The sequence below is a fragment of the Trachurus trachurus genome (assembly GCF_905171665.1).
Source record: "Trachurus trachurus genome assembly, chromosome: 23".
In the NCBI taxonomy this organism is placed as follows: Eukaryota; Metazoa; Chordata; class Actinopteri; order Carangiformes; family Carangidae; genus Trachurus; species Trachurus trachurus.
The window spans coordinates 12921163-13056771 of record NC_139912.1 but is presented as its reverse complement, the minus strand read 5'-3'; the positions used below and the strand labels follow the sequence as shown (position 1 = coordinate 13056771).

Here is a 135609-nt window from a genome sequence, read left to right as displayed (position 1 = left end):
ATTTGCATCTGTTTGTGTGTGTGTGTTTGGAGTGATGACTACAGGCCTCGTCACCTGCAGCAGACAGGGAGTTGGACAGATCTGGTAACAGCTGAGCAGGGGATTATCACACCCTTTACTGCTACCATTTCACCCACTGAGCCAGGTAGAAGTGAAAACTGGGTGAGTGAGGGTGAAAGGAGAAGTGTTATCTCTTTGCAATGACTTAAGTGTGTTTGACTGTAAAACACCAGTTTCAAAAAAAGAAGAAGTAAAGGCATTCATGTGTCTTTCTTGGAATGAGCGTACTGTAGACTCCCCTTGTGAATCTATTAATAGCAATACGTTGCTATTAAAGTGAATCGTTTGTGTGTGAAGGACAGAAATAGCTGAATGATGAGGACATCCCCTATTTTCTTTTTTTGAGTTCATCTGTTAACCCTGCTTCTTTAGTGCAAGTAGGACAGACTAATTCAAATAGAAAACAAGTTGAAAAAGCGAGGAACTATAAAAATGGCTTCATTATTATTTTGATAACAATCACAACAACTGAATGCCTTTCCCGTTATTTTTAGTTGATGTCCACATCAGCTGACACGATACTGACCCTGTATCAGTTCTCTGCTGCAGAGCTTATGACAAGGATTAGAGCAGGTATGGCACTTTCCACTATTGTGGTAGCACTACATGGAGACAGTGCTTCCATAGAGACCCAAACCAACACATACACATGTGCATTTATAGATGCAAGCATAGATATAGTATATATAACATAAGTATGATTACATGATAATGTTGCTGTTGTAGTGCAGCCAGTTCAAAAAGTGGACTGTTTAGTAAGTTATTGGTGAGACTACTCTTCAGTGCATCTGCAGCAAGATTTGCATTTGAGGAATTTCGGAGTCTAGTAGAACAGATGTCATTTGTGAAACAGCAGCATCACATGCATACATGCATTAGTAAGAAATGCAAAGGTCAGAGGGCCTGACTGTTGTGAGCTCAGGGGATATTCTGTAGCCCGGCGTTATAGGAATACATGCAAACTCGCATACAGTAACTGTGGTTTGGAGACTGGTTTTACATTTCCCTACGGAGCATGAAAACCTCTGCTCCTCCGCTCAGAAAATAATGTCTTGGATTTTTTAAGAGGATAATGCAGCGGCCACCCTGAGTGCACAGACCCTGTTTACAAGCAGGAAGTGTGTGCAATTTATGGGTGAGTTTTATGGAAGGAGCCCTCTATTTAGAGTTTGACAGATATGATGAAGTGCTGTATTTGAGTACAGGAAATCTTATTCCTAGGACATTAGAGGGGTGCATTGTGCATAGGAAAGACATTGAGCAGATTTTCAGTGTGGGGAGTGAATCCTGCATTGTTGCATTGTAGCTGAACTTACTGCTGTCCAAGCCTTCAATAAGGCTAGTATTAGATTTTCCATTTAGATACCATTTAGTTTTTTTTGTACAAAGTATTATGTATAATATAGTACTGTTTTCCTGAAGCAGTTGAACACATCATCAAGCCTGTGGTCATATCTGGTGCAGAACTCCTCTAAGAGTTTGAGGGTTCAGCCCATGACTGCAGTGTCTTTGAACAGGTGCACTGTGGGTTTATTTCTGAGCTGGGGAACTCCGAGACACATTAAGAAATGCAGAAACAGGATTAGTCTAACTGATGCTGAGAGCTCACATCTCTCTGGCTCTTCGGGCTCTTTAGCTTCCACTCTCACCCTCTCGTCTGTCACCAACACCCCCCCTACACACACACACACACACACACACGGCCTTGGTCTCTCTCTTCCAACCTGTCACCTCTTCCTCTCAGTGTCCAATTAGTCATCTCCTTCACTCAGTCTCTCCCTCATGTCAACATGTCTCTCTTGATCGAGCACCCAGTATCATAATTAGCAAATCCTTTGTGTCTTTTTTTTGTTTTTTTTGCCTCGTTGACCTATGAAAGTCTAGCAGTAACCAAAGAACACGTCGACTGAAGAAGCCTACGAAATGGGACAACATTGGTAAATAGTTGAAGGATGCACCCCCTGAATTAAGAGACATAGTGGCCTACAATACTTCTCACCTCTTGTGCTTCTGTTACTCAGTTTTAGCATTGTCATCATTGTAGTCATAGTGACGCCTAAGTATCAAGTTACAGTCATTTACATAAGAAAGGATATTTGTTTCGGGTTGGTTTCTCTTCTGTGTTATCAGTGATACGGGTATTAGTGTACAATCTTTCCCTTCTCTGGTCATGCATTGTGAATTTTTCAAAGTGCGCAAAAGCCCTGTTCTGATATGTGTCAGCTAGAGTGGGTGTGTTGTGAATGTGTCAGAGTGGGAAGATGCATCAGAGGTGCTTGACCGGAAAGCTGATAGAAAAAAAGAAAGAAAAAAAAACAGTGGCAATGTTTTCTGCCTCCTCTTGGGCCTGACCGACCTTTTTCTTTGAAGTAGAGCTCGTCCATTAGCCAGGAAATAAGAACAAAGTCCGCATGTTTTGACAAGTATTACTGTAAACACCAAATGGCTATATTTAGACAATAAACACATAATGCAACCAGCAACAGATCATATTTACAATTTAACATGAAGACAGTGAATTAGACAGCTGGTCAGTAAACAGTTCAGTCAATCATTTCAAAATTAAAATACAAATATCATTTATAATGCATAAATACTTAAAAAAAAACGTCAACATTATTTAAATGTAAAGCTATTACTGCAGTGCAAATTTCCAGTATGTTTTTCTTTTTTTTTTATCATGAGTAAGAATTCAGTCTGTGTCGTCCCAACGTGTTTTCACCTTGTGCCTTCATCACTGTTGGTCGCTCCATCATCATCATTATCCAGATTTCCACAGCAACAAATATGCCTCTCTTATTTCTGCTCGTATTATCGCAGATGATGTGGGACTGGCACCTGGAAAATGACAATGATAGTAAATGAAAACAGCCTTTCATGCTATGGAAAGACGATGGTAACCTCAAAGATAGTGATAAGACGAAGGGACCGATTGATATCATTGGCTTATTATGACTAATACATCCTTGGATTCTGCACAAAGGTGTCCTCAGTGGTGTCAAAAGATGATTTCTCACTGGTTTGCTTTGTCAAATGTGTTATTTGTTGTGTGCTGTGGTAACGCATCATAAATGTCTTATCAAAGCTCCAGTGAACAGCTTCTATAAATACTGGCACTAAGTGGCAGGAATTTCACAGCTAGGAGACCCCGCCATCTGAGGGCAGAGCTGATTTTCCACTCTAACAATGTAACAAGCTGCGCTAAAGCTCCAGCCAAGGTAATGCTTGTCCCTCCTCTCAAAGATGAAAAATAGCAACCACTCAAAATAACAATGCAGAAGTACTTAATTTTCTTCACAGCAATAGTTCCTTCTCGTCTCATTTCTTGTTTACCGTCCCACTTTTCCTTCTTTGTATCAGCTTATCTTCCTTGTTAGAAAACTTGAAAGCCTTAGCTGACATTATTATTTGCCCTATACTGTAGCTCTGTGATCAGATCACAGTAAGCCTCTTACCTGCCCACTTCAATGTAGACAGAACATACCGTGTCATCCACAGAGATGAGTCAGACACCGCTGACTCTGTGTCATCCTCATCTAAATTAAACTTCCTACTTGTTTGCGTTGCCTATAGAGGGCCTCTGCAATTTTTCATTAAGCACATTGCTTGGCTGCTTGTGTGGGAGGAATACTTTTCACTCAATACAGTGTCTACATAATCCAGCTTCAACCTGATACAGTATTTAGGGCACAATTAATAGCATCATTTTGGTATCTCGTAAATGTAAGTATTGTTGCACAAATCCTTCCACTCACCCGTCTCAGGGTGCGCGTGCTGCTGCCTCGGATGGACTCCATCAGCTGGTCATGTGCTGACCTCATTGGCGTGGATGGCCGGCTGCCCTCCTCCCCTCTCCTTTCCACTGACACGGGCCTCAGGGCGTTCTTGAGCTCCTTCAGGATGCTGCCGGTCTCCTCAACCCTCGAGCCCTTCCCCTTCCCCTTCTTGCTCTTCTTCCCTTTCGTCTTTGTCCCCTTGCTGCCGGCCTCGTGCGCCTTGATGACCTCTGCGATCATCCTGGTGGGCTTCTTCTTCTCTTTCTGCATAGCAGGAAGTGGTGGAGGTGGTGGGGGAGGAGGAGGTGGTGGAGGAGGAGGAGGAGGTGGAGCAGGAGGAGTCTGTTTTTTAGCCAAGTCACTCCGGGGGAGTTTGGGTGAGGACCAAGGAGAGGCTCTGGGCGAGCTGTGAGGTGATGAACTAGGTGTTCCTCTCTAGGGACAGAGTCAAGGAAATAGATGTGATCAGTAAAAATGAATGCAATCCTCCAGTGGAATACAATCCAGTCTATACACTATCCAATTTAGTGCTTTCTGGAGCAAAGCTACCTACCAGTGCAGTGGTTCTGGGGTTAACAACTCCTTCCGTCGCCCCTTGTTGGCCCTGCTGCTGTCTCTGCTCCTGCAGCCGTTTCTGTCTCTGACGGTCCTGGTTCCTGGTCAGGATCCCTGTCATACTCATCCTGGGACCAGGGAGGTTGAACTGGTAACCAAGTTTGATCAAGGTGTGGTTTTCCCTCAGGATCTTAACCATCTCCATCTCCACCTATGGAAAGACAAAGACAGGAAGAGGTTTCCTTTTAAAGGAGGTGGCTTGAGTTGGTGAAGGAACAAAGAGAGGAGGTAAGGGAAGTGGACCAACCTGTCCTCCACACATATGTCTCTGGTTGTGAAACCGGAGCTCAGTCAGGGTGTTATTTCCTGGAAGTGCCTGAACCAACGCCATTACACCTTTCCCGGTCACATAGTTAGACTCGATATTGAGACTGATGATGGACGAGTTCTCTCTCAGCATCTTTGAAATGGCCAGAGCCACTGGGTCGTCGGCTCGGGTGTTTGCGAGGCTAAAGAGCCGCACGTGTGTGTTGGACCTCAGGGCTTCCGCAAATCGGATAAGGGTTTCCTAAGAAGTAAATCGGACTGTTTACATCTTAACATGAAAGCATTTAGAATACCATTTGACCTTTATATATATATTCCCCAAAGAAAGGAGGTGCGTCATGGTTATATATTGTGATATTGTAGATTGAGGTCAATTTCCCACAGCACAGGTCAGAGCATCATTTCATGCAAGCTGATCTTTACCAAGTCAACAAAAGAGCTTGAACTTCGTTGAGCAGCACAGCCTTGCCAGCCTTGCCACTCAGTAAACCACAGGTAGATTTTAGCTTAAGGCGTCATAGACCAAGGACACCATGTTTTTATTGAATTTCCAGTCATAACAGAGTTTGTATCCTCCATTGCATAACCATGGCGAGATGCCTTGTTCTAAAATTAAGCTGGCAAACACTTAGCAAGCTAGAAGCTAACACATGTTTACCTCTGAGTAAACAATTGTTTGAAACTAATACTTCATCTATTGTTTGGTGGATACTGTAGAACGTTATTAGACAGCTTTTCTACCCTTATGATGGAGGTCATATATTCAGACCAGAAGGTCTATTTTCAATTTTGAGGTTAAGAAGAAAAGAAAAAATTACCAAAAAAACAAACAAACAGTGTCTTTCATACCTGAGAGATGTCGTCAAGGTTGTTGAGATTAACTTCTGTGAGTTCAGGGTCATTGTTGAGGGCTTGTTGGAGAGCTTCATCAACAACAATAGGGTTTCTGGTGTTGGGGTCAGCAGGTGGAGGAGGGGGAGTCTGTCTTATCGGCTCCACTCTCTGAGGTATTAAAAGCTTTGGGGTGTTGGACCACGATGTCCCAGAATCATTTGAGGATAAATCAGGTTTTGGTTTATCATCCTGTTCCTCCTCCTCCTCTTCTTCTTCCTCTTCAGTTACAGCTTCCTCCTCTTCTTCACTATCCTCCTCTTCCTCTTCTTCTTCTTCTTCTTCTTCCTCTTCTTCTTTTTCTTCCTCCTCATCCTCATCATCCTGCGGCTCCTTGTCTACCTTCCTTCCTTCGTACTTGTTCTCTTCTTTCTCATTTTCATCATCTTTTTCATCCTCTGCTTCACTGTTTTCTTCTGTCACACACTCCTCCTCTTGTTCCTCAGCCTGTATTTTGATAAAGTTGTTTAATGTTTGAAATGCAAAATCTCAATAATGAGCATCTTCCAAACTTACATAACATCTTGTAAAACTAAACGAACACCAGGGGTTTTAAGGCCGCTGTAGTGATTTGCTTTGATTTTTCTTCCTGTTAGCACTTCAAAGAACATCTTAACTCTCAGCTTTTTTAAGTAATCTGCCCTGAGTTCATCTGATACAACTTCAAACAAGCCAACATAGCCTGTGGCACATTTTACAAATGCCAAGCAAATCTAATTAGACACCATCACTCACCGGTTTGGGGCTTCCTCCACCTATCTCATCCTCCAGCAGTCTACGAGTCTCGTTTTCCCAATATTGCATGAGGGCCTCTCTACTGAAGGTTCCTGTCGGGGTCTTGTCTGTTTGGTCTCTCTGTCTGAGTCCTATGGGCACATTGGCGTCAGGATCGATGTCCGCCAGCTCCTTTTCCAACTCGGCCAGCTCCTCCGGGCTGAGGGAAGCCAATAGCTCGTCCTCATCAACGTCCTCATACTTACTCAGCTCTCGTCGGTACCCAAAACAACTCATGGCCAAAGCGTAAATAGGACCAGTCAGAATAAGTTTATATTAACACAAGAAGTCCAGTTCTTGAGTCGCAAATGACTTAGTGTAGCCCCCAAAATAAAGAAGTGTGGGGGTAGAGATTCCAACAAAAGAAAAGGTCCGCTGTGAGGTTACTGGACATCCAAGGACATAAGGGGTCATTGGAAATTCAGAGTCCAGTCAAGGAGATCTTTGCTGGGGAAGGTGTTTGGTTGTTCCCAGCCCCGTTAAGAGGTTCTTCTGATGAGAGTCCACTCCAGCCTGAACCAGATCTGTCCTTGCTGCTGTGTCGCTGTGAGGGAGAGCCTGTGTGTGTGTGTCAGTGCCCTCTCCTCTCTAATCTCCACAGCTGCTGTTTGGGCCTTAAGAGAGGGATCAGAGGGGAACGTAGCAAAGTGTGGGCCCCATGATGCAGCGTCTTTTTTGGGAGGCAGCGCTCTGAGACAGTGCCACAAAAAGCATGTGAGCTCAGACACTGTGCGGCCTGTCAACGTAGCAGTCCGTCAGTGTGGCATGAGTGGCTTTGTTCATGGCCAAAAAAGACCAACTGGACCTAACAGATACGCATAACAAGAAAGATAAACTGAGATAATGAATCACCCCCAAAAAAAGGCTCGATCTCAGTATCAATCCATCAACTAAGAAACATCAGAACATCTTCTTTTCTTATTGTCAGTTGATCTGGATGATTATAAAACTCTAAAGAAGATAAAATAGAGCTGACAGCTTGGTGTGAGGTTTTGATTTTATATTTTTCAATAGATAGAGATCATGTGTATTGAGGACAACGATATAATATGGATTTTCTATATGGTTATTACTTTTTGTAGGCTTTCTGAAAAGTTTTGTTTGAGTTGGACAAACCAACACATCAACAAGACACAAACATAAAGCTCTACATTCACAAGAATTACGTCTTCTGAGATTAGCACATTTGAAGGATTGACAATGTTGTGCTAGTCGAAATATGGAAACAATTATCGGATGGATTGCCATGAAACGTGGTACATATACATTCATGACCCTCCTCGTGATGATTTGCAATGGTGATCCCTAAACATGAACATGTTAGCATGCTATCATTAGCACTTGGCAGCACAGTGAACGCTCATGTTTGAACACTGTCACCTTATTTGACATCTCAAATGGATTACAGGTGTGGGATTAGAATTATGTGACCACAATAAAGCCCAGTAATACTAAATCAGTTTTGATTATGTTGAGTAACTAAACAAAGCTGTTGTATCAAAGGATTTCTGTTGGAAAGAAGCTTGACCTCACCAATAGGTTGATCATTTTTGGACATTTATTTATTTTTCTCTTTTTCCTCATAAAGTGATTCACACACAAACAGAAATCACATGTACATGCTCTCCAAAAGCAGACATGTACTACTTATATACATCAGTGTCATCTGGCACAGAGAACACGATGAAAGAACAGGAATTATGCTGATATTATTAAAAAGATTTAAACAGATTATTACTCTATTTGTCCTTATGGGCTGTCGAATGACAAGTTACAGTTGTACTCCAGCCCTGTGCAGGACAGTTGTATGAGCAACACAACAGAATGTGAACACATTACTGCTTTGGTGAATCCAGCTTTAGTCAGTAATGCCAGGATACACATGACATCACTGTGCTTAGATCCAACACTTTATGGTAACTTTTTTATTTTCTATAACAAAATACTTTTAATTGCATTCTAAAAAAAAATCCATGTTATATTTATATAGAATTATGTTTTCTTACATTTTTATACGCAGTATTAATAGTTCATACAAAGCATCAGAGTCACAGACATACACTACAATAAAGAATGAATATAAAACACGACATAGATAATATATTCCAGCTGGTAAATAATTAAGTGTGCTTATTGTTTAGGAGTGTTTTAACTACATAGGTGTAATTAAATAGCATGTGTTTCATCAGCTGCAGAGGTCACTGAACTGGTCATACTCTCTGTAGGTCAGGTAGTTCTTCAGTCGTGGAGGAAAGGACACAGCAGCCATGGATTCAGGGTTATTCAACGTCCTCAGGCTCATGTGACCTCTGATTACCAGTCGACACAAGTGCTGCAGAGATCGGGGCTTACCTGGGGACACACAAAAAAACATACTTGTGTTGTATGTTAAGGGAAACTTAACCCACATTGGAGTATGATCTATGTTTTTCTTTCTATCCAAAAAGAGGACTTGGAAGTTTTACTCAGTATGTCAGAAATCTCATCCCACTCTGGCCTCTTCTCCAGGATGCGAGTAAGGTCCGGACAGATGGTAACATGGCCGACGTAGTCCAGGAGCATCCTCACCACACTGCCCGCCAGGTGTGCCAGAAAAGACACCGACACAAACTCACAGAACTGAAAGAGAAAATACAATCGAGGATGTGATTTATTGTATAACTGGATTATTGGCTCATTGGTTGTGTGTCTCTGTATCAGCTCTTTACTGTGACGATGATGGGTTGACAGTAAAGTTGGTCAGCTTGGTTGTGGAGGTCAATCCAGGGAGTATCCATTTCTCCACTGTTACCATGAAAACACTGGAAACATCTAGCAGAGACAGAGTTGTAGACATGAAATGTTTAACAACCTCAATTATTTTTAAGTGCATTTACTTGAGTGCATTTCACTCACATTTCAACACATGGTATCTATTTTGAGATCAATTCAGTTTGATCTGTGTTACTGTGTTGACTAAGTCTGTTCAGTTTTAGTGTTTTATTTTTCATTTTACAGGAGATAGATGTACCTTTCAGCTTGATATCCATTGTTGAGCAGCAGTCGCATCATTACAGAGTCTCTGAGACAGTACTGTAGGGCTGTGGGGAACGTTGTGTTACTGATCACTCTGAAGTAACAGTTCACCTCTGCTCCATATGACAGCAACAGCTGCACCAGCTCATACCTGAGCAGAAAGGTCAAAGGTTAGTTGTTTTTTTTTCTCTTATAAATGAAGAGACACACACATAAACACATGTACACTGAACACCTCTCGGCCCGTATAGCGACCAGGATGCATCGCAGAGGGTCCAGGTCAGTGTTCGCTCCAGCTGCCAGCAACGTCTCAGCACACGTCACATCACCATTAGAAACAGCAAAGTACAGAGGAGTCTTCCTGAGGTCGTCGTAGGTCTCTGTGAAAAGATAAACAGAAGATCAATGGGCACACTATTGCTAATTTGCTTTCATTAAGATGAATATTTTTCACACAAAACAATGGTGTGAATGTAGCTTTAGCTTATTTGCTTCAAATCGCATAAGTTTTAGCATTTAGAGACACCATTGTCGCCTTTTTTTTTTACAATAGACAAGCACGCAAATGTGTGAGAGTGTTAAAATTGAGACATATTGCCTCTACTCATGCAATAAAATGAGCTGAGTGTTTGATTTGGGTGTTATAGTAGTATATGTGAGTCCTACCAGAGATGTGTGCATGCAGCAGGGGATTAACATCATATCCTTTCTGTATAAGCAGCTCCAGACATTCAACCTGCCCCCCGTCAGCTGCCGAGTGCACAGGGCTGTGGCCAGAGAGTCGGATAGCTCTCTTTGTGGTGATGGGGATGAAAGTCCTCAGGGCTCTGGAGGGTGAGAGACAGAGGGGGGGGGAGGAAGACAGGAAGAGAGTGAGGGACAGAAGCAGTGAAAAACAAATGGCAGAAAACAGGACATAGAGAAAAATGTTCATTAGATTGCGGTTTGAACTGCAGTGTTGGAACTGACAAACAGCGATAAACAGAGGGCTCTTTGTGGAAAGGGCTACAGTGAAAACACTGCAGAGCAGTGAGTTACAGAGAGAGACATGTTTTAGTCGACAGTTTGATCAGATCAGCCACAAAATAAGAGGAAAAGAATGTTAATTTGTCTTGAACAATTTCTGTCTCTTTGAATTTCTTGGCATTGTTAAGCTTTTGACATGAGAATATTACCATATCTATTGTGGCCAGATGACTGGCAGTTCCTTCTTTTGCTCAGTGCACAGTTTCAGTTGCACAGCTTCAGAGAATTAAAGTTAACTTGCAGTATGTGTCCTTCATATGCAGCTCTGTGGATGGGCAGCTCGGAGGCATAGCTGGCCACATTTGAGTGGGCTCCATGCTGCAGGAGCAGCTTGATACAGTCCAGGTTGCCAGATCCAGATGCATCATATAACACTGTGTCTCCGTTGCTGGCCTGGGCGTTGACATCACCACCTAGTGGAGGACAGGGACAATACAACACAGTCTGATGGGCGTGAGAAATTGTTCTGTGGTAGGCTATTATTGCACTGTACATTGCTTTGAGCATGTTACCATGCTGTATGAGAAGGTCCAAAGCTTCAGTGTTGCCGTGCTCAGCTGCGATCCCCATGGGCGTCACCCCGTGTCCGTCTCGAGACGTCACTTTGGCTCCATGTCGAAGCAGCAGCATCAGAATAGCAGGACAACCCACCTGGTGTGAACAGGGAAGTCAAGCAGGAAGGAAAGATGGAGTAGAGGAAGACAGGAGGAAGTGTAAAATTAAGCTTGGATGATGAGTCCGGATTCTGTTTCACCTTTGCGGCTTCATGCATGGCCGTCCACTTAGTGAGACACACTTGCTCCACAAAGGCCCCACCCATGATGAGGCGTAAAACCATGTCATAAGAGCTCTGTCTCACCGCTACAAAGTACAGAAAACACAAAGTGACATGGTGACAAATAAATACCAATGGATGTTCTATCTATGACAATTACTCCACAGCCGTGCTACATGTAGCATCTCTGAGGCTGGACTTAGCCACAGATGCACTTTGAGCCCAATGCTAAAGTCAGCACGCCAACATGTTTGCGTTGCTAACATGCTCACAACACTAACATCCTGATGTTAAATAGGTAAAGTGTTGTCATCTTAGTTAATTAATACTAAACACATATTAAATATAGAACATTTTAATAATTTGTAAAATATTTAGTAATGGTTTTCTATAATAATGTATGCTGTATGATCCATACATACAATACTTAGACTGTTATTGGGGGATAAGTGATAAAGTGAGACATTGGTTGTGTTCAAATCCACTACCTCATTGTCAGTGTCTACACTGTCTTTCATAGCAAGTGCTGTGCATGATGTATATTGCATGATTAGTGACCATTGATTTTACACTACTTTTCACAATGCATCATGGGATACTGTAATTCCACTATATAGAGTATAACATTCCTCACGATACATTCAATAGCACTAAATACCCCCTATATAGTGGATCAAATAGGTAGTAGTAAGTTATTTTTCAGACACAGCCATTGACTGTGCGTTAGTAATGTGTGTGTGTCTGTGTGTGTTACCAATAAGCAGAGGAGACTCGTTCCTGCTGTTGGTGTTGTGTGGTGAAGCGGTGTGCTGCAGCAGCATGGTGACATTCTCCACCAGGCTGGCCTCCGCCGCCAGAGTCAGAGCTGTGTCCCCATCCTCCGTCCTCTCCTCCAGGGTCAGGTCGGTGGACGTCATTGCTACAAACACACCATTATGAGTCTACCCCTCCTTTTTATCAAATTGCAGATGCTACCTACTCTTTCCTTTACACTTTACACTTAAGCCTGTTGCACTGAGCTCTCACCCTGCAGCACCACATGCAGGATCTCCCGCTGTGGGTGTACGGCTGCTGCGTGCAGAGGCAGCCGGCCCCTGTCGTCTCTTTCTTTAAAGGCAGACACCCGCGCTGACAGCTCCTGCAGCGCAGACACGTCACCTGTGAAGACCAAATACAGAGAGCAACACAAGAGCACACGCAGGGACATAATATTTGTAACATTGATGGACAACAGTGATTCATCATGAATCTACACTCACAAAAACACACATTTTTGTTTATTTTGTTGATGTCTCTGAGTTAAATAGGAACCTTACCATTCTGAATGGCCGACATTATCTTCATAAAGGCTTCACTGTTTGGTTGTTTCCTAATGAGCAAGAATAGTGGGTCAAATTACAATGATACATCTTGATAATAGTGGTAATTCACTTTTGAGTTGTTTCCTTCGGGATTTGTGGTGAATTTGGCATCAGCACATTTTCTGTAAGTTGTGTACAACCACATCAATAAATTGATAGGTAGACAGTGACATGTCAGCCGTTTGGACCCTCATACCTGTTTGTCTGCGGCGGACATGGAGACTTGTAGGCATCTTGAATGCTCTCTCGAATGGCAAACTCAATCAGCTCCTCGTTAATGGCTTCCTGATCAACGTTATTCATGTCTGCATGAGGGTAAAATGATTAGTGTGGGTTTCCCTGTGAACGCTGAGCTCATAAAAAAAAAAAAAAAAAAAAATAGTGCAGGTAACTCAGAACATCTGTCTGTAGTTTGAACATGCAACTTGTTTATCAGTGAAGAGCTGCATGCAGGCTCCGTTCATGCACAAAAGGGCGTCACATGTGAGTGGATTAGTCTAAATCAGTCACATCTGATCGTATACTGCAAAATTAGTTTCATTTCATTTCGTGTTAGTCCTGTATTTTTTCTCTCACCTGTTGATCTGAGTGTGTGCCCTTGAACGCTACCGGTCGCAGCCTGTTGTGTTTTTGTTTTGTGGGGTCCTGACTGAGCTGTCTGAGTTATTTTTAGACGTGACCTGCTTTTAGACGACCTGACTCAGCTCAGAGTGTGTCTGTCATGTTTTCACTGCCAACTCCAGTGAACAAAGTACTCCTTCCCCTGATTGCTACAACATGACTTCATTTTAACAGGGTCATTTCATCACATGTAAACAAAACACAGGGACCGGGTTACATGTTCGTACGTACCTGATGTCTCACTTGTATCTGCAGGGCATTATTGTGCAAAAAAACTCTAATGCTCATTATGTTCCCACATTAATGATAATTTACCAACTCATCTGCTCCTCTGTATTTCCTAAATGTTTCCCTTGTGACTGGTATTGATATAATAATGGAAATCAATTATGGATAATAGCTTTTTCATGGATTCACTTCATCAGTGTAAGTCATGAGAAGATTATGCAACTAAACTTCTGCACATCTACGCACACACACACACACACACACACTCAACAACCCAATAATAGCAGAAGTGTATTTTTGAAAACATGGCCAAAATAATATAAAATAATAAATATAAAGAGATAACAAAATCAAAAAATGATAGAATGATGGAATAAGCATGGTTGATGTCTGAGCTACCCTCACTTCGGGGGCCAACACCCTCCACATAACATGGACCTGTATACGTTTTATTTTCACTCTCCAAACAACAGCTTGGGGAATAACCTTGACATATTCTAAGCGAAATATTCCCTCGAGAACAAGCTCCCACTTTCTCCTGACGAACAAATTGATACGTGGGAGTTTATGGAAAAACTCTCAGACAGCGTCAGTGTGTGACACAGTGACTCAGCCTGTAGGCGGCCTCTCCACCACGTCAAAAGACTTCACCAATCTGTCTGGAGTGAAAGCAGACTGCCAGCCCATCCTCGAGTTTCACTACACGCTTAGCCATCACACACACACACACACAAGCACACACACACTCTCACACATACACACGCACATATACACAGATGAGCTCTTGTCTTTGAACTGAAAACACTGAATTTCATGCGCTGGATTTGAGCAACCACAGATTCCTGCTCCATATGAGGAAAAAAGTAAGTAATACAATTTTTTTCTTGTGTTTATTTACATATATAGTTGGTCTGTTTGTGTGTTGTAGAAGTGTGTTGATGCAGCTATTTCCTGAAGCTCAAGTCTCACTTGTGTTGGACTCTTCTTAAAGCAGAATATTTGCAGATTGAAAATTTCACATTTGTTGGTTTGTGATTTGTGCTAAGTTAGCTGTACTTTACACATGTACATGTAATATATATTATGTATTAAAATGAGTACACAAAGTACACAAATTCTTACCTTAAAAGAATAAATGGTAATCAAGAAAATAATCCCGTCATTTCAAATGGAGTTCAATGTCAAAGCGAAACAAAAGTATTCTCTCAGAATGAAGAAAATGTAATATTTCTATATTTATTGTCCTGAAAGAGTCCAGAGTAACTGCTTCATATACTGCTGGTGCTGCACCATTTTAAAGGATGACACATGGACACAGTTTGCTTTCACTCAATATATTGAATAAAGGAGATTAGCACGTGTTCCCCCCCGGATCTTCCAACTGCATGTTTCCTCCAGTCTGCCGCTGGAAAATATTTTACGAGAATGAAAATTCCTCTGAGGGGAACGCATTCCTGCCTGTCACACTGGCAACTTTGATGTCTGAGCGTTCATCAGATTTGAGCTCATTGTCTGTTCAGTCACTCTTTAATAGGAATTACAGCTGTCACATTAAATGTTTGTAGTTGCTCATCACTACTGTGCATTTGGTCCTATGGTGTAATGAAGAGGTGGTTATTTTGATAAAATACTTAAATGTATTCACTATTGATATATTGGATTAGGAGGACTACAATTAGCTAAATTATTTAATTCAAAAAAACATTTTCTTTCCTATTCCTATTCAAATTCAAATTATTCAAATATATTTAAATTAATATACAATTTGCCACTAATCCGAAAACAGGATGATGTCTTATTATTTTGTCCAATTAGTAGTGCAAAAGATATTCAAGATTTTGACTAAACAAACAAACAAAAACAGCAAAATGTCCACAGATGACAAAAAGGAACATGAGAATATTTAGCTAAGTGACCAAAACGATCTATTGTTTGATGTTATCGATTAATTGGCCGATAATTGCAGCTGTATTTCAGTTGGATTAGTGAGCGGCTAATGGAGGAAATTGGATATTCAGCATCTGAGGAATGTAACATCAAACCAATGTGAAGACTAATGGCAACTAATATGAAGAAATTCAAGCACTCAAGCAGACCTTGGTCACTAAGTAAAAGCACTATATTAAAAAGTAGATGCTCTTAGGAGGAAGAAGAATATATAATGCATATAACATTGGGTAAATGTGATGTTTTAACTGGAATTGATGCACACATTGACATGTATATTAATCTGGCATTTTTTCCTCAGAACCGCCATTTCTTCCTTTTTGCAACACAATGGATAGATATTATCAAGGGATTAACTCAGTAGCCTACTATTTGTTTTAAATATGAACATTTTATCTACTTTAACATAATGTTTTTTGGAAGATGTTTTTGACAGCCTGTATCCCTAGAAAAGGGGAAAGTATCTGTGCTGTCCTATACCAAATTACAATCATGGAACCTTGAGCAAGGCATTGTGGGTGATAGCGTGGTTTTATTGCTAAATTTATAGGTGTGAGTGCTGTACAATATCCTCCTGTCTTAACTTATTTGTCACACAATACATTAGACTTTACCTGCTGCGTAAAACACTCTGTATGATGTTTATGTTTTATATTCCTCTGTTTTTCTTCAGATCTTGAGAGCACCTTGTCTCCTCTTGAGTCTGTTCACAAGTTTGAATCTCTGCTCTGGACAATTCGGGACACCGATAACTGACGATGTGACCAAGCTGTCATTATTGGTGAGATTAGTGAGTTGCCACGGACTCTGATACCTACATACCACACACAATATGGGCTATTTTAAAGACACTGTCACTGTGATGTAACATAACAAAATCTCTCTTTTTCATTCATTTCATTGTAGACGCAGAATATCCCCTCTGATTATGAAATTCCTGTTAGTTACATTCCCAAAGAAGTGGTACGTATGAGGCTTGGAAGACACAATGTGAAACAGTCAAATAGGATGTTAAACCAAAGATGCTAACTGTTTTCTATACCTGTGTCTCCAGGCTGGTACGTGCTGGGTGGTGTTAAATATCTATCCTTTAGAGCAAAGTCTGCGGAAGCTGGCTAACATGTTTGGTGCCATCTCCTCCAACAAAGAAAACATAATCGTCTTCATTGCAATGCTGAAGAGTTTACGCTTCACCTATGAACACGAGGAACTGGTAAGTAACCTGTGAGTAATTTGAATGTGAGCCAGCAAGCAGCAGGACAACTCTGAAACACAGACTGTGCAAATGCAGCTCGGTTGTAGGCATGAGTGCATAATATTGTGAACATCCAGCGACTGTTTTGCACATTTAATCGTATAATTGGGTTATTTCAGGATTGCTTGTTGTCTGATCCCCCAGGAAACAGCAATGCAAGTCTTCCAGTGTCACTACCAGGAAGGAAGCTTAATGTCTGGTGTTTACTTTGACTACATCAAAGACGTCTTACATACTGCTGCTCATGAAACATCCAGTTTCTCCTGCAAGCCGCCACCATGCCTTAATTCACAACAAACACCAGGTACGTGACTTGTTTGCATTAAAATGTTATATTTTGAACAGGTGCCTCAAAAGCTTAGTAGCATTTTAGTGGGAAGATACTGATTTGTGGTCCAAGACCTCACAACTGTGGACAGGAAACATGTAACCTTGGACATAACATTACACATTTTTAACCTGCAAGGTTCAAGCAGTTAGTAGGCCTACCTACTTGGGAAAGCCTTTTTTGCTACTTGATATCTCAGAAAGAAAGGCAAACTGGAATGACTGTACTGTATGTACGCCCAGGGCCAACCAGAATCCTCTCCCCTGGTTCAATAAATAAACATTAAGGGGATTAGACTACCCACTATCATATATCTTAAGTGTAACTGTATTCAGCAAAATGTCCAATAATCTTCTTGCCTCCAGGGAGTCAGGAGGACGGTCAGAGGCACAGCTGGTCAAAGAGAACACCCTTGCTTCTGGTTCTCATCCCCTTCGCAGCTTGTGTTATTCTTGTGGTGTGGCTGGTAAGTGCACAAATCTTTATCTCAACTCTTTAAGCTCAAATGAAAGTAAATGTTGATAAATTAACAAACAGCCTCACTCAGTTAAATTTCATATGATCCAATATTTTTGCTCTATGACCAAATAGCAGTAAACTTCGAAAATAGCTGCTAAACATTAGCTTTCGAGCATGATCATTGTGAGTATGTTAGCAGTTTGATGTTGGCATCTAGCTCAAAACATGGCTGCTAGTATGATTTGATTTGACATATTTAGTCTTCATCTGTAGTATTGTTAAAATACAGTTAAAGCGTTAAAAAAATAATAAAATAAATGAAAGCCCTGATTTATTGCAAGTATTGTAACACAATAAGCGCCATATACAGGCCAATAATAGCTTTTATTATTGTAAAAAATCAATAATATCAATCTCACAAAGCATGAATGGTGGTGATGGTTTCCAAACCACAATAACCATGTTGATCGTTTACAATTTTCAGCGCGTTCTCCATGCTTCCGTTTCTTCTTCTTCAATGCTCTACTGGGAGCCATTTCATAATTAATTATTCAGACAGGAAGCTGCCCTATGTATAGGCCTACATTATAAACTGTACATACCCCCAAATTATACTGGGTTGTTTGCGTTTTGTAACATTATGCATTATGAGAAGCCTCCACTAAAATAGCACTAACTTTTCCATCAACTACTTTGACCTGTGTGCCTTTTGGTTTCCGTGGGTCAGTTTTATAAAGCCTGCATTAAATGTGCCCTCGTTTTAGTGAGCACTCCCCGGAAGGCAATCTTTGTAAAGTTAAGAACTGCTCATCAAATATTCAGTAGTACTCGGAGGCTCGGTTATTACCTAATGTAATGATGCTCGCCTTTGAGATGTATTATCTGTCATCTGTCCATCACGGAAAACAGGATAAAGGAACACTGTTCAGGCTGTCAGAGTGATTTCCTATCTGTCCTTTTTCATTTTTTAGGTCAAGTCTGGCAGACATTTACCACTGTGCAGTACTGAAAATAACCAAATGGCACCCCCTGACATGATCCCAAGTGTGTCTGTCTCCATCCCACTTCAAACACTCACCCACGCTGCCGACACTCAGCCAGCGGGGGAGGTGATCCCTGAACATGAAAGTGGATGAAGCACAATTAATAAAGAGGAGAAAGAAATTTCAGACAGAAGTTTAACAACTCACTTTCCAGGTTGTTCTGTTATTGGCAGGAGCCTGCTGGATAGGTGAGTGTCGGTCTGACACTCGGCTTTCCCTCATCCGAGTGCGTGGACTTTGAGCTACGAGAGAAAACTCACCTGCTGTGAAGATGGGTGTATCACAATATTCCCCAGTCATTCTAACACTTAACCATCCAACGAGATTTTTTGTTCAGACTGTAGAAGGAACTGTTTACACAATGGCTGGTTATCTGCCAAAATGGCTGGTGAAGCACATTAATTGTCTCTCCTTGGCCAGCATTTAACAGCATGTGGCCAGCCTGTTCTGAGCTGACCAAGTTGATTTTTTTTTTTTTTTTTACCCCTGCCCATTCTGTAGGCTACTGCTGCCATTCAGGGGGTTCCTAGTTTACAGTTTGAGTTTTTTTTTTCAAAGTTATCACTGGAGCTTCATATCAAAATGATATCAAACTGTTTGGAGGACGTCATTTCATCCTGAGATGGGACTGTCTTGAAGAAGTTGGCTGTGTCCTGGTGGTTACAGAGACTGTCCTTCACTGCAGTAGAATCAACACAAGAGTCAATGACTTCCGTCCTGCTCCTGTACTCTGACTTTCACCATATTAAAAACTAAGGAAAGTATTTGCATTTTAGTAAACTAAAATGCAGCAACAGCAGATTTTTTTTATTATTGTTGACATTATTATGATCTGTGATCTGTCACAAATTCAGAAGCTGCTTGTCACAAACAACACACTAAGCAGTTCAACAAGCGTCCTACTTTGTGTATCAAAGATCTGACCAGATGGCTGATAGCCATCGCCAGAGGCACTTTCAATCCTGTCATTGTATCTCAAAGCTGTTGCCCAGTGATCTATAGCTGCTGCTCAGCCACAGTGAGTGTGTTAGAGTTTTTAAAGCCTTATTCACTGAGTCAATCATGTTCAGTCATGAGGACATGACTCCCTGTGTGAGTGTGTGCGCTCTCGTACTGTATGTGTCAGCGAGAGCGAGAGCGAGAGACAGCACAGGCAGGATGAGAGCGAGTGAGGGAGATAGGGACAGATAGATGGATGGACGGATGAGCTCAGAGAGAAGCATAAGGAGGGCTTGTTCTCGTCACAAAAGAACTGGCCGTAGGCTGGAGGAAATGCCAGTTTCAAACACGACTGATGTCGGCAGATCCCTATGAATCAACAGGCAAAGAATCTCTCAGACCGCAGGCTATGCAGCCTCATCTGCAGAGGATGGTTAGTATTCCAATAACAATTTTCTGCTTTCGAATGATTTACTTACAAAACATATCAATGAAATGTTGAATGACGTACGTTTTATTAAAATGTTTTCCTGTTGTTGACAAATTCTAAAATTTCTACTGTTGTGTATTGTCTTTATAGTGACCAATTTACTATACTGTTTTAATTTTTGTATTTTGTGAAAATGTGTGTAAAGTGTAGCCTACTGTATGTGAAATGTTTAAGTTATTTTGTCACAAGATAAATGCCCCTTAACAAACGTAATTAACATTTTCCACAAGGTTGTATTTTTTAAATGATACTCATTCCAGTCAAAAATGCACAGAAAAAATACAGAGAACACTCGGGAAAATACAAAATTACTGTGAAGTACATGATCATCAGGGCAAATACTTCCACAATGGTGGATTATATTAACTTGGTTGCCAAGAGATACATTCATCCCCACCCCCTGTCCCTCTCACCCTCTTTCTGATTTATGTGACTTTCTTTTAAATGTGTTCCCTTTGTTTTGCCTGTCCTACCCCCTGCAATAGGAGGCAACAATTGTGCCTCTTTAGGTCCATTGTCAGTCAGGTGCTTTGTGGCTGAGTAACTGGTATTCATATGACCCACAGTAAGAGCTGACATCATTGATTGCTGTCACTTTCTTCTTTCATGAAATGTTGGCATTATTTTTTGTCTACTCTCTGCAAGTGGCCTATGAGCAAAATGGTTTTGACAGTGTTATTATCTCTATATTTTGTAAGTGTTTGTCAATAATAGGCTATAAATATAGAAAGGTTCATGTTCTAATTGTTGGAAAAACTGTGGAATACAAAAAGTTGGGCCCATCCCAGATATTAGGCTACAGAAGTCGTCCCTTTAAAGGAAAGTTAATTTCAAAGAGACATACATTTACTGATATAAAATAATCATGGCATCAAAAAAAAAAAAAAAAAAAAATCGATGATTGAATTAGAAATAATAAAACTGTGTTTGTGGTTGTCATGCATCATCATGTTTTTTTTTTCCTGCTGGATTTGGTACACCTAACGCCTTTGTTCTGACTGGATTTTCTTTGTGTGTTATTCAAACAAAATTTGCAAATTATAAGTATATTCACAGCACTCAACGTGGCAACAATATAATAAAAAAAAAATCGAACTAAATGTTAACCATCATAAGTCACAACGATGATTGCTTTTCTGTGTTTTTTTTTTTAATTCCCTCACTTGAACTTTTAAAATGCTTGTGCTTTTATTTTGTATAGAAACATCCGCCGGAAGCACTCAGACTTTTGTTTTGGAAAGCCAGCTACACGGCGGCCACCATTATTCTTCCTGGCTTGACGTCAGGGAGAAAGACGGTTAAATACTTTTAAACATTATATTAGTCGGTAAACTGCAACTCCGTCAAACTACGCGGCGTTGTCGACCGACTGCGCCGTAAAGCGACGACGCATCTCGGTCGCAGGATGGAGAAACGGTCGGACACCATAGGTAAGTTGCTAAGCTAACGTTAGCAGGCGGTGCTCAGAAAATAAGACGCAACATGTGCGATGATCTGCAGCAGCAAACTGGCCGCCCGCCTCTGAACTAGTGCTCAACATATGCACATATCCCACTTATTATTGGACTAAAGAGTGGTAAGCAGTGGGGGTAAATAGCTTCAGCAGGCAGAAAGATAGGTTTCAAATAAAAAACCATCCATCTTCCGGATGCATCGCTCGGCCGCTGCACCGTGTCATATCAATAGCGAAATAATAATAACTCCCGCTGGTGGAAAAACTGTACGGCCTGCTGCTCCTTCTGCTTTAAGTTTATTCTGTAACTCGGCTGCAGTTTGGCGCTCATTCTCTTCACGACTGCACACACGCACACGCAAACGTGCACAGACACTTTGAAGCCCTAGTAGTCTGTAACGATCAAACCGTGTGGACAGTCGGCGCTGCACCGCCCCCTACAGCAGGTCGTAACGTTACCCTCCGCCTGCTGCTGCTGCTGCTGCTGGGAAGACGGTGCTTGTCTGAATAAGCGGGTGATATCCATAGAGGTGATATCCAGCTGCAGCCCCGCAGAAGGAGGGAAGCCTCCACCGTGGCTCTGGTGTGACGGAAATGACGGAGGGCGAGAAAAGAAGAATTACATAAAAGGAGAATAAGTTTGCACTCTTTTATTCCTCCTAACCCCCAGAGCCTATAGCTACATCTGTTCATACTCAGAATAAGTTAGTCTGCTCACAGCAGGTTGTAAGATTTTTATAATACAGAATTAATTGCCCACACTCAACCTTACTACACTGCTGTATTGTACACACACGCCTCCAGTGCAGAAATGTGGAGACTGCTGCCCACTGTGTTGTATTGAGTCCACGAACATCTGGGAGGAAACAAAAAGAACAGTGAAGCACATAACAGGGGTGAATACAAAACCTGCCACTGACACAACTTTTAAGTCATGTACATCATATGAAGACAAAAACTTATATAAAAAAAACTATATAACTTATTTTTTTTCCTCACCACACAATCTTTAAATGTAATTTGGATTGAACACAATGCTTATTTCAAATGTCCCTCTTTCAGGGTCCTATTTTATTATCCAAACTTTATATTATCTGCCAGTGTGTGTGGATAAAAGTCTTAAGGAAGTGGTGGAGAAGGAATACACTGCAAACGATTAATTTACAGACAGTGACACAAAGACATCTGCAGAAAACTCAGCTCTTTTTCGAGGCTGCAGCTGGAGACTAATGGATCGGATTTGGACTGAAAGACAAACACAAGATGAAACACTAATTTTGTAAATTTGATTAAAGTAAAGAAAATGATGATCATTTTTTCTAAATATAAAGATGTTCTAATTAATTGTGGCTTCATGATCTTTACAGTTGTTGGAGGCGGCCTTCCCCTTGCTTCCCTTCGCTTAATGACCTCCCCTCTACAGCTGACATATTCATACATATGGCAGGTCATACGGCAGCGAAACGTGAAGCAGTACACCAAAGTGGAGGAGTTTGTGACCATGGTAACGCAAACTGTCCCCGAGCTGATGAGTTTCAAACAGACTGCCCAGCTCTTGTTGGGCCTGAGGGCGAGGGTGAGTTTCATCTTTCAACATCCAACAACAACACTTCGAGTAAGGAACAATTATTCAAACAGTGCATTTAAATGGATAGGAATGAAACTGATCATTCACAATAATCTGTAGGCTACTTGTCAAAACTTGCTGTTGTGTACAAGAACAGAGGAACACTCTAGCTGCTGTGTGGTCGAGCCCTCCAGCTGTCAGATAGTTTCTTTAAACACCACATGCCTCCATCACACTCAGCTTGTGATGCTGCTTGCTCTCCAGGCTTCTAAAGTGGCATTCATCCCTCCAGATTTGTTTCTTAAGGTTATGGAAGATCAAAGTGGATGCTCATACCACACCATGTTGATGAACTCCATATGTTTCCTATTACAAATCACCACACATCAAGAACAAGAACATGTGACATTATGGCGTTACTCCCCTAATGCTACAATGGTATTGAATTGTTATTTTGCTAATTTCTTTCTTTTTCATGTGCTCGTAGATCATTTTGGATTTGCTTCACAAAGAGGGCCCACCTGATACCCGAGCTATTCAAACGCTCATAAATAAGTTGAAGATCACTGTATCTTCAGGGGTAAGACTGCACAAACATTTTATTTATGATAAATACACACAATTGTACCATCATAAAGTCTAGAATCAGGTCTGACCTCAAGTATTTCCTGTGTTACAGAGAGACTCGGATGTGGAGAAATCTCAAACGAACTTCATGGTGCTGGTCCAGAATCTGCTGAAAAACCCTGCTGAAAGGAAGCGCTTCTTCCAGGTATTTTCTTTTTTACAGTCATTGGTTGTCATCACATGAAGCTATCTTTCAGCTAATTTAGATGTGATAGTGATAAGACATTCAATCTGTGGCTGTACTTTTGGTCATTTGCTCCTCTCAAAATTCAGCGGCATTACAACACAGTGCATGTGGAGTTATAACTCAATAAATTCAGGTTTTCTGCTCATAATTCTTCAGTCACCCAGTTGTTAAACTCTTACCTCTCTCTGCAGGAAGTGTTCCCTGTTCAGTACGGCACAAAGTTTGACACGGCGCTGCAGGCTCTGACTGCAGGCCTGGTGTGCAAGCTGGAGCAGCTCCTTCCCGTCCCAAATCTGTCCCAGGTAAGCACATGAACCGTTACTGGATTTTTACTTTACTGGAGCATCCTTTGTACAATGAAAACAGAAATGTGTGATCCGAAGGTAAGAGTTGCAATCAAAACTGCACCGTATATGCATTCATTATTTCCATTTCTTGCTTCTCAACTTCAGCTTGGTACCATGATCTCATCTGAGCCCTCTGTCCTGGAGGCATGTGGAGGGTTCATCCCTGACACCAAGGACCTGAAGACTCTCCTCCTACACCAGCAGGCCAAAGGACTCATTGGTGTTAAAGGTAAATGCTTGAGCTGATCTAATGAAATACAGAAGAGGAAACCCCCCACTTAATATTATGACATATTTATTTTACAACTTACACCACAGATGTACAGGTGGCTAAACCTGTTGCACATTGTCTCTGTTTGTGCAGCTACCATCTCCACATCAGTGGGCGACTGTGTACTTTCCTCACTCGCTTTCCGGCCCAAACCAGTAGAACCACCAGCACCTCCACCGCCGCCGCCACCACCACCACCACCACCAGAGTCACCGAAAAGATTGCAGGCCACCCTCCTTGAAACAAGTTCGGCCTCCCTCAGTGACAACGAAGATTTGGGAGTGATGTCAGAGGACCCGGACAGCCCGCCACCTCCTGCTGCTAAACCGCAGCCAGGAGAGCAATTCAGTGATAAAACGGACAGCGACACTCCTGCAAAAGAAGCGAGTGTCACAGCACCAGCTGAGAGTGAGAACCTGGTCCTGGAGAAGAGTCCTACACAGGACCAACCTGCCACGACTGTACAAAGTACAGGCGAAGATGGAGCAACAACAACACCAGAGAAGTCAGACCAACAGCAGGTGCCCTTCAAAGCAATCCCCTTCAGGGTAGTTCAAGTACCGATCAAAAACACCCCCACCTCACAGAACGCAGGCAGCCCGGGAACTAAACATGGCCAAAAGCCCCAGACCCAGCGCGTCACTTTGCACCAGTGGGTGTCACAGATTGCCACCAACTCGCTGTCTCTCCCAGCCTTGCCACCACTCCCTCCACCCAGTCTGAGTTCAGGAGACGACATGAGGCCAAGCTTGAGAAGAAAAAAGCAAATCAGGCCTCCAGCCGACAGATTTACCTGCAGCGTGTGCGACAAGAGCTTCCCTTACCAGTCCAAGCTGATGGACCACGAGCGCATCCACACAGGAGAGAAGCCGTTTGTGTGCACCGCGTGCAACAAGAGTTTCCGAACACAGGCGTTCCTCAACAACCACCTGAAGACCCACAGCACGGCGCGCCCTTACGCCTGCGGCCAGTGCGGCAAGTGTTTCACCAAACTGCAGAGCTTGACCAAACACATGCTCGCCCACAGCGGCCAGAAGCCCTTCTACTGCGACATCTGCAACAAGGGCTTCACGCAGTCCACCTACTTCAAAAGACACATGGAGTGCCACACGAGCCAGATGACGTTCCCCTGCAAGCACTGCAGCAAAAGCTTCCCGACGGCGTTCAAGCTGTCCAACCACGAGCGCTGGCACACCAGAGATCGCCCTCACATGTGCGAGCGCTGCGGGAAGAGGTTCCTCGTCCCCAGCTTGTTGAAGAGACACATGGGCTACCACATCGGCGACCGCCAGTACCTCTGCTCCCAGTGCGGCAAGACCTTCGTCTATTTGTCCGACCTGAAGAGGCACCAGCAAGACCACGTGCCCAAAGCTAAGATCCCGTGCCAGGTCTGCCAAAAGAAGTTCTCCAGCAAGTACTGCCTGAGGGTTCACCTGAGGATCCACACCAGGGAGAGACCCTACCGATGCTCCATATGCGACAAGACCTTCACCCAGGTCGGCAATCTGAAGGTCCACATCAGGTTACACACCAACGAGCGACCTTTCAGCTGCGACGTGTGCGGGAAGACCTATAAGCTGGCGTCGCATCTCAACGTCCACAAAAGGACTCACACTTGCAAGAAACCCTGGACGTGCGACACGTGCGGGAAGGGATTCTCCGTCCCGGGGCTTCTGAAGAAGCACGAGCAGCTACATACAAGAGACGCTAACCCTGACTTCTCTGGCAAACGGAGGCACAGGGGTAAGCACAAGAAGCACTCCCTCAAGAGGAAGTATGACGAGGAAGACGAGGGCAGCGACGATTATTAATCCCAAAAAATATATTTTGTAATAAGTAGCTCTCATTAGGGATGATGATGATCAACGGTCTGTAGCCACGTCATGTTGAAAGTTTGATCAGCTCATCATAATGGCTTTGGTTGTGAAAACACATTTTGGATGACGTAATGACAATTTATTCTGATCACTGAATTTTAAGACTACCAATATGGGTTATTATTTGCATTATAATGGGTAGTAGCCGGCTCTAATCACTGCCTGGGCCAGCTGGAGCACCTCCATTTATAAAGTACATTTAACTGTGCTGTTTCTCATATAATTAGGTGATGTGACAAAGTTAGTTTAGGTAACGTTACCCAAAGCTGTCACAATTGAATTGAATGAGATCAATAAAGTAGCATTTTAACTATTATCTCTTGTATTCGGGAATCATTTATTGTAATTTTCCTTACAAAGTGATGGCTTTTGAAAGTTGTTTTACTTTGTTTCCAAAAGTCATGCTTTTCAAGAGACTTCCTGAAGATAGAAAACATTGACAAGATGGACATCATGTAAACAATAAAAGCATTTCAATGCATGTGACTGTAGATAATTTGTCTGATGTGTAATAAAATGCTGTAGTGCCATAGGAAACATTTAATTTTGTTACAGTATTCTTGTGGATATTGTAGTGATTCAAAACTACTTTCACCACATGCTTTTACATGTAACCTTGAACTGTAAACATAACAATTACTCTGCTTTTGTTTTAGGCTAATTTGTGTGTGTGTGTTTTTTAGGATCTTTTTTGTTTGTTTTTTCCCCATCAGTAGACACACTATTGAATTAACATGGGAAAATGAGAATTTTATTTTAGGTTGAACATGAGAATCATTTAACATTATGCAAGTGTGTGATGAGATTGTACTATGAATCTTATCTTTGCTTTACTTATCCTATTCTGAGTGGCCTTGTATAAGCCACAAAGTAATGTACCTGTTTGTTTTTTTTGTTCTTGATGTTTTTCAGAAAAATAAATTCTCTTAGCAAAGAACAATTTTTTTAATGCTTTGTTTTTTTTTCTTCTCCACTCCCAACATGATCTCTGAAATGGGAATGAATATGGCTTTCTGTGCTGAGCAAAAGTAGCAGCGCTGCAAAGTCCTACAATAAAGTGTCTGGAAAAATGAACTGATCCAGAGGCAAACTGGCATTAGTATTCAACAAAACACTAAAAAGCACAGGGAAAAATGTTGTAGGAGTTTACAAGAATCAAAACTAGTTGATTCAGGGGTGGGAGAAAAGCATAGCACTGGCACAGGTGGAAGATGTCCTTAGTTGTCAGGTTGCAGCAATAAAACAGTAAAGAACAACTAAGCTCTCATACTTGAGAGAGCCCACCCCCTTCCCGGCCCACTCTGTGACGATCTTTCCTGGATGTGGACGCTGACGATGATGGTAAGTGGAAATGAAAACTACAAATTAACAAACTTTTCTATCTATTGTGTTTGATTTTTCACTTATGCAATTTCAAACGTCCTACAGCAGGTGTTGCTAGAGGACACGTGAGCTGCTCTGAAGATTTTTCAAGACGTCATCAGAGGTTCACCTGTGATCAGGAGGTACGTCAACAGGTACAGTTAAGTAATGAACTGGATTGAGCTGCACTGATTTTTATCCTTGAGGGACCCTAAACCTCAACCCTATAACATCTGGTTCACTAAGATAGTTCTAAGAGAGTGAAATTACACATTAACTAGGTATTTTCAAGCAAAATCTAATGTTAAATGGATCATGTATCTTTCAACTATTTGGCACAGCATGCTCTGTTGTTGTCGCGTGTTGGGACAAGCTCCTCTGTTGTTCCTCTAAGAGACAGAAGGTCTGAGGTCAAAGGCAGACTCTTCAAAGTCCAATTTAAGCAGCATTCCTATTTTAACCCTCTTAGTCCCTTTAGAGGTCACTGAGGACGTCCTCCATGGATGTCCACCTCACTTTGCCCGAGGCAATGATCTTCTCATGGGCTCCATGTTGTTTAGTCTTTATGGCTGCACCTAATAGCAGTTCTTTGATTTTTTTCCCTTCCTCTTTAATTCCCCTGGGTTCCCACTCCAGGCAGATGTCTCCTTGATGTTTAATTGATGTGTCCTTGCATCTGCTCCCCAGTGAAGTTGCAGGAAGTGACAGTAGTGTTTCTATGAGTTGTGCCATTTTCACAGGTCTTAATTTGACTTCCTGTTATCAAATGTTCAAATTGTTTTAGTTTAGCTGCACCACTACTACTTCCCTCCTTTATTAATTCCATCATAAGTTTATTTTCATTTTCAAATTTGTCTTTTCTACCAATGCCATGAAACGACAAATATTATTTAAAAATAAATAAATAAATAACAATATAGCAATTAAAATTATATCTCTGCATTTAAAAAAGAAGCAATGTGCTGATTCTGATGAAACTTTTAGAGTTAATGATGCATCATACTGACTGGTCAGAAAAGTGAAACGTGTTTATTTTCTATTTTTTTTAATTTATGTATTATTGTTCAAAACAGGCTGGTACAATCATTCAAGATTTCTGCTTGCACCCCTATACAATCTGAAACTCTCTTCAAGAAGAAACACAACTGTATATAAGTCAGTTATTATTAAGCAAAATAAATGATATATGATATATTATCCTTATAAAGAAATCCTGGCTAAAACATGCTGTGTTCAAGAGTTTTTGTCTTCCTTTACTCTCATACTCTCATCCTCTGCTGTATCTGTCTGAACTGGTGCCATGTAATGTACATTTGTGTCTTTTCCAGCAACAGTTATTCCTTTCACAAGGAACTTCTCAGACAGCCACACAGTCAAGCGTGACACCAGTAAAATAGTAACAATGGTAATGAGCATGATGGCCGTACGAAAAGGGAACAAACGGTGGCGGTGACCGTCCTCTCCGATCTTGTCCCACGGCAGAGGAAGGACGTCAGGAAGACCTATCAGGGGTTCCCCAACCAGAACTCTCAGCAATATTGCCAACACAAGGCCAGAACAGGCACCGTACTGGTTCACCAGGTGGGATAAGAAGAAGGTGCAAATCACCTGGGGAGTCATCATTGAATACAGGACATCGGCACTGACAACCCAGAACAGGTAGATAGATCTTGACGTCATGGCAAGGCCTGCTCCCATCGCTCCGCAAAGAAGGATTGACACCTTAACCACCACAAGGATCATTTTCTCTGATGCCTTAAAATAGAGGAAATTGTTTTATAAGCCATAAAATTATTTTTAATTAAAATATTAAAAATGTGAATTACAGTGTAAAAACTTGAGGTTCTAAAATTCAGTTTGTCTGGCACCTGTTTGTAGATGATGTTCTTGAATATATTTCGACCCAGTAGGGAGGCAGCGGACAGAAGTGCAGAGTCAACTGATGACATCACAGCGGCAGCGAGTGCCCCAATACCGACCAGTGAGATGAAGTAAGGGCAAAGATGCTGAAGGGCGATTGGCAAGATCATACCAGCTTTGCCTTCCTCATACGGGCTGGGGGAACCATAGGTGGTCTGGTTCCAGTCTGTCAGATTTTGCAAATTTTAAAAAGATTAATTGCGAATAAAATAACTACTATACACCAATACAACACTGTGGCCACAGAGAAAACTTTTGTAGTGGTGAAGAAATACTCAGACTAAGACAATGTTAAAACACATAGGACAAGTTACTGGTAGATGCCGCTGTTGCCCCAATGATGAGTGATGGGATGGCAAGAATCAGGCCTAAAACTGCTGCAGCATAGCAGGTGTGCTTGGCTTGGGCATCGGTGGCTGTGGAGAGGACTCTCTGGTAGAAAGCCTGGTAGCTCAACCCGCCAATGGCCTTTAGAGGGGAGTGAAGACATGCTACATCACTGCAACAGATGTTGCTACTGTATTGGTGAATAAAAGTAGAACCAAATGACAGTAATGATGGTATTTAGTGCACATTACCAACAGCAGTATTTCATCTATCCAGCGACCTGCATCTTCCAGCTGCAGTTTACCAACCCATGGCTCCTGGTACAGCTTGGTTACCGCAGCGACAGTGAAGTTAGCGGAGGAGGGGTTTGTCAGGATAAAAGGCACGCAGAGCCACTGAAATACAGAGTAATGAAAAATAGTCTCTACCCACATGTCAGACTGCAAACATGCTACAGCAAGTCATTGTAACATTTACTTAGAAGCAGTAATAGCAAATATACACATGCTAATGACAATGAAAGAAGAAAAATGAAGAGATGATGAACAAATACTAAGCCAAAGAACATGAAGCTGAGCTGGATGACATCAGTGTAGACCACAGAGTACAGTCCTCCCATTAGTGTGTAAATGACTGCAACTCCAGCAGAGATGGTCACAGAGAGCCAGGAGGAGAGATCCAGAACGACACTCACTGTCCCTCCTGTAACCACAAACACACACTGTTCAGAGTAAACATGGCAACAGTTACACATTCGTGTTCAAAACTGTGACTGCATTCTTGACTTGTACAACACATCGATTATTTTTTCTTTTGCAAATGTTGCAACAAAGTTCATTCAGGAAGTCGATGAAGTCTCTGACCTACCCAGTGCACCAAGAATACATGCGATCCACAAGATATCCCCAACGAAGGCAGGGATGAAGAGAAAAGCTGTGACGGTGTTGCCATATTGTGCTTGAAATGAGTCCAATAGGGTGACATAATTCTTTGACCTCAGAGGTTTGACAAAGAAGAGTCCACCTGAAGTCACACAAACAGAGACATTTTAACTTTGAATGTTTTTATTTTATTTTATTTTATTTTTTAATATTTTTGTTTCACCTCAAGTCCCCAAAACAGCCTAACAGAGGCAACTAATTTCTAGTTCCAGATACAATCTCCTGAAAGTAGCATTTGCCATTTTATAAACTGTTATTTTGCACAGTGAGAGTTGAGCAGTGTGAGCAGGTTTTTATTATGTTTCAACATGTTGTGCCTGTTGTATTTGACTGCACTCACCTATAATCAAGTTTATGACAAAAGCAATGGGCGCAGTGGCCCATACCAACCCCTTGGTTGGATCATAGGTGACTTCGGCATTACCCAAGATATAGCCTCCTCCCACCCAAGTAGCTGCAAAACATTGGGACACAACTACTAATGAATAACAGTGTAAAGGCCCCTGCAGAGTCGGGCGTACTTGAGTCGGGCGGACTCCACGTACTCCCACTCGGTGTCAGCGGGAAATCTTCACATCGACCTGTTTTAAATGTGACACCGTAGGCTACACTTGACGGTGAAATCTCAAACGGATTCCGCGCCGCTCACAGTACGCGCATGGACGCCCGACTGACTCTGTTGGAGCCTTGGGTCAGTGACGTAATGCAACCCAGTGTCAAGTTGTGTAACCAGTATTTTTTTTCATTAAAATCTGATTGTATACAGGTGAAAAAAAATCTGGACTCAAATGTGGAATAAATGTAATACACTTTTGCAACGCAGGAATAGGCTATGTTTCTTGACAGGCCAATTTGTCACACATTTTTTTTAGAAAAAAGAAAAAGCTGTGTTTTTAGGATATGTCGTCCTCAGTGTTACTAAAATGCATTGCATGTTTTCAGTACACTTAAATCCATTATAGGCGGGTAAAATGCTTATTATTTATCATTCTGTTGTGGTTACACCATTTGACATTTTCAAGGCAAGATTAAAATATTCAAAAGTCATAAAACCAACATGAATAGAAAATGTACATTTTTACAAATCTGAAGCATGCTTTAAAACATTTTTCTATTTATTTATTTTCATTTATTAAAACAAATTTTTTATTTGTCACTAACACATAAACTGATTAAACTATAAATACTTTGTATCCAAGTAGGCTACACTCTGAATCAAAATATCAATAAACAAGTATAATAAACAAATCAAATGCATTCAGGTTGAAATTTTAAAACAATTTTAACCACTAACTTTATGTCCCTCAGTGTATCACCTAGGCTACTAATGTTGTCATTATCATTACCTGTCATAGTAAAAGTGCTGACCCACATATTCAGGTTCCGTCCTCCAACCATTGAAATTTCACTGCGATTCCCCGTGCATCTTCTCTCCTCACGTCTGGACTTCCTGGACGCCCAGATCCCTATGACCAGCACTACTAAATAAAACACTGCTATGGCCAGCAGCCCGGCCCAGTTTACTGCCATCTTCAAACTGTAAAACACAGTTCAGATATTATCCAAGGAAATCAAGTAAATTCTGGCACTATACACCATAAAGTCTTCTCCTTAAGTTTGCCTTACAATATTTACTTGGGGGGAAAAGGAAGAGAATGGAATGCTTACCTGAGGTCTCCTCCAATTGAGGACATCTGAGAGAGAGAGATGAGCTGCACCTTTAATTACCTGCATGACGTTCCAGTTTCTGCCAGAATACAAGAGCCAACTTTTTTTCAGGGTTGCCAACTTTTGGTCCCTGTCTGGAGCAGGGCCGTTGCTAGGAATCCTGGGCCCCCTGAAAGAATACTAAAGTGGGCCCCTGACTTTTCCACTTTTTTTTCTTAGACTACATATGTATTATCATTTTTTAGCCTACTTTGTTTTGATGCTAATGCAGCATTACTATGAGTATTAGTCAGGGTATTATACAGAATAATTCAGTCATACAAAGATTAGACTACTGGGTTTTTTTGTGGGCCCTACTGGGCACTGGGCCCCTAGAATTATCATCACCTTTCTTCCCCATACAACGGCCCTGGTCTGGAGGGAGATTCTGTTGGCAGCGTCAGCGGTGAGGGTGGGGGTCTGTCTTATAATAATAATAGGCTAATAATAATAGTAATAGGCTAATGTTTGGGTGAAGTCAGGTAATATGGGACACTTTTTGGTAGAATTAGCCTACTAAACCACCATCATAAGAAGTGGTTATGTCACGGGGTGACAGATTGAGAGTGTGTGGGTGTGTCTGCCTGCGTACCTGCAGCACTAATTACCTGATGCTTTGCACGTCTTTTTCATTCTGGAGCAGCAAGCGGTGAGCAGGCCATCGTGGAGCAGCTCAGCTGACACGGACGAGGGACACGGGCAGGAAGGCCAGGAAGGATCGGGTGCAACCTGACGGTCGTCACGGCTGGAGACGAGTGAGTCTACCTGAGAGCACTTAACACGGCTGTGGAGCGACAGGAATCGCCGCTGCACAGAGGGAGGACGCCATCGGCACGCCAGGCCGACCAAGAGGACGCACAGTGCGAGAGAGGGAAGCCGTGGGAGACAGACCTTCCTCCAGCTAAGTACCCTTTCTATCCCTCTCAGCCAAGGAATCCTATAGCAGCAATTGCATGAACAGGCTCAATAGTTTGGATGGGGATTATTTTGAGTTGCAGTGAAATTGATTTCTTTAACCTTTGATTACTACTTTATTTGTTTTGACCCGCCCTGTGTTGGCTTTTGTTTATTAGGTTGAAGTATTAATTATTCCCTCCCCACCAAAACAGTTTGATGCCCTGTAAGCCAAATCAGCTGAAGACTGATGGACTAAACATCCTGACGGTTACCTTGTGTTCTCCTTTCTCTTCCTAAAGTGACTGACTGCCAGTGGTATTGAGGCCTGCTGCCCAAGAGCTCAACACGTCCCTCACCCAGGAATAAAACACACTGGACTCTTTTATATGGACTTTATATTTTATTGATTGTTGTAATAAAATATATACTTTTAGAAGAAACTCCCCTCTGGTCTCTGTTGGTTGTGGTGGTCGCTCCCCTCAGAAAACATTGTGGTCTTGCACCCTGTCTCAGTCACTCCACTCGGTGACAGTTACTCTATTGATGTTTACATCATTTATCACAGATCTCTTCAATAATTCTGTTGTGAAATTATGTTGTCGAGTTTGTTTACAGACCTATAACTCACTGAGACCCCTTCTCTCCCCCTTCTGCAAGTTTCAGCACTCTTAGTAAGTGTTGCACTTTCTTTTAATATGAAGCGCACAGCAGCAGTACAGATAAATGTCCATGTTTCGGCTAACAGCCGTCCTCAGCACTGATATGTGGGTGTGTCTCCCTTTTAAACAGAACCAGCTGGTCCAGATCAGTCATTACGATAGAAAATACATTCATATAAATCATTTGAACAGTGATATATTTGATAATATAACTAGGAAAAAGGTGAACCATCATGAACATCCCAACCATATCAGAAAATAGATCTGATATAATAGAAGCTCTTACGCACAGTAAGCTTGAATATAAGTATATTGTCTTGTTACTGTGCGTAAGAGCTTCTAGACAGTGATTTAGTTGTATGCTCCTGTATCATACATCAAGAGAGTCTGTGCACATTCCAAGTGCAAGTTCCTCAGTGATCTGGCCTTCAGGGTGGACATTGATAGGGAGGAATTTGAGGTGATGCCGGAGAAAAAGTACCAGAGTCCTGGATGTCTTATGCTGAAGGAGTTTATTTACTTGATCAAGGAGAACAGAAGAGTCGTCAACACAGCATAAGTGCGTGATGCCACCTTAATTCTGAAGGCCTATAACAGCAAAGCTCAGATTCTTATACTAGAAAGGTGGACAGAGCCTGGAATGGAATGATGCCCTAACATCCTATTGGCCATTGGGCATAAACATGAAGATAAAGATTCACACCAACTAGGAGATGGGAGAGCAACAATGGTTTCTCTCCCCCCATGCAATAGTGTTATCTAGTGACGGTGACCATTATCATCTAACTCTACAGCTGTGTCTGCAAACCGCCAGAAAGTGAGAGTTAAGACGTGGAATGTTCAGAAGAGAGAAAGTAGGGCAGATAACTGTCTCAAACAGTAATCTAACAGAAAGTCCTCTATAGGTCTCCACTATAACACAAAGGGATTGACCATTAACTGCACAAACTATATTATTCTGTCCACTGCATGTGCGTAACTGCACTGAGTAACAGATAGCTAAACACTTGGTGTGGCGTTGAAAAGGTGAAAAGATGACTCAGACGTAGAAGTAAAATGACGCTTTACTGTTTGTCTTGTCAGTTGCTTTACAAAGCCGACTCTTTCTTGTGAAACTGAAATATGGATACAGAAAAAAGGTAAATTGCACTGTTAGCTTAAAATATAGAGCTACATGCTACATACAATGAAATAGGATTTTTTTATCATTAATTGAAATATATGAAATAAGCAATCAATATGTACAAACTATGAATTATACAAATATAATATATAACAAACTCACAAACAAAGCTTCTCCAAGGCTCAACGACGGTGGATAAACCCGATTAAAGGTATGATGCTGCTCTGGAGCACATTTTCTATTCATAACATTATCCAAGATGGCCGATCTGACCTGTGCCTCACCCATGTGACTAGCAAACAATAGAATGGCAAAGAATTACAAAATAAAAGAGCACTTTTCAAAATAAAACTAGGAGTCACTGCTGAGCCACATCACATATATAGAGCAGTGAAATTCTTCTCTAGCAGACATTACCAAGCACCTGTCAGAGCTAAACAACAAGCTGCAAGGTCCCAACCAGCTCATCAGCTCTCTGCTTTCAAATGTGAAATCATTTGAAGTGCAGTTACAATAAGGCTGTGGCAAGGACAAGTGGAGGGGAAACACTGTGCACTTCCCCACCCTGCAAGAACAAAAGCCTGATCACGACTGATAATGCTGGTGAGTGTGCAAAACTCATCTAGGCATTTAATGAGAGGTTTCATGATGTGAAAAATATACAGAAGGATATGTTTGCGACGCCTTTTATTGTGCAACCATCTGATGTGCCAGACAACCTCCAAATGGAAATAGTTGAGCTGTAAAACAACAACAAGCTCAAAGCCAAGTACAACAACCTCTGTCTGCTGGACTTTTGTGCTGAGAATTTTCCCATCCTGAGGAGACATGCAAAGACTCGCTTCCGCTCAAGACTGACTGACACAAACTTGGAAAACCAGCTTCGAGTAGCATCATCATCACTGCCAGCTGACATCAGACGCCTCGCTAAAGAAAAACAGTTCCAGCCATCGCATTAGGTGAGTCTAGAAATGCAGCAATCATGAGGCTTAGTAATATAGTGGTTATAGACATTTTTCTCATCCCTAGCTATGTGTTCATAATAGTATGGTTAGAGAAAAAGAAGTGAAGTCCGCACTCTGTATCAAGCTCCTCTATTGTTTATTGTGGAACGATCAACATTTCGATCCCTGTGGATCTTCGTCAGGATAACAAGGCAAAGCAAACATTTCATTCATATAGTCAGTTGGTCCCACCCTATGGTCCCACCCCACAAATCAAGCCTGAGATGCAACCCTAGGTGTGGCGCATCAGTGAGAAGACTGAGACTGTTAAGGGGAGATGAGCCAAAAAAACAAAAACAAACAATAAACACACAAATTCAAATATATAAACACATTGTAAGTATTTAGCAGATATACAACAAAGATACCCAAGAAAATATTTATAAAAGTATTTAGAATTATTAGAAGTTATTAGAGAGAGACACAATATAGGCACAGATATACAGATAATATATACATGTACAATATAATAAAATGTAATGTAATATAATGTAGGGCACCCGTAGGAGCAATATCAAGAAAATGTAATCAAGAAAAAACTTAGAAAATTGATATTAGGAGGAAAGAAAATATTTAAATGTAAACTAATACGGGAGACAAACTCCAGAGGGAGAGACTCCCTTGGAAGACTTTATAAAAATTGATATGGCCCTTGATATGAAAAAGGTTCCCCACAGTGTCTGTGGTACATGTTTTTCTGTTGTACTGAATTGTTGCTTTTTTTAATAGGACAAGAGCCAACAAACTACAGCACTGCCAATACAGTCACCACCATTATCAAACAAAATCCCCAACACTCAGCCGTTACCAGACGTGTCATCAACATCATACTTCAGGACAGAACAATTATCAACTCAGCAATTTGAGATAGTTCAACATCTGTCCCCATCTCCATCTGGGAAGAATGGGGATGTGATGTCTCAGTCAAACGTTGCAACTCAGGGTGCGTCATCGGCCACACTGACGGGTCAGCTGACACAGGCTGAACTGGAGCCTTCGCTGCTAACATCTTTGTTGGAGTCCTCAGGGACGATGTTTACGCCAGCTTTGCCCTCTGAGCTCAGCCTATTTAGCGGACAGTTTGAGATTCCTGATATCACAAACTTTGACAAACATTAATCTCGGGCATTTTACTAATTTCCCAATCATCTGAGGAAATTAGCAAAATCCATTCGTCTGCCCACATATCCTCAGCCCCTGGTTTTACAACAAGCATCTATTCAGATACAACATTCAAATGAAGCCACAGTGTGACTTACTCAGCTCCACCTTCAGTATCAAAGAGCACTGATACAGTGTCTGAGGGTCACTCTGAGCCAACAGCTCCCTACTGCTCAGAAGCCAGACACAACATCGTCCATTCCTCTAATGCAGAGTCTACATCCTTCTTTCACATTGTCCCTGGCAAATGATCACGTGTATATCAATGAGTGTACCCCAACAATTAAGAGTACCAACCTCGAGAAGACAGTGGAGCACAGTCTGGCCTTTTTGACAACCTACTCAAGCTGCATGCCATGGTTTTTCCTTCACAGTTGTTAATGTTTGAATCCAGTAGAAAAGTATCCTTAATCCAGACTTTGGTTGATCATAAATCAGCACAGCCCAGCAGCCTCTCCTCAGGAAGGAGCTTCTCCATAATAACACACTCATCATTAAAGGCTGTGGGACTTTGGAGGACACTGCAGCCTCGTCCTCCACATTATGATTTCTCATGTATACAGTAAAAAGAAAAAACTAGGAATTCTTGAAAGAACAACAGACTCTTGACCTTTTGACAGTCGATCATTTGGGATTTATTGTAAAAACAAATTTAAGTTATTTTGGCTTTAATCAATCTTGTTTCTGTAACAGAGCATCAACAAAACTATTTAACCACTTGCATTTAAAGGAGCATTATTGCAAATCCAAATTCTTAATTCGGCCACTAGATGGAGCCAGGCGGAGCATATCAGCGGGCAGCTGTCAGAGAGAGAGAGGAGCCTCGTTTAGTCCTCCCCTTCTCCCTCTCCTCCTCCCTCCTCCCCTCTCCTCCCTCCTCCTCCCTCACCAGGCTGAATGAACGTGCAATCGCGGGAAAGGAAAAAGAAAACTCGCTAGTGGAAGAGGCAGCTCTACTCGAGCACAACCACAACAACGGCAACAACAGCAACTGCAACTTCCTCCTACAAATGTATGATCGTTGGTGTGACGTGCAGACCGCAGTGGGACGATTCAGTGACTGTAAGCAGCCTAACACTGCTACATTACAATTTACTGTTGCATTTTTCCGGTTCGGAGGTCGGATTTGCGAGTTCCGAGTGCAATTGAACGCAGCAAGCGCCGGGCCGGCTTGGATCATAACAAAGACAAATGCTGCATTTGCCCCACGGACACTATACTGTTGGCGATTTTTTTTGTAAATTTAGTTATGGCTCCCCCCGACCCATCTTTTGCATATTTCAGTTTGTTTTATGCTATTACTGCTGTATTTGCGATAATGCTCCTTTAACAAATTTCATAACCTCCACATTAACTATAATTTGTCCAAAACCAACAGCAAAGTTGACAGCGTTTATTATGTCAGACAGTATGTGAATGGCATATCTACAAAATCATGAGTAAAAAAAACGTATAAATTGTTTGTTAGAGTTCACTTTCAAATTTTTTTTCTGTGTGACCTTATTGTTTTGGGGGTAAAATGGGTATGGGGTTAAATGTGAAACTTGAGGTATGTACTGGACAGAACAGCAGCGCTGCCTCAGGACTTTGTACAGAAATCACCACAATCACATATAGATAAATGTTTAACTGATCATACTACATTAATGACTTCTAATGCACGACATGGGTCAAAAATGACCCGCATTCATTTTCCATGTGATTTCATGCTGGGTGTTTTTTTTTAAATTAGTAGGGTATAATTTCCATTTTTCCTTTCTTATTTTATGAACAAATGAACAAAAAGTCTCAAAGAGTGCATGGACCAGTTGACAAGCTGTTGACATATTCTAGCTGTTGACTAGAATAATACGTATTATATTGTAGTCAACCGCTAGAACATGTAATTATGTCAAATTGATTGATTGATTGATTGATTGATTGATTGATTGATTGATTGATTGATTGATTGATTGATTGATTGATTGATTGATTGATTGATTGATTGATTGATTGATTGGTTGGTTGGTTGGTTGGTTGGTTGGTTGGTTGGTTCCTTCATTCATTCATTTTCAAATTTGTCTTTTCTACCAATGTCATGAAATGACAAACCCCAAAAAAAGAAAAATCCCCAAAAAACAATATGGAAATTCAAATTATATCTCTGCATCTAAGAAAGAGGCAATGTGTACTGATTCAAATTAAACTTGGAATTAATGATGCATCACACTGACTGGTCAGAAAAGTGAAGTATGTTTATTTTCTATTCATTTTATTTATGTATTTTTGTTCAAAACAGCCTGATACAACCATTGAAGCACTGGTTTACTCAAATTACTTCACAACAGATTTTCTGACTTTACTCTTTAGTGGTGTCTGGTAGATTTCAGCTTGCACCCCCACAATCTGAAACTCTCTCATCCCAAAGCAAGAAGAAACACAACTGTATTGTTAAGCAAGAGAAATGATATATGAGCACCTTTTGTCCTTATAAAGAAATCCTGGCTTAAACATGCTGTGTTCAAGAGTCTTCCTTTACTCTCATACTCTCATCCTCTGCTGTATCTGTCTGAACTGGTGCCATGTAATGTGCATTTGTGTCTTTTCCAGCAACAGTTATTCCTTTCACGAGGAACTTCTCAGACAGCCACACAGTCAAGCATGACACCAGTAAAATAGTAACAATGGTGAAGAGCATGATGGTCGTACGAAAAGGGAACAAACGGTGGCGGTGACCGTCCTCTCCGATCTTGTCCCACGGCAGAGGAAGGACGTCAGGAAGACCTATCAGGGGTTCCCCAACCAGAACTCTCAGCAATATTGCCAACACAAGGCCAGAACAGGCACCGTACTGGTTCACCAAGTGGGATAAGAAGAAGGTGCAAATCACCTGGGGAGTCATCATTGAATACATAACATCGGCACCGACAATCCAGAACAGGTAGACAGATCTTGACGTCATGGCAAGGCCTGCTCCCATCGCTCCGCAAAGAAGGATTGACACCTTAACCACCACAAGGATCATTTTCTCTGATGCCTAAAATACAGGAAATCATTTTAAAAGCCATAAAGTTACTTTAATAAAAAAAAATGTAAAATGTGAATTACAGTGTAAAAACTTGAGGTTCTAAAATTCAGTTTGTCTGGCACCTGTTTGTAGATGATGTTCTTGAATATATTTCGACCCAGTAGGGAGGCAGCGGACAAAAGTGCAGAGTCAACTGATGACATCGCAGCAGCAGCGAGTGCCCCAATACCGACCAGTGAGATGAAGTAAGGGCAAAGATGCTGAAGGGCGATTGGCAAGATCATACCAGCTTTGCCTTCCTCATACGGGCTGGGGGAACCATAGGTGGTGTGGTTCCAGTCTGTCAGATTTTGCAAATTTTAAAAAGATTAATTGCAAATAAAATAAATACAGCAATACAACACTGTAGCTACAGAGAAACTGCGTACTCAGACTAAGACAATGTTAAAACACATAGGACAAGTTACTGGTAGATGCCGCTGTTGCCCCAATGATGAGTGACGGGATGGCAAGAATTGGGCCTAAAACTGCTGCAGCAAAGCAGGCGTGCTTGGCTTGGGCATCGGTGGCTGTGGAGAGGACTCTCTGGTAGAAAGCCTGGTAGCTCAACCCGCCAATGGCCTTTAGAGGGGAGTGAAGACATGCTACATCACTGCAACAGATGTTGCTACTGTATTGGTGAATAAAAGCAGAACCAAATGACAGTAATGATGGTATTTAGTGCACTTTACTATCAGCAGTATTTCATCTATCCAGCGACCTGCATCTTCCAGCTGCAGTTTACCAACCCATGGCTCCTGGTACAGCTTGGTTACCGCAGCGACAGTGAAGTTAGCGGAGGAGGGGTTTGTCAGGATAAAAGGCACGCAGAGCCACTGAAATACAGAGCAATGAAAAATAGTCTGTACCCACATGTCAGACTGCAAACATGCTACAGCAAGTCATTGTAGCATTTACTTAGAATCAGTAATAGCAAATATACACGTGCTAATGACTATGAAAGAAGAAAAATGAAGAGATGATGAACAAATACTAAGCCAAAGAACATGAAGCTGAGCTGGATGACATCAGTGTAGGCCACAGAGTACAGTCCTCCCATTAGTGTGTAAATGACTGCAACTCCAGCAGAGATGGTCACAGAGACCCAGGAGGAGAGATCCAGAACGACACTCACTGTCCCTCCTGTAACCACAAACACACACTGTTTAATAAATGATCCTCTATCAAAACTCTGACTGCATTCATGTCTTGACTTGTACAACACATTGATTATTTTTTCATTTGCAAATGTCACAACAAAGTTCATTCAGGAAGTCGATGAAGTCTCTGACCTACCCAGTGTAAAAAGAACACCTGCGACCCACAAGATATCTCCAATGAAGGCAGGGATGAAGAGAAAAGCTGTGACAGTGTTGCCATATTGTGCTTGAAATGGGTCCATTAGGGTGACATAATTCTTTGACCTCAGAGGTTTGACAAAGAAGAGTCCACCTGAAGTCACACAGAGGCATTTTAACTTTCAATGTTTTTTGTTTTGTTTGTTTTTTATAAAAAATATTTTTTGTTTCACCCCAAGTCCCCAAAACAGCCTAACAGAGGCAACTCATTTCTTGTTCCAGATGTTAGAAATTGCTACAATCTCCTGAATAAACTGATATTCTCTGTATATTTTTGCACAGTTAGAGTTGAGCAGTGTGAGCAGGTTTGATTATGTTTCAACATGTTGTGTCTGTTGTATTTGACTGCACTCACCTATAATCAAGTTTATGAAATAAGCAATGGGCACAGTGGCCCATACCAACCCCTTGGTTGGATCATAGGTGACTTCTGCATTACCCAAGATATAAGCTGCTCCCACCCAAGTAGCTGCAAAACATTGGGACACAAACTGCCAGTGATGAAAAACAGTGTCAATGAGGTGATGCAACCCAGTGTCAAGTGGTGTAACTGGCATTTTTTTTTCATAAATATCTGTAGTTGAGGGTCTTTTTTTTTTTTTTTTTTTTACCAATGCATGTCTGGTACCAAATATCATACTTTTCTTTTAGAGTTATTTAACACCAATTTATTTTTGTGCACCCAGTCGACCACTTTCTTGAGTTCAATTTTCAGGATATCAGATAGCTCAATATTTGTCAATGCTGAAGTGTACATGGTAGAGTCAACCGCATACATAACAACTTTTGCATTATTCAACACTAATGGAAGGTCATTTGTAAAAAATCTAATATAAAATAGGACCTAAGCAGCTCCCCTGTGGGACCCCACAGTACAGCTCTTTGCTGTCAGACAGGCTGCCATTAAAAAACACTCTTTGCCTTCTGCAGGTCAAGTAATTCCTCATCCAGGACAAGACATAAGATTCAAAACCATAACCACTGAGTTTTTCTAGCAAAAGACAATGATCAAATGCAGCACTAAAGTCTTGTAATAATTGTTGTTGTGATTATTACAGTATTACCTGTCATAGTAAAAGTGCTGACCCACATATTCAGATTCCGTCCTCCAACCATTGAAATTTCACTGCGATTCCCCGTGCATCTTCTCTCCTCACGTCTGGACTTCCTGGACGCCCAGATCCCTATGGCCAGCACTGCTGAATAAAACACTGCTATGGACAGCAGCCCGGCCCAGTTTACTGCCATCTTCCAACTGGAAAACACAGTTCAAATATTATCCAAGAAAACCAAGGGAAATCTGGCACAAAGCACCATAAAGTCTTCTCCTTAAGTTTGGCTGAAGTTTGAAGTTTGAAATTTGAAGAGGATGGAGTGCTTACCTGACGTCTCCTGCAATTAAGGATGCCTGAGAGAGTTAGCTGTGCCTTCCAGACATTCATTACATTTCTGCAAGAACAACATCAGCCAACCTCTGTTTTTTTTTCCACCATGGTATCCCAGGGTGCATTACTCGCTGTTTGATCTACCTTATTTGCGGGTGCTGAAAGTTGGTTAAAAACAAATCAGACATGCACTCATATAGTTTAAATACTGTTTAAAACTGATGTCTGTTCCCGGGCATGTATGGTATATTGTTCTTTAACTGTGGGTCAAATTTGTCTGTTCTTATTTTGTTTGTCTGCGTCTGTTTTGCCTTGATATTGTCAGTCTGTGCTCTGCCTTGTAATTGTCCACTGTATGACTTGTCATCACAAGGTTTTAAAATTCTGTGTTATGTTTTTTAGAAACCTGCCTTGGGACTGCGGCTGAAATTTAGCAGTTGTGCTAAGTCCGGCACATTTACACTGATACTTAATGCGTCAGTGTTGATGAATGTGCACTGTCCCAATTCAATAAATAAAGAAATGAAATGAAATGAATGTTAAGAGTTAGTGGGTTGAAAAAAAAATTGACTTTTTGAAATCATTAACATGACAATGTAGTGTTTGGGTTCTGCTACAAAACATTCAGCAGCGAAGTCGCTATATATCGATATATCATCAACATTGTAGTTGAGATGGTCCATCAAAACAGTGCCATTACACTACAGTGTAAACAGGACAAATGTGTAATGTGATGTTGATGAAGTGCTGTGGCCTGACCCAGCCCAAAGACCAGGTGAAGCTCAATGACTGTGTGATAAATTGTGTACAGTCTTTTGCTTTTTCTACATTTTACATTGCATTATAGGCTGTAGACTTTCTGCATTGATCAATTTCAGGATGATGATGATTTTTTTTTTCACAGTACCTATTACTATAGTTTATGTTTGATGAATAAATATATATCCACAGATTTGTGAATTCTTTTTTTCTTTCTTTAGTTTTGGAGATGGAGAATAGGCTACATACTCTAATGTGATCAGCAAACATTTCTCCATGAGCTACATGCTCTGAACACTGTGTTTTCCATTTTTTGGTGTAGTGTGTAACTGCTCAACAGTGTTTCTATTTTGACCGATTAGAGCAAGATCTGACAACATTGTTTGGTTTTGAGCACAGGTAAAACTATTTTGAGGCGATGGTATGGTTTTGCAAAAAGAATCAGAGGTTTTGTGAATGTAGTGTGAAAAGAGTTTTGTGTTTACAATTCAAGAACAGAAGGATTCGAAAAATGTGTTTCAACAATTGTGAAAAACTGTATTATAGATTAGCTGAAGTATGTAGATTTTTAATTAAGATATAGCTGAGTCCAGTGGTTGTTCAAGACCCTCTCCAATCCTTCTTTTTAGCTATTTTATTAAAGCGTTCTTGGTGGTCTTTAAATTGTGATTATGAAGTTTTTGCATTAACAGATTTTTTTGTTAGGGTTAGGGTTATAGACTTAAAAATGATTTAGTCATATTATCACCCCACCAGAGCAAAGATATTAGCTAGTTACTAATGTGCATATACAACATTAGCGCCTAGTTTCTGGTCAAAAGATGGGTGGATAAGTGAATAAATAGAAAAATGATATCTTAGTAAGAATATTGATCATTTAATTTAATATAATTAGCGTCTGTGGTAGGTTTTTCTGTTCTACTGAATTATTGCTTTTTTTTTAAATGGCCAAGAGCCAACAAACAACCCAACCTCTCATCAGGTAATTCATTTATAATGATGCCCTTACTAAACTCAACAGCCAAAACAGTCACCACCATTAGCAAACAACAGACTGAACACTCAGTTGTTGCCAGATGTATTACGTAACATACAATTATCAACTCAGCAAGTTGAGCCAGTTCTTTTTTTTTTTTTTTAACTTTTATTTAACTAGGCAGAATCATTAAGAACAAGTTCTTATTTACGATTAAGTTCTGACATTTCAACTTCTGTCCCCATCCCCAACTGAAATCACAAAACCTTCTTCTGAAGAGCGCCAATAGCTCATTAGCAATGCGCCTCTGAGTCATGGACGGAGACAGCGCTGCTATCTACCTTCCCCACACACACCTCCCACCCCCGTCGCTGAGAGTCTAGCATCAGAAAAATGTATTTTTATGTGACGTTAAAGATGATTGGATGCTGTTTTTACAGGATTGTCCGTCCCACAGGTGACTGACTTTTTTCATTTTTGTGAAAAAGCATTCAATTAATTGGTTGCAATCAAAGTGTGAAGAGGGTTTCAAACAATTTAGTAAAAAAATTGCTCACTGGATGATGTTTAGCCAACAAAGTGGCTCTCTAGCTGGTTTGGCTCTGACTGAGGATCATGGGATTTATCAAATTCAAGTGTCTGTCAGTGTTGAGAAGTGTGATGCCGACTTTTACCTGCACATCCAAAGCAAAACACTGACTGATATGGATGCAGCAAGGTAAGAAGATAAACAGTTCATGGGAACAGCAAACTGAATATCCATAACTCATCAATTAATCTACTATACTGAACACAGGCTATTATTGTTGCACAAAAATTCCTCAGGCAAATTACCACATTCCTCATTGGTAGAAAGTTTTCGTGGGCTAACCTCATCCTCCAGCAAAACCCCTGCAACTCTTGATGCCAGCCAGTGTCTCCATTTGGTCACAACCCTGGCTGTTTACCTCCACCTGCCAGTCGGCTTTGTTTCCCTGTTTTCAAGAGGGAAATTCCCTTTCTTAAGAAAGTGGATGTCAGTGTCACGGAAGATATTGCTATAGTTCTGTGGCCTGTGGGCTGTCAAAGAGAGCAAGGAGTCAAGGACAGTCTGATTTTGCCGCTAACTGGAGCACAGTGTGAAGACAAGATGGTTGACCAGGTTTCTGGAAGCTGTTGTTTTGAGATGGAGAGTGCTTTGTGCACCAGGAGAGGTCCAACGTAGAGAAAAGGGAATCTTGCATAGAAACTTTACACCAACTCTGGATAAGATACTTCCTTCTCCAGCACAGGTGCATCAGACTGTGAAACTTGATCATTCACCTACATTTGCTCCTCCTCTTCAACTGGAGTCTAATAGTTTGTAAATGATTTCACTGCATAGGAATGAGAAGAAGACAAAACTGGAGCCAACACCCAAACAGGGTTTAACGGAAAGGGCTGCAAGCTCACCAAGCAAAATGTTTTCACTGCAGTCCTCTGGGATTTTTCATCTCACTTTTGATGGACATGTTTTTAGAGTAGAAGTCTTTATTGTCATTGCACTAATGCAACAAGATTGGAGATGCTACTCCTAAGGTGCACATCAACATTCCACAAAAAAAACCAACACACTCATCCATTCACACCCACACATTAAAATGAATACACGTGCATTAGAAATTGATGTAATGACATCAAAGACAACAATAAGACCTTTACATGAGACAATAGTGCAATACTGCATCAGGCAGCAATAATGTACAAACAGCAGATGACAGTGGTAAAGTGCAAACAGCAAGATGGTGCAAATATGTTCATAAAGTTCATGAGAATTTAGTGCAGTAATGGCCTGGGAGAGGTCTTTCTGAAACTGGATGTGTGTGTTTTGATGGACTGAGAGCATCTACCTGAACTATCCCTTTAGTGGTCCAGGTTATGTTATTGGGTCCTGGCCCACTCTGTGACGATCTTTCCTGGATATGGACGATGATGCAGTTTGTGCAGCCCGGGCGTCGGGCCTCGTTGGACGGCGTCGGGAGCTCGTCTGTTTGGTGTGTTCCTCTCCGTCGGGGAGCGTCAGGTCTTGTTGGGTCTCGTCGGGGCCGATTCAACATGTTTGTCGGGACTCGTCGGCCGTCGGAAGAGTAGACAAAGATATTCAATAAATGGAAAGATACTCCATGAGAGGCTGCTCCAATGATAGAAATGGTATACACTTCCTGTCTCTCTAAATGGGCGTTGCAGAGACGTTCTAATATTGATTGATTGATTGATTGATTGATTGATTGATTGATTGATTGATTGATTGATTGATTGATTGATTGATTCATTCATTCATTCATTCATTCATTCATTCATTCATTCATTCATTCATTCATTCATTTTCAAATTTGTCTCTTACCAATGTCATGAAATGACAAACCCCCCAAAAGAGAAAAAAAAAACCAGAAAACAATATGGCAATTCAAATTATATCTCTGCATCTAAGAAAGAGGCAATGTGCTGATTCAAATTAAATTGATTGATTGATTGATTGATTGATTGATTGATTGATTGATTGATTGATTGATTGATTGATTGATTGATTGATTGATTGATTGATTGATTGATTGATTGATTGATTGGTTGATTGATTGATTGATTGATTGATTGGTTGGTTGGTTGGTTGGTTGGTTGGTTCCTTCATTCATTCATTCATTCATTTTCAAATTTGTCTTTTCTACCAATGTCATGAAATGACAAACCCCACAAAAAGAAAAACCCCCAAAAAACAATATGGAAATTCAAATTATATCTCTGCATCTAAGAAAGAGGCAACGTACTGATTCAAATTAAACTTGGAATTAATGATGCATCATACTGACTGGTCAGAAAAGTGAAGTTTGTTTATTTTCTATTCATTTTATTTATGTATTTTTGTTCAAAACAGCCTGGTACAACCATTGAAGCACTGGTTTACTCAGATCTTCTGACTTTACTCTGTAGTGGTGTCTGGTAGATTTCAGGTTGCACCACTATACAATCTGAAACTCTCTCATCCCAAAGCAAGAAGAAACACAACTGTATTGTTAAGTGAGAGAAATTATATATGAGCACCTTTTATCCTTATAAAGAAATCCTGGCTTAAAAATGCTGCGTTCAAGAGTTTTTGTCTTCCTTTGCTCTCATGCTCTCATCTTCTGCTGTATCTGTCTGAACTGGTGCCATGTAATGTGCATTTGTGTCTTTTCCAGTTATTCCTTTCATGAGGAACTTCTCAGACAGCCACACAGTCAATCGTGACACCAGTAAAATAGTAACAATGGTAATGAGCATGATGGCCGTACGAAAAGGGAACAAACGGTGGCGGTGACCGTCCTCTCCGATCTTGTCCCATGGCAGAGGAAGGACGTCAGGAAGACCTATCAGGGGTTCCCCAACCAGAACTCTCAGCAATATTGCCAACACAAGGCCAGAACAGGCACCGTACTGGTTCACCAAGTGGGATAAGAAGAGGGTGCAAATAACCTGGGGAGTCATCATTGAATACATAACATCGGCACCGACAATCCAGAACACGTAGATGGATCTTGACGTCATGGCAAGGCCTGCTCCCATCGCTCCGCAAAGAAGGATTGACACCTTAACCACCACAAGGATCATTTTCTCTGATGCCTAAAATAGAGGAAATCATTTTAAAAGCCATAAAGTTACTTTTAATTAAAAAAAATGTAAAATGTGAATTACAGTGTAAAAACTTGAGGTTCTAAAATTCAAGCATCACGTGCCTGTTTGTAGATGATGTTCTTGAATATATTTCGACCCAGTAGGGAGGCAGCAGACAGAAGTGCAGAGTCGATTGACGACATTGCAGCAGCAGCAAGTGTCCCGATACCGACCAGTGAGATGAAGTAAGGGCAAAGATGCTGAAGGGTGATTGGCAAGATCATACCAGCTTTGCCTTCCTCATACGGGCTGGGGGAACCATAGGTGGTCTGGTTCCAGTCTGTCAGATGTAATTGCAAATTTAAAAAAAATAATAATTGCAAATAAAATGTAAAAAATTTAATAATCATGTATCTGTGAGTTTTGGTCACTTCCATTAATACAACACTGTGGCCACAGAGAAAACTTTTGTAGTGGTGAAGAAATACTCAGACTAAGACAATGTTAAAACACATAGGACAAGTTACTGGTAGATGCCGCTGTTGCCCCAATGATGAGTGATGGAATGGCAAGAATTGGGCATAAAACTGCTGCAGCATAGCAGGCGTGCTTAGCTTGGGCATCACTTGCTGTGGAGAGGACTCTCTGGTAGAAAGCCTGGTAGCTCAACCCGCCAATGGCCTTTAGAGGGGAGTGAAGACATGTTACATCACTGCAACAGATAAAAGCAGAACCAAATGACAGTAATTATAGCTGCTGCGCAGCAATGGGTCGGGTCCGGGCTATTTTTGGCAAATTTTGGCAAATTCTGAGCAACAAATAGAAGAATAGGAAGACAGGACAGTTGACCTTATAATGTTCATTTTGCACCAGTTGAGGCTTGAACCCACAATTTCTGCAAACACAGACCATTGTCTATCGCACTGAGCTAATTAGCAAGTGGCAGTTGAACAGTGGCTTCACAAATTGAGTAAGCCATTCACTGTCACGCAGGCAGATTTGTAACCACTGTAAAATAAAAAATCAGTTTTTGAGGTAAAATATGTGATATGTTTTAGTCAAACACATTGAAAGGTTTAACTTATTGCTTCAAGTGGCCACAAACCGTTTGTTTCTACGTGCCTCTGTTCCTGAGAAAAGTCAAGCTAAACATGGCTGGGTTTCATCAAAATCCCTCCTTCTTTTCTAGAAAAGGAGATAGAGCGTATTTTATGAAATGTGCTCTGTTTGTGCCTGTCGCTCTTCTGACACTCGCATTTCTGGATCAAAGGGCTCGTATAAGATAAATATACACAACAATTGTTGTTCTATTCACAAAACCACCATCGGGGGCGGGGGGGGGGGGGGGGCGCCACTAAACAACAATAACACAGACGCACCGTCACAGCTTCTCGCCGCGGAACGTGAGGGTCTGTCGGCCACAGCGGCTCGCGAACACCCGGTCCCGCCGGTGGTCGCGGTCCGTCTGTGGTACGGGTCGGTGCCGGTGGTCTGCTTTGGTCCAGAGACCATCAGATTTTACCGCGGGAGGACTTTGGGGAGGACACGATGTTGCTCCAGATGAAGACCGGGCGGGACAGTCAGCTGAGAGCTTCCTGGTTCTGCTCCGAGCAGCTCGAGCAGCTGGAGCAGCAGCGCGGGTGAGAGCAGAGCAGCTGCTGCATCTGCATGCAGAACTCCGTTTGCAGAAGCCGAGTTATGATAAAAACTTCCACATCATGAGCTGTCATGTGACTTTGATCGTCATCTATTTCAGTTCTCCTTGTCGTAGAGTCCCCAAATTTACATATAATGTGTATTAAAGTGTCTATTTTCATAATTTAAAAAAAAAGCAAAAAACGAAAAATTTCGTTTTTGGCACTCAACGCATGGGAACGAAAATCGAGAAATTACGTGGTTGGCACTCAATGAGTTACTGTATTATCATTACCTTGATGGGCTTGAACCCACGTCGTCTGGCACCAAGAACGAGCTCCTAACTCACTGAGCCAACTGCCTGGAAGTGCAATGAGGTGTGTGTCTTCTCAAATAGACTCAGGGAGTCAGACACTAGGCAGCAGTTGTCAAGGCAGATTTTAAAAATTGTCAGAATGTCAGAAATTCTGTTATCTAAACAAAAATCTGATGATACATGGGATCTGGCATGGGGCCGGACATTTCTGTAAGGTTTGGTGAGTTTTCGCCCATGGGAAGTATGATTTCCTTGGAAGTAGAAAGAAGAAGAGACTGGACCTTTGTGCAAAATTTAGCAAGTTTTCGCCCATGGTCCAGTACAAGCTATTTGTTTTTTTCTTTAATTTAGAGGCTTGCTGTCACCATGAGGACATCTGGCATTTATATGTGTCATTATCATCACCCTTTCTGGGTCTTGAACCCACATCCCCTCGCAGCACAAACCAGCTCCTAACTCACTGAGCTAATTATCTGGAAGTGGGACCTGCTATGTGACTTCTCAAATAGACTCAGGGAGTCACTGTCTGGGCAGCAGTTGGTAAAGCAGATTTCAAAAATGGTCAAAATGTCACAAATTCTGTTATCTAAACAAAAATCTGTTAATACATAAATTGCATCTAGACAGCATGGAAATGTAGTGATTTGTTTTTAACGATAAGTGTTTTGCTTCATAAGAGAAAATCTGATGTTTTAAAATACCACTCTTACATACAGAATTTAAAATGTTCTCAAAAATTCAGTTTTTGAGACTGAAATTCTGATATTTGCCAAACTTCATCAACCATGACTCCAAAAGTATGATTTCCTCGGAAGAAGAAGAAGAACGGAATACAATAGTGTCCTGGCAGCTTAGCTGCCCAGACCCTAATGATGGTGATGATTTAGTGCACATTACCAACAGCAGTATTTCATCTATCCAGCGACCTGCATCTTCCAGCTGCAGTTTACCAACCCATGGCTCCTGGTGCAGCTTGGTTACCGCAGCGACAGTGAAGTTAGCGGAGGAGGGGTTTGTCAGGATAAAAGGCACACAGAGCCACTGAAATACAGAGTAATGAAAAATTGTCTGTACCCACATGTCAGACTGCAAACATGCTACAGCAAGTCATTGTAACATTTACTTAGAATCAGTAATAGCAAATATACACGTGCTAATGACTATGAAAGAAGAAAAATGAAGAGATGATGAACAAATACTAAGCCAAAGAACATGAAGCTGAGCTGGATGACATCAGTGTAGGCCACAGAGTAGAGTCCTCCCATTAATGTGTAAATGACTGCAACTCCAGCAGAGATGGTCACAGAGACCCAGGAGGAGAGATCCAGAACGACACTCACTGTCCCTCCTGTAACCACAAACACACACTGTTCAGAGTAAACATGGCAACAACATGGTTACACATGTCAGTTTTAATGAATGACCTTCTATCAAAACTCTGACTGCATTCATGTCTTGACTTGTACAACACATTGATTATTTTTTCATTTGCAAATGTCACAACAAAGTTCATTCAGGAAGTTGATGAAGTCTCTGACCTACCCAGTGTAAAAAGAACACATGCAACCCACAAGATATCTCCAATGAAGGCAGGGATGAAGAGAAAAGCTGTGACAGTGTTGCCATATTGTGCTTGAAATGGGTCCATTAGGGTGACATAATTCTTTGACCTCAGAGGTTTGACAAAGAAGAGTCCACCTGAAGTCACACAGAGACATTTTAACTTTCAATGTTTTTTGTTTGTTTGTTTTTTATAAAAAATATTTTTTGTTTCACCCCAAGTCCCCAAAACAGCCTAACAGAGGCAACTAATTTCTTGTTCCAGATGTTAGAAATTGCTACAATCTCCTGAATAAACTGATATTCCCTGTATATTTTTGCACAGTGAGAGTTGAGCAGTGTGAGCAGGTTTTATTATGTTTCAACATGTTGTGTCTGTTGTATTTGACTGCACTTACCTATAATCAAGTTTATGAAATAAGCAATGGGCGCAGTGGCCCATACCAACCCCTTGGTTGGACAATAGGTGACTTCTGCATTACCCAAGATATAAGCTGCTCCCACCCAAGTAGCTGCAAAACATTGGGACACAAACTGCCAGTGATGAAAAACAGTGTCAATGAGGTGATGCAACCCAGTGTCAAGTGGTGTAACTGGCTTTTTTTCATAACTATCTGTAGTTAACCAATGCATGTCTGGAACCAAATATCATAATTTTCTTTTAGAGTTATTTAACACCAATTTATTTTTGTGCACACAGTTGACCACGTTCTTGAGTTCAATTTTCAGGATATCAGATACTCAATATTTGTCAATGCTGAACTGTACATGGTAGAGTCAACCGCATACATAACAACTTTTGCATTATTCAACACTAATGGAAGGTCATTTATTTGTAAAAATCTAATATAAAATAGCTCCCCTGTGGGACCCCACAGTACAGCTCTTTGATGTCAGACAGGCTGCCATTAAAAAACACTCTTTGCCTTCTGCAGGTCAAGTAATTCCTCATCCAGGACAAGACATTAGATTCAAAACTAAAACCACTGAGTTTTTCTAGCAAAAGACAATGATCAAATGCAGCACTAAAGTCTTGTAATAATTGTTGTTGTGATTATTACAGTATTACCTGTCATGGTAAAAGTGCTGACCCACATATTCAGGTTCCGTCCTCCAACCATTGCAATTTCACTGCGATTCCCCGTGCATCTTCTCTCCTCACGTCTGGACTTCCTGGACGCCCAGATCCCTATGGCCAGCACTGCCGAATAAAACACTGCTATGGACAGCAGCCCGGCCCAGTTAACTGCCATCTTCCAACTGGAAAACACAGTTCAAATATTTTATTATTTCCAAGGGAAATCTGGCACAAAGCACCATAAAGTCTTCTCCTTCGGTTTGGCTGAAGTTTGAAGTTTGAAGAGGACGGAGTGCTTACCTGACGTCTCCTGCAATTAAGGATGCCTGAGAGAGTTAGCTGTGCCTTCCAGACATTCCAGTTTCATTACATTCCTGCAAGAACAACATCAGCCAACCTCTGTTTTTTTCCACCATGGTATCCCAGGGTGCATTACTCGCTGTTTGATCTACCTTATTTGGGGGTGCTGAATTTTAAGAGTTAGTGGGTTGAGTAAAGTCCCCCTAAACCAAAAATTGACTTTTTGAAATTATTAACATGACAATGTAGTGTTTGGGTTCTGCTACAAAACATTCAGCAGCGAAGTCGCTATATATCGATATATATATATCATCAACATTGTAGTTGAGATGGTCCATCAAAACAGTGCCATTACACTACATGAAGTGTAAACAGGACAAATGTAGTGTAATATGATGTTGATGAAGTGCTGTGGCCTGACCCAGCCCAAAGACCAGGTGAAGCTCAATGACTGTGTGATAAATTGTGTACAGTCTTTTGCTTTTTCTACATTTTACTTACATTGCATTAGGCTGTAGACTTTCTGCATTGATCAATTTCAGGATTTTTTTCACAGTACCTATTACTATAGTTTATGTTTGATGAATAAATATATATCCACAGAGTTGTGAAATCCTTTTTTCTTTCTTTAGTTTTGGAGATGGAAAATACATCCTGTAATATGATCAGCAAACATTTCTCCATGAGCTACATGCTCTGAACACTGTGTTTTCCATTTTTTGGTGTAGTGTGTAACTGCTCAACAGTGTTTCTATTTCGATCGATTAGAGCAAGATCTGACAACATTGTTTGGTTTTGAGCACAGGTAAAACTATTTTGAGGCGATGGTATGGTTTTGCAAAAAGAATCAGAGGTTTTGTGAATGTAGTGTGAAAATAGTTTTGTGTTTACTATTCTGAGAAAAGAACATAAGGATTCAAAAAATGTGTTTCAACAATTGTGAAAAACTGTATTATAGATTAGCTGTAAGTATGTAGACTTTTAATTAAGATATAGCTGAGTCCAGTGGTTGTTCAAGACCCTCTCCAATCCTTCTTTTTAGCTATTTTATTAAAGCGTTCTTGGTGGTCTTTAAATTGTGATTATGAAGTTTTTGCATTAACAGATTTTTTAGTTAGGGTTAGGGTTATAGACTTAAAAATGATTTAGTCATATTATCACCCCACCAGAGCAAAGATATTAGCTAGTTACTAATGTGCATATACAACATTAGCGCCTAGTTTCTGGTCAAAAGATGGGTGGATAAGTGAATAAATAGAAAAATTATATCTTAGTAAGAATATTGATCATTTAATTTAATATAATTAGCGTCTGTGGTAGGTTTTTCTGTTCTACTGAATTATTGCTTTTTTTTAATAGGCCAAGAGCCAACAAACAACCCAACCTCTCATCAGGTAATTAATTTATAAGATGCCCTTACTAAACTCAACAGCCAAAACAGTCACAGACTGAACACTCAGTTGTTGCCAGATGTATTACGTAACATACAATTATCAACTCAGCAAGTTGAGCCAGTTCTTTTTTTTTATTTAACTTTTATTTAACTAGGCAGAATCATTAAGAACAAGTTCTTATTTACGATTAAGTTCTGACATTTCAACTTCTGTCCCCATCCCCAACTGAAATCACAAAACCTTCTTCTGAAGAGCGCCAATAGCTCATTAGCAATGCGCCTCTGAGTCATGGACGGAGACAGCGCTGCTATCTACCTTCCCCACACACACCTCCCACCCCCGTCGCTGAGAGTCTAGCATCAGAAAAATGTATTTTTATGTGACGTTAAAGATGATTGGATGCTGTTTTTACAGGATTGTCCGTCCCACAGGTGACTGACTTTTTTCATTTTTGTGAAAAAGCATTCAATTAATTGGTTGCAATCAAAGTGTGAAGAGGGTTTCAAACAATTTAGTAAAAAATTGCTCACTGGATGATGTTTAGCCAACAAAGTGGCTCTCTAGCTGGTTTGGCTCTGACTGAGGATCATGGGATATATCAAATTCAAGTGTCTGTCAGTGTTGAGAAGTGTGATGCCGACTTTTACCTGCACATCCAAAGCAAAACACTGACTGATATGGATGCAGCAAGGTAAGAAGATAAACAGTTCATGGGAACAGCAAACTGAATATCCATAACTCATCAATTAATCTACTATACTGAACACAGGCTATTATTGTTGCACAAAAATTCCTCAGGCAAATTACCACATTCCTCATTGGTAGAAAGTTTTCGTGGGCTAACCTCATCCTCCAGCAAAACCCCTGCAACTCTTGATGCCAGCCAGTGTCTCCATTTGGTCACAACCCTGGCTGTTTACCTCCACCTGCCAGTCGGCTTTGTTTCCCTGTTTTCAAGAGGGAAATTCCCTTTCTTAAGAAAGTGGATGTCAGTGTCACGGAAGATATTGCTATAGTTCTGTGGCCTGTGGGCTGTCAAAGAGAGCAAGGAGTCAAGGACAGTCTGATTTTGCCGCTAACTGGAGCACAGTGTGAAGACAAGATGGTTGACCAGGTTTCTGGAAGCTGTTGTTTTGAGATGGAGAGTGCTTTGTGCACCAGGAGAGGTCCAACGTAGAGAAAAGGGAATCTTGCATAGAAACTTTACACCAACTCTGGATAAGATACTTCCTTCTCCAGCACAGGTGCATCAGACTGTGAAACTTGATCATTCACCTACATTTGCTCCTCCTCTTCAACTGGAGTCTAATAGTTTGTAAATGATTTCACTGCATAGGAATGAGAAGAAGACAAAACTGGAGCCAACACCCAAACAGGGTTTAACGGAAAGGGCTGCAAGCTCACCAAGCAAAATGTTTTCACTGCAGTCCTCTGGGATTTTTCATCTCACTTTTGATGGACATGTTTTTAGAGTAGAAGTCTTTATTGTCATTGCACTAATGCAACAAGATTGGAGATGCTACTCCTAAGGTGCACATCAACATTCCACAAAAAAAACCAACACACTCATCCATTCACACCCACACATTAAAATGAATACACGTGCATTAGAAATTGATGTAATGACATCAAAGACAACAATAAGACCTTTACATGAGACAATAGTGCAATACTGCATCAGGCAGCAATAATGTACAAACAGCAGATGACAGTGGTAAAGTGCAAACAGCAAGATGGTGCAAATATGTTCATAAAGTTCATGAGAATTTAGTGCAGTAATGGCCTGGGAGAGGTCTTTCTGAAACTGGATGTGTGTGTTTTGATGGACTGAGAGCATCTACCTGAACTATCCCTTTAGTGGTCCAGGTTATGTTATTGGGTCCTGGCCCACTCTGTGACGATCTTTCCTGGATATGGACGATGATGCAGTTTGTGCAGCCCGGGCGTCGGGCCTCGTCGGACGGCGTCGGGAGCTCGTCTGTTTGGTGTGTTCCTCTCCGTCGGGGAGCGTCAGGTCTTGTTGGGTCTCGTCGGGGCCGATTCAACATGTTTGTCGGGACTCGTCGGCCGTCGGAAGAGTAGACAAAGATATTCAATAAATGGAAAGATACTCCATGAGAGGCTGCTCCAATGATAGAAATGGTATACACTTCCTGTCTCTCTAAATGGGCGTTGCAGAGACGTTCTAATATTGATTGATTGATTGATTGATTGATTGATTGATTGATTGATTGATTGATTGATTCATTCATTCATTCATTCATTCATTCATTCATTCATTCATTCATTCATTTTCAAATTTGTCTCTTACCAATGTCATGAAATGACAAACCCCCCAAAAGAGAAAAAAAAACCCAGAAAACAATATGGCAATTCAAATTATATCTCTGCATCTAAGAAAGAGGCAATGTGCTGATTCAAATTAAATTGATTGATTGATTGATTGATTGATTGATTGATTGATTGATTGATTGGTTGATTGATTGATTGATTGATTGATTGATTGATTGATTGATTGATTGATTGATTGATTGATTGATTGATTGGTTGATTGGTTGGTTGGTTGGTTGGTTGGTTGGTTGGTTGGTTCCTTCATTCATTCATTCATTAATTTTCAAATTTGTCTTTTCTACCAATGTCATGAAATGACAAACCCCACAAAAAGAAAAACCCCCAAAAAACAATATGGAAATTCAAATTATATCTCTGCATCTAAGAAAGAGGCAACGTACTGATTCAAATTAAACTTGGAATTAATGATGCATCATACTGACTGGTCAGAAAAGTGAAGTTTGTTTATTTTCTATTCATTTTATTTATGTATTTTTGTTCAAAACAGCCTGGTACAACCATTGAAGCACTGGTTTACTCAAATTACAACAGATCTTCTGACTTTACTCTGTAGTGGTGTCTGGTAGATTTCAGCTTGCACCACTATACAATCTGAAACTCTCTCATCCCAAAGCAAGAAGAAACACAACTGTATTGTTAAGTGAGAGAAATTATATATGAGCACCTTTTATCCTTATAAAGAAATCCTGGCTTAAAAATGCTGCGTTCAAGAGTTTTTGTCTTCCTTTGCTCTCATGCTCTCATCTTCTGCTGTATCTGTCTGAACTGGTGCCATGTAATGTACATTTGTGTCTTTTCCAGTTATTCCTTTCATGAGGAACTTCTCAGACAGCCACACAGTCAATCGTGACACCAGTAAAATAGTAACAATGGTAATGAGCATGATGGCCGTACGAAAAGGGAACAAACGGTGGCGGTGACCGTCCTCTCCGATCTTGTCCCACGGCAGAGGAAGGACGTCAGGAAGACCTATCAGGGGTTCCCCAACCAGAACTCTCAGCAATATTGCCAACACAAGGCCAGAACAGGCACCGTACTGGTTCACCAAGTGGGATAAGAAGAAGGTGCAAATAACCTGGGGAGTCATCATTGAATACATAACATCGGCACCGACAATCCAGAACAGGTAGATGGATCTTGACGTCATGGCAAGGCCTGCTCCCATCGCTCCGCAAAGAAGGATTGACACCTTAACCACCACAAGGATCATTTTCTCTGATGCCTAAAATAGAGGAAATCATTTTAAAAGCCATAAAGTTACTTTTAATTAAAAAAAATGTAAAATGTGAATTACAGTGTAAAAACTTGAGGTTCTAAAATTCAAGCATCACGTGCCTGTTTGTAGATGATGTTCTTGAATATATTTCGACCCAGTAGGGAGGCAGCAGACAGAAGTGCAGAGTCGATTGACGACATTGCAGCAGCAGCAAGTGTCCCGATACCGACCAGTGAGATGAAGTAAGGGCAAAGATGCTGAAGGGCGATTGGCAAGATCATACCAGCTTTGCCTTCCTCATACGGGCTGGGGGAACCATAGGTGGTCTGGTTCCAGTCTGTCAGATGTAATTGCAAATTTAAAAAAAATAATAATTGCAAATAAAATGTAAAAAATTTAATAATCATGTATCTGTGAGTTTTGGTCACTTCCATTAATACAACACTGTGGCCACAGAGAAAACTTTTGTAGTGGTGAAGAAATACTCAGACTAAGACAATGTTAAAACACATAGGACAAGTTACTGGTAGATGCCGCTGTTGCCCCAATGATGAGTGACGGAATGGCAAGAATTGGGCATAAAACTGCTGCAGCATAGCAGGCGTGCTTAGCTTGGGCATCACTTGCTGTGGAGAGGACTCTCTGGTAGAAAGCCTGGTAGCTCAACCCGCCAATGGCCTTTAGAGGGGAGTGAAGACATGTTACATCACTGCAACAGATAAAAGCAGAACCAAATGACAGTAATTATAGCTGCTGCGCAGCAATGGGTCGGGTCCGGGCTATTTTTGGCAAATTTTGGCAAATTCTGAGCAACAAATAGAAGAATAGGAAGACAGGACAGTTGACCTTATAATGTTCATTTTGCACCAGTTGAGGCTTGAACCCACAATTTCTGCAAACACAGACCATTGTCTATCGCACTGAGCTAATTAGCAAGTGGCAGTTGAACAGTGGCTTCACAAATTGAGTAAGCCATTCACTGTCACGCAGGCAGATTTGTAACCACTGTAAAATAAAAAATCAGTTTTTGAGGTAAAATATGTGATATGTTTTAGTCAAACACATTGAAAGGTTTAACTTATTGCTTCAAGTGGCCACAAACCGTTTGTTTCTACGTGCCTCTGTTCCTGAGAAAAGTCAAGCTAAACATGGCTGGGTTTCATCAAAATCCCTCCTTCTTTTCTAGAAAAGGAGATAGAGCGTATTTTATGAAATGTGCTCTGTTTGTGCCTGTCGCTCTTCTGACACTCGCATTTCTGGATCAAAGGGCTCGTATAAGATAAATATACACAACAATTGTTGTTCTATTCACAAAACCACCATCGGGGGCGGGGGGGCGCCACTAAACAACAATAACACAGACGCACCGTCACAGCTTCTCGCCGCGGAACGTGAGGGTCTGTCGGCCACAGCGGCTCGCGAACACCCGGTCCCGCCGGTGGTCGCGGTCCGTCTGTGGTACGGGTCGGTGCCGGTGGTCTGCTTTGGTCCAGAGACCATCAGATTTTACCGCGGGAGGACTTTGGGGAGGACACGATGTTGCTCCAGATGAAGACCGGGCGGGACAGTCAGCTGAGAGCTTCCTGGTTCTGCTCCGAGCAGCTCGAGCAGCTGGAGCAGCAGCGCAGGTGAGAGCAGAGCAGCTGCTGCATCTGCATGCAGAACTCCGTTTGCAGAAGCCGAGTTATGATAAAAACTTCCACATCATGAGCTGTCATGTGACTTTGATCGTCATCTATTTCAGTTCTCCTTGTCGTAGAGTCCCCAAATTTACATATAATGTGTATTAAAGTGTCTATTTTCATAATTTAAAAAAAAAGCAAAAAACGAAAAATTTCGTTTTTGGCACTCAACGCATGGGAACGAAAATCGAGAAATTACGTGGTTGGCACTCAATGAGTTACTGTATTATCATTACCTTGATGGGCTTGAACCCACGTCGTCTGGCACCAAGAACGAGCTCCTAACTCACTGAGCCAACTGCCTGTAAGTGCAATGAGGTGTGTGTCTTCTCAAATAGACTCAGGGAGTCAGACACTAGGCAGCAGTTGTCAAGGCAGATTTTAAAAATTGTCAGAATGTCAGAAATTCTGTTATCTAAACAAAAATCTGATAATACATGGGATCTGGCATGGGGCCGGACATTTCTGTAAGGTTTGGTGAGTTTTCGCCCATGGGAAGTATGATTTCCTTGGAAGTAGAAAGAAGAAGAGACTGGACCTTTGTGCAAAATTTAGCGAGTTTTCGCCCATGGTCCGGTCCAAGCTATTTGTTTTTTTCTTTAATTTAGAGGCTTGCTGTGATGTCACCATGAGGACATCTGGCATTTATATGTGTCATTATCATCACCCTTTCTGGGTCTTGAACCCACATTCCCTCACACCACAAACCAGCTCCTAATTCACTGAGCTAATTATCTGGAAGTGGGACCTGCTATGTGACTTCTCAAATAGACTCAGGGAGTCACTGTCTGGGCAGCACGTAAAGCAGATTTCAAAAATGGTCAAAATGTCACAAATTCTGTTATCTAAACAAAAATCTGTTAATACATAAATTGCATCTAGACAGCATGGAAATGTAGTGATTTGTTTTTAACGATAAGTGTTTTGCTTCATAAGAGAAAATCTGATGTTTTAAAATACCACTCTTACATACAGAATTTAAAATGTTCTCAAAAATTCAGTTTTTGAGACTGAAATTCTGATATTTGCCAAACTTCATCAACCATGACTCCAAAAGTATGATTTCCTCGGAAGAAGAAGAAGAACGGAATACAATAGTGTCCTGGCAGCTTAGCTGCCCAGACCCTAATGATGGTGATGATTTAGTGCACATTACCAACAGCAGTATTTCATCTATCCAGCGACCTGCATCTTCCAGCTGCAGTTTACCAACCCATGGCTCCTGGTGCAGCTTGGTTACCGCAGCGACAGTGAAGTTAGCGGAGGAGGGGTTTGTCAGGATAAAAGGCACGCAGAGCCACTGAAATACAGAGTAATGAAAAATAGTCTGTACCCACATGTCAGACTGCAAACATGCTACAGCAAGTCATTGTAACATTTACTTAGAATCAGTAATAGCAAATATACACGTGCTAATGACTATGAAAGAAGAAAAATGAAGAGATGATGAACAAATACTAAGCCAAAGAACATGAAGCTGAGCTGGATGACATCAGTGTAGGCCACAGAGTAGAGTCCTCCCATTAATGTGTAAATGACTGCAACTCCAGCAGAGATGGTCACAGAGACCCAGGAGGAGAGATCCAGAACGACACTCACTGTCCCTCCTGTAACCACAAACACACACTGTTTAATAAATGATCCTCTATCAAAACTCTGACTGCATTCATGTCTTGACTTGTACAACACATTGATTATTTTTTCATTTGCAAATGTCACAACAAAGTTCATTCAGGAAGTCGATGAAGTCTCTGACCTACCCAGTGTAAAAAGAACACATGCGATCCACAAGATATCTCCAATGAAGGCAGGGATGAAGAGAAAAGCTGTGACAGTGTTGCCATATTGTGCTTGAAATGGGTCCATTAGGGTGACATAATTCTTTGACCTCAGAGGTTTGACAAAGAAGAGTCCACCTGAAGTCACACAGAGACATTTTAACTTTCAATGTTTTTTGTTTGTTTGTTTTTTATAAAAAATATTTTTTGTTTCACCCCAAGTCCCCAAAACAGCCTAACAGAGGCAACTAATTTCTTGTTCCAGATGTTAGAAATTGCTACAATCTCCTAAATAAACTGATATTCCCTGTATATTTTTGCACAGTGAGAGTTGAGCAGTGTGAGCAGGTTTTATTATGTTTCAACATGTTGTGTCTGTTGTATTTGACTGCACTTACCTATAATCAAGTTTATGAAATAAGCAATGGGCACAGTGGCCCATACCAACCCCTTGGTTGGACAATAGGTGACTTCTGCATTACCCAAGATATAAGCTGCTCCCACCCAAGTAGCTGCAAAACATTGGGACACAAACTGCCAGTGATGAAAAACAGTGTCAATGAGGTGATGCAACCCAGTGTCAAGTGGTGTAACTGGCTTTTTTTCATAACTATCTGTAGTTAACCAATGCATGTCTGGTACCAAATATCATACTTTTCTTTTAGAGTTATTTAACACCAATTTATTTTTGTGCATCCAGTCGACCACTTTCTTGAGTTCAATTTTCAGGATATCAGATACTCAATATTTGTCAATGCTGAACTGTACATGGTAGAGTCAACCGCATACATAACAACTTTTGCATTATTCAACACTAATGGAAGGTCATTTATTTGTAAAAATCTAATATAAAATAGCTCCCCTGTGGGACCCCACAGTACAGCTCTTTGATGTCAGACAGGCTGCCATTAAAAAACACTCTTTTGCCTTCTGCAGGTCAAGTAATTCCTCATCCAGGACAAGACATTAGATTCAAAACTAAAACCACTGAGTTTTTCTAGCAAAAGACAATGATCAAATGCAGCACTAAAGTCTTGTAATAATTGTTGTTGTGATTATTACAGTATTACCTGTCATGGTAAAAGTGCTGACCCACATATTCAGGTTCCGTCCTCCAACCATTGCAATTTCACTGCGATTCCCCGTGCATCTTCTCTCCTCACGTCTGGACTTCCTGGACGCCCAGATCCCTATGGCCAGCACTGCTGAATAAAACACTGCTATGGACAGCAGCCCGGCCCAGTTTACTGCCATCTTCCAACTGGATAACACAGTTCAAATATTTTATTATTTCCAAGGGAAATCTGGCACAAAGCACCATAAAGTCTTCTCCTTCGGTTTGGCTGAAGTTTGAAGTTTGAAGAGGACGGAGTGCTTACCTGACGTCTCCTGCAATTAAGGATGCCTGAGAGAGTTAGCTGTGCCTTCCAGACATTCCAGTTTCATTACATTTCTGCAAGAACAACATCAGCCAACCTCTGTTTTTTTTCCCCATGGTATCCCAGGGTGCATTACTCGCTGTTTGATCTACCTTATTTGGGGGTGCTGAATTTTAAGAGTTAGTGGGTTGAGTAAAGTCCCCCTAAACCAAAAATTGACTTTTTGAAATTATTAACATGACAATGTAGTGTTTGGGTTCTGCTACAAAACATTCAGCAGCGAAGTCGCTATATATCGATATATATATATCATCAACATTGTAGTTGAGATGGTCCATCAAAACAGTGCCATTACACTACATGAAGTGTAAACAGGACAAATGTAGTGTAATATGATGTTGATGAAGTGCTGTGGCCTGACCCAGCCCAAAGACCAGGTGAAGCTCAATGACTGTGTGATAAATTGTGTACAGTCTTTTGCTTTTTCTACATTTTACTTACATTGCATTAGGCTGTAGACTTTCTGCATTGATCAATTTCAGGATTTTTTTCACAGTACCTATTACTATAGTTTATGTTTGATGAATAAATATATATCCACAGAGTTGTGAAATCCTTTTTTCTTTCTTTAGTTTTGGAGATGGAAAATACATCCTGTAATATGATCAGCAAACATTTCTCCATGAGCTACATGCTCTGAACACTGTGTTTTCCATTTTTTGGTGTAGTGTGTAACTGCTCAACAGTGTTTCTATTTCGACCGATTAGAGCAAGATATGACAACATTGTTTGGTTTTGAGCACAGGTAAAACTATTTTGAGGCGATGGTATGGTTTTGCAAAAAGAATCAGAGGTTTTGTGAATGTAGTGTGAAAATAGTTTTGTGTTTACAATTCTGAGAAAAGAACATAAGGATTCGAAAAATGTGTTTCAACAATTGTGAAAAACTGTATTATAGATTAGCTGTAAGTATGTAGACTTTTAATTAAGATATAGCTGAGTCCAGTGGTTGTTCAAGACCCTCTCCAATCCTTCTTTTTAGCTATTTTATTAAAGCGTTCTTGGTGGTCTTTAAATTGTGATTATGAAGTTTTTGCATTAACAGATTTTTTAGTTAGGGTTAGGGTTATAGACTTAAAAATGATTTAGTCATATTATCACCCCACCAGAGCAAAGATATTAGCTAGTTACTAATGTGCATATACAACATTAGTGCCAAGTTTCTGGTCAAAAGATGGGTGGATAAGTGAATAAATAGAAAAATTATATCTTAGTAAGAATATTGATCATTTAATTTAATTTAATTAGCGTCTGTGGTAGGTTTTTCTGTTCTACTGAATTATTGCTTTTTTTTAAATGGCCAAGAGCCAACAAACAACCCAACCTCTCATCAGGTAATTAATTTATAAGATGCCCTTACTAAACTCAACAGCCAAAACAGTCACAGACTGAACACTCAGTTGTTGCCAGATGTATTACGTAACATACAATTATCAACTCAGCAAGTTGAGCCAGTTCTTTTTTTTTATTTAACTTTTATTTAACTAGGCAGAGTCATTAAGAACAAGTTCTTATTTACGATTAAGTTCTGACATTTCAACTTCTGTCCCCATCCCCAACTGAAATCACAAAACCTGTGCCCCTGCCAAGAGCTCTCCTTCTGAAGAGCGCCAATAGCTCATTAGCAATGCGCCTCTGAGTCATGGACGGAGACAGCGCTGCTATCTACCTTCCCCACACACACCTCCCACCCCCGTCGCTGAGAGTCTAGCATCAGAAAAATGTATTTTTATGTGACGTTAAAGATGATTGGATGCTGTTTTTACAGGATTGTCCGTCCCACAGGTGACTGACTTTTTTCATTTTTGTGAAAAAGCATTCAATTAATTGGTTGCAATCGAAGTGTGAAGAGGGTTTCAAACAATTAAGTTAAAAAAAATGCTCTAGAATAGGATCACCAACCCAACCTTTAAAGGCAACCTTAGCGAAATTTAAACTACATCCCCCTTCCCTCCTTCAGCTATTCCCGTGTAATGGAGGAAGCACTTTGCCTCACTGGATGATGTTTAGCCAACAAAGTGGCTCTCTAGCTCTCTAGCTGGTTTGGCTCTGACTGAGGATCATGGGATATATCAAATTCAACTGGAGCCTAATAGTTTGTCAATGATTTCACTGCATAGGAATGAGAAGAAAACAAAACTGGAGCCAACAACCAAACAGGGTTTAACGGAAAGGGTTGCAAGCTCACCAAGCAAAATGTTTTCACTGCAGTCCTCTGGGATTTTTCATCTCACTTTTGATGGACATGTTTTTAGAGTAGAAGTCTTTATTGTCATTGCACTAATGCAACAAGATTGGAGATGCTACTCCTAAGGTGCACATCGACATTTCACATGGGAAAAAACAACACACACATCCATACACACCCATGCATTAAAATTAAAATTGGCTGCACACACACAGAGGACCACCACGTTATGCCGTTCTCTCTCCTCATTGGATAAAGGTTGTAGGATACAAGGAAAGTTTTCTCCTCGGCTTACAGCAGAGCAGAGTGACTGACAGACCCGTGTTTCAGACCAAACACTCTATATAAGTGATTGCTGTCGGAAGATATAACTATTTAAGACTTATTAACACTAACATTCCGCTTACTTCTGCTTTAATGAGAATTTAGTGCAGTAATGGCCTGGGAGAGGAAACTGTTTCTGAAACTGGATGTGTGTGTGTTTTGAAGGACTGAGAGCATCTAACTGAACTATAGGCCTATGTGAAGCCCCAGGTCCTTGAAGGAGTGAACCTGCTCATGCACCATTAATCCAGTGTTGGATCTTCTCTGTGTTTTCTCCTGAAATCCAGGATGAGTTCTTTGTTTTTGGTTGTGTTTAATTTCAGGTTATTTGTATTGCACCACCTCGCCAGTCTCTGGCTCTCTGTAATTGGACCCCACTCCCCCTGTTATGAGTCCAATCACAACGGTGTCATTAGCAAACTTGACAATGGTGTTGTTGGTCAGGTGGGTTGGGGTGCAGTCATAGTAAGTAAGTAAGTAAAATTTTATTTATATAGCACTTCTCACAGAGAAGACTCACAAAGTGCTTCAAAGATACATAAAAAATACAAACATCATACCATTATTATACAAAGTAAATAACAACAAAAGCAGCAGCACAATTGAAAGAGACGTACAGCAACGCAATACAAATACTTAATGAAATGCCTGCCTAAACAGATACGTCTTTAACTGTTTTTTAAAAGTGTCGGCAGAAGAAGCGGCTCTTAACTCAAAAGGGAGAGAGTTCCACCATTTTGGAGCAACGGACTGAAAAGCTCTATCACCTCTGGCTTCCAGCAGATCGCAGTGACCTAACAGGGTGGTAAAAAGAGAGGAGATCAGCTAAATATGGAGGGGCCTGACTGTGGAGGGCTCTGTGTGTAAGGGTGAGGATTTTGTATCGGATTCTGAAATTTACCGGGAGCCAGTGCAGGGTTGTTAAGACGGGAGTGATGTGAGAGAATTTGTGGGATCTGGACAGAAGTCGGGAGGCGGCGTTTTGAATTAACTGAAGGCGGTCTAGTGAGGCTTTGCTGAGGCAAGTGAAAAGGGAATTACAATAATCTAAGCGTGAGGAGATGAAGGTGTGACAGTTGAGGTTCCTGTCACTATGCCTCCAATTGATCATGTGCCCTGGCTACTTGGCCAAGGGGATGTCCCTTTGGGTGACTGGCAAGCGTGCATGATTCTTACCCGGGTGGTGTGGGTTCAGTCCCCGTCCGGGCCCTCTTCACCTTGCCACAAAGGCATGAATGATCATTTCCAGTTTTGAGTAAGACACAATTGACCTGAGTTTGGAAATATTTCTAAGATGAAAAAAGCAGGACCGGGTTATAGTTTTTATATGTTCATCGAAGATCATGGCCTGATCAAAAATAACACCAAGGTTTCTAGAGCTGGTGCGCACATTAGCAGAAAGGGCCCCTAAGTAGGTGGCAGCTTTAGAGGCCAAGGCTTCGGGGCCAACAATTAAAACTTCAGTTTTTGCATCATTTAACTGCAAATAGCTACTGGCCATCCAGTCCTTGATTGCTGTCAAGCAGTCTTGCAGAGAAGTTATCAATTCTGTCCTGTCAGGGTCAAAGGAAACATATAACTGAAGGTCATACATATGGTATGGGATGCCATCAAATTGAGAGATGATTTCCCTGAGAGGAAGCATATATAATGAAAATAAGATGGGCCCCAAAACTGAACCCTGGGGAACGACGCAAGAAAAGGGGACCAACTCGGACTTACGCGGGCCAACAGCTACAGAGAACGACCTATCAGACAGATAGGACCTAAACCAATTTAGGGCAGTCCCTGATATTCCTACCCAGTCTCTCAGCCTGTCCACAAAGATGCCATGATCCACCGTATCAAACGCTGCACTCAAATCGAGCAGAACCAGGATTGTGCATCCGTTGGAGTCAGAGGCCATCAAGATGTCATTTGAGACCCTGAGAAGAGCTGTTTCGGTGGAATGAAATTGAGGATAACCGGATTGAAACTTGTCAAAAATGCTATGTCTGTTCAATGCAGTGACTAACTGATTGGCAACAATTTTTTCGAACACTTTTGAAACAAAGGGGAGCTTGGAAATGGGCCGGTAGTTACTAAGAACAGAGGGGTTGAGACTGGTTTTTTTACGGAGAACAACTGCTTGTTTGAAGTGGGACGGGACAGAACCAGAGACCAGCGGAGCAATAGTGCTAAAGACATTTTTCAACAGAGTTGTGGGCAAGATATCTAGTGGACCAGAAGTGGACTTAATTTTATGTACAATGTCTGTTAATTGGAGAGTGGACACTGGAGAGAAATTATCAATGATGGGTTGCTGTTCAGGAGGATCGGGCAGGGAGGAGTTAGAGACAGGCATTATATTGGCTTTTACACTGGTGACTTTGTTCACAAAAAACAATAAGAAATCACCACAGTCCTTATCAGAGGACACAGGTAGAGCAGGCAGTGGTGCACAGTAATGTTATTTATGGTGTCAAAAATAACCCATGGGTTTCTCTTATTTGAAGCAATAAGATGAGCAAAATAGGAGGCTCTAGCCACCTTAACCAATGGGCTCTATGCACAGCTCCACTACTTCCTGAACTTAATGCTACTCCTTTGTTTCCTGTCTTACATTATTGGACTAACTGATTAATCCAGGTGTGTCTGACCATTGTGACTATTCAGACACACCTGGATTAATCAGTTTGGATCAGTTCTCCCCTGCCACATCCTGCGTGTGTTATACCCTTTTCCCACTGGCCAAAAAACCTGTTTAAACGGCTTCTGACAACAGTGGGAAAGGGTCACAGACCCGCGTCAACCCGCATCTAACGACTCTGCAATCAACACAGGTTTTAATGGGCTTGGCTCCGATTAGCTTTCAGTGGGAACGTCAGACCTGGGTCAACCCGCTGATTTATGTGATGTCATTGCAGTTATCGACACTGGATTTCAGCTCACAACTCCGAGAAGCACATAAAGCAAACTAAGCTTCCTGCATGAAAAACCAAAGCCTTTACAGAAGCATCAGATAAATGTCTCTAAGTATTTAACAACAGTCACAGCCCCTCTCTGCCACTGACCCCAGTCTCTCACAGTGTCACCTCCATGCTGACACACGAGGCCATAGACAGGGGATCGCACGCCACTTGTCTGACCCTCCGACCTCACATGAAGGAAACATCCCTCTGCACAGAATCCTACAGGGCCGACCGCACTGACTCAGAGTCAGGCCGCAGTGAGCTCACTGGGTAAATCTGCTGCTGTTGACTATATGGGATTGTTCTGGGTGCTTAGTCATTCAGGTCATGTTGGAATGACTTGACCTTGTTTGAAAGGGAGCCCACAGCTGAATGGAGGCATGAATGAAGGGACATATGGCCTAATGTAGTGATGGAAATATGAGATGCATGGATGGATGACATGGAAAACAAATGACTATTGTATGTCCAATTAAAGAACACCCACGATTAAAGGGATAGTTCAACATTTTGGCAAATTGGCCCATTGCCATAATCCCTATAATCATAGCAGTAGGTTCTTTACCTTTAATTGTCGGTGCGAGCTATTTTTAGAATGGCTGAGCAGAGCCACGCTACGGAGGCTCATGGCATTTCTTGGTTTCCCTCATCAAATACACAATCCAATAACTCCAAAACGCTCACGTCGACCAGTTGTGACCTGCACATTCACCACGCTATGAGATAATAATGGAACGTTACAAGACAGAGTTGTTTTCGAGGTAAATTCATGTAACTGCTGATGCGTGTTCCCGTCTGGACAGTTTTTTGGCAAGCAGTCTCTGCATTTGCCTCGAAAACAACTCTGTCTCGTAACGTTCCGTTATTATCTCATAGCGTGGTGAATGTGCAGGTCACAACTTGTCCATGAGAGCGTGTTGGAGTTGTTGGATTGTGTATTTGATGAGTTTGATGAGGGAAACCAAGAAATCCCATGAGCCTCCGTAGCATAGCTCTGAACAGCTCGCTGTTGAACTATCCTTTTAAGGAAACCCGGGACATTAGTGAATCCAATTAATGTAAATACAGAAGGAATAATTTTATCCTGCGTTGACAGATTTTTTTGTTATGGACTTTAAAAAATATATATTAAGTCATATTATCACTACAGCAAAGATATTAGCTATACTGTGCAAATCCAACAGATACAAAGCAATATTAGTGTCTTGTTTCTGGTCAAAAGATGGAAGTATGTGAATAAATGGGGAAAAAAATTACCCAACATATCTTCCTAAGAATATTGGTCATTTTATTTTATTTGATTATAGCATCTGCTGTACCTGTTTTTCTGTTGTACTGTTTTTTTCTTCTTTTTTTTTTTTTAGAATTAAATGTAATAGGCCAAGAGCCAAAATACAACGAGCACCCAACCTCTCATCATAAAATTATAATGATACCCTTTCACTGAATCTCTCTTAATGATAATAATGATGATCAAACAAAATATGCAAATATGGCTCTAATAAATATGGCTCTAATGCATAAAGTCAATACAGTCACCGCCATTATCAAACAAAATACCAGACACTCAGCCGTTGCCAAACATCATACTTCATGGCAGAACAATTATCAACTCAGCCGTTTGAGACAGTTGAATATCTGTCATCTCCATCTGGGAAGAATGAGGATGTGATGTCTCAGTCAAACGTTGCAACTCAGGGTGCGTCATCGGCCACACTGACGGGTCAGCTGACACAGGCTGAACTGGAGCCTTCGCTGCTAACATCTTTGTTGGAGTCCTCAGGGACGATGTTTACGCCAGCTTTGCCCTCTGAGTTCAGCCTATTTAGAGGACAGTTTGAGATTCCTGATATCACAAACTTTGGTCTACCACAAATATTAATCTCAGGCATTTTACTAACTTCCCAATTATCTGAGGAAATGAGCATTGTTTCATCAACAATACCACCAGAACAACCACCTGCCAGCCAGGTCAGATCATGAGGATGAGAAACAAACCCTTGCCCTGACCCTGCAGCTTGGGGAGTCCCAAGAAATCCATTCATCTGCCCACATATCCTCAGTCAATGGTTTTACATTCAAACAAGGCCACAGTGTGATTTACTCAGTTCAACTTTCAGTATCAAAGAGCACTGATCCAGTGTCTGAGGGCCACGTTCAGCCAACAGCTCCCTCTACTGCTCAGAAGCCAGACCCTACAGTATTCAATCAGAGACGTTCTATATTGTAGGACTAGAAGGACTTTGAACCACACCATCATGAATCCAGGTTTAGGTGCCAGTACTTCCCTCAGTCCCGCCGCGAACAGCTGTGTTCCTACATTCACATCTGCCTCCCCCACCTTGTAACAGATCAACTCCTCCTATCAGTGGATGGCTGGCATGTTAACAGCTCTCCTCGTTGTCTGTCTTCTCATCCTGATCGTCCTCATCGCTGCTGTAGTTCTCTATTTCTGCAGAGGTCGCAGAAGGTCAAGGGCAGCGAATGGGCTGACATCACTCCAAGGCAGATAGCTGAGTGGTGTAAAACCAAGGATGCCTCCACTGTTTCAACCCGAGTTTCCACCACCTCCGCTGAGACTGTGGATCAACCTCTCACCAGATGACAAGAGGCCACTTCCATTAGATTATGACCAAGACCGAAAACCCAACAGAAGACACTGCAGCCTCGTCCTCCACATTATGATTTCTCATGTATACAGTAAAAAGAAAAAACTAGGAAATCTTGAAAGAACAACAGAATCTCACAACTCTTGACCTTTTCACAGTTGATCATTTGGGATTTTACCAATTGTAAATAAGTTATTTTGGCTTTAATCTATCTTGTTTCTGTAACAGAGCATCAACAAAACTATTTAACCACTTGCATTTAACAAATTTCATAACCTCCACATTAACTATAATTTGTCCAAAACACAAGCACTTTGAGATTACTTATGAAAGGTGCTTTATAAATAAAATGTATTATTATTATTATTAAAACCATCAGCAAAGTTGACAGCATTTATTATGTCAGACAGTATGTGAATGGCATATCTACAAAAGCATGAGTAAAAAACGTATAAATTGTTTGTCATGTTAGAGTTCACTTTCAATTTTTTTTCTGTGTGACCTTATTGTTTTGGGGGTAAAATGGGTATGGGGTTAAATGTGAAACTTGAGGTATGTATTGGACAGAACAGCAGCGCTGCCTCAGGGCTTTGTACAGAAATCACCACAATCACACATCAAGAGATAAATGTTTTATAATGAACTGATCAGCCAATGACAAAATGACAATTTATTCTGAATTTTAATCATTGCCCACCTGGCCAAGGGGAGAAACAAGAGGAGAGGGGCAGCTCCCAGACTATGCTCCTGTGGGGGAGTACAGTGTGGGACTGGGGGGAAAAAACCTCAGCAACATAAGCATATGAGCACACCTTACAACATAAGAACTCAAAAACAATTTGCACCGGGGGAGGGGGGAAAGTGGGGACAGCAGGTGTTCCAGCGCAGGCAGGCAGGCAGCCGCAGCCGCAGCAATCATTGGCGCAGCCCGCAGACCCCGCCTGTCGCACTGGGGGGTGAAAGTGGCGAAGGCATGGGATGGGGGGATAAGGGGGTGTGTTGCATATGTGCATGTGAGTAAGTGTCCATGGATGCGTGTGTGTACATAAGCCTGGAGAGTCACTTTGGGTGTGTTCGAAACCGCACACTTTCCTATTACTCATACTAACTGTGAATGCGCAGTAGGCTATGCGAGTTTGAGTCGGTTTGAGTATGCGAGAAGTTCCCGGATGGCATACTAGATTCGCCAGAATGTTGAGTAGGCTATACATGAGGAGCTTGCTACTCACACTCAAATTACCTAAGATGCATGACGTCACGGATTGTCTTTTCCTTACCGCGAACAGGAAAAAAAATAAACTAAACAGGACAACAGAAATTTTCCTGCTGAAGCCTGTTATTACGTGACTTTATTTTTTTTTAATCGAGTCCCAGCCCTAGTTTTAATATTTTTTCATGCAAGAAAGTAACCGTTGAGATCCCCAATGTGCGGTTAGTTTATCCAAGTGACGGCTGTTTAGAAGTTTGCCCCGATGTTTTTCGGAGAAGTGAAGCTCCAGGTCCGAGCTTTGACCGCGACGAGGCAGCAGCCCGGCTCCTGACGTGCTCCGCCGGCCAGCCTACGATCGTCGCCCCGGGGGAGTAAACGATCGCTAATTAACTTACCCGATGGCTTTTAGAGTTTACCGCCGGCTGGTTAAATTCTTTTTAGGGGATAAATGTTGGTCTCATTGATGAAATCTAACAATTGTGGCTGTAGCAGAAGTTTGTTTGAATAAAAAACCATGGTTAGACAGAAGAGCAGCACTGCCTTGGGGTCAGCCTACGCACAGAAAACACCACATTTACATCAGTAAATAAATGATTTAAAATGAACCGGGCCGATCTCAGAGCTTATGGCAAGACTCTCCGGTAGGGCATATTGAACGGTTAAATGGCGCAGTCAAAACTGCGGTTCCAAGCTAGCTACATCGAGGGTACAAACTCTATCGTTATGGTTTTATAACAAAGGGCAACGAGCGTTTTATTTTGTGAAAGTAACCGGAAGTGCGTTGCTCACGACGGCTAGCTTTAGTAGCGGCGAATTCGTCCAAACAAAATTGTAAACAGCTGGTATTTAGACAAATTAACGACACACTGTTCATCTAAACAGCTACTTTCTCTCCTCAAAATATTTGAAATGTTAATAAAGTGATATTTAAAGAATTTAGAGCTAAAATGAAATCAGCTTCAGCCTGTTGATTTTGGCTCGGGTAGGAGCGCAATGCATTAAGTGTAAACGCTCTGCATACTGTCTGATCGATGAGTATGTAGTATGGAGTATGACAGTATGTAGTATGGAAGTAGTATGCAGTTTCGAACACACTTTGTCTAGCCTCACAATCAATGCCTCAGTTCGCAGGGTGTCATCGCGATAACACATCAGGTTGCCATGGAGATGTCCTTGATCGGGTCCCAGACAGAGTCAACAATCAACAGGTGTCCGTGAAGAAGGGCGGGAGGAATAGGAATACAGAGCGTCTCACTCACTGCAGCGATCTCCTGGGGGAGTTGTTCCAGCAGCGGCCTTGGCCAAGGCCGAAATGCAGATTAGATTATGATTGTTTGGGTTAGGTACAGGGACTGGTTCCCCCGGATCCGAGCTTCTCGTCGAGAAAATTATGTCAATTGCGTTGAGAGACCATGGATGTCCACCTCACTTTGCCTAATGCTCTTCTCATGTTGTTTAGACTTGACTGCACCTAATAGTTCATTGATTTTTTTCCCTTGCTATTTAATTACCCTGGGTCTCCACTCAAGACAAATTTCTCCTTGATGTTTGATTGATTGATTGATTGATTGATTGATTGATTGATTGATTGATTGATTGATTGATTGATTGATTGATTGATTGATTGATTGATTGATTGATCAATTCATTCATTCATTCATTCATTCATTCATTCATTCATTCATTCATTCATTCATTTTCAAATTTGTCTTTTCTACCAATGTCATGAAAACCCAAACCCTGAAAAAACAATATGGCAATTCAAATTATATCTCTGCATCTAAGAAAGAGGCAATGTGTACTGATTCAAACCAAACTTGGAATTAATGATGCATCATACTGACTGGTCAGAAAAGTGAAGTATGTTTATTTTCTATTCATTTTATTTATGCATTTTTGTTCAAAACAGCCTGGTACAAGCATTGAAGCACTGGTTTACCCAAATTACTTCACAACAGATTTTCTGACTTTACTCTGTAGTGGTGTCTGGTTAGTAGATTTCAGCTTGCACCACTATACAATCTGAAACTCTCCTCCCAAAGCAAGAAGAAACACAACTGTATTGAAGAGAAATGATAAAATGATATACTGTATGAGCACCTTTTATCCTTATAAAGAAATCCTGGCTTAAACATGCTGTGTTCAAGAGTCTTCCTTTCCTCTCATGCTCTCATCTTCTGCTGTATCTGTCTGAACTGGTGCCATGTAATGTACATTTGTGTCTTTTCCAGCAACAGTTATTCCTTTCACGAGGAACTTCTCAGACAGCCACACAGTCAAGCGTGACACCAGTAAAATAGTAACAATGGTAATGAGGATGATGGCCGTACGAAAAGGGAACAAACGGTGGCGGTGACCGTCCTCTCCGATCTTGTCCCACGGCAGAGGAAGGACGTCAGGAAGACCTAACAGGGGTTCCCCAACCAGAACTCTCAGCAATATTGCCAACACAAGGCCAGAACAGGCACCGTACTGGTTCACCAAGTGGGATAAGAAGAAGGTGCAAATCACCTGGGGAGTCATCATTGAATACAGGACATCGGCACTGACAATCCAGAACAGGTAGACAGATCTTGACGTCATGGCAAGGCCTGCTCCCATCGCTCCGCAAAGAAGGATTGACACCTTAACCACCACAAGGATCATTTTCTCTGATGCCTAAAATAGAGGAAATCGTTTTAAAAGCCGTAAAGTTACTTTTAATTAAAAAAATTAAAAATGTGAATTACAGTGTAAAAACTTGAGGTTCTAAAATTCAGTTTGTCTGGCACCTGTTTGTAGATGATGTTCTTGAATATATTTCGACCCAGTAGGGAGGCAGCGGACAGAAGTGCAGAGTCAACTGATGACATCACAGCGGCAGCGAGTGCCCCAATACCGACCAGTGAGATGAAGTAAGGGCAAAGATGCTGAAGGGCGATTGGCAAGATCATACCAGCTTTGCCTTCCTCATACGGGCTGGGGGAACCATAGGTGGTCTGGTTCCAGTCTGTCAGATTTTGCAAATTTTAAAAAGATGAATTGCAAATAAAATAAATACACCAATACAACACTGTGGCTACAGAGAAAACTGTTTACTCAGACTAAGACAATGTTAAAACACATAGGACAAGTTACTGGTAGATGCCGCTGTTGCCCCAATGATGAGTGACGGGATGGCAAGAATTGGGCCTAAAACTGCTGCAGCAAAGCAGGCGTGCTTGGCTTGGGCATCGGTGGCTGTGGAGAGGACTCTCTGGTAGAAAGCCTGGTAACTCAACCCGCCAATGGCCTTTAGAGGGGAGTGAAGACATGCTACATCACTGCAACAGATGTTGCTACTGTATTGGTGAATAAAAGCAGAACCAAATGACAGTAATGATGGTGATGATTTAGTGCACATTACCAACAGCAGTATTTCATCTATCCAGCGACCTGCATCTTCCAGCTGCAGTTTACCAACCCATGGCTCCTGGTACAGCTTGGTTACCGCAGCGACAGTGAAGTTAGCGGAGGAGGGGTTTGTCAGGATAAAAGGCACACAGAGCCACTGAAATACAGAGTAATGAAAAATAGTCTGTACCCACATGTCAGACTGCAAACATGCTACAGCAAGTCATTATAACATTTACTTAGAAGCAGTAATAGCAATTGTACAAGTGCTAATGACAATGAAAGAATAAAAATGAAGAGATGATGAACAAATACTAAGCCAAAGAACATGAAGCTGAGCTGGATGACATCAGTGTAGGCCACAGAGTAGAGTCCTCCCATTAATGTGTAAATGACTGCAACTCCAGCAGAGATGGTCACAGAGACCCAGGAGGAGAGATCCAGAACGACACTCACTGTCCCTCCTGTAACCACAAACACACACTGTTCAGAGTAAACATGGCAAAAACATGGTTACACATGTCAGTTTTAATGAATGACCTTCTATCAAAAACTCTGACCGCATTCATGTCTTGACTTGTACAACACATTGATTATTTTTTCTTTTGCAAATGTTGCAACAAAATTCATTCAGGAAGTCGATGAAGTCTCTGACCTACCCAGTACGCCAAGAACACATGCGACCCACAAGATATCTCCAATGAAGGCAGGGATGAAGAGAAAAGCTGTGACAGTGTTGCCATATTGTGCTTGAAATGGGTCCATTAGGGTGACATAATTCTTTGACCTCAAAGGTTTGACAAAGAAGAGTCCACCTGAAGTCACACAGAGACATTTTAACTTTAAATGTTTGTTATAGGCTATAGATAGCCCAACAGAGGCAACTAATTTCTAGTTCCAGATAGAAATGTTAGAAATTGCTACAATCTCCTGAAAGTAATTTGCCATTTTATAAAAAGATATGTATATTTTTTCACAGTGAGAGTTGAGCAGTGTGAGCAGGTTTTATTATGTTTGTATTTGACTGCACTCACCTATAATCAAAAAGATGAATAAAGCAATGGTCCCAGTGGCCCATACCAACCCCTTGGTTGGATCATAGGTGACTTCTGCATTACCCAAGATATAGCCTCCTCCCACCCAAGTAGCTGCAAAACATTGGGGCACAAACTACTAATGAATAACAGTGTAAAGGCCCCCGCAGAGTCGGGCGTAGGCAGGAGCATCTCTGGTGCCAATGTGAGTGTTGTGTGTGAAAGACTGACACGCACACGTGTTGCTTCAGAACATACACTGTCTTTCTTTACTTCAGTCTCATGTGTAGATCAACACTTCCTTGTTTTACAATGCGCGCGCATTACACGTCACGTCGCATCCCATAATAATCACACAGTCTCTTAAAGGGACCGTAACCACTATTTAGCAACATACAGCAAACCCATGTATCACAGTGTGACCATGTTATTAGAACATAACATTTTCCTCCCCCCACGAAAAAGCAAACAGCATACCACCCCAACTAACAACCAACCCAAACATTCGTCAAGAAAACTGAACATCTAATCAAGATATCAAAATGTACTAGGCAAGAATCAGTGAAGACAACCGCTAGACTAAGCATGGTAATTCGTGACATAGTCCTGCAAGGCAACAGGCCGAGCCCTGGCCCGCACTGGCCTCGGGTCCGGCACCACAACCTCCTGGCGTGGTGCTGCGGGGGGTGGGACAGGGGCAGGGGGTGCAACCGGGGCCGGGGGTGGGCCCGGATCAGTGGCCATGTTGTAGGGGAATGGTGACTGGGCTCGTGCCGTGGCCAAGTGCTCAGAGAGGGGTGCTGGGACTTTCCTCAGCCTACTTGCATGCCACCGTGATCCGTCGTCGAGCAGAAATGTGGCGGGGCCAAGAAGGCGACTGATCTGTCTGGGTTGGGACCAGAACGAGGCCAACTTGTTGTGTCGCTGCGGCCGTCGAGCCCTGACCCAGTCTGAGACCTGAAGAGACGGTGGCCTCGCCCTGCACTTCTTGTCCACCCTTTCCCTCGTCTCCTGCTGCCGTGCAGCAACAGTCTCTCGGATTCGGGCCAGGGAGGGCATGGGAAAGTCACTATTTGGTGCTCGGAGCCTGTGTAATGGCAGTCCCAATTCTCGTCCGAGCATCAGAAACGCTGGTGACACAAGCGTGGTGGAGTGATGGCTTGCTCTGTAGTGCAGCAAGGTCTGGTTGAGTGCCTCCTCGAATGCACAGCCCTGGGCCAGGTGTGCACGAATCCCGTTCTTCAGTGTTGCATTAAAACGCTCTACTCCACCGTTGGCCTGAGGGGGGTAAAAAGCGGTTCGGATGTGCTTGACACCCCTGCTGGCAAGAAAGTCAGAGAACTCCGCAGATGTCATCTGCGGGCCATTATCTGTTGTTATGGCCCGAGGCACGCCCCAGCGGGCAAAGAGGCCATCCAGTATCCGAACCATGACGTGCGACGTCACCGTCCCCACTGGCACAACCTCCGGCCACTTAGAGTGGAGGTCATAAACGACCACCAGGAAGCGCTGGTGGTGGGGAACACCACGGCCATGGATTTCCCCACAGATGTCCAGCTGTACATGTTCCCAGGGACGTGAAGGCCAGGGGAGCGGTTGCAGGGGAGGGGTTGAAGGGGGTCCGGTTTTCCCACTGAGGAGGCACGCTGAGCAGTCCTGGACCAGATGTTCAATATCGCGGTCAATGGCTGGCCACCACACCAACTCACGGCACCGCTGCTTGAGTTTCACGATTCCCAGGTGACCCTCATGTGCCATTGACAGGACACGTGCACGCAAAGTGTTTGGGACGACGGTGCAGAGCCCCCTCGAGACACACGTGTCTGCCCAGCAGGAGAGCTCATCTTTCACCCGAGCAAACGGTTTCAACTCTTCCGGGATGTGGGACGGCCAGCCGTTTCTGATGTAGGTGCACAGCTTGGATAGTATCGGGTCTCTTCCTGATTCAGTTTTCAGTTCCTCCAGTGTGACTACTGGCTGCAATGGTGCATAGAGCGCTTGGATGAGAGCCGGTTCTTCATCGTGTGATGGTACAGAAGGGTTTGGGGCTGCGATGGAGCGAGAAAGGAGATCTGCGACCACGTTTTCCCTGCCCGGCGTGAAGATGAGGTCATAGTGGTACTGGCGGAGGCGTTCCGCCCAGCGATGGAGTCGGAGAGGCTCGTGTCCCGAACCTGACGTGGAGAGCACTGTTGTGAGGGCCTGGTGGTCCGTCCTGATGGTGAAATGACGGCCATAGACATACATGTGCCACCTCTCGCACGCCCACACACAGGCCAATGCTTCACGTTCACCCACGGAGTACCGCTGCTCAGTGGGTGTCAGGGCCCGAGATGCGAAGGCGATTGGCCTCTCCGTGCCGTCATGAAGCTGCGACAGGACAGCTCCAACTGCAGCAGTGGAGGCGTCGCAGGTGATGAAGGTTGGGCTTGAGAGGCTGAAATGGGCGAGGACAGGAGGTGAGGTTAATTGTTTTTTCAGCATGGAAAATGACTCAGAGCACTGTGGTGACCAAGCCCACGGCTCCTCCTTCTTCAGGAGCTGGCGGAGGGGTGCTGTCGTTTGTGAGTAGTTGGGCAGGAAACGCAAATAATAAGCCGTCATTCCTAGGAACGATGCAACCTGTGTGATGGAGGTTGGTTCAGGGATGCGTTGTATTGCGTCAACGTTGGAGGAGAGAGGTGCAATGCCATCAGCTGAGAGGCGGAATCCAATAAAGTCCACAGTCGGTACTGAGAAGAGACATTTCTCCCCGTTCAGTGTCAGGTGATGTTTGGTGAGGGCCACAAACACTCTGTGTAAGCGGGCATCGTGGGTGGCTTGGTCTGGCCCATGCACCACAATGTCGTCCAGGTAAACTGCTGTCCCCGGGACCCCAGCGAGAATTGTAGACATGACCTTTTGGAAGCAGCTGGGGGCAGAGCTAAGACCAAACGGCATGCGTGTGTACCTGAACACCCCAGCGTGTGTCACAAATGCTGTCAGGTCCCGGCTGGCCGGGTGAAGGGGAACTTGCAGGTAGCCCTGGCGTAAATCCAACTTTGTGAAGACCGTTGATCCATGGAAAAGAGAGGTGAGCTCCTCAGCTGTAGGTAAAGGATATTTGTCTGGAATGATAGCTTTGTTGACCTGTCGCAGATCCACACAGACCCGGAGGCCCCCTGACTTTTTCTGTGCGACCACCAGGTTTGAGATCCAAGGTGCTGCATTTATTGGCTCGATGATGCCCTCTTCTAGCAGGGAGGTGAGCTCTGCAGTGACGCCCTCCCGGAAGGTGAGTGGCAGGCGCCTGAGGGGCTGCATAACTGGTGTCATGGCAGGGTCAACCAGGGGCCGATGAGTGAATGCTGTCAAGCGGCCCAGGCCGTCGAACAGCGCTGGCCACTGCTGGTGCATCGTTGGGGAGACCTGCATTATAGCTCTTCCACTATTGTCCATCAGAGAGAAGCCCAGTGCAATGAAGAGATCGAGGCCAAGAAGGTTGGTTCCCCGCTGTGCCACATGAAAAGGGAAGGAGGGCAGGTGCGTCGTACCATAGCGGACAGGCAGGTCAATTGTGCCCACAATCTCAATGGCAGAATTTGCATATCCCCGCAAGCTTGTGGATGGGGGTCCCAGTGGCATGCGGGAAAAGAATTTCCTGTATGTGGCCAAATTGAGGAGCGATGCTGCAGCCGCAGTGTCCAGGATGAGTGGCACGCTTACCTCCCCCAGCTGCACTGTGCAAGTTTTGAATGATACTCCTGTAGAACGGATATTACTAATTTCTGTGTATCCGGAAGTGGACTGGGGAAGCCTGTGCTGCTGTGCTGCATTGGTTGGAGCTGAACGACAGACTTTAGCAAAGTGGTTTAATTTAGAACAGTTTCTGCAAACCTGTCCACGGGCAGGGCACTGTGATGCTCTTGTAGCATGAGAACTGGATCCACAGTTGCCGCAATTGCGTCTGGAGCCCACAGTGGGGCGCTGTCTATTCATTTGTTGCACAGGCAGGCTGTCATCGCTATCAGTGGACGGGGAAAACTGTGACGTTTCTGCGCGCTGCAGCTGTTGTGCTAACGCTGTGTGGTGAGCAGGGCTGGTCAGCAGAGTAGAGCATTCTAGAGCACATTCCACTTGCAACGCTATTTTGATTGCATCAGTCAGTGTCAAATCATCAGGTTCCATAAGCAGTTTTTCCCGTGTCTTGTCACATGACGTGCCTTCTATCAGCTGGTCTCTGATCATTTGGTCATGCAACGCTCCATACTCACAGGCTCGTGCCAGCTCACGTAGGTCAGCTACAAAAGTCTGTATGGACTCGCCGGGTCGTTGGTGGCACTTCCTGAGTCTGTACCGCCGTATCAGGACACGTTGTTTCCCAGAGAAATGGTCCGTCAGCAGCTTGACTGTATCCTCGAAAGTTGTTGCTGAGCCGAGCGCTCCAAGAACACGCTGGCCCTCGGTACCGAGGCAGTGGACGAGGATAGCGGTCTTTCGCTTGTCGGGAAGCTCGTCGTCGGCGAATCCGAGCGCATCAACATAGGCATTAAAACCAGTCAGCCACCGTGTCCATGGCACTGCGGGTTCCCCGGGCACCGCGAGAAACACTTCGGGTGGGGGAAGGCTAAATCCAGCCATCCTTGTCGCCAAATGTTGTGTGTGAAAGACTGACACGCACATGTGTTGCTTCAGAACATACACTGTCTTTCTTTACTTCAGTCTCATGTGTAGATCAACACTTCCTTGTTTTACAATGCGCGCGCATTACACGTCACGTCGCATCCCATAATAATCACACAGTCTCTTAAAGGGACCGTAACCACTATTTAGCAACATACAGCAAACCCATGTATCACAGTGTGACCATGTTATTAGAACATAACAGTGAGATCTCTCTCTCTATGGCTCAAAACCATAATCTTTATATGCTTCTAACTCCAAAACTCCACCTTCTCCCAACATAGAGATATGGCTTATCATATTAGGCAATAACTGTTCGTCATTAACATGAGAATTCCATGTTTCCTGTAAATCTAATCAATTCTATTTCTGTCTGTATCTGTTTAACATACATAGTTCATGTGCTATGTTCATGAACATGAGGCAGAATCTAGCCTATGTAATTTTACGATCTTGCATTCATCCTCCAGATGTAGTCCAGGCAATTTAGCTCATTTTGGACCCCAAAATAGAACTAATTGTCACAGAAGGTTTTTCACCATACATCATTTCTATGAGGTGTCCAGAACAACATACTAAAAGTCCTAAGAAATCCTAGTTGGGGAAATATGTTTAATTCTCATCATTATTTACTGTATAAAGTTTATGGTGCCGACAACAATACACCCCAATGGGGCTATTTTTTTCCTTTACTCCTATCACAATGAAACTTTACATGATGAAAGTATCCATGAAATGTAAAATTTTTTGTATTACAAGTTTCTTGGAAAATTAATTTGAATATGCAAATGAGCAATACACTAATGGAATATGCCCAAAATACACCCGAATAGGCTTATTTTCTTCCTTTACTCCTACCACAATCACACTTATAAAACTTACTCACACAATAAAAGTATACATGAAAAGTAACATTTCTGTATTTCAAGTATTTAATTTTAAATATGTAAATGAGCTCAACACTAATTGACTTATGGTCAAGAAGCCATAAAGCCACAAGCAGCAAAAACAGGGGCCAAATAACTTAGTTCTTAGTCCCGCTCATATGTTGTTGAACATAGTTCAGCATATTTAATATAACATCACACACTGTCGTTGAAACGACTTTGATGAATTCTGACTTTATTCTGATGTTCTCTGCAAACTGGGAGGAAAGTCTCTAGGTAAGGCTTGTTCGCTAATAATAAAAAAAAGAATTTAGAAAGCAACTGGAGACAAGACTGTGCAATTAATTCTTAAGGTCAATATAGGTCTTTTAAGTGTGGCAAGTGACATGTGTGTATGCATAAGTCAAGTGTGGCAAGTGACAGCACTCAGTGCATAGGTTAACTTATTGAATGGACATGAATGTGTTAGTTATTTGGCCCCTGTTGCTGCTTGTGGCTTTATGGCTTCTCAACTAGTGTTGAGCTCATTTACATATTTCAAATTAATTTTCCAAGAAACTTGAAATACAGAAATGTTACTTTTCATGTATACTTTTATTGTGTGAAGTGTGATTGCGGTAGGAGTAAAGGAAGAAAATAAGCCTATTCGGGTGTATTTTGGGCATATTCCATTAGTGTATTGCTCATTTGCATATTCAAATTCATTTTCCAAGAAACTTGTAATACAAAAAATGTTACTTTTCATGTCTACTTTCATTGTGTAAAGTTTCATTGCGGTAGGAGTGAAGGGAAAAAATAGTCCCATTGGGGTGTATTGTTGTCAGCACCATAGACTTTATACAGTAAATAATGATAGGATTTCTTAGGACTTTTAGTATGTTGTTCTAGACACCTCATAGAAATGATGTATGGTGAAAAACCTTCTGTGACAATCAGTCTGTCGTAAAACGCTATTTTGCCTGGACTAATGAGGCTAATCAACTTATAAGACTCTCAGAGGAAAAATGTGATTAACTGGACACACATTCTCCTAAGATACATTTCACAAGGGTCACTCTTGTCTCATCTATTAGTGTTACTAAACACCATATGCAACATCTTTATATATCTGTAAATGTTAAGTGCGTCTATCTCTCTTGTAACATCTGCCTTCGATTCGTTTACTTCTAACCAAAACATATCCATGAAGCAGAGCACCAATTCACACTTTCCTTCAGTTCCAAAAAAGAGCACACATACAAAGAAAAACATAATAGCCTACATGGTGATGAAACAAGATATTAAAGCAAGAAGTTCAGGTGGATAATACACTACAGCGGGAAATTTTCACATGACCTGTTTTAAATGTGACACAGACGCCGTACACTCGACGGTGAAACCTCACAGTGCACGCACAGTAGGACGCCCGACTGACTCTGTTGGAGCCTTGGGTCAGTGACGTAATGCAACCAAGTGTCAACTTGTGTAACCAGTATTTTTTTCATTAAAATCTGATTGTATACAGGTGAAAAAAAATCTGGACTCAAATGTGGAATACACTTTTGCAACGCAGGAATATGTTTCTTGACAGGTTTTTACATAGGCCAATTTGTCACACATTTTTTTAGAAAAAAGAAAAAGCTGTGTTTTTATGTCCTCCTCAGTGTTACTAAAATGCATTGCATGTTTTCAGTACACTTAAATCCATTATAGGCGGATAAAATACTTATTATTCATCATTCTGTTGTGGTTACACCATTTGACATTTTCAGGGCAAGATTAAAATATCATTCAAAAGTCATAAAACCAACATGAATAGAAAATGTACATTTTTACACATCTGAAGCATGCTTTAAAACATTTTTCTATTTATTTATTTTCATTTATTAAAAACAAATTTGTATTTGTCACTAACACGTAAACTGATTAAAGCAGAAGTAAGCGATCCGGTCGTTTTGGCTAACTTCTTGTCAGCCGATGGGCCGATGGAGTTAGCAGCCCCCGCCCTCGCCATGGATCTATTGGTCCTCGTCCCTACGTCACCACATTCACGCGCATCCCTTGGCTGCACACACAGCCCTTCATGCCGTTCTCTCTCCTCATTGGATAAAGGTTGTAGGATACAAGGAAGTATACAAGAAGTTTTCTCCTCGGCTTACAGCAGAGCAGAGTGACTGACAGACCCGTGTTTCAGACCAAACACTCTATGTAAGTGATTGCCGTCGGAAGATATAACTATTTAAGACTTATATTAACACAAATATTCTGCTTACTTCTGCTTTAAATTATACATAGGCTACTTTGTATAGGCTACACTCTGAATCAAAATATCAATAATCAAGTATAATAAACAAATTAATGCATTCAGGCTGAAATTTTAAAACAATTTTAACCACTAACTTTGAAATAGCCTAAATGTCCCTCAATGTATCACCTAGGCTACTAATGCTGTCATTATCATTACCTGTCATAGTAAAAGTGCTGACCCACATATTCAGGTTCCGTCCTCCAACCATTGCAATTTCACTGCGATTCCCTGTGCATCTTCTCTCCTCACGTCTGGACTTCCTGGACGCCCAGATCCCTATGGCCAGCACTGCTGAATAAAACACTGCTATGGACAGCAGCCCGGCCCAGTTTACTGCCATCTTCCAACTGTAAAACACAGTTCAAATATTATCCAACGAAATCAAGGAAATTCTGGCACAATACACCATAAAGTCTTCTCCTTAAGTTTGCGTTACAATATTTACTTGGGGAAAAAGGAAGAGGATGGAATGCTTACCTGAGAGAGAGAGAGAGAGAGAGAGAGAGAGAGAGAGAGAGAGAGAGAGAGAGAGAGAGAGAGAGAGAGAGAGAGAGATGAGCTGCACCTTTAATTACCTGCATGTCTCTATTTGTTCCAGACGTTCCAGTTTCATTACGTTTCTGCAAGAACACAAGAGCCGACCTTTTTTTTCATGGTTGCCAACTTTTGGTCCCTGTCTGGAGTGAGATTCTGTTGGCAGCATCAGCGGTGAGGGCGGGGGTCTGTCTTAGCTTTTCCATAATAATAATAATAATAGGCTAATGTTTGGGTGAAGTCAGGTACTATGGGACACTTTTTTGTAGAATTTTAAACTACCATAAAAAAGTGGTTACTCTATTGATGTTTACATCATTTATCACAGATCTCTTCAATAACTCTGTTGTGAAATGATGTTGTAGAGTTTGTTTACAGACCTATAACTCAATGAGACCCCTTCTCTCCCCCTTCTGCAAGTCTCAGGTAATATGGGACAGCTGTTATGGTAATTCGGGACATTCATTTTCAGACAGATTTTCTTTTATTTATTTTGTGTAGAGAATCAACAGCACTAGTAAGTGTTGCACTTTATTTTAATATGAAGCGCACAGCAGCAGCAGTACAAATAGCACTGATATGTGGGTGTGTCTCCCTTTTAAACAGAACCAGCTAGTCCAGATCAGTCATTATGACAGAAAATACATTCATATAAATCATTTGAACAGTGATATATTCGATAATGTATCATAATAGTTTACATATATATAACTAGGAAAAAGGTGAACCATTATGAACATCCCAACCATATCAGAAAATAGATCTGATATAATAGAAGCTCTTACGCACAGTAAGCTTGAATATAAGTATATTGTCTTGTTACTGTGCGTAAGAGATTCTAGAAAGTGATTTAGTTGTATGCCACTGTATCATACATCAAGAGAGTCTGTGCATATTCCAAGTGCAAGTTCCTCAGTGATCTGGCCTTCAGGGTGGACATATAGGGAGGAATTTGAGGTGATGCCGGAGAAAAAGTACCAGAGTCCTGGATGTCTTATGCTGAAGGAGTTTATTTACTTGATCAAGGAGAACAGAGTCGTCAACACAGAGTCAGAGTCAGTTTATTTGCCATTTGTGGAAGGAGACCATATTGGAAGAGGATTTGCAAGAGCTCAAAACAGGAACACTTAAGACATTAAGACAATAGACAACCAGTAAAAAAAAAAATAAACAATCAATAAACAGATACAATAGATAGAATAAAAAAGGACAATTTGCCCCCATGGATAGGCTGACAGTCACCTAGGAAAGGTACAGTACACATAAAAAATGTATACTGCAAAGTGCCTGCCACTGGTGCCTGCAGGAGCATAATTGAACATGGAAAAAAAAAATTAAATGTGCGATTCTTGTTTGTTCAGGCTACGCACAGCACTAGGAAAAAAAACTGTTTGCATACCTAGAGGAAGAGCATTTTATTGCACGATACCATCTACCCGACGGGAGACGAACAAAAAAAGCAGTGGCAGGGTGAGTGGGGTCATTTATGACATCTGAGGCACGGGACAGAAGCCTGGACCTGTAAATGACTTCAAGATCTGGCAGGTCAGTACCAGTGGTCTTGCAAGCAAGACAGACAATCCTGCTCAGAGATTTCCGATTCCCAAACCACACTGTACTGAGGTGAGAACACTGCCAATAACACAATAATACAAGTTTGATCAAATCTGCCAGTTTGAAGTGAATTCCTTTAGTTTACGCAGAAAAAAAAGCAGTTGAAGAGATTTTTTAACAATGATGCTGGTGTTGAGATGCAAGCTGAGATCATTGGTGATAGTAACACAAGAAATTTAAAATTACTCACCATCTCGACCTCTACACTATTAATGGTGAGAGGGAGATGGGACACCTTTTTCCTACGAAAATCAAACATAATTTCCTTTGTTTTGGAGGCATTTAAGCACTCATCTTTAAAGCAGAAGTGAGTGGTCCGGTCGTTTTCGCTAATGCTGCGTTCCAGGCAGGCTTTTGAAATCGTAAATTACAGCTTCAAGTCACAACTTACGACTTTGTAGCGTTCCAGGCAACCCACTCGTGTTTTTCCGACCTGTTTTACCGGTGAAAGTCACTATAACGGCCACTCCTAACTTCCGACCGGTGAACTCGTACCAGATCGAACTGGTACCACTTCACGGTCGGAAAAATACGAGTTCCCTTGAACGCACCATAACAGTCCTCGTCGCTACGTCACCACATTCACGGCGTTCCTTGGCTGCACACACAGCCCTGCATGCCGTTCTCTCTCCTCATTGGATAAAAACTGTAGGATACGATAAATGTTTTCTCTTCGGCTCAGAGCAGAGCAGAGGGACTGAGAGACCCGTGTTTCAGACCAAACACTCTATGTAAGTGATTGCTGTCGGAAGATATAACTATTTAAGACTTATATTAACACAAATATATCACTTACTTCTGCTTTAAGCACTGATATGGAGGAGCTGTAACCACATTAGGTTACCTGTGTGTGTGTGTGTGTGTGTGTGTGTGTGTGTGTGTGTGTGTGGGGGGGAGAGGAGTGCTCATGTGTGTGTGTGTCTGTAACTGTAATCACATGAAGCTGGTTCTAGAGTCTCTGTGTGTGTGTGTGTGTGTGTGTGTGTGTGTGTGTGTGTGTGTGTGTGTGTGTGTGTGTGTGTGTGTGTGTGTGTGTAAGATGGCAAAATGTATTTTCATAACGAAATAGGCCTAGTCTAAAGCAACTGTAAAATTAATAACTATCCCCATAGATTCAACATTTTAAAGAATTTTTATCAAGCACTACTTATTATTTAAAAGAAAGGATGAAAATTAACAACTTTACTGCTTAAAAAAAAGTACATCCATGTGATTGACGATGGACTGGAGGCGGGGGTGTTGGAATGTCGGCGGTTCTAGTGTTAATGATAATAATGACGATCAAACAAAACATGCAAATATGGCTCTAATGCATAAAGTCAATACAGTCACCGCCATTATCAAACAAAATATCAGACACTCAGCCGTTGCCAGATGTGTCATCAACATCAAACTTCAGGACAGAACAATTATCAACTCAGCCGTTTGAGACAGTTCAACATCTGCCCCCATCTCCATCTGGGAAGAATGAGGATGTGATGTCTCAGTCAAACGTTGCAACTCAGGGTGCGTCATCGGCCACACTGACGGGTCAGCTGACACAGGCTGAACTGGAGCCTTCGCTGCTAACATCTTTGTTGGAGTCCTCAGGGGCGATGTTTACGCCAGCTTTGCCCTCTGAGCTCAGCCTATTTAGAGGACAGTTTGAGATTCCTGATACCACAAATTTTGGTTACACGCAAACATTAATCTCAGGCATTTTACTAACTTCCCAATTATCTGAGGAAATGAGCATCGTTTCATCAACAATACCACCAGAACAACCACCTGCCAGCCAGGTCAGATCATGAGGATGAGAAACAAACCCTTGCCCTGACCCTGCAGCTTGGGGAGTCCCAAGAAATCCATTCATCTGCCCACATCCTCAGTCAATGGTTTTACATTCAAACAAGGCCACAGTGTGACTTACTCAGTTCAACTTTCAGTATCAAAGAGCACTGATCCAGTGTCTGAGGGTCACTTTCAGCCAACAGCTCCCTCTACTGCTCAGAAGCCAGACACTACAGTATTCAATCAGAGACGTTCTATATTGTAGGACTAGAAGGACTTTGATTCAATCCTCTAATCCTTCTTTGCACCCCAACAATTAAAAGTACCAACCTCGAGAACACAAGGGAGCACAGTCTGGCCTTCTTGACAACTGACTCAATCTCGATGATTTTTTCATGTTTGAATCAAGTGGACAATTCTCTTCAACCGAACTCTTCTCCATAATGGCCACGCTGATCAAATTTAGAGCATGTGGTTAGCAATGAGGTCTGTAGATGGGTTGGTCAACCCTGAATGCGGAGAGGCAATGCTTCCAGAGTTCCCATCACCAAAGTTGGACCTGTGAGATTGTTATTTCTACAACTCCCTCTCCAACATCTGGCAGTTCCTAACCCTGCAATCCACACCATCATGAATCCAGGTTTAGGTGCCAGTACTTCCCTCAGTCCCGCCGCGAACAGCTGTGTTCCTACATTCACGTAACAGATCAACTCCTATCAGTGGATGGCCGGCATGTTCACAGCTCTCCAAGTTGTCTGTCTTCTCATCCCGATCGTCCTCATCGCTGCTGTAGTTCTCTATTTCTGCAGAGGTCGCAGAAGGTCAAAGGCAGCAAATGGGCTGACTGACATCACTCCGAGGCAGATAGCTGAACGGTGTAAAACCAAGGATGCGTCCACTGTTTCAACCCAAGTTTCCACCACCTCCGCTCTTGCCAGATGACAAGAGGCCACTTCCATTAGATTATGACCAAGGACCGAAAAACCCTAGAGAAAACACTGCAGCATCGTCCTCCACATTATGATCTTGAAAGAACAACAAAATCTCCCAACTCTTGATCTTTTGACAGTCGATCATTTCGGATTTTACCAATTGTAAAAACTCATATTGTTATTTTGGCTTTAATCAATCTTGTTTCTGTAACAGAGCATCAACAAAACCATGGTAACCACTTGCATGTATCACATTTCATAACCTCCGTATTCACTATAATTTCCCCAAAACCAACAGCAAAGTTCTCTATTGACAGCGTTTATTGTGTCACACAGTATGTGAACGGCATATCTACAAAATCATTGGTAAAAAAAACTTAGAAATAGTTTGTTAAGAGTTCACTGTCTATTTTTTTCTGTATGTCCTTATTGTTGTGGGGGTAGAAGGTGGCACCCAAGTCTGAAAAATACTGTGGTCCACAATCCCATCCTTGGAAAGGGGTGAAGCTCGACGTATCCAAGGAGACATCATCTGGAGGCCTTGCCATTTTCGTGAACATCCATCCTGTAAACAAGGAAAATGTCAAGTTTGATGAAATCCTGTTTGAATTGTGTGAAATATTGTCATATCGTAGCTACAGAGTTCAAGTGGAAAACCAACCAGTCAAGATATACAGTATAGCTGTAAAATCAATCAGCCAATCACAGCAGAGCTACCAATCAACAAACCGTATTACAGCTACAACTCAACCAAATCAGAATAAACGGATTGATATTTCACAGCAACATACCCATTCTCATCCTTCATGTGTTGGTACAGCTCAAACTTATTATTGACGGAGCTCGCTCTCCCGACAAACTCTTGGTGCTTCCTGGAATTGGCCGTGGTGATGCGATTGGTCCACATGCTGAGGAGCGAGACGGGACCTGAAGGGACGAGGACACAGATAAGAACATACCAAACATACTTCAAATAAGACGTGGATTAGACCGATGGGAGTATGATGAGTGAGTGTCCATACCTTTCGCTCTCTCTGGAGGCTGCACCTCCTCTGTGGACAGGCGCGGCTTCTTGTTGAGCGGCTCTGGAGAGTCCGGGGAATCTTTGATCACCTCTGCCTCCTGATCCTCTTTATCCAACAAACCCTTTAGCCTTGAAAACAAGAGGATGTAATGTAAACGAGCTGAGTGAGCCATCCCAACCAAAAGCCCAAGATCTCAAATATTGTTCCTTTTTTTCCCAACTGTAATGATAATTTTCATCTGTGACATCCTTAACCTACTAACCTCTCCGAGTCTTGCCAGCTTTTGTCTTCTGTGTCCTTGCTGCCATTTTTCTCCGTCCTGTCTTCCCTGTCCTCCCTCTTCCTCCCTCTCTTCTTCCGCTCCTCCTCCTCGGGGGGTTTGCTGCGGCAGGCGATGATGCAGTCCAGAACCCGCTGGTGTCTGTCGGTGGCTCCGGCGTGGGTTTTCACCAACGTTTCCAGCTCGTTCCACATGATCCGGTACTGTTCATCTCTAGAAATGACAACAATGCAAAGACGTCTGTGACCCTGCTGACATTTGCTTTCATAAACTGTAGTGCTGACGGTAACAAAAGGATAAAGGAAGTCGACTTTTTTAAATAAACACCTCTTGGGGCCTTTTCCTCTGGAGCCCACAGTGGAAATCGGAAGTGGGTCGTTCTTCCTCTCCATGTCCACCAGGTTGTAAACAGTCTTCTGACAGGTCAGAACATCCTCCTCAGTCAGAGTCTCCTTCACTATCAGATTAGCTAAAGGAACCACCTAGTGGAGAGAAACGGCAATGACACCATTTATGATGAGGAAACGACAGGCTATTTTTGAACATGAGCTGTCTGTGTGCTGCTTACTGCCTGCATGTTAAAGATGGTGGTCTGGGAGATGATCATTGGCCAGTATCGAGTGTGCCGCTCCAGCTGTGCCTTGGCCCTCTCAGCTGGCAGCTTGCCCGAGGGATTGTGGGAAGACTCTGAAACCGGAGTCAGCCGGTTCTCCCTCATGAATTCACCAAAGTCCTGAGGAAGACAGAAATGATCATCTACTACAAGGAAGAAAAAAAAAACATCTGTGTATCTCAGCACAGTAGAGGTGAAGTGAACTCACTGTGATCCGATAGTCCGTCACTCGGCCTCCACAGCCCTCGCTGATGGAGGGTGGGTCCTCCAGGGTGGAGCGGTTGCTGTTCAGCACGTGGAGGAAGATCTCACCACCGTGGCTGCTGAGCATGTGGCTGATGACCTTTGACCCTGACTTCCTGGGCTGCTCCAGCAGCACTGATCGACCTGTGGTCAGGCAATGAGATGAGTAACCACCCAGCAAGCCAGACCAGTAGTAAGTACATCAGTTCATCATTAAAAGAAACAATGAGCAACTTGATAAATCGAAATTAAACAAATTCAGATCAAATGATTTATTCCATCTTACCGTTAAGGAGAAAATTAGTCAAACATGATGACGGACGACTGTTGACGTCTGTGGGGGAGATGCGATAGGCTCCTGTACAGTAGTGCAGTTCTGAAAAAATGAAAAAGTTCAATAAAACCAAATCGGGCATTTTTCATAACATGATAACATCATTTATGTTTATTTTTAAATAACACATGCATGTCTTTTCCTAAAACCTCCTAACATCACCATTTTAGAAGGATACATGCAGAAACTTCAACCAAATTTAATATTTTTAAAAACAGAGAATGTGTGAGCTATCATAGAGTTAAGCAAATAAAAAAAAGACATATTTACCATTTTCAAAAATGAATAACTGATAAATAAGAACTTAAATTGACTGTGCCCACCTACGCTGTTGGTTCGTGGCGTGCACCATTTCAGCGTCACTGTCTCTTTGAGTCCATTTTCTCGAGTGCTGGTGCCTGCCATATGCAAGTCTCCTGCACAGTGGGAAGATGACATGATAAATGATTGACTATAAAAAATAAAACATAGTATATATAAACTTAATAAACATATTGAACATAAATAAAAACAGCAATGATGTCATAAAGACACGGTAGAGATCACATGATTGTCTAGTTTATTTATACCTTGAAGGATTTTGCCCCAGATGTTTTCGATTGACTACAACTTATACAAAAAGCGCCTGTGACCGATTAGCCCAATTAAAAATGACGGACTAAAATGTATGATTTCATCTCTGAACAGAAGGACCCACCACTTTTAATGAACTCCAGGTGAGCGTCTCTGTGATGCAGCAGCTCGACGTCATAATTGGCCGATGTGTTGGCATGCTGCTCTTCCTGTCCATCCACAGAGATAAACAAAGGTCAGTGTGAATGTGCAAACTTATACTCTCACACACTCTCTAACACACACACACACACACACAGACACACAATCACACACACAAATCTATACAAACACACAGTAACACTGCTGATTTCATGTTCCAAAGGGGAAATGATAATGGGCAAAGTAAAAGCAAAATGTTTCGCTTGCTGGATGACTGAGTATGTTTTCTTCTATTGACATTAGCAACTAGTGTTTACTTTAATCCACATGTGTTCAATAGCTTCTATAGAATCAATACCTTCATTAAAACATATATATTCATATGTATTTTGCCAGTGGCTCAAAATGAAGCCTGGCAACCACTGATCTACAAACTTTAACTAGACTTGGGAGAATTACAGTTTTAGGACAGCTAAACGTGGAATCATGTTTAAACATTTAGAGGATGGTCAGGCTTGAAAAACTAGTTATCAAGACAGCACAATGGACCACACAAAGACACTAAAGGGAGAGTGAGTGGGAACTGATGAGGGAAACAAAGACCTGGGCAAAGTGTGGACAACTTTAAAGGTGAAAACACCTGACAGACACTGACAGTGTTGGATAACTCAGAAGAGGCAACGCTGGTCACAGATGTTCGGAGTTCAAGGCCGCTTTTATGATAATTTGGGAGCAATACTAAGTTAAAACCACCGAAATGGTTAATTTGTTAGAACAATTTGAATTTATTTTTTTTAAATGACAAATCTTTAATGTTATTTCATCATTAAATCATGCAAAATGTTGATTTCAGGTGTGCAGGAGTTACAATTTTCCAGCTATAACTCTGCATTCCCAGATTGTCAACGTGAGACCAGAGTTGCCCGTCCTTCACTGGAGCCTCAGCAGCACATCTGTAGATCAACTGTCACATCAAAATAAACTAATGTGAGCCTGTTTGCAAAAAGGCTTAGCTTAAAATGTTTAGTATATATATACTACATAGTGTAAACTCTGCCCCTTCCTCACTTGCATGTGTGTGTGATAAGAGTACTAACCTGTTCGCAAACATTTAATGTGGGCTAGCAAAACAGAAAATACAGCATGAAACCAGCAGCAGGTTCACAGTCATATCAACATGCAGATGAGATAAAACCAAAAGAAAAAAGATAAGACTGTAAAGTTTCATGGGTCATTAGAGGTGAGGAAGGGCTAACACATAAAGATTAAGCAAGCACAAAGAAAAATGTGAAGAGCTGTGAGAGAAAAGGGAAAAAGAAACAAAAACAAAGCCATCATCAAGTAAAAAAAAAAAAAAGTGGAAGAAGTGCAGTGCATTCTGGACATGACAACATATTTTATACTAACAAAAGAAAAAGAGAAATATTTGACAGTTCTTATGTGAGTTTTAATGTTGACGAGTCATGTGCAAGGCCAGACTGAGGGGCGGGAAGCTGCTTACCTTCATGGGGATGTTGGTGATGGTGGTGGAGGCCAAGTCAAAGTGCTGCTGGACCAGAATATTGAGTTTGGTGGCGAGGTGCCTCCCAGCACGAACACTGTGAACCTCGCTGGTGAGCAGAGGAGAGATCTGAGACCAGAGAGGGGAGATAAGTGTCATAGCTTCACATTTTATTGTTTTTTTTGTTTTTTCTATAAAACTTGAGCCTCTTGTTCACGCCCACCTCTTTCTTAGGTCGGTCAGACACCAGCGTGTCTTCACCCTGCGGGAAGATGTGAATCAAAACCAGCTCACACTGCTGGATGGCCATCAGCCTGAAACACACATTCGTAAGTTAGAAATAGAAAAACAAATTGAAACATTTGATATTTCAGCTTTTTTCCCCCTCTATTCCAAACACTCTCAAAGCAAAAATCATATAAACAGGCCGGTGAGACATTATGTGAGGCTGACCTGTCTGAACCTGCTGCCAGCTTGTTCTGCTCTAAAATAGTCTCCTGGATGCAGTCCTCCAACATGCGCACATGAGTATCACTGCATTATAAAACACAAAAAGAATGATTAATTAATTACATAAGACATTATAATAGTTTATTTCTTAATCATCAAATAAATCATCACAAAAAATACTGTATAATGTATTTAAATGTAATGTGAACATTTTAGTTCTTAATTCATCATATTTAAAAGTGTTTCGGTAACCCTTTAATTTACAGGCCACTAATTACGTGATAATGTCCAGAAATAACAAGTAATTGCGTCATACTGTGTAGAAATAGCTCAGAAAAATCTGTCAATTTTATAGTAATGTCGAGGAATATAGCCAAGGAATAACTATTGATTGCGTAGAAATAGCCGAGAAATAACAGTCAATTGCAGGGACTTGGTGGAGAGAAATTCTGGCCTTTCCCAAAAAATTCAAAGCATTAAAAGCATGCGTTATCTTTTGCCTTTATGAAAAACATGACTATTATGAAATTGACTGTTATTTCTAGGCTATTTCTTGACATTATCACGTAATTATCACGTAATTAGCGGCCTGTAAATTAAAGGCTTACCAGTGTTTCATCTGCATATATAAATGTTGGATTGTTTACCTTTTAGCATTGGTGAGGCAGATGATACGACCCCTATTGGCCACTCTGTCAGCCGTGTCCATCAGCATCGTGCGCCTCTCGTGCTGCAGCTCTGTGATCTTACACAACGACTCCACCGCAGCAACCAGACCGTGCAGGATGCTGCAACACTCTGGGTCCTCCCTCGGGTTAGGAGGTCCGACAGCTGCCAGAGCCGACATGAGCTACCAGGCAGGAGAGAGGAAAACCACAAAGACATGTTGCATGTTACATTCTGAAGAACGCTTCTGCAAAAATGTCGCAAATGTCACACTTCCCCAAAACGGAGAGCTGACTGACATATTTGGGTTTGAAGAGGATTACCTCATGAGTGCTCTGCTCTTCCTGCTTCCAGCTATTCAGTGTATGAAACTCTGAATCACTGACGAGGTAATTAACCTGTAAAACAAAGAGGTGGCAGATATGTTAATGCTGTTAATGACATTTAATGCAAAATTCTACACAAAAATAAATAAATAATCTCACCAGTTTGTCCCTCGGATAAATATCGTAGAGGATCCGGCAGTACTCCATAGAGCACTCCACCGCGCACGTCCACAGGGACTTGGACACAGGGGCCAAAGGAATAACGCCTTGAGCTCGGCTCTTTGTCAGCACGTCGCACTCCACCTGCTGACGGCTCGACTCGGACATGTAGGGACAGTGATCCACCACAAAGACCGTCTTGTGGGACACCGAGAACATCTTCATTTTGAGAATCTGCTGCATGACTGGATCTGTAGAGGTACTGATAAAAATAAAATAAAATAAACACCAATATTGTGCTGTAGGTTAATAAATGTACATATGTTACTTAGCCATAATCATGGATGTATAAAAAATATCTAATCCTAATTTCTATGAATCATTCTCAATTAATGTTGATTGTCTGGCATGAATCTTTGAATCATTGTAGATTAAAGTGTGTGAGATCAACTCAGTGAGACTATATGAAGATAAATCAATGCAACAATGATTATTTTGATTATTGAGACTGATCATTGATACAACTTATACTTATTTAGACACATAATCAGCAACATGATATATACATTTCACACAGCAATCCATTGGTTATATGTAGACAGCCTGCATGAGTAATATAAATTCATCTCATTTAAGTAAAAAAACAAAACATATACGCATATAAAATAACTAATTTCTAGATTTTAAAGTAAATGTATGCATTACGTGGTTTTGTTCAGTTTGCACTGATGCACATCAACATGTCTACACACACACACACACACCCTGTTGGTCAGAGGACGTTAACTCACCTGATTAAAAACCTTGAATGCGTCGCGGTCAGGAAATTAGCTGAACCGACTAAAAATGTGTCTGCTCTCTAAAAATCAAGTTTTCTTTTTTTCTTTCTACAATAAAACTAAATATCTGTCCACTAACCGAGGGACCAGATCGGCCTCAGGACAGGACACTGCCCAGCATCATGTCGGTGCGGCGCTTTAGCCTGTTAGCTGCCCGTTAGCTAAACCTCGGCGGAATCATTTGTTTGCTGATTCACGTTTTATCACCGGCGACACGAACATTTGTCCATCGTGGCGTCGATGTAATGTTTGTTTATTTATACTCAACCCACTTCCAAAATAACAACCACCTAACTATGTTTGCGCTCTTGGGAAAACTAACACAGACAATAATACACTTGTTAGTCGCTGCAGGTTTGTTATTAGCGGAAATATGTCCAATAGAGTTCCGTCACTCATATCCTTCCCCCGTCTGCTGGGCAGCCTGGGCCGCACTTTGGTTCCTACCGACCATCTATTTTTCTTTTCTTTTTTTTCCCTCCAACTTTATTCAGAGTTCTTCAATAGAGTTATTGAATAGTATTCAAATGTCACATCAGTAGATTTTGAGAACAATGAAAAACTTAATGGAATAAGAACAAAATGATCAATAAAATAGGTAAGATACATCAGGATTAAGAAACAAAAGAAAACAACACAAAACAGAACTACACCTCTGAGGTCTGCTAAAAACTAAAATCAAAATGTTCAAATAATCTAATTGTTTTTTCCAAATTATTGTTTATGCTTGTTATGTTACCAATAGTGCTCAAATATAAGTTACGGTCTGTAATTTTAAAGCTGTAAAAGGAGAGGATTATCTTTAGCCAAATTTGTTTTGTGTAAATAATGTTTTGCTAAAATGAAGATCAGATTTATATAGTCTATTTTTAATCAGAGGATAAATCTGTGTCGGTGATAATAAGAAGTATCTGATTTACTTAATATAATGTCATTCATTTTTTCAGAGACATAACTTTATAGACTCTCTGCAAAGGTGAGGATCCCACATCTTTCCAAAAATACCCTACCAAGTCTACTACTACTATACTTCAATACTACGATGATTATGATTATGTCAATATGTTAGTAATGACAATGTATTTATTTTATTTTATTTAGTTTCATCTTGTGCTTGTAATGGGAAGACTTAATTCCAGTCTCCAACCACCCTGCCTGACCACCAGGTGTTGACCTCAGGCACTAATGCACTTTAATGTCCTTTTAGAGCCATGTGGTTACAGAGCAAACCACTGGGTTACATGACATGAAAGCTTTTAAAAATCACAATACATGTAGACTATTTATTATTTATGTATATTAACTCTTTTTTAAATAGACATAGTAGCCTACTAGTAGGCTACACGATATAAATAGCTTTTGGCCATGTTATCAAATAGTTTATGATTGTGAACCACTGAGTCACATGACGTTGAATCTACTGTAATAGAGGACACATCACAAATACTCAATAGGAGCACTATTCATGAATATTTTTGAGTTTCTATAGTTTTATTTATTTTTTATTTTTTTTAGGTTTCTTTGTAGTTTTATTCATATTTTACCCTATAGTTTTCATGTAATATGCCATTATGTCCACAATTATTTTCAAATGTGGGTCTATATGGGCCCAGAAGGACCTGGTCTCTGCCTTGACCACATAAGAGTAGCTTACACTGTACAGTCAGCTGTATAATACATAGATTACAGTCTGTGTCCCTGCAGCCGACCCTGCTGCAGATGCTGCACAGAGCAAATCTAACGTTTCAAGTAGGAGCCAATGTGAAGTGGGCGTTTCGTGATGAACAGCATCGACGCCCTCCTCCTTCCCCGCCCCCGCGGCCCCACCCGCTCGGTCCCAGACTTCTCAAGTCACAACCTGAAGCAAACTTTTATGTGGATGATCCAATGTTGGGAAATAAAGCGAGAATACCTCGGAGGAACGGGACGGGGCTGCGCGATGAAGCCGCTGTGATCTAGGCCCCCGAGCTGCAGCTGCATGTCGGCGGTGAAACTTTGAAACTTTGACCGAGAGGAGAGGAGACAATGAGCGAAAACGACATTCTCGAGATGGACTACGTATCTGAAACAGAAGAGGTGGAGGGTGATACTGAAGTTGGCATGATAAACGAGGAAGTCGGTGAGAGACAGACTTCTGCTTTTTTCATAAGACTTTGTTCAGGTCTGATGTCTGGGAATGTAACCACTGACCCATTTATCACCACACTGGACTCGGTTCCCAGTTCACTGATGCTGTCGTTTTCTGGGTTTAACCTTTACACTGCTGGACCACTGTCAAGTTCATTTACTGTTATGACAGGAACAGTTTGTATTTTTACTTTTACACACAGTTCAAAGAGAAATGCTGTACTTTTTCACTCCATTTTTTTTAATTTCAAATGGAGTTTCTAACACTTTAACAGTGTAGATGTTAAAAACAGTACCCATGTGCATCTTAAAAGGCATGTTGCAGTCAGATTAAAGTACCCAACAGTTAAAATTAGTTCCCACTTGAGCAACTGCCAGCTTAAATGCTGCTATACCAGTATTTTAATAGTAGTGTAACACACTGGCATGCAACACTTGTGGAACAATACTGCATGTGCTGTTGAGAGCAGCTGGAAACGAATGGTTCACGTTTCCCCCGCTTTAATATTATTTTTGCATTCCTGCCACATGAAACACTAGTTAGAGCAGATGTAGTGGAAAACATGATTGGAAAAGCAGTGCATATACAGGAGTCTGGTAAACTAAACGCTCAAAACATATGCTGCACTTTATTGTGCTTTACACCAGTGGAGGTGTGGTGTGTGCACATTCTTGACAAGGCTCGATTCCCACCACCATGTCCGCAGCATAAAAGAACACAGATAAAAGTTTTTTTTTTTTGCTTTATCACCCGTTGAGCACGTGTATCTAAAATTCCTGTTGATTTCATAGACATGGTGTGTGGGCAGTGATTTCATCCGTCTGCACTGTTGTTTCATACGTGTTTTACATTCCTCCAGAACTGACACCACCACTTAGCCGTGGAGCAAAATAAACAGGCCGGCCGGTCTCTTGAAGCACACGTGAAACCAAAACCTCTGTTCAGATTTCATGGTGACAGATTTCTACATCTGTAAAAGCCTTTTGTTCCACTTGACACGTGATGCTGCACTCACAGCCGTTTGGTTCTTGGGGTTCCCATTAACAGTAAGAGAGAGTTGTCAGTCATATCTGTAAAAAGGTCCTGACCATTTAATGACCACGCCTTTTCACACTGGTTCCATCCATTCCAGTGTTGTGAATTATTAATGTTCACTCTTTACTGTAGCCTGTGTAAACAACACAGTGGGCTGGCTTATATGATACATATGGTTTTGTCTTTACATGACACTTTTCCACTCCAGACACACATCTGACAGGAGGCTGAGGATATATTCACCTTTATCACTGAGCCAATCTTTTAAATAACATCCTCTGCTGGAATATTATTCAGTGATAATAACCAATGTTACATGCAAAACAAGCAGTTCCAGCCACTATCTGTTATTATTACATATGCAAGACAGTACAGAGGACTTCTAACAACGGTCAGAACAAAGCCCCCCATGTTTGAGTCAGAGAGGAATTTCCTGTCCGATGATGACAAGGACTTGGCTGCAGTTTAGATGAAACATGACGAGTTTAGTGTTCAAGTTGTAGCCTTGACGTGAAATGTGTGTTATTGCTGCAGAGAACAATTGGAGGAATACAGTTTGGCATAGCTGCTTCAGTGTTTATTACCTTTTGTGTGCACTTGAGAGGAAGTGGCAAGTTTGCTGGGTGGGTCAGGTAGGATGGGGTGGTGTGTGGTGGTGTGGGGAGGAGGGGGGGGGGGGGGGGGTTGTGGCACGCAAACCAGATTTTTATCACTGGCAGTGGCAGCACACGGGTGCAGACTCTAGGCGTTTCAGAAAATCATGAGTGACTCAGTGTTGGTCACCGGGGGTTTCGAAATGTCGTTTCTGTTGAGTTTAACCCCTCAGTTGGTGCCTTTAAAGCGCACAATGAGAACAGAAAAAAACATGAAACAGGAGCATTACAGCGTGACTTCCTGTCATCTCCAACTTCAACAAATAAACATCACATCCTTAGTTACCTCCTGTTTATATGTAGGCTACGTGTGTGTGTGCAATGGTGTATAAAGACTACAGACTAATTAGAGTGTCGGAAACACGAAGATCCTAAAGTTATGAAGTATTATCCGTTCTTTTGTTTCCACTTCACTGACTTTCTCATACAACGAGAGGGAGAAGTGTTTTGCTCTTTGTGGGCTGTGAAGGGAAACTCCTGTTTGATGAGCAGTGATTCGACTGTCAAGTTTCCCAGGGTGTTACTATGGCGAGTGTTTTGCAAACAACATCTGTCTTTACTTAGTTTCCTCCCTGCGTTTCCACTTCAAATGGAAATATATAATACAGGACTTTCCGCATTAGATGATGTGTCCTCTGAAAAGTGAGAAATGGGACAAATATGAGTCCAAGACTAGCAGTGTGAATAGTATTGGTCACAGAGTCTCCACACTGCACTCACTATAGGCGGGGGACTTATTTCCTCTTTCTTTTCTTTTCTTTTCTTTTCTTTTCTTTTCTTTTCTGGAAAGTAGGCCTAATTTAACATTGTGGTGAGTGGGCGATTGTCTCTGCAAGCTGTAAAAAAAAAAAAAAAAACAAGAAAAGAAAAAAAGCAGCTGCAGCAGAAACATGATGTTTAATTCAAGGACACAGACTTGTAACATGAGAGTCACTGGGGAAAGTCACACATTTAGGTTTGTTTTGGACTTCATGCAGCTGTGTGAAGTCCAGAAGGAGATGTAAAGAATTTGTAAGTTGAGCAGTGGATTCATTGGAAAACAAGTCTGAGTCTACAGCTGTTATAAGCTATGTAAATCAACATTAAACACAAAGTAGCTGAGACAAAAGATAACTGAGAATCACTTCTCTGAGCTGATGTTTTACCTGACTCACTTAAATTAAAAATTAGAGGTAAATATTAGACCTCTGATCTTTCTTTAAATATTAGGGCCCACCTAATAGGCTACTGAATTGATATTTGAAAGTGACCAAAACTGACAATCTAACAATTTGTGTTATTATAACTGTGGTTTCTATTGTCACTTTTAGCTAAGTTGCATGTTCGGACCAGTTCTAATAAATCAGGACCTACTGGGGTTTCAAACAGCTCTGTGCTAACTTAAACATGCTTCCTCTGCTAGAACAAACACAGCGTCGGCTTCAGCTGAGCTGCTGACAAATGTGGCAGCTACACACAACGTGTAATGATGATGTAACCTTAAAAAGCCTGTTCCACACAGGTGACCCAGAGACAAAAAAAAACATAGATACTGTGCCTCTCTCAAAATGGAGCTGTAAGATCTGCTGCAGCACTCAGGACTCTGATTTTCCACTGCAGCTGCTCATATTATTAACTTCCAAGAACTGAATGGAGAAATGCAACCAGAGGCTTTTACAGAGCGTGTTTTATCAATTACCCTAGATTATAATACAACAATCTTTTTTTTTATGAGTCTATGCTTTTGATACTTATATGTACAACACTGGCACTTCTGAGCCTTCCACTGTATCTAGTACAGTATCAATGATCTTTTAAATGTTTTTGTTTCATTATCATGATTTAACAGAAAATATTTTAGTAAAGATATTTTACACAGCCATTAATATATTGTAATACATGGATTTCAATATCACAGGTGATGACAGTAAAATACAACATAAACATACTGATCTTTGAAATTTGTATTATATTAGATTATTATGAATTTAATTACACATGCATCACTCATATACAAATATGCATAAAGTTGGCATAGAATTTTTTTTTTGCATTTTAAAATGCATTTCCAACAATATACGACGTGATTAATCATGATCAGTCTGATGTGATGACAACATGATGATATCCACCTGAGCATCTGTCATGTTTGTTTTCCAGTTCACGTGTCTCATCTGTTTGTTTGTTTGTTTGTTTGTTTGTTTGTTTCCCACAGTTTATCCAGAGGAGTTTTTACCGACATATCACTCCATTAAAGAAGGAACGAAAGTAACTAAAACACAACAGGTGAGTCACAATAATTGAGGTAATTTGAGATAATGACATTTGATTGTTGCAGTTCAACTGACACACAACCCAGGGGGAAGGAAAAAGTGTTCAGCAGAAGTGTCACCGTTACCGTATCACCACAAAAAACACACTTTGATATTAAACCAGGCAGCGAGTAGTTGTGTACGCCTGCAGGGACTTAATTAATACTGAGTGGTGTCACAAGTCTGATTGTGTGTAGAGAGAGAGAGAGAGAGAGAGAGAGAGAGAAAGAGGGCGGGTGTCCCAATGTTTGTTGACTCTTCCCATTTCTCCTGCATGGCCCACATCTCAGGTTAAATAGGCTGCTCAAGGTCAGTATTTACCAGTGTCTGCTCAGACCTGACACACACACACACACACACACAGAGACACACACACTGGGCTTCCTGTAGCCTCTCTCTCTGTTCACCATGTATGACATCATGGAGGAAGAGGAGTACGAGTTCGAGCCGTCAGTTTTGCCTGATACGGCTTGTTTTTCCTCTAAGGCGGAGTTCAACGACAAACCTGACTCCTTGTTCTTCAACGACGGCGTGAGGAGGATCGACTTCATCCTGGTCTACGAGGATGAGGACAAGAAGGAGTTTGAGAAGAGACACACCTTCCAGCGACGCAAGGTCGGTCTTTAAGTTTTACATCTTTAAACTGGTTGGTTGGGTACAGTATATTCACATCATAAAGTTTTTTGGGGATATTTTTTCTCTCATTATCTTAATTTAATATCTTTAATAGATGAGGCTGAGTGGAGAGATAATAGATAATGTAGGAGTAAAGTTTCACAGCCAGACTCAAACCAGAGACAGGGAGATTACAATCAAATCCCAACGTCACTGGGCCACAGGGACAGTGAAATACCAGTAAATCACAGTGTGATGTTGATGAGAATAAGGCTCTGAATAATACATTTAAAGGGGCAACGAGGAGTTTTGGAAAAGCAAAGCGTTTTCACACTACATTTATGCGCGCGCACCGTGATATTCTTTGACTGGCGCAAGACGGACTCATGTTTTCATTCATCAATAATTAAAGTCAGAGGTTCAAAGACGATCACATACCGTCGTAATTCCGACCGTAAACGGCGATTCGGCGGCGTTATTCTCATGACTCGCCACAAAACCGAAAGTAAAGAAACGCTGGTCGGCTCGACCAGCATTTCCGCCACCACTAATAATAACAAAATAACGATAGAGACAAAATTATATATTTATCGAAAATGGGCCCATTAACAAGTGTGGGTAGCGTAGATTCATCCACATTAACGTGAGACTTTTTTTAACCAAATAGAAACTCCTCGTTGTCCCTTTAAAGTTTTTATACAAAGATCCATCCGCACTAGTCAGACTAGTGCAGACTAGTGAGACCGATGCGTACGAACTGATGAAGCCCCTTGGATAAAGGCGAAACGTCTTCCTAGACAAATACAAGTCCAGTTGCCTACGATTCAATTTGAGAGAGAGAGATGGCCCTGAATAATAAAATTAGAGTTTGTATATATAGATCCAGCAACACATAATTTGTGTTAATCTCTCTCTCTCTCTCAAATTGAATCATAGGCAACAAATACAAGACAGATACAAGTCCAGTTGCCTACGATTCAATTTGAGAGAGAGAGAGAACAATGACCTCGATGAATGAGAATATTCATGAATAACACAATGGGAAATTTAAAGTCAATTCTAATGTGAATTATTTGAAGAACACTCTGCACTATTAAAACATTCGTGTCACTTATGGCCACATAAAACCCAGCCTGCTTTTTATGTTTAATACACATACAATCTGTATTGACTCATGCCTGTTTGTAAAGGGAGTTTTTATTTGTTCCAAGAGGTTGAACCGTGACATTTCATTAAATAATTGTGCCAGTGTGCCAGTTTGTAAAAACTTTAATATCACTTTAATATAACTTTGTCATATCCAGGAACTGGAACAGCTGAGCTGAGAACGTTTTCATTGGTCCCTCCTACTGTACACAACGTTGTTTCAACACACATATTTCTGCTGTGATGTGTTCAGTGCTGCTGCTGTTTAGAGGGTAGACAGGCAAATGAGCAGCGTTACTCTTTTTATCAAATCATATCAGCCTGGTCAAATCACATCAGCCTGGTCATAAGCCTCTTCATCTGAGCCTGAACTCAGATCTAAATGTCAGTGATGGGTGCAGGGGTTGAAGTGAACAAACAGGGACGGTGAGACATGAGCCGACATATCCAGGTTGTTTTTTGCTCCCTGCGTCTTTCACAATAGGTTTACACTTAAGGTGCAATTATTAATGCTTTAAAAATACTGTTGATCCACAGACCTCAGAGTCTGTTACCGGCTGTGTTGCAACTGTGAACCTCAAGGTTCGTAATCCATCCACGGTTCCCACAGGTGCTTGAAAATGCATAGGCTACATTTCAATGTTGTGTTTTCAAGGTTTAAAAAGTGCTTGAAATTTAGATAAAGTGGTTTCAAATGCTTAAAATTGTTACCATATTTATTTCACAACAAATAGCTGTCTGACTCATTAGAGAGAGAGCTGTAACCAGCTTGTTAGATGGAGAAGGGGTGACGACATACATAAAAAGCATGTGTTTTCCTGTCTTGCCCTTATTGTGTAACACAATTGTAGTTGTTTATAGCATCATACCATCTCTTTTAACCGTATTGTTCTTGAAAAGTGCTTGAATTTGGCCTTGGAAAAGCTGTATGATCCCTGTAAATCAGGCGGTGGTAAAAGTAGTGAGTTGGGGTAATCGGTGTAGGCAGAAACAGAGCCAGGAGTCTGATGAGAGGATGTGTGAGGTGTTGAAGAGCCGCTGCAAGTCGAGTCCTTGTGTATAATCATGGCAAGCCAAACTAAATCCATAGAGGAATGAGCTGAGCAGTGCAGCAGTCTCTACTGGGCACACCCTCTACTTCATCTCTCCAAAGCCAAACTGGTGTCAAACACAAGTTGCAAAACGTTTTCCTTCTCTGGGTCTTGGCTGCTGGAAGGGAGTGGTCTGGTCCAGATAGTGTTTGTTAAATTATCAGCTTCAAGTGATTCTGAATTTGCTGTTATAAGTATACGTGTCTGAATTGTACCTGTTTGACTGTGGACAAGGGTATGCGACCATTTATACTTTTAATGTTAACAGTTAGTGCTCAGTAACTCTGGGATTCAGTTGTGATATACCAGCTGCAAGAACCTGCACAGACTTGTTGGCAGCACTTCTATTCATGTGCAATGTAAATAATGGCAGTGGAACATATGAAGTAACCGAGCTGTTACTGATTAGATGAGCTAAAAGGTCATCTCAAAACAACAGTATCAATTAAATTTGATAACATAAAGGTCATCAAGGTGATAGAGACATTCTCTACATTAAATGATTGATTGAAATTCTGAATCAAAGTCAGAATCTGGTATATTGCCAAGAAAAACAGTAAAAAAAAATAAAAATAAAATAAAAGATAGATACTTGAACAGAATGGAAAATTGGAACAATACGATCAGAGTTGACTATTTACAATAAAGATGTGCCAAAAAAGAGAACAAAATAGATCAGTATATACAAGTGTTACATTGAAAAATTGTAACATACACACATAGAGACAGAGCTCGAGGATGTTGACATCTGGTGCAGAAAATGAATGAATAATGGCCGGAGAAGAGAGAGGAGGGGGTGGCATTGAAACAAGAAGCTCATTGAGACCCTTTCCTGTCCTTTTCTCTGCAGAGACGACGCGAGTACTTTGAGGCCAGCTTGATGACGATGGGAATGGAGCTGGAGGCCACGAGATCTGTACGTGGAGCTGCACCACCCAACTAAACACTGGAGCGTTTCCTCTCCTCCTGCCTCTGACTTCAGCCTGAACTCTCTCTGTGCTCTGCAGGTGGTGGACGACGAACTGATGTTCGTCAAGGTGCACATGCCGTGGGAGGTGCTGTGCACCTACGCCGAGGTCCTGCACATCAAGCTCCCCATCCAGCCCAACGACCTGTCTTCCCGCCCCTCCCCGTGGCGCCACTTCTCCTGCATCACCAAGTACTTCTACCCCAACGAGGAGCTGATCAGGACAGAGACGGATTACTTCACCGCCCCCTTTGAGAAAGACCGATTGGACTATTTCTACATAAAGGAGAAGGATATCTTCTTCACTCCGTCCATGAGGAGCAGGATGGTCAGTTGACAAGTTCTTTTTATTAGCTCATTTTTGGGAATGAAGCTGAGTTGTAAATAATAGGGCTGGGCCGATATGCTTTTGTGCCGATTCGATTCTCTAACGATATTTGGGTCCCGATTCGATTTAAATTGTGATTCTGATTAAACAAGTATTGCGATTCGATTTTACCAAGTATTGCGATTTTAAATTTCAATTATTGCGATTTTCTTTCCTTAAACAAGAGCAGGTTGAACCAAACGAACACAACAGGCCGGTTTGACTTTGTCGAGTGTAATGGCACAGAATACATGATCGTACAATAAAGATTGGTCATGCCAAAAAAAAAAAAAAAGAAAAGTAAAATAAAATAAAAAATCGCCAGAAAAAAATTGCGATTAATATAAAAATCGATTTTTTTTTGGCCCAGCCCTAGTAAATAAATGTCTTATGCACAATAATTCAACTGATTTTATAAATATAAAAAGAGCAGCTCAAGAAGAACCCTGTAGAAGTTTATGAAATCTTGTTATCTACTTGAATCTTATATATTTCCAACTTCAATCTATCCAGATTTGTTGCATAAAGATAACTATACCAAAAATACATCAATTTCTTTTTCTTTTCTCAGGCCTATTACATCCTGAGTCGAGCCCCCTATGAAATTAGAGGAAACATAAAGAAGTTTGGCATCACCAAACTACTGGACGGTGGAGTGTACAAAGCTGCTTATCCACTCCATGATGTAAGTAGCGCTGGTTAGTTTCTGTCTGTTTGTTTTGTGTGGATGGATGAATGCACACCGTAGTGTTTTGGTGACAATGGTTTTCACAGAGTAGAAAAATGTCCTGTAACATATTTGAGTTATTTCCTGTGTTGGTTGTTGCAGTCCAGGTTCAACGTCAGGTCCACAGAGGACGGCTGCCCCAACGAGAGGTTCCTGCTCTATCAGGAATGGGCTCATCCCAAAAGCTTCTACAAGATGCAGCCACTGGACCTCATAAGGTGAAGACTATATGCATTTATGTTCACAAAAATAAACAGAACCGTAGAAGGCGTGACGACACATTGAAATTTGATTTAATCTGACATTTTCAGAGAAGTTTATCTTAAAACATTTGGGAATACATTCAGGATTGCCCATGCACTGTACCATCTGTAATTCAGCGTTATCTAAGAAAATGTAAAAACAAAAGATAACAGGCCCACAGAGCTTCATGGCCACAGGCTATTTAAATGAGGTGCAATTCAATCATGCACTGTTGCTGCCACAGTGTAATCAGTTAACAAGTTGGGAGTCCTGCAATCCTGTGTGTTTTTTTAAATATTTTTAAAAATTGTAATGTGTGTTATTGTTATTCAGCTCAGTATGTTGTGAATTTTGTGCTTTTGAGTTATGGTTAGTCCCCAGATGCCCCACATGGGTGGAAATTAATCCAAGGGCAGAGTTTCACCCTTGAACATAACAAACAACAAGAATAGGAATGCTGGAACAACAGTGTTTATATCCAGTGGAGCCAGGGGAGTAGTTTTCCTTTAAAAAACAATATTTTTTTCCCACAGGAAGTACTACGGGGAGAAGATTGGCATTTACTTTGCCTGGTTGGGCTTCTACACAATCATGCTCACGTTCGCTGCTGTTGTGGGAGTGGCCTGTTTCATTTATGGATACAAGTCTCAGGAAACCAGCACCTGGAGGTAAACTCTTCTCGGGAGGTCCAACACAACATTTTAAGATCCTCTAGTCTAGATGAACTCATTATGTTTTTCTTCATCCTGATAACTGGATGATGACTTGTCATTGAGATGGTTCATTTAGCTGACTGAGGTATCGTCATCATGTTAGGCCAAATGAGCTGTCTCTATGACAGTCAAAACAAACTACAATCTGCTGATTAAGACCATGAAGTGTGGTTGAAAACTTAAAAAACAAATATAATCTTTGCAGCATTGTTTATTTAAAAAGAACCCTTTATTTTTCTGTTCTTTCATCTTTCACCTGTTGGAAATGATTTCACTCTGCCTTGCAGCAAAGAGGTGTGCAACCCTGAGATTGGAGGAAACATCGTGATGTGTCCACAGTGCGACAGGTTCTGCAACTACTGGATGTTAAACACCACCTGTGAAGCTTCAAAGGTGAGTGAAGAAAGTGTTCATAAACCTCAGTCTATGAGAAAAATACTCCATTGTATCCTCTAAAAATGTAGACGAGGCTCTTCGAGGGTTTGCATATGTAAATGTGTGTGGATGCTGTTATTCCTCAGTGGCACAGCAACAGTTTGAACTGATTTGCATGTCAGAAAGATATATATAGAGTGTGACAAAGTTTCTTTATGTTTTCCTTTTCCTGTTTCTTAGAAACTGAATATATTTGATAACTTTGGAACCATGGTGTTTGCGGTTTTCATGTCAATCTGGGGTAAGATTTTTTTTTATTGAAGATGATCGTATGATTGCTGCCCCGCTTGTTTTTTTTCCTACTAACTCTCTTTGTCCTGGCTGCAGTGACGTTGTTCCTGGAGTTTTGGAAGCGTTACCAGGCGGAGCTGGAGTACGAGTGGGACACCGTGGAGTTTCTGGAGCAGGAGCAGCCTCCTCGCCCCGAGTACGAGGCCAAGTGCGTCTATGAGAGGAAAAATCCTGTCACAGGGGTAAATCACACACATGGGCACTTTTTTGGTTTAGTTAATTCATTTTGCAGATAATTCTATATCCTAGAGACTGCACATTGTTTTTGAATCAACCAAGAATCATATAAAAATGTTTGTTTGTCATGCAGGTGAAAGAAAACGTGCCCTATACAACCTGTGGGCGATGTGTTCGGGTGTCGATAGGGATGATGACAGTCCTATTCTGGGTAATGTAAATAACTGATATATTTTCTTTCAATTTACTTTGTGGTAACACTTTTATTTTACCTGTTTGTATCTCTGTAACACTTTTTTATGAGGTCTCCGCAAGTAAATATTGAATATGGTAGAACTATTGGCACTTTCTTTGAAATAAAAGGTCAATTTACAAGATCTTTCCTGAGAACGACTTAGAAATAGTTAGAATTTTTTGACCCATAAAATTTTCAAAATGCAACATGCAGTAAACTGTCCAAATTTCCCCCCCCCCCTTTAGATTCTGTTGATTCTGGCGTCCATCGTGGCCATCACTGTGTACCGCCTGGCCGTCTTCTTTGCCTTCTCAACTCGCCTCAGAAATAATGATCTGAAGCAGCTGGAGCCGTTGAAGGAGTATGTGACACCTCAGATGGCCACTTCTGTCACAGCCTCCCTCATCAGCTTTGTTGTAATCATGATCCTCAATATGCTCTATGAGCGCGTCGCCATCTGGATCACTGACTTTGGTAAGTTTGAGTAGTAGGCCTACTGTATGTTTGAACTTTTCCTTATTTGAAACGTGGTTTAATCCCGAACCTCTCTCTCATCTGACACAACAACAACAGAACTCCCACGGACCAAGACCGACTACGAGAACAGCTTAACCCTGAAGATGTTCCTCTTCCAGTTTGTCAACTATTACTCGTCCTGTTTCTACATCGCCTTTGCCAAAGGGAAGGCAGTCGGTTATCCTGGAAGGCCTGTTTATCTTGGGGGAAAATACAGAAATGAGGAGGTACGATATATCCATCAGACTGTTCTGTGTCTTAATTCATTCACTTTTTATTCCTCAGTCCTGAGATGTGTCTTGTTTCTGCAGTGTGATCCTGGTGGTTGTCTCTTTGAGCTGACGACTCAGCTTGCCATCGTTATGGGTGGAAAAGCCATCTGGAACAACATCCAAGAGGTCTTGCTACCGTAAGTAATCAGCATCCAATCACACCAAAGAGCTCATTTCAGGGGCTTTTAATGTGATATTGGATCCCAGTGGGGCACTATTGAGAGTTTCAATCGATAAAAAATTCCATACTTATTGCATAAAAGCTGTCTGTTTACTCCTCTATTATGGCTCTTTGCTGCTTCACTATGAAACATTCGAAATGAATGCTTCTTTAAAACATATTCATAAGTCTGAAAAGCTGTAAAAGCATTAAGGACCCCTTTAAACATGCAGCAGGTTTCTGTGACAGTAAACATTATTGAATGTGCTGTAGCCGACCACTGGTCCACTGTTGTATGATCTCTCCTCTGCAGGTGGGTGAAGAATTTGATTTTCCGTTACTGCACCCATGTGGCCTCGGAGAAGGTCATTCCTCGCTGGGAGCAGGACTACGAGCTCCAGCCCGTTTCAAAACTAGGACTGTTCTACGAATATCTTGAAATGGGTAAAAAAAAAAAATATGGTCTTTACCAGCTAAAAGTTTAAATCCTGGGTCGTCCTGACAGTTTGGTTTTACCTCGTCTCTCACAGTCATCCAGTTTGGCTTCGTGACCTTGTTTGTGGCGTCCTTCCCTCTGGCCCCGGCCCTGGCTCTGGTCAACAACCTGTTTGAGATCCGGGTCGATGCTTGGAAAATCACCACTCAGTTTCGCCGAGGCATGCCAGAGAAGGCCCAGGACATTGGAGCCTGGCAGCCCATTCTTCAGGCCGTCGCCATCTTGGCTGTTGCAACCAATGCAAGTTTTTAAATCCTACTCTTGTAAAGCAGTATATTCACTTTTTTCTTTGTCAATTCGTCCATATATTGTAGTCTCGTATTAATTACACAATTACACTGACCATGATTGTATTGTAACATTTTCTGCCTTCACAGCATTTACTCAGTGTCTTTTTTGTGTTTCAACAGGCCATGATCATTGCTTTTACATCAGACATGATTCCGCGGTTGGTCTACTACTGGTCTTTCTCTGTGTATCCATATGGAAACCACGCCAATCACACCATGGAGGGCTACATCAACTGCTCACTGTCTATATTCAACACAAGAGATTTCACCAACTCCAGCAAGCCCATTTCAGACAGCGGCCACATCACCACCTGCAGGTACAACGAATGATGCAGTCATCAGTTTGTAACTATCATCCATAAATGTAAATGTCTCTTGCACAGTTAAAACAAATGATGTTTATTTAGTGTGAGTTTTACTTTTAAAGTCTTTTTTTCCATGTATAATATTTTATATATATATATTTGGCTTTTTTCGCCTTTATTAGATAGTAAAGTTGAGAGAGACAGGAAATAGGGAGGCAGAGAGAGGGGGGATGATGAATGTATAATTAATTGGGAAACAAAACTGTTAAGTTTAACTTTAATATTTTGAATTTAAGTAGCTAATCATAGATAATGTTGAACATAATGGACAAAATGCAACTTAATCAGATGCAAATACTTGAAAAGACATTTATGAATGAAGTAGGTGAGTTCAATAGATGACTAGTGTTAGGAATAGTCATGTTTGTGTTTTTTAAGAAACAATTGTATTTTTTTCTTTTGAAGGTATCGAGATTTTCGGTATCCCCCAGGCCATCCCAGAGAATATGAGCACAATGTCTACTACTGGCATGTGATCGCAGCAAAAATGGCTTTTATTATTGTCGTAGAGGTGGGTAGCCTACGCACACAACAGGAAGTCTCCCTGATACTAAAAACATGTTAAATCCAATATATTAATGGAGATGTCCTCTCATTTTCCTCACAGCACATTGTTTACCTTACCAAGTTCATCCTGTCCTACATGATCCCAGACGTCCCGTACGCTGTCAAAGAGCAGATCAAACGAGAGAAATACTTGACCCAGGTCATCCTCCATGAGACCAACCTCAAGCTGGTCACCAAACGTTTGAAACCGGCTGATGAAGACAAGGAGGCGGAGGTGAAACAGCCGATAGAGGAGTTTGATCTTGATTTCTGAGGTGACTATACCCAGCGTGTTCCCACATCTGTTGAGAGACCCTTATGAACCTGAGACAAAGTAAAGGTATGGACTTTTGTTGTGGGAAATGTGCAGCAACCAGTGAGACAGAAGATGTCAGGTGTTGCTGGACAAAGAAAGGAGAAACCACTAATGTCTGCTCTTCATCACCAACCACCGGCCTCAAGCCACTGACAGCTGACACAATCAATGCAGAGACGAAGAATGGACGAAACTATTGAGCACAACCTTATCAAGACAGTTGAGGGTGTTGCAGGTGGAGTTTGAATTCAGCACTGAATCTGAATCTATTTAGCTTTGTTTTAGGCACTCAAACATAATCAACATGAAAAGAAATAAAAACGTTCAGCAGATATGTTAGGTATTTAGCTAAATGACTAGCTTAATATTTAATGCATTTGTTTTTGCAATCTGGTTTGGATGTTAGAGGAAAACAGGGACATAGAGTTAGTAACTTCCACTGTGAAGCTACATTTAGTGAATTTAGCACAAAAAAAACACAAAACAATATTGAGAATCTAGTTTTTTTTTTTTTGTTCTATCTCATGGTCTTTGTTAACAAATGCATTTGTTGTCATTTAAGCTTATTAGCTTTCAGGATTTCTTCCGTAGCACTTGTGTGACCTATCCTGTGTGTTGGCTAAAAAGCTAGTAAGTAGACCTTGAGTTAAGATTTGTTTTTTGTATATTATATTTGTATAAATGTATATTTTTTACCCAAAGTGTCATCCAGTTTCATTATAGCTTGACAGCATCAGCCTATACCCCTGGCGCTGTTGATGTTGATGTCTCCGTCCGTCCACTGAGCTTCATGTCAGGAGCTCAGAGCTTTCATACACACACACACAGGTTGTCTACTGCTGGATAAATGCCACTGCTGGGTGATATATCAGTATTATTACATGGAACTTGTGTTAAATCTGTGCATTCAAAGTTGATAATGAAGTGTCTTTTTTAAGAGTCATTGATTGGACATGAGCAATTTGAACAGACAAGGAAGAGCTTTTAAAAGGTCCTCAGATTACATTCTGCACTTTGACCTACATGCTCACAGACAGCACTATGTGGTTTAGCTGATGATGTGGGTTGAGTCTCACTCTTTCTTTTAAACCCATGCTGCACTTCCTGTCCTGTGGCATGACCACTGCACGTCATTTTGAATGCATGTTAGTTCCTGTCATATCTTATGATAAAGGCAGTAGAGTAATTTAATCTTCTCCTGTGTGTCTGCAGAAAACCAATGAGACCAATACCTCTACTGTATTATTGCCTTGGCTAGTGATTTAAACAATACGGTACTATAACCACCACATATGTAAACAGTATCATACACGAGCAATATCTCTGTTGTAGTTTTTTAAATGCCATTAAAAATGTTTTATAAAAAAAGTTTCCCTTGTTTTTCTAAATCCAAATGCAGTTTATTTATCTTGACAGAACAATGTTTTGGTTTGTGAGTAGCAGGATGATTATACTTATACTGGTATTTCAGGAAAATAATCAACGCTTGATCTCAAGTGAGGAAATAAACAAGGAAGGAAGTTATTGCAACCATGGCCTCGCTGTACTTAAATAGCTGCACTGCTACACAATTCTCTCTGCAAAATAAACAATAGACTGTGTGAGATGCATATTTAAACAACTGTCACTGGCCAGATTATGCAGGCAGAGGTAAATGGGTGGGGACAATTTTTTTTTTTACTGAACATTTCTGCTAAATGTCTTATTGCAAGTCAGTATATTATATTATATTGTTATAATCAGAAGTCACAGTCATTCATGAGCAATGAAAACTGATATGTTTAATGGAAATTTGTCATGTGTCTTTCATGTCTTACTAAGTAAAAATCTATTTTTTTTTATGAATTTTATAAAATTTGACATCATTTAGTTTTTGTTTGTTTGTTTTTACATTTACAACTGCTCACTTACTTACTTACTCTTTATGTCCAAAACACTTTAGTACATACGGGTTCAGAACATAGACCTTTTTTTTTTTATTATTTACTGAGCAAGTATAATATACAGAACTAAGAAGGTGTACATTGATGCAGAAAAACACATTGTATAATAATAGATAATTACAAAAAATAAATTAATAAGTCAAATGGGTACAAAAAGGTTGAAGAATAAAACAAAATACGTACATAGACAAAATAAAAGTCAGTCAGAGGCTTCAGGGGGAAAAAATTCATACTGACTCAGTAATGTGTTCCCTTATTATGGGATTATTATTATGGTGATTTATTATATATAATAAGTATATATATATATATATATATATATATATATATATATATATATATATATATATATATATATATATATATATATATATATATATATATATATATATATATATATATATTATGGGTGACTTATTGTATTATTATTATTATTATTATTATTATTATTATTATTATTATTATTATTATTATTATGCTATTATCCCTTATTATTCCCTTATTTTAGACAGTAGTCATATTTAGCAGCATTGAAATTTTTGATCAGGAACGATCCATCGTCAAACGCCGTCCTGACGTCATCAAAGCAGGACGGGGTGCGCCACAGGACCCACGTTAACTCACATGTGTGCGAGCCAGCCTGAAGTGAAGCTGTGCTGACCAGTGTCGGAGGTTTTTTTTTTTCTCCGATTATCAAATAATTGACTGTGTTTCTTCAGTATGAGCTCTCAGATTACCTGTGTCGGCTGGGTGAGGCGCGGCGCTGCCAAGGAAACCCCGGACAAGGTGAGTAACGTGCCGGGTGAGCTAACGTTAGCCGACGGCTGCTAATGTGTCAACATGGTTTTAACGATTTAAAAGACCGCAGTTCACACGCTTTTGGGTTTAATTTCACATTTCTAGGTTCAGGTAACGTATTGCTTCAGTCTGCCAACACAAAAATCAGTAGTGTCATTAATGTGACGCATTTTGAGCAATGACAGGCACCAGACTAGACTTTTAAAGATACACATCAGGATAAGTGCAACATTTGATATAAAACATTAAATCCCTCAATAAGCCAGTGCTACAACTGGGAAGTGACATCAACTCGAATCTGACAAGACAAATGTTGCAGTTTTTACTGGATGGATAGAAGAGTAATTCGCCTGTTGTTGATAACACATAACTGGTTTAGTTTAACCTCATCATAACAGATACTAATATCGCTACAAGTCTTTATTTATAGTCTTTTCTTTTAAAGTGGTGTAGTTCTTTGCAATATTTACACATTTGGGTTTTGAAGATCTTTTGTAAGTGTTTTTATTTGGAGTAAATAACTGCACTGTTTCTGCACACTTGGATCAGATGCAAGTTTCAGTATCTTTAATAGACCAAGCTTGCAGTCAAAAGACCTTTATCAGGGTTACAATCTTACAATCAGACTCTTTTGACCGAAAGCTTGGTCTATTAAAGATACTGACACTTGCATCTGAACCAAGTGTGTAGAAACTCTTTTTTACACTTAGGTGTTTTTATTAAAATCTGATGCATTGGAAAGTTCAGCGAGTGAGTCCTTATTAGATTACAGAGGCTGTTTAAAAGTTTGTTCTGCTTCCTTGTCTAATACTTAAAGTTAGATTAAAAACTGATATTAAAGTACTCAATTTCCTTTTTTGTCTGGCACATGACGAATAGTTTTAACCTTTTTTTTCTTTTTTAATTCCACTACAGGTTGAGTTGAGCCAAGAGGAGCTTCAGCGCATCATTGCTGAAGCTAAAGATGAGCTGGGGTATGTTGGAATCAAAAACACAGCATTTCAATCGAGCTTCCTCCTGTGACAACTAGTTTCCCCTGGATATTTATTTAGATCTATTAACTATAAAGAACTATTATTTTATATTTATTTAGATAATCGTCTGTATTAATATTGAAAATGATTATTAGATGTAGCTGTACATTATCATTTACTTTATAGCCCAATAACTGGACCTGATATTGTCGTTAATCAGGGAACTGGCTGCTGAGGAGGAGGAGGAAGAGGATGATGAGGCTGTGCCGGCCCCTGAACAGAATCTGGTAAACGATGCAGCAGATGAAGCTGAGGTTCCCAAAGATGAGAATGAAGACGGAAAAGAGGAAGATGATGATCTTGCAGAATATGGCCTAGATAAATATGATGAAGAAGACACGGGTGAGTAGGATGACTGATGTCTCTAGACTAAATTATATCCACTCATTATATTTTACCAGTTAATCTATTAAAAACATTTAAACCAACCCTGACCTGCTATCTACACTTCATTTCTCTTTAATTTAGTGACTTCTAATCTTGGCGACAGTCTTGCTGGGCTCACAGTCTTCAGCTCCAATGACGAGGATCCTTACATCACCATCAAAGATACAGTGAGTGCCTTTTTGTGGTTATGTGCATGAAGTAAGGTCACATCTACCATGAGCATATAGCTTTTAAAGACTCATCCTTCAAGTCAGGATCAGCATCCTAAAGAAAACCAATTGTCCATATTAGTGAAAATAGGTCTATTTTGCTTGTTTTTCTTCCCTTTAGGCCCAGTATGAGAGAGAAGACTTCCAAATCAAGCCCAGTGACAATCTCATCCTGGCAGGTAAAGCGGAGAAGGACTGCTGCAACCTGGACATCTATAGTGAGTATCTTCATATGGGACACAATAAGAGGACAGTGGATACTGTTCTGACCAGAAAAAGTATCTGTTGTTTGGATACTGGCTATGAATATATGCTAACTACATATTGTCCTTTCTCCAAACATATTGTAAACCTTTTATGTTCTTTAAAATTAATCTATTATTTCTTGTTTTCCAGTTTATAACTCGGACGAGGACTCTATGTATGTTCATCATGACATTCTGCTGCCAGCTTACCCACTGTGTGTGGAGTGGCTGAACTTTGACCCAAACCCTGGAGAAGGACCAGGTAAGAAAAGCCCCAACTCTGTCTCTTAATCTTTTTTTAAATTAGATTTCTCTTGTTTACAGTGAATAAAATATCTGCTCTGTGTGTCCTGCAGCCAACTACGCTGCTGTGGGCAACATGACTCCTCAGATCGACGTGTGGGACCTGGATGTGGTGGACTGTCTCGAGCCGGTCTTCTCCCTGGGGAGCAAAAAGGCCGCAAAGAAGAAAAAGAAGAGCAAGAAGGTGCACAATCTGTTTCCCTGTCTGTCTCATAGTGGTGTGGAAACATTTGCGTGATCAGAGGGCGATCGGGTATGAGGTTGAAAAAAAAGGGTTTTTTTTTAATACAAAATGTATACAAAATTCAAGAAAATGGTTTGGGAAAGACTTTAAGCAGTTTTTTGTTGTGACAGAAAATCTGTTTTTACTGTATCTCATCCAACTGTGTCAAAGGGCAAACGTTTTGTTTGCTGGTAACCGTTGGAGACAAGAGTGAAAAACCGGCCACAGTTGGAGATTGTCATGCACAGTCGCCCTTTGCCTGCTCCTCTTCACCGCTTCCTGCTCTGTTGGATGTCACTAACACTTTGCTGTGTGTTTGTGGTGACACCAGGGTGCAGCAGCTGAGCCTGTCGAGGGCCACACAGATGCAGTGCTGGATTTATCCTGGAACAAACTGGCCAGGTCGGTGCTCTGAGGAGGATTCACTGAAACGTTTTGATGTAGTAGTGGAAAAAATTCAATCTTTAAAGCACCTAATGATTGTCAGATGTTCTAAAATAAACTTATTTTTGATTTTGCATATACTATTGTTATGTAACGTAACTGTTTGTTTACACCTTCTCTTACTTAGGAATGTGTTGGCCAGTGGATCTGCAGATGAAACTGTTATCTTGTGGGATCTGTCTCAAGGCAAACCAGCCACAACTCTACGCAAACACACTGATAAGGTGTTTATTAAAACACACACAACAGATTGATGCTGAATGTAATACGCTCCGTGGTTCCTGGTCATTTACAACCTCTGCGTTTTCATCTTTCAGGTTCAGACTCTAGCATTCCACCCGTTTGAGGCTCAAACGCTGATATCGGGATCATATGACAAGTAAGTGTCGTCTAATGTGTTATTTTATAGAATGGGGAGAAATTAAATAAACAGTTTTAAGAGTAATATTGTATTTTTCTCAGAACGGCTGTCCTGTACGACTGCCGTAGTCCTGACACCAGCTATCGAACCTGGAGGTTCAGTGGCCAAGTGGAGCGTCTGGCCTGGAACCACTTTTCACCCTGCAACTTCCTGGTAGGTTATTTTTTTTTATTATTAGTCCTGATGGATTTTAAAGAAGATGAGCTGTGAGCAGTGTTTTTAGACCACAGAGAATCACACTTTTCCTCTCAGGCTAGATGTGAATATAGTTTTCAACCTCATATTCCTTTATGATTATTAGAGGCAAGTTTGACATGTGCTAATTGTAAATATTTTACATGAATGCCTTCAACAATCACACATGAGCTTTTAATGTCGGCAAATACAACATAGTTAATATTGGTCGCATGCTTTAATTTCAAGAAATAGACATTGACTTGCCTAGTTTGGCCTTTGCTTTCATTAATTCTTTATTTTACTTCCTGCTTCTCCTGAATGCAAACTAGTGACAGATTAAACAAATGTCTGTTTTGCCACCTGTCAGCACTGTTTGTTTGAACTCTAATGACGTCTGTGGGCAGGTCAGGACATGTCAATCACTTAATATTAATAACTTGGGTGTTGTAAATGGAATTGTGGTTTTTGCAGGTAAACAAGCACAGCTATTATATTTTAATTAGTGCAGGAGGAATAATGATCACACACAACCACAACCACACTGAAAGGCCTCCCGACAGCTGTAATGGTTGTAAATAGTAATTACGCCAGAAAATGGAAATTTATATGAGTCCAGCTGGCGCATCATGGGTCGGCGCATCAGACCTGGTTTCTCTGTCTCTCTCTTTCTGTCGCCAGCTCATTGTTTAATTCAAGTGTGTGTTTGTGTTTCAGGCCAGCACAGAGGACGGCTTTGTCTACTGCCTGGATGCACGTTCAGATAAACCTGTTTTCACACTGAGGGCACACGATGAAGAAGTGTCAGGTTGGTGTGTGTGTGCATTTGTTGTGTGATGTTCAGTTTCACTTTGTTTCTGTATTCCCAGCCCTTGCATCAGTGCAGTGCATCATATATTAAACACCACAAATGCTTTGGTTCTTATCCCTCAGTAGTGAGAAAGTGTTGTGGCTTTCTTAAGGAATAATAAGAGCGTGGTTTGATATTGTTGATTTACTGGTTGGTGGAGAAACGTGGACAAACCTGTAATATGTGCTGGCATCATGCTGCTATGAGCATGAATAAAAAGTGGGGAAAAAATACAGATGAATGGAGTAATTTCCTGTGAAATCCTGAGCACAACTGCTCCTGTAAAAAGCAGCGTTACCAAGCTCCCTGCTCTTGTGCCATAAAGTGTTTTGTTGATATGTGTATTTCTTTTTAAAGTCAGAGCTGAACATTTCAATTTTTCCGCAGGTTTGGACCTGAGCAGTCAGATAAAAGGGTGTCTGGTCACCTCTTCAGCTGACAAACAAGTTAAGATTTGGGATATTTTGGGTAACAAACCCAATCTGGTGCACTCGCGGGATATGAAAATGGTAAGAACTTATCTGAGACTCATCCACCTCTGTCACTGAGGTGTTGCAGTGTTTTCAAAATCGTGTTGTCAGTGGCTGTTGTAACCATGTACTTCCTCTCCTGTAAACAGGGCGTCCTGTTCTGTGCTTCATGCTGCCCTGACCTGCCCTTCGTCTACGTGTTTGGAGGACAGAAGGATGGTTTGAGGGTTTGGGATATAAGTGACGTTGCAGCAGGTACAACTGACCCTCAAGTTGTTTTATTCTTCAGCAAAACCTAAATTTTGCAACACATCGAATTCAGAAATAATACGATTCTTAACTCTTGATTGTTTTCCTTTAGTGGCCGAAGTGTTCGGTAGCCGAGAGCGCTTGGTGTTGAACACAGGATCACAAGCATCCAGCAGCGCCGCCACAGCAGAGATGGACGTCTCCTCGTGAGCCTGTGAACGCAGCAACAACCTGTTAAACACAAATAAACTGAGCTTCCCCGGAAAGACGTCAAGCTGATCTGCTTGTTGCTGCCTCCTTCGTAGCGCAGCGCTCTGTCACAGGAAAAGGGATTGGATCAAATGAAGCCACACTTGTGAAAGAGTTTGCCAGAGTGGATAAAACTTTTGAAAGACTTTGGAGCTTTTCAACACTCAATGATGTGTAAATAAGGCACCAGAAAATGTTTCCTATATTCATATGAGTGAATATTTTCCAGCAATTTATTTTTGACTTTTAGGTGGAAGCATTGATTCATAAATTTGAATCACTGTTTGTTCATTCAATACTCCACTCAGTTTGCCTTTCTTTGTACAAATGTTACATGTGGAGATTATTTTCACTAGAATAATACAAAAAACGGACTTAACTCCATATGTCCCAATCATGGATCTCCTTGGTAATGATAAATATTAACATGAAATATTAAAAGAAATCTGTGTGCAAACACTGATTGATCCTACATATTCAATAAATAAATAAATACGGTTTTAAACATGACCTTGTATGTCTTGATTCTCCAACTCTGCAGTGTGCACTGCCTTGTTGCATTATATCATACATTTTCCTCCCATGCAAAAGAAACATAGTAAGTCCGTCTGAGATCTGACATCAGGTCAGACTGATTAAATTGATGGCTTCTTGCAGTTGCTCTACATTTGGGTCAATAGGTCATCAGATTGTGGTGTAGTTAATGTTGTGTTACTCGATACAGAACATGACATTTATACATAATGATGATGATAATAGTAAACATTTAATTAGAAAACTTGAAAAGCCTACATTACATTTTTTTGTAGGAATTGTTCAATAGAAGGAAAAAATAAATAAAAGGGGGAGGAATACCCAGGCATGGCAGTTAAAGTTATTCAAAATTATAGAAGGCCGAAAAGGGAGGTTAATCACTTGTTTAAAAAAAAACTAGACTTTTAACTGAGAACAGAAACCTTCTAGTCATATTTTCTTGTAACATTTAATGAGGTTGAATGAGTTCCATCATCAAGACAAACTTCGAGGGGCTGTTGTGTCAAAAATGGTCGCTGGTAAAGCGGAACTAATGTGACCGAGTCCCAGCTGAAACACGGAACCATTTCAGCGACGCACCTCATCATCATCACTTGAGCATGGCGTCGCTTCACTTGTGCAAATTACACAGCCTCCTAACGCGGCTTTCTACCGGCTCCACACTGCGACATGTTCAAAGTAAGAGCTGTTAATGTGAATTTAAGGAGCTGTTTGACAGGGCTCGTGTTATTGTGACTGAGTTCATGGTTTTATAACGATGCTAACAGGCTAACAAGAGCTAACCTTGAAAATATGGTCAGTAGGTTAGCACTTGTAGGTAGCTATCGACATCATCATCATCAACATAGAAATAATATGCACCCTTGTCATTTCAATATGTCTTAATAAGCAAAAAACAAACAAAAAAAAGTTTAAATTTGTATATATTTTCTCTATTAAGTCTGTTAAATTAAATTTGAGTGTTGTGTGTTTCTATTGCAGCATGTTTGGTGCCAGTGCGACAGAAGTCCAGTGTCCGTGGTCCTTCACTTGATGGCCCAAACTGGTATGTCAGCTGTATAGTTTAAATAATGAAAAACAATTAAATAAGAGAAGGGAAATAAGCTTTTTCTGCTTAGATGTTGCTGAGATACATCATGCATTTGGTTGTGGTGTATAAATGCAATTGAATGCACACCAGTTATCTGATTTATTGATATGATTGATTGATTTATTCATATTTTGTGTTAAAATATTCGTTGTTATTATGAAGTTGCTTCACCTTTACACTCATGGTTTAATCTGCTACTTTGGAGCATCTAGTTCGCTGCAGCTTTATAGTGTATCAAATGTTTTCTTCAAAGCTTTAAAGAGTGCTGTTATTGTTTAACTGTGATCAGGATAATAATGTCCTAATCTCCTGGTTTTAGTAACGTGGACATCGGTGTGACTTCAGATGGGAAAACTGTGGTGTGCTACCATCCCACTGTCGACATTCCTTATGAATTAACACAGGTAAGGATAAGATATGTGTTTAGTTTGACTATCAGTGTGTCAGTTGTCTAATGACATCTGTATTTTAACAACTGTGACTTTTTCCACAAATGAGTGAAAATCCTGCAGATTTTCTGCCCTCCACTGCTCACTTGTCTACTTTTGTGCCTGGAGAGATAAAGTTAGCTAGAGAATGGTTGACAGTGGATTTGTATTGTACACTTTGCTTCTGGAGAATCACACACCCACCACTGAAGTGACTGGTCACATAGGAAGTAGTCCAGGTAGAAAACATTTAATAGCTTTTAGGGTCTGAAGTTCAAATTCACACTTGTGCAGGTGTTTGTGTGTGGTTTCTAAAAATGGAGGGGAAAAAACATAGAGTTAACTTATTAAATTTAATTTAAGAATCAAACCCAGTATTACCATTGTAAAGGTTAAACGACATGCAGTTTGCCTGCATTGATTGACTGTTATTCAAAGCACTGCCACAAGGGGGACCTGTGAGACTATAATGATCTCAGCAACAACCCACACTTACTTCGAAATACTCTGCATTTCCCAAACCAGAGAGCAGTAAACCATAAGTTAACCATAATTACTTTTTATATCATTCATATCATATCATTGTTATGTAAGCTGCTGGGCGATCTGAATTTCCCTCCTAGGGATAAATAAAGTATTTGCTATTCTAGTCTATCCTATAAAAAACCACAACAGCAACACAGAGCAGAAATGCGGTACTAGTGCCCAACATGTCTGCATATCGCTGTCACAGATATCATAAATCTCTCCGTTATCAGTGTTAAGAGATTAATGAATGTTGCAGTATTGTTGTACATTACATTGAGCAGGAGGAAACCTCACTCTTGACTGTGAATCTTTACAGCCTATAGAACGACCTGACCCCGTCACCAACCCGGTTGAGACCCATGACCAGGTTTTAAAAGCCCACCTCAGTAAGGAGGTGCTGAAGGACAAACAGGGGCCCACTATAGAGGAGCTGAGCAAGATGTTTTTCACCACTAAACATCGGTGGTATCCAGTCGGACAGTAAGTACACAGATAATATGCTATATCGACAAAGTCCTTTGACATGATTGTACAACAAGCAGGTCTCATGATAAAAGGAAATGAACTAGATATTTTTCCTATGAAATGATGTATTTGCACTTAAAGCAGTAATCTTGAGTTGCCCTTAAGCAGAAAGTACCAACAGAAACTGCACAGACAAAAACAGGAACCTATGTGGCTGTATTATTGTTACAAGTGACACATGGCTTACTTACTGAAAAGTCACTGGACAGAAATGAGAAGTGGATGAGCATTTTTCTGTAAATCAAACCTTGGCAGAACAGGCGTGGCTTATTCAGTCTCATTCCTAAATATTGATTTACTGTATGTAGCTTGGTTATCATCCTGGTAATTCACCTGTGCAGACAAGGACACTTGGTAGCTTCCCCTTTTTGTTATGTAATTGTGAGAAAATATTATGAAAAAACTGTTCTGTAGGTATTCAGTAATTTCCTTGTTTCTCTCTTTGCAGGTACCACATGAGACGCAGAAAGAGAGATCCTCCAAAAGACAGATAGACTTACAAAGCTGCAAATGTTTGTTTGTGTTGTCACAATTATGTATAATAAACTGTTAAATATTGACTCTGTTGTCACGAGTGTTTGAGTCATAGCTGCTTTATTTGAGTCTGAAGTCATACTTTATTATATTTAATCTCGTGATACTGTATTGATTTACTACAATAGGTTTTAGGGGCTTTCAAAGTTTCTCCTGCAATATATGAATTAATTAACCTAATGGATTGGCTCTGGTATACCATAGTTCAGTGTTATATGCTAACCAATTTATCCCAATTACTGTTTCAGCAATGTCTTCTTAAATCTTACAGTCAGTTTATGCTAGACTTGTTTGAGCTTTAAGATGTGACATATAATCTAATTTTGTTTTATAACACATTTTAGCAGTTTTTAATTTTAATAGTTTATGAAGAGTTAAAAATGAATGAAGAATGATTTTTTTTTCCCTCTGTGTTGTTAATCTTGACTATGTCTGCAGCAGAAAAGATGCACGCAGAGCAGTGAAACTGAAATAAACATAGCATTAGATATAAGGAAATGTAAGTGAATGCATCCTATATGTTTGACTTTAATTTGAGACAGAAGTTGTGAAGAAGTAGCGATCCCTGCCACTGGATTAGAGGAAACCACCAATGCAGCTGCAGTTCTGCACCACAAGACCTGAGCAGCAGCGGAGATGCCTTACAGTGCCTGCAGGGAAAAAAATAGAACACAAGGGCATTCATAGTGTGGTGTGTTCAAGGTCATGCACATCACAACAAGATGCAGACACAGGTTTCATTCTCCCAGTACTCAGTCTCACCCATAGGGTATAGCCCCAACACCCATTTTTCAGGTCAAATACTGAAACTCTGACATGAAAAAAACAAGACATTTTGATTCAAGTGAGCGGACTTTCAGTTTGTTTTCATATTTGCAGATGAGTGATTCGTCATATTACAGACTTATTACTTATTTATTTATGTTCAACGATAAACACAGTATAACAGTATACAATACAAAACACAGATGAGACAAACATGAAATAAGAGACAAAAGAATAGTAACAAACAAAATAATAATAATAAAAGATAATGAAATGAATAAATAGGATTAATTAAATTAATAGTAATAAGAGAAGCTAAAGTGGCAGACAAACTTAAATAAGGTATTCTAAATAAAATTGTTAATTATTATCATGAATATATTTCAGAGACTCAAAGTTTCCGTTCAATTTAAAACAACAAAAATATTGGTTGTTTTGGACATCTTAGCTTTGTAGATGTGATATTGTCTCAATAAAATAAAAAGGTCAACAATGTTCTGTTTATTATTAATTAGAGAGAAAAAAATAACAAAAATAATGTATTTGTCTTCAAAATTATACTTGACTGTAGTTTTTTCTCTATGTCTCTTTCTCTATCTCTATGTCCTTCCAAAAAGTAATACAAAATTAACACATGATGATATTTTCATGTTCAGTGTTTACAAAAGGTGCATTTGTTATCAGTCTCATACATTTCTAAGGAATGTACATATTTTTGGGATAGTTTATTATTATTATTATTATTATTATTATTATTATTATTATTATTATTATTATTATTATTATTATTATTATTTTGTTTTAATATTTTTATTACATCTAACAGCGTATTTCCTAACGTCATCTGAAGCCACCGGAAGAGTGAGTTATCTGTCCCCGCCCCGGCAGCTCAGTCAGTCCGAGCTGAAGAGAAGGCGAGTCCACGGCTAAAAATATAATAGCTAACACAAGATGGCCGGTCTGCCTCGTAGGATTATTAAGGTACATTTTCCACCGGGGCGGTGTATATATACATATATAAATGTAAATGAGTCCGTGTGTTTGCATTGTATGTTGATTATTTAACGCAAATGTGATATGTCCGTGGAGTTACTGCCAACCAGCGTGTAGCCTGACGTTAGCACAGCTAGCTCTTATCTTAGCTTCGCTGCTCCGTGTCTGCTGCAAGTGTTTTGTTTGCCACTTCCGTTTACTCCCTTCTGCTCTATCCGTGGATTATTTTTTTGTAAAATACATATATCTATACACGAGTCGATTTGTTGCCGTGCTGCTTGTACTATAATACTCATTCTAGCTGTAACACCGCCGGGTTTGCCAACATATTATGACAAATTGTTCCCGGTCCTCCTTATGAATGGATTCGCTGTGTGAGAGAGCTAAGCTAAGCTAGCAGCAGTAGCTTTGATGATTGGTGGTAGCTAGTTACACATGTCTGGCGCTGACGAGGAAAACGCCGCCCTTGCGTGTGTGCCGTTCCTCACATTTTAAAATACTCATTTTAAAGCCAACAACATATCCGCAGTATTTATGTAATGTAAAAACGACACGCTATAAAAAGAGAGAGAGAAAAAAGCAGCAGCAGCAGCATTGTGAGGCCTGTTGCGCTGCGGTCTCCTCCCTCAACCCTCAACTCAACGCGACTCCAGTCGGCCGGGCCAGGCCCCGGCTGTGGGCGCGATCAGCTCGGCAGCAGCAGCAGCAGCCTTTTCCGCCACATCTAGGAGCTATTTCTCAGGTTTAGCTGTTTCTTTTCTGCTTTTTCTCTCCCCTTTACAGCCAGGGACATATAACGCTGACAAAGTGAAACCACAAACAGGGCTATGCCACCATTATGGAAAACCGTGGGTTGCTTTCCCAACAACCACATCAAAGAAATTTACAGTATATTAAACAAGGTTAAACCATTTTGTTTCCTGTTGACTGCAGCTGTTTTCGCTGCACCTGCTTGAAGAAATGCTGAAAGATTAAATAATGTTCCACTTCCTTATTTCATTTCCTCCTAGTGTCGCACAATACGTAGGCTACTTGATCTGTAATTGAAATAAACTTAAGTGTTATCATATTTTAATTAAATTCTTATAGTGAAGCCGTTTATAAATGCAAAGAAAAACCGAAACTGTGCATTGATTACTCTAATAGTCATTTGACATGAAATGAGTTGGCAACTGATAATAATTCATTAATCATTTACAGTGTGAATTTTCTTTTTTGAAAATATGAATAAAAAAATAATATGGGAGCAACAGATAATGCTGAATTTTGGATATAGATCAGACAAAATAAGTCATTTTCAAAAAAAATTATGAGATACATCTGTCACTGTTTTCTGACATGTTGAGCTGAAACCTGTCTGGTTCATGTATAGTCAACATAAGTGATAGTTGCAGTCAGATCTGAACAATATATTTTTATTCAAGAAATTAGCAGTACTTTACAGTTGTGGAAAGTTCTGTCAGTGGTTTGATCAAACCATATCTTGTACCTGACGTGAGAACTGCTCCGCCTCAGCTGCATTTCCAGTTTAGTGTTGGAACAATAATTTGTGGAATGTCGTCCTATCTGTATGTGGGTGAGTTTGAAAGTGTGCGTGTGACTAAGCAAGGTGTAATTGAACATTGTCATCTATTATGTACCTGTAAGTCAGTTGTCTGTTGACGCCTCCACAGTCCCTAACACAGGACTGTTTTTTTTTTTTTTTCTGGCAGTAACATCCATATTTGAAGCTTTGATTACTGTCATGTTTTTATCGGGTTAATATGAACACATTCAAGGCGTTTGATTCTTCGGTACCTTACACTTCAGCAGACATGCAGCACAACAAAAGCTTGATAAATCTATTTTGTACATATTCTTGTAGGTGACAAATCAATGAAATACACGGAATACCTTTTTTTTTTTTTTTTAATTCCTTATATATTTTCATTACATTTATTACTCTGGAGTCTGGACAGACATTGATGCAAACAGAAACCTCACTACTTTGTGGAGATGCACAACATCGCGGCAGTCTTTTTTATTTTAATTCAGAATGATCAACTATGGTGTTTTGTGTTTCTTCTTCTTCTTTTGATCACATTCAGGAGACACAGCGGTTGATGGCGGAGCCTGTTCCAGGAATCACGGCTACGCCTGATGAAGGGAATGCACGTTACTTCCATGTGGTCATCGCGGGCCCTCAAGACTCTCCTTTTGAAGGAGGCACATTTAAACTTGAACTATTTCTTCCAGAAGAGTATCCCATGGCAGCTCCCAAAGTGCGATTCATGACCAAAATCTACCACCCCAATGTTGACAAACTGGGAAGAATATGTTTAGACATTTTGAAAGGTAAGAAAACCTGACGGAAAGACACAAACTTTTCATTCTCCACATCCTGCTGACGCTCCTTGTTCCTACTCCTGCTCATGACCCACCCTTGCATCCGCTCTCACCTGTCTCTTGCTGCTTCTTCACCTGCACCAACAGTCTTTTCACCTGCAACACACCGTCGCATTGACAACACGTTACCAGCATTTTATATTAATTCCAGCCTGTAGAGGCATTTGCAGGTTAAAATCAAAAGGAAACTTCTCATGAGCTTTAAAAGGAAGTAGTTTGCATCCTGTGTTTTGCTTTTTTTAACCTCAGCTCCTGCTTTCTCTTCCTAACCAACCAGTGCAACTGGACATTTAACATTTGACACGATCTAACTCTCAAGATTTATCTGTGTAGGACAAATGGGAGTTTAGCCATAGCTTGGAAGTGAGGTAGTCATATCACTGTGGTTTTGTCAAGTAGCGTTGCCTCACCCTGTGAAGCGCTGACGATCACTCCTTCACAGTCATCTGCTGCTCTCTTGTTAAACTTCTCTCTTCTTCAATGGAGCTATGATAATCTAATGTTACCTTTTGCGTAGATATCCTTTGAAGAATGAGCAAATGACTTAAAATTGTTCCAAAACAACACGTACACAGGCTTTTTTATTATCGATAATTTGCATAATATATTCAGATAACAATAAGCATTATGGAAGGTCATTTATGTTCATCTAACAAAAGAAAGTCCAACAAACATCTCCTCTCTTTCTTCACCAAACACATGTTTACATTGACTGTCTGCTGTTCGATGCTGGACAGGTAGCAAACAACAGACGTGTCGAAGCTTGTTGTTTATGAGAAAAGACTGTCTTGTGACATGAAATGTGGGGTTGCTAAGAGCCTCTGGGAAGCTGCTGTGCTGTTTAAATGTAGGCTGTTGAATCAAAACAATAATCTAAGAGTAGCGAAGCTCTGGGTTAATTCTCACAGGGTTTGGTAATACTCTCAAGTCTTAAAACACTACACAGAAGAATTTGATTAAATTGAAAAATATTACTCTATCACAATGGGCAGCACTGTTTTTTTGAGAGTTTAACATTTAAAAAATGGATTCTGTGTGGAGCGGATCTTTGGGAAAAAATAGGGGCTAAAGAAAATTCACATTGGCACTAAATTAACAGCAGTAAGATCATTATGAGTAATAGGAACCGTAATGATGACAGGAGCAGTAATTTGCAGCTGTCAAATCAAACCAGTGGTGCAATACACTTAGCTTACATTTGACTGACACGTTCACACGACTCTGACACCCAGAAAGTGCCAAATTACAACATTATTACACAGCAGCAGCGTGAGGCGTCGACTCGCAGATGGAGTTTTTATTGTCACAGCCAGACCTTGCAGGGTAAAAATGAACTAGTTTTATAATATCGGACAGCTTAAAAGTAGCCAGTGATTTGTCGAAAGCACTTGTGAGATGAAGTGTCGGAGAGCAGATGTGATTATAACCGTTAAATCAAGTTTTGGGATAAAACAAACTGAAGATAATGTTTATTTGGGGAGGGAAACGGACAAAAACAGAGGTGTTGGCAGACTTTGTGAGGGTAATAAAAAGAGTAATGCAACAGGCTCATTATCATTTCATGTTTTATTGTTTTGATTCATTGGTTTTACAAGATCCGGAGTTGTTTTCCACTATTGAATAGCTTTAGGAACATTTAGTTTTATTCTAAATTTTCCCCTTGTTTTCCCAAGTTGACCAATGAACTGTCGCTGTTGTCTCCCCTTGCATCTTTTCCCAAACTTTCCTTCCTCCAGATAAGTGGTCTCCAGCCCTGCAGATCCGCACAGTGTTGCTATCTATCCAGGCGTTATTAAGTGCTCCCAATCCAGATGACCCCCTGGCAAACGACGTCGCAGAGCAGTGGAAGAAAAACGAAAGCCATGCCATTGAGACAGGTGAGGAGCAGATTCATTTTTTTTTTGTTTTAACACTCATTCATAGCAGGTGGTTGCAGATTTTCCCTCTATGAGCAGAGCTTGGACAGATGGCAGCAACCATTATCTCAGTCCCAGACATCAGAATTACCACCCACATTTCAAATGCTGTCAAATTATTCAAAGTTCAGGTGTTGTCTTTTTCCATGGCAGTTGTCCTGGTTGGAGGGAGAAAAGAAAAACAACCCTGTTATCGCCTTCGTGGGCGGGTTGAGGCGATGACTGTAAACACAGACGAATCTGAATCTGAATCTGGCACTGGGCATGAAAAATTCATGCGTTCTTAAATCTGTCAAACAAAATCATGAAGTAACAGCTCATGGATCAGTACAACACAGTTTTTAAAGGGATTTCCTCCAGTCAAAGATGTTGTACTCGCAGTATTTAAATATAACTAAGTGTCAAAACAAGAGTCATGGGTTAGAAGGATTTGGTGTTTGATTGTTGTGTTGATGGTAACAGAAACTCAGGGACTTGCCGTGATGACTGTGGGGGGACGGCACAGGAGCGTTGTAGTCATTTTTACTGTTGTGTAGTCATTTCATAACATTTAAAAATAATCAGCCGTGTCATTTTTTTATGAGTTTCATTTCTGAAGTGAAGTTGTGCTTCACTACAATAGTCAAGGACACTTTTCTGTTGAACTAACGGACCAAAATACTTCATGAATGTTTGATTTCAAGAGACATTTCACAGGAAATTTTTGTGCCGATCTTCTTGTTTTCTTTGCCTTGTGTGATATGAGGCTGAATATCTTTGGGTTTTGAACTGCTGGTGGAGCAAAACAAGTAACTGGAATATGTCAACTTGGCCGTTCTGAGAATTTAAGACGATTAGTTGAGAAAAAAATTGGCAGATTAAGGGATAATGAAAATAATCCTGAGTTGCTGCCCTAACTGGAACCAACGAGAACTTTTTAAACCATTAATTGTTTGTTAAAATGATTGGTGATCGATTTTTTTTCTGTGTACTGACTAACTTGCGGGCTAAACTACTTTGGGTTTCATATGTTGGCATTTTTTACTTCAGGATGCTTGTTGCTCTGAGCGTTTTATGATGAAACACATCTGCAAACGCTCTCCAACACTTTGTTATCCACAGTGCTGCACCCTCCTTAACCCACTGACACCCCCTCCCTCCCTCTCTCCCTCCCCCCCTCACCACCACCACCACCACAACCATTTTTATCTTTCTCTCTCCCCCCTCCAGCCCGAACATGGACCAGGCTCTACGCGGGCAACACTGAAGTATAGAAGAAGAGAGACGAGGCGTCTGAATGTGATCCACAAAATGTACTCCTATTCTGTCAACATTTGAATTTAACGGACACAAAAAAAGAGAAAAAAAAATAAGATTATAAGTCCAAATCTATTTGAAAGAAATGACAAGATTTACTGCTGCAGACCTCTGGGTGACTTATTTTCCTCTCTAAGACGAGTTAAATGTGTGTTAGTCTTTTTTTTTTTCCTGTGTTGCTATTTAAATGCATGGACAGAGAATGACACCCTCCCCACTACAGTCTTAAAAATAACATGCAATATGTTGTCCTGACCGAGGCACATACTGGTACGTTTGCAAAATATACATTAAAGCTGCCCTTCTTTTAACGCATGCATCATTTGTCAACACATCTGTATGTCTTTTTGTGAGCGAGATGACAGGTTTTGTTATTTCAACACATTGAGAACGTAGAGCTGTCCCCCCCCCCCCCCACCCCACCACTCGTAGAAAACAGACAAGAAATAAGAGCATAAATGATGACGTTTCCCTTACTCTTTTTAGGGAACACGATGAATTGTTTTGGGAAGTAAGCCTGTGAATTCAACAAAAAGGTTAGTTGAATTTCCACACCTGTGTATCCGTGCACGCCAGCACTTGACAACACTGAATATTTAGTTGGTGGTGCAGCTAATGTAGTTCAGCATCATCTCATGGGGGCACTTAAATACTGAACACAGGTCAAACCTATCACAAGAGCTTCATCACATCATCTTATTACTAGAATTGGACATGAAAGCAACTCATTTTGAAAGTTTACACATAAAATACATCATGAAACTGTACTTCAAATCATATAAACTGTAACTACAGTGGAAATACTAGTCACATTTTTAAGAAGCTGTGATTAGAGACTTGCTCAACTGAAAAAAAGACAGACAGAGATGATGGTCAACCTTACTTAATTAATAATGATAACTTATGGAAGGTCATAAAGTTGAAGACGTCCCATAGGTTGCTGTATACCTGCCAAATTTGCTGGTAGACAATAAATAGTACTTTATAGCCAACATTTAAAAGCATTTAGTCCTTGGCTTAAGTCAGTTTATGGCCCCAACAGATGTAATTTTAGCTCGTTTGGTTAGTTACATTTTAACGTTGATAGAAAAGACAAGGTTGTATTGTGATGCGATGCCAGATCCCAATTAGATGAGGATTGTGCGTAAAAAAAAGAAGAAGATCCAAAATCTGCTTGTGTAAATGTAAAAAAGAAGTCACATCCAGCAGTCTGTTTGGCAGTACTTATGAAATGTTGCCACGTGTTAAAAGGTTCGTTTCATCAGTTTTTTCATATCTGTACAAGTTCAGTCTTCACAACCCCAGGTGGACGGTTTGGGGAGGGTGAGCCAATCACTTCCACACACTTAAAAAAAAAAAAAAAAAAAAAGCCATTCCCAGCACATCTAGAGAGGTAGCAGACAGATGTGGTGAAAATGCCCCTTTTTTTTTAAGAGTGTAGGAACCTGAGTTGTTTTTATTTTCCTTTTTTTTAACGTCTGTCCATGCTATCTATGTTGCCTGTTCTCTCTATTTTATTTTCAGTGTTACTTAATTAAAAATGGCATGTACCATCATAAAACTGATATCAGGACAGTTCAAACTAGTTTTTCTTCAGGGGTGTTTGTGAGAATTGAGGTGCTTTCTTTAAAGGGATAGTTGAGGCTATTTTGAAGGTCTTGTCGTCAATCACGAAAGTTTTGTTTCTCACCGTGACTTTCCTTGAGTTGGTCTTAACCTGCTTCTGCTCTTTCATGATACTGATCTGATGATTATGCAAGTTGAATTGAATCCAGAGGGAAGATTGGGTCTTTGTGGGGGAAAGAAAAAGTGATATTACAAATAAAAAAAAAAGTTAAAAAAGATTAAAGGTCGTCATCTTGCTGTTACAGATTTCTCATTGGGCTAGGAATCAAAGCGTTAACTCAAGTGTACACATGAAATCTTGAGACAAATTCTGTGGTTTGGATTTGTCGTTGACCTGTAGAAAAGCTTTCTAAAAATCCCTTAACTTTCCTTTTAAGAGATACTGTATAAATGGGTTAGAGGGATCAGTGTGACCTGTCCAGTGACTTAGACCCTCCATGATCATATGGCTTCTGTACGGCTCATCTGAGGGAGGACTGTAACGTTATGTTGTAGTAAAATTATTTTATTAAGCGGTTTTTTTTTTTGGGGGGGGGGGGGGGGGGGGTTGATCTCTTTTATTGCCCTTCAACGGAATATCACCGGCTTGGTGTATGAGTTAGATTTATTTGTGTCTTGTCCTCACCCAGAAATATTAACTGTTTCTAACCGCTGCATTTACTCAAGTCTGGAAGACGGAGCACGGCATAAAACCCGGGTTAATTTATTGTTTCCCTGAGGAACTTGACAGCAATCTAAAACAAGAAACAGTCACTGGATTTTTGAAGCATCTAGATCAAAATATAAAGAGATCAAACTCTTGATTAATCAGCTCCCCATGTGTAAAGGAAAAGAGTTCTGTCAGTAATTTCAGTAAATTTGCATACATGGCTCTTCAAATACTCTGTAAATAAACTGAGTTGAGTAAGTAAGTAAAGGGCTTGTCTGGTTTATGTTGTGTGGAACTTGTGTTGAAATTTACAGCTAAGACTTGATCTACAGAGGATCAGCAGCGCTACGAATTTCATCTTGTTTGCATTTTAATGTGCAGCCCATTTAGGACATTTAAAATTGCAGCTCATTCAATCATTTTATGTACTAGGGGTGTTTAGTAAATCCTTAATGAGAGCAAGGACATAAACATTTACCACGAGTGAAAGGAGATTTGAAAACATCCCAGAGACAGTCTGGGCCCTCAACGTGAAAAACACAGACGTTACATCCTCGCAGGACGTAGGACCGCTCATGTCCAGAGGAGGGAGGCATTAATACTTAACAGAGTAGTGAGTCACTCGATGCAGAGTATGTTGCTATTTATGTTACTTCTGTTTTTATGTGGAAACTCAAACTACTGTATATAACAGACCAATCACAAACATGGGGATCTGTCCAAAGATAGACCTTTTGAAATATGCAAGTCTATTAAGATACATAGAAAACCATGACCAAGACGGGAACAAAACAGCACAAACCTCAACAAGAAATCCATGCAAAACGGCTCCAAATGGTACAAAATAAGAAATGCATAGAAATAAAATGAGCACAACACATAACCAAAATTTTTAATCATCAATTGTTTTAAAAATGATCCTGTCACTTTGTTGATTTCCTGAACAGAGGAGGACGTATGACCCTATGGACAGTATAGACCCTCCATAGATTCCTCTATCAGTTATGGGTGTAGAAACTATAACTCAGGACTGTCCATCAACTTATTTTTACATTTTTATCTAGAAAGAAATTAAGACACCAGATGACAATTCATAAATACATACAATTCATTACAATGCAATGCAGGACAGCGGCTCATTGGAATCAGCTGGTCCCCCTTTAATCATTTATTCAGTTACTTGTATACAGTCGGTATTAATTACCTGTGCTTTGCTTGCTGACATGTCAAGACGTCTGATGAGAAAAACAAGCACTTGAAGCCCTCGTTTCCTCTTTCTCCTCCTGTTCTGTACAACTCCAGCAGATGGTGCTGCAGTCAAATGCAACCGAAGCCGACAGCCTCACACATCTGTGGGCTGCTGTAACCGAGGTACCTCATAAAAATATAAACTGCTTTCCTTGACAGCTTTAATCTTTTTTAGGACGTCCTCTACTTCAGGAATTGGATTACTTTCTGTTTGATCCCTGTAAACTGGATGTTCTCACCAGTATCCTGTTAAGAAACGAGTACTTTAGCATTCAAGATGTGCAGAAACTTCTTCAGATCCTCAAAGTCGACAC

The 135609-nt window shown here is 41.0% G+C and overlaps 13 protein-coding genes across 13 annotated transcripts; 5 read left to right on the top strand and 8 right to left on the bottom strand.

Annotated features, from left to right (window-relative positions):
* Positions 1-2723: 2723 nt before the first annotated feature.
* lmod2b (leiomodin 2 (cardiac) b) lies at positions 2724-6947 on the bottom strand. The gene is made up of 6 exons (XM_083999483.1): positions 6345-6947; positions 5568-6056; positions 4699-4959; positions 4390-4602; positions 3816-4271; positions 2724-2898 (listed from the first exon to the last, which is right to left on the bottom strand). Exons 1-6 carry the CDS (start codon positions 6618-6620, stop codon positions 2872-2874), a joined length of 1722 nt encoding a protein of 573 aa, XP_083855609.1. The 5' UTR covers positions 6621-6947; the 3' UTR covers positions 2724-2871.
* Positions 6948-7949: 1002 nt separating this feature from the next.
* asb15b (ankyrin repeat and SOCS box containing 15b) lies at positions 7950-13219 on the bottom strand. The gene is made up of 14 exons (XM_083999210.1): positions 13137-13219; positions 12757-12865; positions 12516-12568; positions 12226-12357; positions 11954-12118; positions 11179-11285; positions 10937-11075; positions 10666-10837; positions 10065-10225; positions 9634-9778; positions 9394-9549; positions 9092-9194; positions 8849-9002; positions 7950-8735 (listed from the first exon to the last, which is right to left on the bottom strand). The coding sequence occupies exons 2-14, from the start codon at positions 12861-12863 to the stop codon at positions 8569-8571; spliced, it is 1761 nt and encodes a 586-aa protein (XP_083855336.1). The 5' UTR covers positions 12864-12865; positions 13137-13219; the 3' UTR covers positions 7950-8568.
* Positions 13220-21104: 7885 nt separating this feature from the next.
* On the top strand, positions 21105-26992 carry LOC311006778 (uncharacterized protein). The gene is made up of 7 exons (XM_083999728.1): positions 21105-21300; positions 22691-22899; positions 23378-23470; positions 23570-23662; positions 23896-24006; positions 24157-24280; positions 24416-26992. The coding sequence occupies exons 1-7, from the start codon at positions 21276-21278 to the stop codon at positions 26131-26133; spliced, it is 2373 nt and encodes a 790-aa protein (XP_083855854.1). The 5' UTR covers positions 21105-21275; the 3' UTR covers positions 26134-26992.
* A 1802-nt stretch (positions 26993-28794) lies between these two features.
* On the bottom strand, positions 28795-43097 carry LOC311006564 (high-affinity choline transporter 1-like; the record flags this gene model as incomplete). Its single annotated transcript, XM_083999411.1, has 9 exons — positions 43087-43097; positions 42769-42959; positions 31090-31203; positions 30676-30831; positions 30362-30510; positions 30060-30203; positions 29796-29949; positions 29430-29647; positions 28795-29316 (listed from the first exon to the last, which is right to left on the bottom strand). The coding sequence occupies exons 2-9, from the start codon at positions 42950-42952 to the stop codon at positions 28795-28797; spliced, it is 1641 nt and encodes a 546-aa protein (XP_083855537.1). The 5' UTR covers positions 42953-42959; positions 43087-43097.
* LOC311006463 (high-affinity choline transporter 1-like) lies at positions 39801-42140 on the bottom strand (the record flags this gene model as incomplete). The annotated part of the gene is made up of 7 exons (XM_083999308.1): positions 39801-40316; positions 40430-40647; positions 40775-40928; positions 41039-41182; positions 41341-41489; positions 41643-41798; positions 42110-42140. 7 exons carry the CDS (start codon positions 42138-42140, stop codon positions 39801-39803), a joined length of 1368 nt encoding a protein of 455 aa, XP_083855434.1.
* A 4826-nt stretch (positions 43098-47923) lies between the features above and the next one.
* Positions 47924-53194, bottom strand: LOC311006562 (high-affinity choline transporter 1-like; the record flags this gene model as incomplete). Its single annotated transcript, XM_083999408.1, has 7 exons — positions 47924-48439; positions 48553-48770; positions 48958-49111; positions 51279-51422; positions 51581-51729; positions 51924-52079; positions 53011-53194. 7 exons carry the CDS (start codon positions 53192-53194, stop codon positions 47924-47926), a joined length of 1521 nt encoding a protein of 506 aa, XP_083855534.1.
* A 4577-nt stretch (positions 53195-57771) lies between these two features.
* On the bottom strand, positions 57772-63131 carry LOC311006561 (high-affinity choline transporter 1-like; the record flags this gene model as incomplete). The annotated part of the gene is made up of 9 exons (XM_083999407.1): positions 63121-63131; positions 62812-63002; positions 62140-62253; positions 61724-61879; positions 61422-61570; positions 61120-61263; positions 58806-58959; positions 58401-58618; positions 57772-58287 (listed from the first exon to the last, which is right to left on the bottom strand). Exons 2-9 carry the CDS (start codon positions 62993-62995, stop codon positions 57772-57774), a joined length of 1635 nt encoding a protein of 544 aa, XP_083855533.1. The 5' UTR covers positions 62996-63002; positions 63121-63131.
* An 11473-nt stretch (positions 63132-74604) lies between these two features.
* LOC311006560 (high-affinity choline transporter 1-like) lies at positions 74605-85044 on the bottom strand (the record flags this gene model as incomplete). Its single annotated transcript, XM_083999406.1, has 8 exons — positions 74605-75120; positions 75234-75451; positions 75580-75733; positions 75848-75991; positions 76150-76298; positions 76494-76649; positions 76869-76982; positions 84861-85044. 8 exons carry the CDS (start codon positions 85042-85044, stop codon positions 74605-74607), a joined length of 1635 nt encoding a protein of 544 aa, XP_083855532.1.
* Positions 85045-89887: 4843 nt separating this feature from the next.
* Positions 89888-97059, bottom strand: ints13 (integrator complex subunit 13). The gene is made up of 17 exons (XM_083999243.1): positions 96657-97059; positions 95866-96127; positions 95704-95778; positions 95362-95564; positions 94718-94798; positions 94488-94578; positions 94265-94393; positions 92747-92831; positions 92373-92465; positions 92002-92091; positions 91681-91859; positions 91428-91592; positions 91187-91341; positions 90842-91072; positions 90577-90707; positions 90346-90481; positions 89888-90119 (listed from the first exon to the last, which is right to left on the bottom strand). The coding sequence occupies exons 2-17, from the start codon at positions 96106-96108 to the stop codon at positions 90083-90085; spliced, it is 2124 nt and encodes a 707-aa protein (XP_083855369.1). The 5' UTR covers positions 96109-96127; positions 96657-97059; the 3' UTR covers positions 89888-90082.
* A 1498-nt stretch (positions 97060-98557) lies between these two features.
* Positions 98558-114111, top strand: ano6 (anoctamin 6). Its single transcript, XM_083999855.1, has 20 exons — positions 98558-98823; positions 102715-102785; positions 103298-103426; positions 106514-106579; positions 106671-106958; positions 107569-107682; positions 107827-107942; positions 108501-108635; positions 108968-109073; positions 109296-109356; positions 109443-109588; positions 109717-109794; positions 110064-110292; positions 110392-110561; positions 110646-110743; positions 111080-111210; positions 111297-111502; positions 111673-111869; positions 112323-112428; positions 112525-114111. Exons 1-20 carry the CDS (start codon positions 98730-98732, stop codon positions 112735-112737), a joined length of 2754 nt encoding a protein of 917 aa, XP_083855981.1. The 5' UTR covers positions 98558-98729; the 3' UTR covers positions 112738-114111.
* Positions 114112-115317: 1206 nt separating this feature from the next.
* Positions 115318-121245, top strand: pwp1 (PWP1 homolog, endonuclein). The gene is made up of 15 exons (XM_083999212.1): positions 115318-115508; positions 116436-116494; positions 116715-116896; positions 117023-117108; positions 117272-117368; positions 117547-117657; positions 117752-117882; positions 118253-118323; positions 118493-118589; positions 118683-118744; positions 118828-118939; positions 119678-119768; positions 120198-120319; positions 120430-120535; positions 120642-121245. Exons 1-15 carry the CDS (start codon positions 115443-115445, stop codon positions 120737-120739), a joined length of 1491 nt encoding a protein of 496 aa, XP_083855338.1. The 5' UTR covers positions 115318-115442; the 3' UTR covers positions 120740-121245.
* A 649-nt stretch (positions 121246-121894) lies between these two features.
* mrpl42 (mitochondrial ribosomal protein L42) lies at positions 121895-124443 on the top strand. Its single transcript, XM_083999055.1, has 5 exons — positions 121895-121990; positions 122294-122357; positions 122722-122806; positions 123675-123838; positions 124332-124443. The coding sequence occupies exons 1-5, from the start codon at positions 121912-121914 to the stop codon at positions 124375-124377; spliced, it is 438 nt and encodes a 145-aa protein (XP_083855181.1). The 5' UTR covers positions 121895-121911; the 3' UTR covers positions 124378-124443.
* A 1607-nt stretch (positions 124444-126050) lies between these two features.
* Positions 126051-132967, top strand: ube2nb (ubiquitin-conjugating enzyme E2Nb). Its single transcript, XM_083999283.1, has 4 exons — positions 126051-126163; positions 128263-128509; positions 130297-130437; positions 131686-132967. The coding sequence occupies exons 1-4, from the start codon at positions 126134-126136 to the stop codon at positions 131727-131729; spliced, it is 462 nt and encodes a 153-aa protein (XP_083855409.1). The 5' UTR covers positions 126051-126133; the 3' UTR covers positions 131730-132967.
* The last annotated feature ends 2642 nt before the right edge of the window (positions 132968-135609 follow it).

What these genes read in the sequence shown, in the direction of transcription:
- LOC311006778 (XM_083999728.1), top strand. Translation starts at nt 21,276, where the DNA reads ATGGAGAAACGGTCGGACACCATAG. An exon ending in AGATCACTGTATCTTCAGGG is followed by an intron (nt 23,471 to 23,569) that starts GTAAGACTGCAC and finishes CCTGTGTTACAG; the next exon opens with AGAGACTCGGATGTGGAGAA. An exon ending in CCGTCCCAAATCTGTCCCAG is followed by an intron (nt 24,007 to 24,156) that starts GTAAGCACATGA and finishes TCTCAACTTCAG; the next exon opens with CTTGGTACCATGATCTCATC.
- pwp1 (XM_083999212.1), top strand. Translation starts at nt 115,443, where the DNA reads ATGAGCTCTCAGATTACCTGTGTCGGCTGGGTGAGGCGCGGCGCTGCC. An exon ending in CTGCAACCTGGACATCTATA is followed by an intron (nt 117,369 to 117,546) that starts GTGAGTATCTTC and finishes CTTGTTTTCCAG; the next exon opens with TTTATAACTCGGACGAGGAC. An exon ending in TATAAGTGACGTTGCAGCAG is followed by an intron (nt 120,536 to 120,641) that starts GTACAACTGACC and finishes GTTTTCCTTTAG; the next exon opens with TGGCCGAAGTGTTCGGTAGC.
- ano6 (XM_083999855.1), top strand. Translation starts at nt 98,730, where the DNA reads ATGAGCGAAAACGACATTCTCGAGATGGACTACGTATCTGAAACAGAA. An exon ending in AAGTAACTAAAACACAACAG is followed by an intron (nt 102,786 to 103,297) that starts GTGAGTCACAAT and finishes TTTTCCTCTAAG; the next exon opens with GCGGAGTTCAACGACAAACC. An exon ending in CATCTGGATCACTGACTTTG is followed by an intron (nt 110,293 to 110,391) that starts GTAAGTTTGAGT and finishes CAACAACAACAG; the next exon opens with AACTCCCACGGACCAAGACC.
- lmod2b (XM_083999483.1), bottom strand. Translation starts at nt 6,620, where the DNA reads ATGAGTTGTTTTGGGTACCGACGAGAGCTGAGTAAGTATGAGGACGTT. An exon ending in GTGGAGGAAGCCCCAAACCG is followed by an intron (nt 6,057 to 6,344) that starts GTGAGTGATGGT and finishes ATCAAAATACAG; the next exon opens with GCTGAGGAACAAGAGGAGGA. An exon ending in ACCTTGACGACATCTCTCAG is followed by an intron (nt 4,960 to 5,567) that starts GTATGAAAGACA and finishes TTTACTTCTTAG; the next exon opens with GAAACCCTTATCCGATTTGC.
- ube2nb (XM_083999283.1), top strand. Translation starts at nt 126,134, where the DNA reads ATGGCCGGTCTGCCTCGTAGGATTATTAAG. An exon ending in TGCCTCGTAGGATTATTAAG is followed by an intron (nt 126,164 to 128,262) that starts GTACATTTTCCA and finishes GATCACATTCAG; the next exon opens with GAGACACAGCGGTTGATGGC. An exon ending in ATGTTTAGACATTTTGAAAG is followed by an intron (nt 128,510 to 130,296) that starts GTAAGAAAACCT and finishes TCCTTCCTCCAG; the next exon opens with ATAAGTGGTCTCCAGCCCTG.
- ints13 (XM_083999243.1), bottom strand. Translation starts at nt 96,108, where the DNA reads ATGCAGCAGATTCTCAAAATGAAGATGTTCTCGGTGTCCCACAAGACG. An exon ending in GCCACGAACCAACAGCGTAG is followed by an intron (nt 92,092 to 92,372) that starts GTGGGCACAGTC and finishes TCATTTTTTCAG; the next exon opens with AACTGCACTACTGTACAGGA. An exon ending in GCCTCCAGAGAGAGCGAAAG is followed by an intron (nt 90,482 to 90,576) that starts GTATGGACACTC and finishes TCGTCCCTTCAG; the next exon opens with GTCCCGTCTCGCTCCTCAGC.
- mrpl42 (XM_083999055.1), top strand. Translation starts at nt 121,912, where the DNA reads ATGGCGTCGCTTCACTTGTGCAAATTACACAGCCTCCTAACGCGGCTT. An exon ending in TCACTTGATGGCCCAAACTG is followed by an intron (nt 122,358 to 122,721) that starts GTATGTCAGCTG and finishes TCCTGGTTTTAG; the next exon opens with TAACGTGGACATCGGTGTGA. An exon ending in TTCCTTATGAATTAACACAG is followed by an intron (nt 122,807 to 123,674) that starts GTAAGGATAAGA and finishes GAATCTTTACAG; the next exon opens with CCTATAGAACGACCTGACCC.
- asb15b (XM_083999210.1), bottom strand. Translation starts at nt 12,863, where the DNA reads ATGAATAACGTTGATCAGGAAGCCATTAACGAGGAGCTGATTGAGTTT. An exon ending in AATGTCGGCCATTCAGAATG is followed by an intron (nt 12,358 to 12,515) that starts GTAAGGTTCCTA and finishes TGGTCTTCACAG; the next exon opens with GTGACGTGTCTGCGCTGCAG. An exon ending in CCTGCATGTGGTGCTGCAGG is followed by an intron (nt 12,119 to 12,225) that starts GTGAGAGCTCAG and finishes GTGTGTTTGTAG; the next exon opens with CAATGACGTCCACCGACCTG.